Source organism: Diadema antillarum, unplaced genomic scaffold (assembly GCF_040938485.1).
Source record: "Diadema antillarum isolate AM-2024a unplaced genomic scaffold, OU_Dant_1.0 seq00000163_RagTag, whole genome shotgun sequence".
NCBI classification, from domain to species: Eukaryota; Metazoa; Echinodermata; class Echinoidea; order Diadematoida; family Diadematidae; genus Diadema; species Diadema antillarum.
The window spans coordinates 1-137880 of NW_027271234.1; the positions used below are offsets into that span (position 1 = coordinate 1).

A 137880-nucleotide genomic window follows, 5' to 3' on the forward strand; every position below is an offset into this window, starting at 1 on the left:
CGATTAGAGTGTGAAAGAAGCTGAGAGATCAAGAGATGGGTAGAGGGGGAAAGGGGGGGGGGGTTTAACAAGTACAAGGTGTAGTTGGAGAGAGCAAGATAGAGCTTCCAGAGATCCCCTTTTCAGACGAGAGTTTTCTTGTATAAAATATGTACGTACAACGTATGGATGTAACACGCTTTTTCCCAACTGAATGCCCGCATATCTATACGTCATTACAGTATAGCACATTTTTCAAAACATTTTTTTTTTTTTTAGTATCGTTTCGTATGATTATGCTATGACCATGCAACATTTTTTAAACGTCTGAAAGCTTTTGCGTATCCATACATCATGTAAGTGGGTGGGGCTTATTCGCAACATGCGCTTAGGGCCCGACCTCTACTACAGATGAGTCCAGCTCAAAGTATAAACACGAAGCGCAAAACTTGCACAGAGTTTGTTCTGCGCATTGGAGAGACTTGTACATTTAATTGAGCTTCCCATGAAAGCTCAACTGAGCGCAACGTCTGAATGCTCCCATACGATTATCAAATAATGGGTGTTACGTCTGAATGGACTCACATCGTATGAATACACGAGAAGTCGATACGTCTGAAAGGACCCTTGGTCAGTTATAGGGAGATTATGAAAGAAAGGTTTAAAGAAGGCATAAAAAGAGAATGATGGAATGGATGATTAGGGAGGAGAGAAGAGAGAGAGAATGTGAAAAAGGAGATGAAGAGATAGGTAGAGAGATGATGAGGAAGAAAGACCCCAGCCAATCCTCCTTGAACCTGACGGTGAGGATTCGTCTTCATCTCAGCCAGGCCCTGTGTCGTTCCCCCCTCTCTCGCTGCGCTGCGTCCTTGAACACTTGATGGCTGTTTTGACACATTGTCACAATCTTCTCCTGTCTCTGTTGGTCCTGTTCATCAGTTTGCTAGTTTAAAGGATCAGTCCACTTTTCCAATTGATCTGGCCATGGTTTCCATCAGAGTTGATGGAAGCAAAATGCAAGAATCCTTTTTGAGTACATGTTAGCAGCTTGTTTATTCTCTAAACCATGTGATTTGAGATAATATTCCATGTCTAACAGCCCAATGTGATGCAGCTCTGGTAGATGATATGATGTTGTTGATATAAGAGGTTTGCACAGAATAGCGTACTTTTTTGTAACTGTTTATCAGTTTCATATTACTGTTGTTTGTGAGGAAAAAGATGAAGAAAGCTTCAATGGGATGTGTTCGATTGCATGGTATAAATTGATGTATGGATACAGAGGTGCATCTCACTCCTCTCCCAGAGATCTGAACATCTATCATGTGGTGATGAGAGAAGGATCAAGTCTTTAAAGAACCATCACAGCAAGAGGCTGAGGAGGGCTTTGCAGGACGGTGCCGAGATCTTCTCTATCACATGTAACCCAGTACAGCAAGACTCTCTGAGATGGGGAGCATTTCACTTTACTAGGCCAAGGCACCGAGGCATTGTACTTCTGTGATTGACAGCAGCATACAGATAAAATGAACTTCATTACATGTATTGGCATCGGTCTGCAGAGCGGAAGATCCTGGCTCTACACAGCGGTAGGCTGTGGTATCTAGTTTGCGCCAAGGGTAGTCATAACTGTAATGTATGTACTTGTAAATAAGCTCATAGAGTTATGCTTTGTTGGCAGTATTTCGCTTGGAGTTTTCTGACACCTTTCCTCATGCGAGAGTGATTGCAACATTTGCCGTGTCCAGAATGCGCCAATTGGGACGCTGACTTTTCGTCGCATCTTCCATTTCACTGCCATCGTCCCCCCTATTATGCGCTAATCTACGGACAAATTTGCTGAGCCGACAGGAAAGATAACTTTCCACTCGCCTCTTCCAATATACCTGTAATTAGCGCGCATCTGGCTCCTGTTTGCTCTCCAAAGTGGCACTAATTAAGTTTGATATGCTCTCCAAGCACCCCTGCTCCTACTGAAAAGGCCCCACCATGTGCCTGCCCATGTCTCAGCGTGTATGTTGTGAATGTCCGTATGGGAGGGATCGTTGGATTATGACAGCGTTCTACTCACATGCCACCACTCAGTTGTCTTCAAGACATGTATCTGCTACCAGCCACGTTGGGTTTGTGCAGCTTTTTTTTTACTCTGGACTTCAGCTCCCAAGAGGAATCTAATTTCCGGCGTTGCATACGTGTACGTAGTTCCAGAACATCGTCCAGAGGACAGTGTTTTCTACAGACGAAAGTTGTACGGCACTGAGGCAAAACATTGTCTTCCTTTGATTGCACTGTCGTTCTGATCCCTTTAAAACACACAATGGCCTGCATTCTTGCTGATACGGTGAGTACTCTCAAGCTTGACTTCATGTTTAAAAAACCTCACATAGCATGTTTTTCATCAAATCTGGCATATTTGTATCCAATTGCCAATGTGGCAACAACATAACCGCTTCTACTGTTCAATATCCACACTTGTTGGTTATGTTTGCAGTGACCTTGATGTTGGTGTGTGTGCGCTTGCTCCTAGAGCCATTCGGTCACACCAGAGGAGAACAATGTTTCTTCTAAGTTTCCGAGTAACATCTGCCCACTCAGTTGAGTTTTCTAGGATTTATATGTGCCAGAAAATATCTTGATTCTCAAGAGTCAGATGTGATCTTATTCCTCAGTGTCTTATCATGAAATCAGATGTCTGGAATGATTCATGGCCAAGTCCCCTCGTGACTTTAGCTTGTCTCGGTAAAGAGCACTCCTTTGCATACTGGCCGTTCCATTGTAACATTAAACTTGCAATCGTATCACTTCTGTTGAGTCATGGCAAAAGCAGGCGTTCAGGGAAACTCATTGGAATGGCTCTCCTTAGAGTCATAGCTCATGTTGTTAGTCAGGCCTGACCTTCTTCTGGTCCAATTTTATGTGCAATCAAGGAACGTGCTGTCCATCTTAGTCACAGAAGAAATCACTTGCTGCACCCCATGATCAAATGCACAGTGATAAATTGCTTGTGTCGATACATTAATGTGGCTGGTTTGCAAAGCTCAAGTTGGATGATAGACTTTTTCGATACAATTTACGTGTATATTTGTGCGGGTTGGAGAGGGTGGGATACCGTACAGTAATTCAAGACAACATAAAGACAACGTTTGCGTAAAAGTTACGTGATGGTAGCTAGTCATCAAAAATAAGAACATGCCCCCTTAACTATGACGTGCATCCACATGATGAAGGTAATCACTGATGGTAGCTAATCACTGTTGATAAACTCTTGCCCCCATAACTATATGTGCATGAGCGAGTCCCACTCGATGATTGAACCTCAGAACTGGAAGAAATATACGCATGCAGCGCTTGCGAAACCTGATGATGTGTGACGACACAGCTGCGTACAACATGAACTGGAGGTTGACCTGGAAGCTGAGGGGTAGGGGGTTCATGGAGAGGTCTAGCTTTTGAGTTCATTGATGGTCGTGTCCACACGACGCCTAAATATGAGTGTGGACAATTACAATTGCAATAATTACAAACTACGTGTAGTTATTTCACAGTGCTTTACATCACATCATCATTCCCCCCCCCCCCCCCCCCCCCCCCCCGTGGCTTGTGGATCGAGCGTAAACCCTGTGAGATTTTGTGGTTCTTGTTCAGTAGTGAATTAAGATAGCTAACTTTCAATTGCATGTGGTACTCAACTATGAGCCTATCATCAAAGAAAAGCTGAACTTGAAGTCAAGGGGACATCATGTTAACGTAACTAATGATAGAAAGAGATTGGAATTGAGCGAGAGACTTCAGGCAGTTGATGAGAAAGACAAAAAACAAAAACAAAGAGATTATGTAAAGTGAAGGTGGAAAAAGAAATAGGCAGAGAGAAGGCTAAGTAGCAATAAATGACTGTCATAAGTTTGTGTATGCCATAGACAGCTGACACATTAATGAGAGGAACAGAATGAAAAGCTTGGATGGTTGGGTCACAGAGAGGGTAGACTGAGGACAGAGAGAAAGTGTGTTAGGTATGTGACCTTCATACAGTACCAAAAGGTGATATGTCCTCTCCTTAGATGCACAATTGCTTTAGTTTAATGCCTTTTGTAGTTCTTTTATGTTTGAGACATTTCTCCACTGAACAAATTGAAAGTCTTTTTTTTTTTAATGTTTGAGATATTTCTACAGAACAAATTGAAAGTGGTTCTTTTATGTTTGAGACGTTACTTTTAAAAAAATTTCAGAACTTTTAGGAGTTAATGCCTTACTGCTGATTTCCTGTATTTTCTTTTTATAAGTGCATTCACTGTACTGCAATGTGATGGTGCGTCTACATCATGCAAGTCACAATCTACTTTTCTACGGTGATATCTTCCCACCTCTCTTCCACTGTTTTTGTTTGTTTGTTTGCTTGAAATCTTCATAGAAATGCACATTCATTGCCTCAAAAGGAATGAATCTACCATAAAGGTTCAGATAGCTTCAGAAGCCTGTGGCATATATGTCTGCATTTAAACTCATTTGTGGTACCAGTCAAGAGATGAATGACTAAATCAAGGCTGGTCATTGAGTTTACTCAGAGTTTCTGCATTTGAGGCACTGGGATAGGAGTAATACCTTGGCAGTAGGCTGTGCACCTGCTGTAGTTCCTGAACATCCGGATTTGGCATCCTATATTAACAATGACACTAGCCTTGGAGATGAACATCATCCATGATGAGGATAGGTATGGATCAAAGAATGTTATCCCCTTTTTTGAACAAGGAATTCAAGCAGATAAAAATATGATTCTTTATGATATTTACTGCAATATTGTGCCATTTAGATGTATATAATATGAAATATTATATCATTTAGTAGCTATTCAATTGATTATTTCACATATAACGTGATCCTGTGCTCAGTGTAGTGGGTGATTGATGACTTCAGTTGTTATACATGACATATCATTGCTTATCTGTTGTTGTTGTAGGATGGGTATGTCAGAGCTTGATTCAATTTCGGTCATTATTTGTTTTATGACTTCACTAATGGTTACGTAATTAGTTTATTTGATCATACACCTTTCGTTCATATTCCTTTTTGTGATCTCATTCCTGACCTTGTAAAGGCTGACAATTCAAGATACGCCTTAGCTTTGTCAATGTTGGAGCCTGCTGTCTGGGCCTGGCTGTTATTGCATGATTGATTATTCATATGTGAGCTTCTCATCAGCCCATTGCTTTTAGAACAGTTAAAGACCTTGTATCTAGGGCCCGACCTCCATTTTGCCACGAGTGCCAAAAGGTGGCGGACGAACTATAAGGGGAGAGGAACGTTGACATTTCTGATTTTTGCATCCTTAAGGCCCTGATGCGAATCAGATTGGACAGGCGATACGTTTTGCAGTCACCGGTGGGGGAATACTTGCGAAAAGTCCCAGGCCTTGGGACAGTGCTACCGTGTAGCTCTGTGATGCTTGGCATAGATGCCTGGTGATGTGGTAACTGGTGTAAGAACCTGCATCACCGTGACAATCGGGAGTCTTCTCTCTCTCTCGCTGGCTGTGGATGAACAGTAGGAGGCAAGGACAAGCCAAGGGGCTCAAGAATGCTGGAGAGTGCAGAAACGCAGCCACAAAAGATTCTGGGCGATTGATATTATTGCTAGATAGATTTTGCTGGCAGCGAATTGGAAGAAAATTTACCGGTCCGATTTGCCATTATCAGAGAATAGTAGTCGCAGTGTCATGAAGGAGAATGCAGCGTCTTCATATTCCAGGGATGGTTGGTTGATGCAAATGCCCCAGTGTTGGCACTCTTGCTCCCGGCATGTCAACTCTCCGTTGTCCCGACGTCGTGATGCCTGCTTAACGACAGAATGCTATGAAAGCTTGTCCCAGATGTCGGAGACATCACCTTAATAAGCTTCTCAACGTTGATTTTTGTGTTGTTATCATCAAACGGCTTTATATACCAGACTCTTATGCTGTCTGCTGGAGGCATTTGGAAAGGAAAATATATATTCAATAGAGTATACGTCACAGGATACTAGTACATGAAATATGTGAAGAAAAAACAGCGACAAAAAGGATGGAGTCGTAGATTGTGCTATCTGTAACATCCCTGGATAGATTGACCAAGAAGAAGTATCACTTGATTGGGGGAGCGGGGGTTCGTGGTCCATTTCATGTGGTTATGATTACTGCCCTCTCTACTGAACATGAAGTCCAATATTTAACTCCGTAAGTGGTCGTATAAAGTGGATGTAGCAGTCTTGGCAGGGATATTGGTCAGTGGCGTAGTGGTTGCCTTGAATTCTGACATGGATGGAGATGAAGTCTTCCTGCCACAGGTGGAAGAAGTCTTTCTTCCACAGCTGGATGAAGGGCCCATCCTGCATCATTGGGGAATGAATGCCACAAGTGCCACGCCCATGTATGTAAGTGGTCTCGGATACTATCTTAGCACTGTCTCATCATCTGTCTGTTTGTCTGACTGCCTGTCTGTTTCTTGTTCTCTGTATGTGTGGAGACAGAGAAGGACTCTGTACACTTGTTTGCTGCGAAGATGATAAATTGTTGATATGCTTGAACTCTTCCCACCCACCCCTTCAAAGCAACACGTAAAACATAAAAGTGGTGATTTATACCATCACATACTATGCTTTCTGGCAGTCATGCTTTCCATTGTGCATCCCAGTTTGGTTATCATCACAAATTTATCTCCTTTTTCTGCTTGCAATATTGAAAAAGCAAAGAAAGAAAAAAAGAGGACATATTTCATGCTATTGTCAAGCTGAAGTTAACTGTCAGTTTTAGGTGACATGACATATCGTCGCTGGGGCGACAGTGACAGCTGCTCCAGTCTTATTTTCTCCAAGGACTTAGGATTAGGGTTAGGGTTGTGTTAGGGTTAAAGGTTTAGTTTCATGTGAGGATTAGGATTAGGGCTAGTGTTATGTTTGTGTGGTATAGAATTTATGTTTGGCACAGCATGCAGATATTTCATGGGAGTAATTGTCGCAGGAGCAAATGTCGTGGAACCCAGTTTTAAAACTTGTCACAAAATGGGTAATCCACAGTGTGAAGAGATGAAAAGTGTATGAAGGGACTCATGTCTGATAGCATCTGCAGTCTGAGTATGATGACATTGCTTGAATTTTAAGCTTGTAGTTTCGACACACGTCACACCAAGACATGTATGATGACAATGCTTGACTTTCAGCTAACTTAAACTCATATGCTACCTTTTTCAGGTCCTTGTATTTTGTATTGCTAATAGATTATCATTCTGAGCAGTCTCAAGATCCTTAAAGGACAAGTTCACCTTCATAGACATGTGGGTTGAGTGAATGCAGCAATATTAGCAGAACACATCAGTGAGAGTTTGAGCAAAATCGGACAATCCGTTAAAAAGTTATGAAGTTTCTGCTCAGTCACAGCTGGATGAAAAGACTACTATAGCTTGTGATGTCACATGAGTACAATGATATAAAGAAAGAATAAAGAAAATTCAACATATTTCCATTTTTCTCGCGTAACAAAAGAACACTCGACTTCTCTCTTTCAGTAGGCAGGGGGAATAATATTACCCTTAACATACATCAGTGGCAAGTCGAAGAAATGTGCACTTTATTCCAAAAGTAAAGTTTTGTGAAATTCTCTTTTTATTTTCCTTATATAGTTGTACGCATATGACATCATTCACTGTAGTAGTCTTCTCTTCCAGCAGTGACTGCGCTGATACTTAAAATATTTTTAACTTTTGAATGGATTGTCCAATTTTCGTCAAACCTTCACAGATGTGTTCTGCTAATATTGCTGCATTCTCTCAATCCTTATGTATATGAAGGTTGACTTGTCCTTTAACATGAAATAGGGCCATGTGAAAGTTTTTCTCTCGGCTCATATGAGGCCGATAGATGGACATTTTGACTGATGTGCAGCTAAGCTATGGGAGATGTTTCAAGCAGCATCTTCCTATGTTCCTTGTGTCACTGTTGTTCATGAGTACCTCCAAGGCTCACAGTGGCTGATGCAGACTGATGCAGGTTTACACCGCGGACAGAGAGGATGTGGATGGCTAATTGAAATCGAGAGATTCTAATTCCAAATGTCAGCACGGGACGGGGCAAATTGCAGTCCATTTACTGCTCCGTTTTCGCTCTGCGGTCCATCCGATATTTGGCTAGGGGAATACTCAGGTGCTTTGTTTTGGTATAAGGCTGAGCGTTTGCCGTGGAGAAGGAAAAAAAAAGGAAGAAACTTCTATGCATTAACAGCTTCTTGCTGCTGTCTTGAAACCTCCTGCAAAGAGTGTTCATCTTTGCTAACAAATGTGATCGTTGTGGCGAAGTATAATTTGCATTTGTTTTTAGCCTTTGTGTGCCTGTGGAAGAAAAAACACATGCTTTCTATGTACACCAGAGAGGTTTCCTACTGAAGGTAGGGAAGAAAAACAACATAACAAACCCAGGTGTGCTAACCAGAAGTACTTCAAAGTGCAGTGCCAGTGCAAGTAATGGGTTTGTTGAGATAAGGAAATCATCTGCCCTGGGTGTTGCATAACTCGTCGGCTGGCAGCGAGGGCGCTGGGTTTAATTTGGGTACTCTGCTGCTATGTCATTGAGGCGCACAAAGACGTGTTATCGCTGTTGCTATTTCAGGCACTGTGGAGGATATACACATGTCATATATCCGTCCGATCGGTGTGATATGAATAGTTGAGCACACACAGAACAGATGAAATACTTCTGTTTGATTTACCACATAGTTTTATAGATTTAGAGTGTTGGGTCGAATTTTTTGTTTACATGTGACGCGTAATCTATTTCGGTTGGTAGCCATGAGGTCATTGTGAGAAAAAGATAATTCTAAGGTGTATCAGATCTAGTTGTTCAATACAGTATGCCTTATGTTGTCCAGAGTGTACAAATGTAGTTTCCATCAATTATGATTATATTCAAAGGAGGGTCGTGATGAGCAATTAGCAGATTAAATGATTTAATGCCTAACAAAGAAAGAATCCTCAACTTCTTCAAGGATGTTTTAATGTGATGGTTGTAGATTTGGATGTAGTTCACATGAGAGTTTCAACTGATCCATAAAAATTGAGAAGGTTGAGGTATGATGTCTGATTAAGATACGGTATGGATTATGTCAATTCTTGTCAAAAGTGTGAATGGGGTCCTACCCCTTTCTGTAATGACATACACTGCTCTCCTTTTTTGACTCTCCCAGGAACACAGCAACCTTACAGTACAACTGTAAACATGTTTGCAAACAGCACTGAAAGAGCTAAACCCCACCATTGCCAAAGGCAAAGCTTTCATGTACTGTGGCAATGACATTCTGAGACAGACACTCCTAGAGGGTTAAAGAGACATAATCCTTGCATGTCAAATGGATGAGAACTGAAGGCTAGGCATTCCTGACAGTAGTTTCATATTGGATATGTTGTAGTGTGACAGAATATTGAGCTTCTTAGTCAACTAGGTGGTAAATGGGGCGGTGAAAATGTCATGGTTTTGAGCACACACCCCGCTCGTTACGCTCCTAACAGAGCACAGTCAGCGCCTCTCATCCGCATCACCTCAAAAATTCTGCAAGATCACCTCGGGTTTGTAACTTGCCGGTGTGGGAAGTTCAAATGGCTACTTCTCCCTGCACGGATGAGGGAACGTCACTCTGCGTGGCGCAGCGGACAAACTGGTTTCGCAACGGATCGCATTAAGCAAGTCGATTTGAGTGAAGTATCAACAACGTCTTCCCCGTGGGAGGATGCATGGGGGGGGGGGGGGAGTGCGGGGCGGGTGGGTTAGGCGCACCAGTGCAGCCTCTGTGTGCAGCATGCATGTGCCTGTGTGTTTACAAGTCACTGCAATCATCGTGTGCTCCTCCATCTCAGCGCAAGTGTGATGGTGTATGTATGTATGTGTGCGTGTGTGTGTGTGTGTGTGTGTATATGTGTGTATCTATGTGTTGCTCCTTTGGACAGAGATGGGTGCATCCTCCCATCATAGATATGATGCTCCTGCCGTCATCCCTCCTAGCTCTCCGAGAGAATTGATGCACAGAAGCTGGGCATGAATGCATGCTGTTCTCTCTTTTTTTCCCCTTTTCCTCTCTCTTCTCTTTTCCTTCTTTGTCTTCTTTTTCTGCGAGCAAATGGAGGCATACGATGCAGCAGCAGGTTACCGGTGGTGCCAACGTGAAGTGGGGTTGTAATATAAATGACATGCTAGGATGGCACACTGTAGGCAGAATGGAGTCACCGGCTTGGCTTCCTAACGAAGTGTGATGGTGAGCAAATGAAGAAGATGGAGAAGGAGTTGTGCTTGACAGATCAGATGGAAGAAAGGATGAATACTCCAGAGGAGAGGGGAGTCAATGGAGAGAGATGCATATAATTACATTGTATGTCTACATGTTAGATAGATAGATAGATAGATAGATAGATAGATAGATAGATAGAGATAAGGGGGAGAGAGAGATGGATGGAATAAAGGGATGGCATATGGATGGGTGGATAGACAGATAGACACACAAATAGAGAAAGAGACAGATAGAAATAAAGTAGGTTGTTTTACTGCTGTTGAGGTATATGAATATGCAGATAATATGATTCAGCAATCAAATTAGTATACCTAGTTTCCATGCTTATTAAATGTGCCATAGTAGACTTTTATTGTTATTGATATCCAATTATGATTATTACTGTTATGATGATGATGATGGTGATTATGATAATGATAACAATAATGATAATGATGATAATAATAATAATAATAATAATAATGAAGATGATGATAATGATAATAATAATGATAATAATAATAATGATAATAATAATAATAATAATAATAATAATAATTATAACATTTAATATTATCATTATTATTATCATTATCATTATTGTTATTATCATTATCATTATTGTTATTATCATTATCATTATTGTTATTATTAGCACTGTCATTACCATTATTATTTTTATTTTTCATTTTCATTATCATTGTTGTGTTCTTACTACTACTACTATTTATCATTACCATCATCATCATCAGCATTATTCTGATTTATATCGTCTATATCAAATTGTAAAAAATATGCAGATGACAATGATGTTACATTTTTCCTCTCACTGTCTGTCATTCAGACATCTACAATGTAGGCATTTACACAAACATTATTACATGGTTACAGTATGCAGGGTGAGGAGCTCACGTGGATATACGTGCAATTAATGCATGCACACACACATACACACATGTACATATGGACATTTCCAGAATGGAAAGAAAACAAGAGTCTGTATAAAAGCTCCAACACTCGAGCACCTCGCACAAGTGTAGTGTCTTCCTTCCAAGATGCAGAGCGTGAAAGCGAGACGGAAAGAGAAATAATGGGGCTCGAGTTGCATTCCTGCACACATATGTAAGCATATCCCTGTGACACAATCTATCACTATGTCACTTTTCCCCTCCTCTCGTCCCTCTCTACCTCTCCCGCTCTTTTTCACACTCCCTTTTTCCTCTTTGATATCTGTGCTCTTCCCTACTCTTTTTTCTAATCTTTCATTGGTGCATGTGTGTGTGTGTGTGTGTGTGTGTGTGTGTGTGTGTGTGTGTGCATACGCGCACGCGTGTCTCTCTCTCTCGCTCTCTTTCGGTTTGTCTCGGGAGAGCACATTTCTACACCAAACGCAAACCTGGCCGCAGTCTATGGTTCCCGCTCCCCCTTGACCAAACACGAGGGGAAGAAGAAGAAGGAAGTAAAAATCAATGCAGCTTTGTCCTCTATTTGATAGAGAGGTGCCAAACGCTGCTGGCTGCCGGTGCTTCTTGGCGGCCCGAGGGGCTGGGGGGGGGGGGGGGGGGGGCTAAAAAACGCGATGATGCCGAGTGCTGGCGGAACGGAAGACCACGCTCTGGCCAAGTCTGTTTGGTGGGTGTTTCTTGCCCAGCACGGCCATTTACAGCTGCTAATTACAGAGTTCCCATGTACACAGGATGGAGGGATGGGAAAACATTGAGGAAATTCAGACTTTACCCCCCCCCCCCCAAAAAAAAAAAAAAAAACCCAACAACAACAAAGAAAACAAACAAACAAACAAACAAACAAGCAAGCAAACAACGAAAACATGATCACTCATTTGTACTATGTACTAAGAAAATAATGCTTAATGCTGATTAAATATTTTCTGTAAGTCTGAAGGCAATCTTGAATTATGTTCCTTCTACACATGTTTTACATATCACGTGAGGGCAATCGTGGTCTGGGAGTGTTTCAAATACATTGTATGCATTATGCAGTCTGAAAGGTGTGACCTCTAAAATAACTTTGGAGTGATGACGCTCAGAATAAACTTGCATTCACTTCCACCATCTACGTACTCTTGCACAGGCAGTATTAAAGTGTCCTAGAAGAGTTGTGTTTTTTAAAGGTATGGATGTTGTGGCATCGCTGTTGTATGGAGCGCCATTTTCATTTCGCATTCGGCGCGGAGATTCAAGTCTGTATATCATGTGAACGTTCCATAATTTAACTCAAAAGCAGGTTTAGAACCACTTCTGCTTTTTGAGAAATGTGATTAAAAACAAGCTCTTTTGTAAGTCTGAAACCCCTCATAGTCTCTGAGTGTTAGGCCTCCGGAGTATGAAATGAAACATTTAAGCATTTGCCTATGTGATCCATGTAAACAGACATCAACTTTCAGCCTTTTGAATGTCTTTTTTGGAAGGGGGAGGGGACGGAAAATTTTCTCTCTCTGTGTGTCTAGAAGTCAGATTTGTTTTGCAGTATTCAGAGAGGAAGAGTTTGGTGCCATCTTGTAATACATCTTGATAAAGCAAAAAGTCATCTTTTGACATTTACTCCACGATTAGATTTTAGTCAAAACTTTTCATCGGTGACATTTGAAACGATGCCCTATGATGGCAGGGCAACTGTATGATGATGCAGACAATAATCACGGCACCGGTCTCCTTATTGGCATAAGAAGACTGGTGAGAGGAGACTAGCTGCTGGTGAGCCGATGAGTAGAAAAGATTTCTGCCCTCGCATTGCTCTCTGTCGTGTGCGGGAATTAATAGCGCAGCATCCAAGATGCGGAGGGATCTCCCAGTCAGCCAGCGTATTCCAGTTATGATGAGATGCCAAGTGGCTGGCCGCTTGCTCCTGTCTGCTACTCGCTGCTGCTTCTCCCAACCACGTCAGCGATCCAGCTTATCACCGGTAGAAACTGTCACCGTGGTGACTTCATTCTCCTCATCCCCCCATCACTGTCATCATCCTCCAGGACCATCTTGTACCCCTTCTGTTCTTGTTACCATGGTTCTGTGATGCCTTTGGTGAGCATCCCGTGGAGCCGAGAGTGATGAGGATACCTGCCTCTTAAGCCATGTCTCCATGGAGATCTGAAGGCGGCATCTTCAGCGGCATCCACAAGTGACTATGGCTGATATGGCCTTTGCATCTTTACCCCATGGCAGCATCTGTGTGTGTGCTGTCTCCCTCCCAAGATGTCAGGAATCATATTTGCCCCGGGCTGGTAGAGTGAACCACATCTAAGGAGGTGTGGGGGATGCTGGAGGCTAAAAGGGATTTGTTATGACTTCTACCCATGACCTGATCCCGGGATTAAGTGTGACCATACTCAGAAAGCGACTTCAATATACTGTCCTTTCCAGCTCGTGTCGTATTGGAGAGCGAGTGATTGCTTTTGCGCAGTTCAAATCATACTGACATTTCATATTTCGTCCTCATGCAGTGCTGAAGGAATAACTGGAGATTTTGGGATCTAACCAGATTTTAGGAACAGCACACAGTGGCGATACTATGCCTAAAGGCTCTACTCGGGAATTTTATATGTTGCCATGAAAAGCGCGATTTCCCGTCAGTCATCTCGCTGCATTTGGCGTACATGCGTGGATACTCCAGATTTGGCAGCTTGGCGTGTCGGCTAATGGGATGCGGGTTTGCGGTAGCAAAGCTTCGTGACATTCTCTGATCAGCCACAGATGCATTTTCTCTTCTGAATTTCATCTTCCTCATTAGCATAACATTTAGATGGATTCCGTTCCCGAGTACACAGGCCTCGGAAAGAACGGCTGATTTGCTGGTGAATCCTTTCTCTTTTGTGTTCATCAAATCATGCGACTTCTCCACCCCCTCCCCCTTTCATTTCTCTTACTTGTCGACACCTGTGATAGAGTGATATGCTTATCTAAAGGAATTATGTCTTCCTTCTATTGAGATTTTAGCTCTGAAGAGCAGAATTTGTATGAAAGCAATACTCCTTGTTTTTGTCTACATATGTGTGTAGGTGTGTGTGCGTATGTTTGTTTGTGATGTCAAAATCTCTCAGGAGCTGGCATCACCAGAATGTATGACCTAATCCTAGCAAATGAGCTTTTTTGTTTAGTTATACCACCTATTAATGTATGTGAGATAAACTTTTAGTGGTGTGTTTCAGTGCATTTTTGTTGAGATGTCATGCGCTTTAGGTGTCATCAGAGTGTGTGAGACTCCTTGACCAATGGTCATTGGTCAGCTGAGGTCTAAAGTTATGTATTTGAATATGATAATCACAGTTGATCATGTTATCATAACTTTATCTGTCTATATATCTGTATAGACTCTATCTTATGTGCCATAAAGATGGGGACATTGTTGTAATATGAAATTTGTACTAATTCATTTTCTCAACATGGCATCATCACTTATCAGTGTATTCCCATTGCCTGAGGCAATTTTGCATATGTACCTCTGGGAGGAAAGCTTGATAAACTCTTTGAGACAAGACAAGACATTCATAAGTGGTTCATTTTCATACCCCGGCTGTTTTTGTGATTGTACATGTAGTTAACTGCACGATACATCAAGTTTCCTATCCGGAATGGGTAACGACATTGCCATATTCTCGACATTAACATCGATAATGGGATTTGCAGCGAGGCATTCAGGTTGTATATCAATTTATTGCGAGAGTAAATTTTGATTATTGAGATAGTGGCATAATGATTAATGCGTTTGTGACACTGTATGATTCTCGATAAAGTTCTGCCTTTATGTAGTGTAGCTGAAAGGGTAGAGAATTCAATTCATCCTAAGTACCGATATATGACAAGTCCATTGTGTCTTAAAAAGGATAAAATCTGAAGATTTAATTCCATTTTTTTTGTCCCCCCCCCCCCCCCATTATTGGATAATACACATCAGTGATATAATAATGTTGTGTGAGCACAACTTGAACATCATGGGCAGCAAAGTTATGACTGTCCAAACATTTAGTCATCTAACAGGGTACTCATCGAGAATCTTTAAATAGCCGTTTGCTCTTTGGCATACAAAATCATGAGCTAAATAGTATTTTATGACATGGGCATGGGAATTTACTTCTATATTTTGTCCGGAGACATACAGTAGATGGTGAATATTTTGAGAGTTTGATGTGTGATAAGCACCAGTTTTAAGCATTTTTAAAGTACATTGTAAGTCCCTCATCAGATAGAGCAAAACAATCCCTTTCCAGTGTTAGATTACAAGGAATATTGTTGAAGTTATTATTAAAAGCATCTTATATTTTCTTATTATTGTCTTTGTCTTATAGCAGCCGTAATCACAAATATTTCGCGGCCACAATAATGAAGTTAACTCATTTTGCAGTCAAGCTCTTCATATCATTTGGGTTTGTGTTTGTTTTTTTGTGAACTTTGCGAGTCAAAAATATTTGCAAATTTAACAATCTGCCAAAATATATATATTACTATTATGAGAGCGATAATCCAACATGAATTTACCATGTTCTGCTGAAAGGGGGTTCCCGATTGCTAATTCAACCTCCCATGAAATTGTGATACAACTCTCGATTTGTGAAATATGCCTGCAAAGTATTCAGAATATGCAAAAAAAAAAGGTTTTGCAGGACTCTTCTTTAGACACCAGCTATCACAGTACGTTGTGATAATCCCCAAGGAGAGATGTAGTTGACTTCTCTTGGAAGATGGAATTGATATTTGTGTCAGGCATCTGCTAACGATGTCGATGTCAATTCCAGTGATGTCACGGTCATGTGACTAAAACATGGCTACTTTAAAGGTTTCCTTAAAAAGCAGTTTAGGGTCCTATAAACCAATTTGACTGCTTGCCCGGGGCAATCAAAAATTTACTGCTAGGCAAGAGATATGAACAGACACGTGTCTTTGTAGTATGTGGGTCCCCTTACCCGAGCACCCATCCAGGCAAGTGGATGATACAATGTTTATTCATTGTTGCCCTGCTCTATTAAATGATGTACTGACATACCAAGGAGCTTCATGTGTTTGAACTTCCTTGGACAAACTGACCATATTGTGTGTCCTACATTGTATCTCTCCTGTCAATATCACAAATATGCTGTGTTGCTATCATGATTTTGTTGCCACACAACAGTTCATTTGCTAGATATTCCCTTTGGAGCTTATAGACAGCCAAGTGTGTGTAACATGAACTGTTGTAAAAGGTCACGCAGTGTGTCGAGTTGTGTTGCCAGGGAAATAAATACAATGCGTAGGATGCTGTTGTTGTGTTTGGTTTTTTTTGTAGAGCTCACAGATTTAATATAAATATATTTCTTTGACAAACCAAATTTTGTTTTCCCCTCTCAATGTACCATCAATATGCACCCCAGATGTCAATGTATTTTGCAAATCTTATTTCAAAAGACAATGTAATTTTCTTTGGACCATATGGCACAAAATTCGATCCCTGCACTTCTGAGATGTAACTTCAGAGGCAGTAGTCGATATTGCTCTACTTTAAACATAAATAAGTGACTAGGTTGACGTCCAAAGAAAACGATCTAAAAGTGAACATGGTGCGTTAATAATCCGCCAATCCTCTCGTAAACGCTCGGAAGATGAGCCATAAATATCTGCAGTCAAACACCCGCCATATGTAACGCTATCAACAAGCTGCTGCACTTGATTATGGCTGTCGTTAAAACGAGGCAGTTTATGTGGTGCAATAAGAGTCACAACCTGAACTCGCCTCAACTCCCGTAATGTCCCTGTTTAGTTGCAAGTGCCATTTTGGCTCCTGAACTGCATCCCTGGACATATTTAACTAACCACATGAGAATGACCGATGAAGATGTTGGCATACCACATGATATCATAATTATGGTGTAAATTTGATGCTCATGTGTGACTAGTAAACATGTACTTTGGGGAATGAAGGTGCTCGTAGCACATGGCATGATAAAATAAAATTGTTGCTGTTTCTCATCATTACTTTAGTGTGTAACTCATCTTGTGTGAAAAAAAGGAACAGGAAAAATACTCTTTGTTTTGACATGATTTTGTTAAAAAAGAAATGAAAGATTGGTGTATTTCATTTGCTAAGGTATTTGCAGTGATGTCAGCTGCAAAATTTGTGTTGCGTAGTCTCATACCTACTTGCAATATCGACAGTGAACTGTGATCACTTATTTGTTCTGTTCTGATACTGACAGTAGTAATTGGGTCCAGACATGTCATTAATATGATGTTATTGGTCTTTTTATTTCATTTTCACCTTTTGCTAGGGCGGACAGACATCTCTTATGTGCGCATCGCAAATTGGCAACCGAGAACTGGTTCAGGAATTACTACAGAAAGGTGCTGACGTCAAAGCCATGGACGAGGTAGGGTATCCTCTTACCCATGCATGGATTGAGCCAAAAACTCTTCCTCCTCCTTCTCATCTGTATCATTCTGACAGCCACTACCAACCATCCCCTCCTCCTCCCTATCCCACCCCCATCCTCCACCCCCATCCCCATCCCCCAACCCCTCCTCATCTCATCCAAAATATCTCTGCCATATCAAATCATTCTTTGAATTAACTCATAAGAATTGGATTGGAATCCAAGAACATCATAGCATTGTGGAAAGCCACTACCAATCTTCCAGCTGCCCTCCCCACCCTACCCCACCCCCATCCACCACCGCCATCTTATCCAAAATATCTCTGCCGTATCAATTCATGCCTCAACTCATCCATTTTTTTGTGCCACTGTTTGCCGAATTTGAATCCACAAACATCATAGTATCATGGACAATTTTCTCTTCTTCTTTTTTAGACTTTCACTTTTAAATCATTTGAATGTCAGCATGGCATAGTGGGTTAGAGGGATCAGTTGTGCCAAATACATATCATTCTATATCTGGTCAGCCCGCAGACTAACCCCCCTTAAATTCATTTCTTCCACTGCGGTCTTTTGACAGAAAAATCCTTCACTTAATCAAGGGTGGAAGTGCCCTGCCTTGACAATGAGATGCCCTCATTGACTTGACAGAATGTGCCCTCCTCGTTTGTTATGTGCATGCATGGTACCGATGCACACCGGTGTTGTCCTTAAGAAAGTCTGCCTGTGTGCTGGAGACTCCAGGGAAGGCAGCTAATGGACTTCCAGTTCTAGCACCGTGCCATGGGGAGCTGACTAGGAATAGGAAGGCATGCTAAATGTTTGTGGGGGGGGGGGGGGGGGGGGAGGGAAGAGCAAGGGGTGGGGGATGGGTTATCACTTAGGCCTCCTGTTTTGTTGAATGCTTGTGTCTGTTGGTTTTAAGATCTGTGCAAGGTCAAGTGCAACTCATGAATAGTTTGAGAAAAGTTCCACCATTATGGGAGAAACACACACATCAGCTTTTACGCACCATTTTAGTCCGATCACCTGCCATATGTGCCCGCTGTTATACGAAATTAGAAAAGTTGTATGCAACGGTAGTCGCATCATTGTGTCCCTCTTTTTTGTAAGGAAGATGTTGTATAGTGAACCCTCTGTGAAAAGAGACCTGTGCTAATAAAGTACTTATCAAATAACAAAGATATATGTGTGGGTGTCTAGAAACGAGACTAGACCATAGCTCTGATGTTTTCTCTTTAGTACACTACATCGTCGGAGCAGTAAGTTTCAATCTAACTAAGACAGCTTTGACACAAGTCTGACCCCTGTTCTTGGAAAGCTACGCACAACACAAAGGGATTATGAATTTGTTTCCTTTGTCACTTTGAGAAAGAGATTACTATCACCTTTTATAGATGACCTTGCGTGTGTGACATGGGGCTATGATATATGTTACATACAGGTCTTGCAGAGTTTAAAGTCACATCAAGGACCAATCAGAGTGCTCGCATTGTAGTACATTATGGTAGAAATTGTGGCACAAGAAAAATTGCTGTTTATGGTCAGGTTATGACGTCTTTGTTATAGATAACAAATAATTACTTCATAGTAGTTTCACTTTAGCTATGAAACTCATCAGTCTTTTCCATGATTTGAGATGCACAGAGCAAGAAAAGGATATCATGACTGATGTAGTATTTGGTTTTCCTGAGACTACTCATGACCCAGTCAGTTTATAAATATGTAAATACTGAATGATGTTTGTGTATAGTAGAAAGGCTGACATTTGATATACTGCTCTATTTCTGTGGCATTTGCTGTTAGGAACAAAAAAACACATAATGGTGAACATACTCTTTCTTATCTTTAAAACATCTTCTGTAATTTGTTTCTTTAATCTAGCCCCCCATGTTTTTCGAGGAAAAATGAATGGGGGGGGGGGGGGGGGTCAGAAGGAAGGGGAGAGAGGTATTTGCCAAACCTGCATAAGGTTAGCTCTGGACAGGGTCCATTTTTGAGCCTGTGTGTTTGATCACCTTACGAAAGGCCTACATGAAAATTCAGTAGAGGGATCGAATGACATGGAAGCCGGTAAGCAAAGCCTCGCTTCTCCACGCTATTCAAACAGCCGCCTTGGCGCAGTGGGTGCGATTGGGGGGCGGTCGCGATTCAGAAACGGTAATTGGTATGATACCGATCCCCCGGACGACTTTACGAAAGAGGGGGGTGAGACTAGGGGTGGGGGAGGGGTGTTGAGAGAGCAGAGGGAAAAGGGAATTGAAATGATATGAACAAGACACTGGGAAAGATGTGATGACAATGTTGACTTACATTCGCATGTCATCTCCACATTAGTACGAATCAACTATGTCCTAGAAAAGCGGGTAGGGGCCACGAGAAGAATGAGAGGCTATGGCCAATCACAGAAAACCGTCTAACTGGACTCTGCTTGTGAATATCAACTTTCTGTCATTTGTATCTCCATAACACAGTGATGGTGTAGATGTAAGTGTGCCTTACATCTGAGGGGGCCAAAAACAACTATTCCTAAATACTTCCATAAATGAGAAATATGCATAAAAGCCGACATGCCGAAAATTGTGATTCCCTCTTTCTCGGCGTCTGATGCTCATGCCATACCTGAGAGAAATCACAAATAATGGTGCAGATGAATTTGCAATATACGTTGGAGGCAATCAAGCCGTGCTAAAGGTTTCCCTGTCAGAAGAAAAGAGGAACACATTAATGGAGGGCTTCTTTTTTTGCCCTAGACAGACGTCTTCATTTTGAGTCCCATCACGTTCAATTTGCATGTAATGACTCCTTCTAGGAATGGATAAGATGCAGAGAGTGGTTGCTTGGCGACCGCATCCCTGAACTCTTGTTAGCATTTATGCATTTTACCTTCCCCTGCTGTGCGGCTCATCAATCTCGCAAAGTAGTCTGTCCTACCCTACCTCCCCCCCCCTACTCTCTCTCCCTCTCCCTCTCCCCCTCTATCTCATCCTCTCTCACCGTCTGTCTCTGATCTTCTCCTCTGGCGTTGTGTTACAGGTGAAAAGGAAATGAGATGACAACATTTATGTATGAATTTGAGTCCTTTGTGTCTTACACAACTCCAACGTCTGTGTAAAGAACCTGCACATGACTGACTACCCCTCTAAAGTTATTTTATCATGTCATCAACATTTAAAATTCAGGAAAATTGATTTAAAAAGGAGTCTTGCAAGAACATGAAGCTTTTGATAAGACAAGGACTGCGCATGTACTTGCTGGATTATACAAATTAGTGAGGGTGTTTCTTTTACATGCCATCTGAACCTTGAAATTCACATACTTTCTACACCTTTTTTAGACTGAACTCATTCCCTGCGGGAACCTGGTGGCCTTTGTATTAAGTCTACAGGGATTTCTGAATTTAGTATGGAATAGGTTAAGTGACCATTTGATGACACACAGTGTAACTTTGAACTGGCATGCTAGTTACAAGACATTTCTGTTTTTGGTATGTTATTATATGCTATCTCTTGTCCCCTCCATTCTATTGAGATGAATAACCATGTGGAGTGGTCATTCTTCCCCCAGGACAAGTGGACGCCCCTGATTTTTGCTGCCAGGGAGGGTCATCTGGAGATCGCCAAGGCCTTGCTGGACAAGGGAGCCGATGTTGACCATGCTGATGTGGTGAGTGTGTGGGTTCATTCCTACCAAGTGTCTGTGATCCTACTGGGGCTTATCGCCATGAATATGATGGTGTTTGTAATAATGTAATTATAATTTGTAATAAATGAATATAAGAAACAAAATGGAAATTGAAGGTTCAAAATTTACTTGTGTGTGCCACATTCTTATGTTCATGTATCTGTTTTTTTGTGTAAATTATATTTAAAACCATGCTTGTAGGACCTACTACAATACCACTGTGGAGCACAGTTTCAGTCTGATATGTGTTGCTATCATAAATTGCACAAAGTGTCAACAACCATGTAATCTTCATCGACTGTATGTGTCTAGTCCAATGCCAGGAAAACCATGTACTGCATTAGCTTGAAAAATACCCAATGCCTGTTAAGTTCTCTTGTAGCACTATCTAAGATTAAGGAATGCATATGCCACCTGTTGTGAGTTGGAATATACAGTCGTGAAAGAACAGTACCATGCTCCATATTTTGTGCATGATTAATCAAGAATCAAGAGTGGTAACTGGAAAAGGCATTATGTTGTCATAGACTCTGCTAAAGGCTTGATGTCGGGTTAACATTCATGTGTTGCCTGTCTCTTCCATTTACATGCACAGAATGATTGGACGCCCTTAATGTGGGCGAGTTACAAGGGACACACGGACATAGTCAAGGAACTCCTGGACCGGAAGGCTAACCCAAATGTGCAGGCCCATGTGAGTACTGAAGACACCTAAGTAATATATCGTCATCGGTTTCTGTCCCTCTTTAATAATTGCCTTTTCTTTGTCTCTGTTTTTCTTTTGATTGGCTAAGTACGGGTACTGTTTGATAAATATTTCTAGCCAAATTAGATTCACCTCATTTGAAATAGCACTACTTGTGCTTGAGAAAGTACAGCATGATAATAATTCAAACACGTTGCAGAGAGAATCCCTTCTGTACTACAGAAAAGACAATACCAGGGAGGGAATAAGAGGAGAAAACACAGTGGGTGAATCGGTGAGACAATTAATTAACCAATAGATTTATGGGGACTAAATACTTTGATATGGTCAGGCTGCCTTCGTCCATCCTAAATTTGAGCCAGCAGATGGTAGCTATTACCACAGAGCCGTTGGAACAAGCCGGGATTGCATTGAGAGGTACAGAGAGTAATTTCTGTATTCCTCACCCCTCCTCCCACACACACACTCATACACAAACACACATACACACATACACACAAACACATACACACAAACACATGCACACTTTTTCTCTTTCGTTTCCTTTCACGACGTGAAGAGCCATTAGTCCTGGTGCTTTACAAGATAATCATAGAGCTCCTGGACCAATTCTTTCATATCATCAGCAGTTTTAACTTTGAGCAAGTGTAATGTATGCCACAGAAAATAAGGGTTAATGAAAGAATAAGAAGCAAAGAGCAGAGGAAAGAGAAGGATAGATATATAGATAGATTGATAGAGAGAGGAAAAACAACCAAATAGATAGGGAGATATTAAAAATGAATAAGAGATTTATACCAAATATTAACCAGAAACCACTGAAGGTCATTCTATTGCCCAAAAAAAGGAGTGATCAATATAAAAATGAGAGATTAGAAAATATTTTAGTAAGTATTTCAATAAAAAAAAGAGAGGTATAGAAATGTAGACATTTGTAAGTGTAAATGTGAAAAAAAATCAAATCATAATGAAGTCTCATACATAACTTAAGTTTTGTTTGTTTGTTTGTTTGTTTTTTTACTGTTTATAATATACCAGTGACAGGCCATCATACAGCATGCCAAAAGTTTTGTAGCACAGTATCTATGTTGTCAAAATTCTTATTGTGGGTACAAAAGATGAAGAGCTACAGTACTGTATTGAATAATTCAGTCTGTGTGCATTGGAAAGCACAGCTCAAGCATGAATAATGTGTCTCCCTCTATTCCTTGCGGTCAAAGTCTTATCATTATGGAAAGAATACTTGTGTGGTTGAATCATCAAATCCTCATCAACATAAAAAGGATTTCTGATTTTTTTTTTTTTTTAGCATTGACTTACAACTGTTCAAGTATATGGCAATGCTGGATGCAAGTGGAGCTACATGTTAGATGAGTTCATGGCAAGGCTTTTAAATATATGTTGATTGTATTACGATATGAAAGAAAGAACTCTTCTTACCACTTTAATATCAATTATTTCGGGAGGGGGGGAGAAAAAATCATTAGTAGCATATTACATTACATTCCTTTGAGTAGACGGAAGCTTTATACATGATTTAGGCGTGTATGCATATGTGGGAAAGGAGGAGGGTTTCGAATTCAAGTTTTTGTGAGCTGAGATATGAGATCAAAGTGCTGGTGTTGCCCTAATTGGCCTGTTTTGCATCTCATCAAAATTAATTGAAAGTTTTTCAGCAGAAGTAGAACGGGGGATGAGGGCAGGAGAATGAGGCATGTTGAAGGTGTGGTCTGCCGCACTGACGGGAAATGACAGTAATGATGAAAAATGACATTGAAAATAATCAAGCGCTTAATAATTCATTTGCGCCGATCCCGCTCGCATCCTGCTTGCGTCAGCCATATGTGATGAACGAGGCCTCCCCATATTGTAGTGCTTCATTTGAAAGAATGTGAAGAAGAGAAGATATTTTTTTTCTTTTTTATTAACAGCCTTTATGTCAGGGATAGAAATGATTACTTGGATGTAGGAGGATTGAAGCATGGCTACAGACAAAATGCTAAATGAGGAAAGAAAAATCACCCTTCCAAGAAATGTGGGTGGAAATGAAACGCACACTCAATGAAGGTGCGAGATATCCTTTTATGAAATTATCATGAGGCTCATAGAAAAAAAAATTCTCTTCAAAGGCAGTTTTAATCTTGTTTCCTATAATTTCAAAACTGTAGTGCTGATTTTAAGTAATCTATTTTCTTTCTTTTTTTAAGCCACTATCTTGTGTTAGCTTATGTGAGGTCAGCCCATCTATGGCCTTTGTGAAATCACGAAGAAACAAAATAGAACTGAAAAGAAGAATTAGATTCTGATTAGCGAATCCTTTTTCCACTTTTTTGCATTCAAAGCCTCACTGTGTTGACATTACAGATTTTGATCACCCAATACAAATGCTATCAGAAGCATCTTTTGTAGAAGTTAGTTTTCTGAAAGTGCATCAAAAGTAAATTTGACTGATTATTCAAACAAAATTACTGTTAAGTTTGACAAATTATATTTATATTTCCACCTCCAGTATTCACTTAATTTCTTCAAAACTGTATTTGCAGATGAAAAATATGTATCAAATTACTCATTCATCCCCATTATCATCATGATGCAAGGAAAACTGTTGAACCAGTGATGACAGGTGGCTGCTAGATGAGGTTTTGAGGACTCTATGCCTTTGATAAAAAAAAAAGATAAGAGAAAAATGATACTTCTGCATAACATGCGGTCATATGCCTGAGTAACCCTAATCTTCGATCCTCTTTTCTCCCTTTTCTATGATGCTGCACCTCCTAGCTCTCTCTTATTTTCGTCACTTTTTGAACGAGTTAGTATGGTCCAATTTTACCAAGTTATGCATCATTTTGAAGCTTGGGGCTTACTCTTTTAAACTATGTAGAAAAGTGGACCTCATTTTGGTCTACTTCTTGTTGGTTTCGAGCTGGGCAGTCACATATATGTATTTGAATGCCAGTGTATGGCAGTGATTGCAAAAATTATAGCTCCTCAGAGTTGATGGTGTTATGCTTAGTGGTTGTTAAAATGGTTGTAAGTTGCGCGTTTACTTTAGCCGTCCATAGAACAAGATGCACATTTTACACTTTTTGCCATGAATGAACCCACAGGGTAAAGTACATTTTCTTCTGTCTTTGTAAAAATGAAATGGGAGAAATTAAATCTCCACAATTTATTTGCTGGCTGCTCTATCTATAAAGTGAAGACATGAGACATGCATCGGAAAAGTGAATACATGCCCCGTTATAGGAGATACCTTCTGTTTTGTTATTATCACACACAAGAGATGAAGCACAGTGGAAGGTAGGAATTTGATTACTGAAGGGGACCAGGGGAAAAAACAAGAAAAACAACCAAAAAACTAAATCACTTTTTGTTTTTTGAATGAGGTAATACAGAGGAGATGGAAGGAGAAATTAAGATTTTAAAAAATGCGAGCGTTCCCCTTTGGCCCGGTCGAGCTGAGTGAATGATCGCAGAGGATCACGCATTTGCAAATTAGTTGCTTGTTGGAAGACAGTGCTTCTATCTCTCATGCAAATTAGAGTAAATTACGGCGATACAGCCCTCCTCTCCTCCTCCTTCCCAGAAATTATCTGCGAACCTCGCCGCTCATCTTCAGATGAGGGAGAAGAGAGAAAGACAAGATGGGAAAACACCGACTCTGGTGTAGCTACAACAACGCCACAGGTCTTTTGACTTGGGGATGGGGTGGGGGAGGTTTATCAGTTGTAGCAAAACTTGAATGCAGTCTTTGCAGTGATTAAAACCAGCCAAGTGTTGCCCGCAATCAATGGTGCAATCCCTCAAATTGCCCGTCTCTAAATCTTCCCCGCTGATTCTTGTCCAGCTACTAAGCGAGCATTGCCATGGCAATAGACCTTATCAGGGGCAAGAGATATGCAGGATTTTGAATGTCCTGTGATGGAATCTGTGTGCCTGTTTAGTACGTACATATATCATAGTCACATTGAATTGTTCATTAGTTTATAACTCAAATACGTCATTCTAACCAGCCCATTGCCTGTCCAGTGTCATTATGCAAGGTTGAGGTTTTGGTACTTGTTGAAGACAGCATGAAATCTCAAGGATTTTCTGGGATAGGAAAGAGGTTTTATTTGCTGTAGAGTAAGATTTCGACGTATCCTAAAACACCTGTCGTACTGCATGCTTTAGAACACCCATGGCTGCACAACCTCTGTTTCTGTATAATAATGCGTACAATGTGTACAGCTGTATGTGTACGGGTGTGTGTGTTCATGTCAGTGTGTATGTGCACACATGTGCAAATGCTTTCAAATGCGGTCCGTGCTGACAATAAGAAAATGCCATCCTTAGAGTAATGCAGATATTCCAGATGTCATGGTACCTATGTACTGTATAATTTACAAATATACATTCATACATGCAAACATACTGTACATACATGCATGTACATACTCCTACCATGCATACAGGCAAACATGCATATGTATGCACATACAAACACACACCATACTTAAAGGGAAGCAGTCCTGAGATTTTCACTGTACTGATAATTAAGAAGAGTAAAAAATATAACCTTTCACCAATTTATACGCGTGGACATCAAAAATTGTCTCCGTACGCGATTTTTAAAAAATAATTCCTGCAAGCGATCGTGTAAGAGCCTGCCAAAAGGTGCAACGTCATTGATGCCCTACTCTCAAGTTGACAGCCGTGACTCAGAAAACCAATTTAAGTGTTCAAAATGATCATATCTGATTTTTTCATGAAATGTGACAATATGTGGTTTTATTATTTCAAACAAAATATTTCAAGCTTATTTATATATACAATTAGTATAAAAATAAATAGTAAACATGTATATATAAATAACTAGGGATGACGAGCAGAACACCGCTGGAAAGAGTTGTGCATCGATGACGTATGACTCTCCGCCAAGACTTGCTCATTTGCAGAGTCACACTTTTTTAACCGAAATGTACGAGCCTATTTGGTGATTTGAAAGTTTGTTTTTGATGAAAGTAGTTCATTGGAGGTACCAACAACAACATATTTTTTTAAATTTCGTGAGGACTGCGTCCCTTTAAGCCGGGGTACATGAATATGCATCTGAAGTCAACTAGTGTGCAAGGCTTGAGTCAATGTGTGAATATGCTTATAGGAACCACTTCCTTACAGACATTTACATGCAATGATATGTCTAATATTTGTGTTAGAATGATACAAGAGTAAATACACAACAGTGAAAAACACTCATTAGGCCGTTTGACAAATTACTGGAAACACTTAGCTAATGCTATACCCTTTGGATAAAGGTTCTCCCTTGCTTGACCATGTGTGTTGTACTCCCCATTGAGATTTATGCCTAAAAATTCAACCATCAAAGATTGAATCTTGCTGATATTTTGTAATATGATTTATTTACTCTCTTTTTTTTCTCTGAAGGATAATCTAAATATGTTACATTTCTAAAGGATATAGATGCACTCACCATGAGCACAAAATACACACGTACACATGCATATGCACAATCAATGCTACCACATGTACATGTACAAGTACAACAGGAATCATACGTTTGCATAATTGTGTGTCCCAGGGGGGTCTCTCGTGTTCCAGTGCAGGGTTGTGTGTTGACAATGCACGGAACTCAAAGGGACTTGCTTTGATGCTGCTTTCAGATGAAATGTCATCCTTTCATCCAATTTTACCCCCCACAGCATCATTTCAGCCGAAGTGATGTCTGTAAACTGCCACATAAAGTCAAACATATCGCTCATCGTTACGTATGTACATGAGACATTTCCACCACAATCTCGCTGCCTTCAGCCGAGTTGTGCGCAGCGCAGCACAGGGATCATGGTTGGTCGTGTGTAGCACCGAGGTATATTTTTATCAGCGTTCGGGTACTGATGATGTGTAAAACACGTCCCATTAGACAGACTCCCACAGGGTTACAGTGGCAGCGTCTCCGCTGTGACAATGCTATCATTCTTGTCGCGCATATTTAACTGCTTGTCACAATGGGACTGCGATGGATGCTGACAAGTTGACATTTCCCAGCTCTGCGTTTTCTTGAGTCAGCTGCGTGTATTCTACACGGTGTCATCTCTTTCTCTCTGTTCTTATGCATGTCTTCTCGTTCTTTTTTGTGCAACAAGGTCAGATGTGGCAATCAGCTCAAACTCAGAAGAATAATTCACTTTGACTTCTCTAAATTTATGCCGCTTGCATTTTTTTTTCCCCCTCAGGAGAGACACAGCATACCTTGCTTTGAATGTGGACTCGTTTAAGATACTCTTACTCTGGTTGATGGTCTTAGTTTATTCTGAAAGTTGAATTTGTTACTCTGATGTTCAACCAGTGTCAGATTTTAAGTTAAAGGAAGAAGTCCTGAGCAACTGTAGATGAAATTATTTTTCTGCCATCGTGACCCATTTTGCTTTAAAAGGGAGCTTCTGGGATGGGATAGGGGTGGGGATAAGTGTGTTACAAAATGACATGTCATCACTCATGTTACAATGGAAAATCTTTTGGGATTCCTAAAGAAATGCTCTTGATGGCAATTGATCATTATACAATCAGCGAACGTTTTGGTAGATTCGTGATTGCTGGAGACATTTGTTCCCGAGAGTAGGATTGTTTTTATTTCACCTCCGGCGGGCTGGCTGGAGAATACTCAAGCAACATCAATCAGGATGTGATTACGGTGTCGAAGGGCAAGCATTTGATTATTAAATAGGCAACGGAGAGTTGTAGGTTAAAGGTCAAGGTTAGAGTTTAAAATTTGGCGAGCGGAAGAGATATATAGAGGAGAAAAATGCACAAGCCAGATTGAAGTGTCGAGCTTCCGTGAACAGATGGTTCCTCGGCGAAATGTGCGTGAGACTGGTGTGCTCCCATTCCATCGGAAGTGAGAAGCAGGAGGCAGAACGTATTGTTTATTTATGTTCTAGTCTGCTCCTTGTGGAGACAGACTTCCTCATCACCATGCATTAGTCTCGCCTCCAGTGAAGACCGTTTTGCGAGAATTGCCTACAGATACGAATTTTGGTAGTGTTTCGGTGTTTCAGCTATGTTTTTGTTTTGTTTTGTTTTTTCCGCTGTGACCCAATCAAACACACATGTGGCAAGGTGTGGCAGATATCAACATCTTTAACACACTTAGGGGAAAAAAAATATGCATACACGTACACACATACAAAAGTTCAGTTTGAAGAATAGTTCTTTGCCTTGATATATTGCTGCATTTTGCTCCCAAAATAGACAATATGTAAGTGATTGTGACAGAGTAAAAAAAAAAAAAAATCTTGCTTCGCTCCCCCCCCCCAAAAAAAAAGGAAAAGAAAAGAAAAAGCAACAGCACAAACTGAAAAAAAAAACAGACTTGTATCAACAATACAGCAGATTTATTCAAATTCATATGCTTCTGTCCCTAAGGCTTTATCACTTGGGTATAACATGGAGGTACATGTATTTCCTCTTGCTAGAAATTTTGTTGAGTCCATCTTCAGCCAGATTTTGATTTCTGATTAGTACCTCTCTAGCACGTGACAGATCTCCTTTTCATTAGAATTGCAATCGCTCGGAAATCCTTCAAATCAGTCGCTAGTCTTTTTTCAAGGACAGCTTGAAATTAAAGTGTCTGCAGATTTGACTTTGATCTGAGAGCTTTCCAAAGTGAGAGTGAGTTTGATTGAGTAAGGGCTCCCATGTGGTGAAAGATCTCTTGTGTGATGGTCAGTGTCAGTTAGACACTAATCATCAAAGTGTCTGCCATCAGGTTGCATAACTAGTTTTGGATATCTGCTCTAAACTACTCCTTTAAGGCTTGTTTTGGTGGCTGAGGTTTCTTCTGCTGTTGTGAAGTGGCCTGCGTTTGCGCAGGATCTTGCTGCGTAATTGCAGTCCATGATGGCTAACTTATGGCTAACTTATGTCACGCATTATGCAGCCCAGCATAGTTAGTCATGCATTTGCATGCGAATGTGAGGTCAAATCGGTTACCAGCATCCGGAATGGCTGGCGTCCTATAACCAGGACCCAATGTGTGTCTGCATGGTCATGCACATCAGAATGAAGATGCAGTAATTCTTCCCTCATGATAAGTGAATGACTAGGTGACAGAAACATATTGTCCAGCTCCTTTTCTTTTCTTTTTCCTTTAAAGTAGATATGTCGGAGGCAAGTATCTTCCTCATCAGAGATTCAACATATTGAAGGGAATGAATTACACTGTATTATTCTGCTATTTGCCGAGATGAGCCTTTCTTAAAGAGATGAGCAGAAATCAAATGATGTACCATTTCCTTTATTGTTATTTTTGAATATTTCCATCACTGTCAATCTCAAATGTATCCCAGGTTACAAAGCACAGAGTGAAATTTGATTGGTCTGTTTCTTTCCTCAGCATGGAGTCACGCCCATCATCTGGGCAGCGGGGCGGGGTCACAGTGGAGTGGTGGCTGCTCTCCTCAAGGCAGGGGCAAAGGTCAACTCAGCAGACAAGGTAAAAATCTTTACTACATTACATTCCTGTCTTTTTTTTTATGTGTGTGACATTCTCCTAGCCCTTCTTGTATACATATGTACCAATACATGGTTACTGTAAAACAGGATATTTTTGAGGCATGAAATTTTTGTGAATTGCAAACGACGGCCTTTTTCGTGACATGAAATTTTCGTGAGTTGCCTCTAACATTCAATGCATATGGTGTAGACAAGAACTTTCGAGTGCATTTTAATTTCACGAATCTTGGCTTTTGCGAAATTTATGAAATTAAAATGCATGCCAACATTCCTCGTTTTACAGTAATATATGTGATGAATGCCTCCCATATCATAACCTCCCCCCCCCCCCAAAAAAAAAAAAAAAAAAAAACCCAAACAAACCTGATTTTCATACAGGGAATTGTTGATAATGAGCCAGCCGATTGTGGCAACATTTTTGTGCAAATGGCCACAGCATGTATGTGCATTTTATTCAGGGATGATTTTAAATCAGAGATGAGTAAAATGCAGTGTTTTGTTTACAATAGAGCTAGAATTCATGTAGTCATGGTGAATTTTTGAGTCCTTTATAATCTTCAGTGCATTAACGTAGCCTCAGCAGACAGTCTCTGAATTTGAATGAAATGTATAATGGTTATAAATCACATAGTAATATCACTGAGGTTCATTATGTAATGAAATCTGCAGGGTTTTCTCCCCCCCCCCTTTTTTTTTTGTGTGTGTGCTTATTTACCTACTGGTGTATCATGAACAGAATTTAGCATGGTTCTAGAGGTATTTTGCTTGTTGGTCACCGGCAATGATTTTCGAGACAAAGGTCCAAGACAAACCAGTGATAACCATGGCAGTTTGTCAAGAAAAGATATACTGCACTGTGACCTTCTAAACTCTTGGTTGGAACTGCACAGATTCATGTGAGAAAATTACTACTCTCTAAAAAAAATCGAGTGAAAGTATTCACTCTTGAAGGAGTGAATAAAAAAAGAGTGAATTTAGAGTGAAATTGGAGTGAGTTTTGAGTGAAAATGTTCATTTTCTCTCATTTTGGAGTGACCTCAGGGATCACTTGAAGATTTTGGAGTGATCCCTGAGGTCACTCTAAAACGAGTGAAAATGAACATTTTCACTCAAAACTCACTCCAATTTCACTCTAAATTCACTCTTTTTTGTATTCACTCCTTCAAGAGTGAATATTTTCACTCAATTTTTTTTTAGAGAGTAGTCTGTGTCAGTTTGCAATGACAGAAGAGCACAGGGACCTTTCCCTTTAAACGGTGCAGAAGTAATGCAAGCGGAGAGAGACAAATGAGAAGCTATGCCGATGAATACAGGTGTTTCTTTAATCTCAGAGTCTGTTCCATCTACTACAAGAGAGAGGGGGAAACATGAGAGAGAGAAAAAAAAAATGGATTTATATGAAGAGATGGACACAGAGAGAGAGATATACATTGTACTCTTGCATATTTCTGGAGATGCACAATAACCATCAGTCACAATGATTCCAGGAGAACTTTTTTCCACAACATTGATTTTTGTATTGATTAGAGCTGATTTATAAGAAACCTTTTGTATTCATTTGATTACAAGTACATATATGTACACTGTAAGTGTATATATTTCTATGATATGTTTTCTTGTATTTTGTAGTTGTAATATTACCTTGATGAGTTCAACAATCTAGGAAGCAAATGGTTACTTACAAAGTTTCATACTATACTGTTACTGTCTGATTATAATTTTTCATATTTTTCTTTTTACAATGTGTAAGGGGATACTGTTTTCTTGATTTTTATCAGAATTGAAAAAGGCCTTTTTTTTAAACCAGTGTGGATTCACAAGAAATGAAATGTTTAAAAAAATTCTTTTCACATTTTATTTGCTGTCACCACTCAAAAGGCAAATGAAGTCTTGCCTCATTGAAATGCCGTACTCCAATTATTGCATCATGTCTTGTTTCTATGCAGTATTGTTCAGTTGTTCCTGTATTAAGATGGATGGATCTTTGTGTTTTCCTTTTGGAGAAGAAATTGAGCAATACTATGCTTTCAGTGGCTAGCCCTTTGCTGACCAATACCTGTGTGTAACATCTTGTCGTTTTTATATTGTTGTTGTCAGTATGGAACCTCGGGTCTGGTGTGGGCAGCCCGGAAGGGTCACGTGGACTGTGTGATGCTCCTTCTGGAACACGGTGCCAATGTGGACATGGCAGGCATGGTAAGTCACAAATGTCTTTGGTTTTAAATGCTCGCTATTTTAGTCCATAGTTCGCCAAAGGCAGAACCCCAATGGCAGAGGATGCCTGAATACACAGGATATGATATTTGAGCATGGTCTTTGACACATGATGTAATATCTAACATAATCTATTGAAGGAAATTTCAAAGACACTGATGGTGGTTGCTAGTGTAAGACAACAACAGGACACTTCAGCAAAGGTAGATTCTGGTTTTATAATAAAACCTGCTCCTGATGCAAAAATGATTTCTTGTGTATACTTGTACACGACACGTGTTCAGAGTTGTCAAATGGTGTAGTTACATGTGTAACAGGATATAACATTTGTGTACGGTCTTTGACACATCCCGTATGGTTTAATGTCTAACATGATATATTTACGGTATGATCACAGACATTGATGGAGATTACATACTGTGTAAAACAAGAACAGGACTCTTCGGAAAAGGAAGAGTCTAGCTGAACAATCAAACTTCTTCCGATGTAAAAATATTTTTCTTTGTATACTTGCTTGTACAAGACAGAGATGTTCAGGGTTGTCAAATGATGTACAGTGAAGTTACCAGAAATAATTTGTAAGTGTTTGTCAGAGCGAAGAGTGTGTGTTGGTGGCAGGCAGAGATGCATTCTGTTGAAGTCACTCTTAGCGAGGGAGACAAATCAACGTTTGACACTGCGCCACCTAATTGGCAACAATTCTCATCGCTCGCTCCATCTTGTTTCCGAGTGGAGCGCTAGCACGCATTCTCTGCCGCTCGGGATACGGTATTCCTCCACCAGAATGCCCCACCCCCTTCCTCGTCCTCCTCCTCCTCTGCCTCCTCCTCCGTCTCCTCCCGTCTCTTCCTTCTGCAAGATGAAGCCAGGAAATCAATCAGGATAAATGGCATTGAATAATTCATTTGCTGAGCTTGTTACTAGATTACCTGTGTGTCGCAACAAGAGCTGTTGGCGGTGAGGCTGCTGAGGAACAACAGCTACCCTGTTGCTTGGGCAGGGGGCTCCACAAACTCCCAAATCAATCAGGCTGGTAATTACCGGAGAATTAGCGTCTAGGGGGGAGCGCAGTGTGTGGTCTGAACAGGGATGAGCAGTCGCACAGTGGGGAGAAATGAACAGATTGGGGGCGTTCACACTTCAGTGACAAGAAAGAGTGTGGAAACAAAAAATGGTGTGATCCTGTTCTCCCAGATGCATATCCATGAGTTAATTATTCAATCCTATGTGTGTATGAGTGTGTGGGCGGTTTAGCGTGTAGAGCAGTAATGGAATTTACTCTTCTACATTGTAGATGTTCAATAAGCATTGGAGACTTGCAATCCAAAATGTGTGATATAGAATTATGTGTATTACTTGACTTTTTCTTTTGGTATGAATTCTTTCCTTCTCTGTTTCTGTCCCTCTCTGCCCCCCCCCCCAAATCTATTATATCTTTTGCTTATTCATACACTGTAGCATTGAAGAGCCCCATTTTTTCCATCCAGCTGAGTGTTTTCCTATCTGTCATTGTGTTTTCATATCTCCTGCTGATTTCGTATTGTGTAGTTGTGTATGACATTACACACACAATTCAAGAGTCGGTCAGAAAACACAGTTTCTTAGATGGATGATATGGCTCAATAAGTACTGTTCTCCTTCCTGCATGTAATATGATTGTGGAAAGTGGAACATTGTACCTCAAGAATTGCATTTATGGAAGAAATGTATGGCTCTTATTGACAAGATGTACTGCCTAGCTGTTTGTTGGTACATATCTAGTAATAAAAGACTGTAATTAGCAGGAATGTACATTTACTTAGCTCTCTTAATCCAGCCAGAAGATAATATCACAGTGTGCTGCAATAACAAGTATTCCATCACCCTCTGTAGTATAGTATATACTTGTTGCCGTGTGGCCCACTTCTGCTGTGTGTTGATGGCAGCCATTGCTGAGAAGAACAATGTTGCAGTCTACAAAATTATGCTTACAACAGGACCGAATATTTGTACAGCACCTATCGAAAGCCATAAAAAATATCACTGCCCTGTACTGAAAGTGTAACAATTTACAATGTAAACATATACTTGTCTGGTAGTGGAATTTTGCAGTTTAATGTTATAGTTCACCTGGACTATCCAACAGAGTAATGTATCCAACCCAGAAAATGAGCCCTTGTTGGTTCCTTAACCCGTTGAGGACAGACTGATTTCGTTACAACACTCATTTCCCATAGACACCAGCCCGAGTATACTCAGGACTCGTCCTCAACGGGTTAATAGACACGGAGTTGTGGAAACTCTGAGGAAGATTAACACATATGAATCTGTGAATTGAATTATTGAAGTCAGTTATGATTTGTAGCATCCTTTGTGTGGGAATTCATGCACAGACCTTCTCTCATCCAAGATGGGATGGAATGGGATGAGATTGGATGAATGTCTGCTGAAAATATTTTGAGAAATGTGACGACGATTGTAGCTTCCGTCTAGTCAGAATTCGCCTGTCCATCTTCCACCCGTGCGAAGATTTCATTTTAGAAATCAGAGACAGAGAGGGAGATGGAGAGAGAGGGAGGGAACAGTCTGGGATGTTGGATTATTACCTCCGCCAAGGAAGGAGGTTATGTTTTCATTGCCGTTGGTTTGCTTTGTTTTGTTTTGTTTTGTTTTGTCTGTGTGCAAAATAACTCAAAAATTTGCGAACAGATTTGAATGAAACTTGCAGGAAAAGTTGATAAAGACACAGGGAACAGGTGATTCAAATTTGGCAGTGATTTGGAAATTTTTATGGATATTTTGAAGGATTTTTGTTTTTTCGGCAAAAAAAAAGGTCAGTGAACTTAGGAATTCAAGCTGCGCGTATTTGAGGTTTGCATATAAATGCGCTCTAAAGCACGTGTTCTGCTCGGGTGAGACGCCGCCGAGCTGGAAGCTGATGACATAAATAAAAGGCTTCTATGTTGGGAAAATGGGTGATTTTCAGCATGCATATATGGGAGGAAAGGGTGGAAATGAGCTGCTTAGCAGAGGTCTGCACTCTCCGAGTGCTTTACTAGTTATCTTTGTTAAACCAGAGAGAGATACATTGTAGAGAGATACATTGTACATTGTAGATGGATAGATAGATAGATAGATAATGGATGGATAGATAGATGGATAGATAGGTAGGTAGATGAAAAGATAGATAGGTAGATAGACAGATAGATAGATAGATAGATAGACAGACAGACAGACAGACAGACAGACAGACAGATAGATAGATAGGCAGAGAGGGAGAGAGGAGGGTCCGGGCTGTGAAGGATTTTGTCATCTCCAACAAGGTGCTATCACATTGCTGGTGTCTTCTTACCTCTTGGCATTCCGCTCTGCTTGGCATGATGGCACAGGGGAAGGGCAGGGTGAGGTACAAGGGTGGTGGTGATGCCAAATGTCATCTCTGTGGTGAGGGGGAGACAGCATGAATTTGGGATGTTACATATCAAGGTGGGGATGATTTTGCTATTTTAGTTTCCGTTCTGAACTCTGCTCAGTCCGCTGCACTCACACGCAGTGTACTGTTGACAATATTCCATCCATTATTCTAAGTGAAGAGGCCCATTACACCAACAGTTGTAATGGTTACTAAACTCAGTTGCCATAGCAACAACAAAAATGTGCACTGTTGATTATTTGTGTCCCTGTCTGTCACCATGGTGACTGCAGTTATCAAAAGTTATGTTTTTTATGTTTAAATATAGGCTATAGAACATATGTATTCATGTAAGCTCGCTCATAGCATGACTGAAGCTTGTGTTTTCAAGTTTCAGGACAAAAACAAAATATGAAAATTGGAAATGGTAATGACACTTTTATAGTGAAAAGAGGAACATCACAAATGTTCTTTCAGCTATGCCAGATTCCCTTTAGAAAATAAGGAAAAGGAAATAAGGATGAGGAAATAAAAAAAATAAGTGTACTCATATTTGTATGATCTCTTCAAGAATAAGCCAAATTGTTATCAGATTGAATGAATAGCTGGTTTTCTTTTTACACATAGATAAAACTTGATAGCATTGTAGTGATATGAAAGGAAAAGAAGTGCTGATACTCTTCCGTCCTGTTCTGCTCTGCGTCTGCAAGGAATGCAGGCATTGATTTTTTTTTTCTTGTAGGTTTGGAAGCCTTTTTCTTTTCTCTCCTTTCGTTCTGTTTTGGCCCTGGAGAGCGAGCGAGAGAGAGGTGTAGAAGAGGTTTTGCTTTGGCCGCCCACAGACAGGCGAGATGAAAGGTTTGCGGGTGGGCAAACTTAATTTGAGATTCAAAACCAGATTGGGTTTACCCGAACGCATCGTGTGGTCCGTGCACGGGGAGCACACACTGACGCATTAGCGGACCCCAAATTATCACTTAATGCCTTTTAGATGCGCTTATTAACTTATTGGCAGTGTGTAGAGTCTAATGCGGCATTATTCCAGATTTCGGCGGTATCCCATCCTGCTGGAAGATAGCGGCATGGGTGTAAATGTCAGTCAAGTTGTTTTTTTTTGTTCCCCTTTGCAGCAAATCTTCACACTAACCCACATGTAATACTGTGCTCTCTATTACAGACCTGCCTAGGTTATTCCAGCTGTATATCTTAATGATAACAGTTTATGTTCATATTAACCACTTAAAGGGTTTGGTTGAGATGAGGCTTCCAACTTTTTTTGACAATTTTTTTTTTTTTTTTAGATAATGACAAACCACTTATGAAATATGACAGAGCATATGATTCTAAGAGGAATCAAAGATGTTTTTTTTGCTGATAATTGTTTTTCAAATGCCTGAGATATCCAAAACAAAGCGATCCTAATAAAAGGTAGGACCCACCTTTTATTAGGATTGCTTTGTTTTAGTTTCATATCTCACCCATTTGAAAACCGATTTTCATAAAAGAATTATATGCTTTTTAACATTTTATAAAGTGGCTTCTAAGTATCTCGCAAAAAGTTGAAAGCTGAATTCTTACCTCAACCAATACTATACCATTCCGTTAAACAGAATCCCCAATTTGTTATTTACAGGTGGTGATATATGAAGGATTTATTTGAGAGACATTGTATTGAATGATAGTGACAATATCATTTGCAGTCTGTCTGAGAAAGAACACCGTGCGGCATTTTTTGATCCCCCGCATTATTGATGTAAGATAGGAAACGCATATTGTCCCCTAAGTGGCAGTCTATGAATGCATGCATTGGGCTTACCTTGAAGGATCGGATCTACCTCCTTTATTTAAAGAGATGGTGGATTTTGTGTCACACATGATGTGATGATTCTCACAGGCACGAATGGGCGCTAATTTCACATCTTAGACTGATGAATACCGGACAGTCAGATCTCACCATCAAAGAGATGTCATCAGTTATACCACTACCGCTGTTTTTCATTTCATTTTATTTCATTTATCAAGTTTCCACACAAATTATACAGTACAGTTCGACCTCGATTATCTGGCCATGCTGGGACCGGCGCTCATCCGGATAAGCGAATTGGCTGGATATGGGAGACACAATGTTAATGTATATAGCTGCCGTCCAAGCTGCTGTCCCAGTGCACTGGCAGCTAGGCAGGAAGCGTACCCCGCAACGGTGGTGATGACTGCGTACTTTTACGGTGATAATGTGGTGTGAATTTATGTTAGTTCTGTCGGGAATAGTGTAGGTAAATCGTGTAAGTTTTGTAGAAATTTTAATTGAGTTTAAAGTCACTGTTTTTTCTCAATTTTTGGATGAAAAAAAAAAGTCCTTCACTGCGTGAACGCGTCTGGATAATAGAGATTTCCGGATAAAAGGAGGCTGGATAATCGAGGTCGAACTGTATTGTATTTGTAATATACATCCATGACAATGAAATGTAACACACAATAATTTTGTAAATTCGGTATATAAAGACTATAGTAATATTACCTGACACAAAATAAATGTAAATCAGTCTAAAGTATGTTACATTCACATTGGATGATTAAGATTATATGGGGGGGGGGGGGGGAACCTACATGTATGTCAAAGCAGATGCTTGTGGGGGTAGGTCCCCAGAAAAAAAGTCAAATACAGTTGGTTACACTCACACATACGCTATTGACTTGTGCGCTGCATTTCAAATCCGGCGGATTCCCTGCCTTTCAGATCTCTGCTGGACCATGACAAATAGTGCCGAACATCAACAATGGACCTGCCTCACCTTATGCTGATGATTGGTCATGGTAGTGGGGGGAATTCTTGACCACGCTCCTGTGGATGATTGATGTTTATTTCTCGTAGTGTCCAAGACATGAAGTCTAGTGGAGTGCAATGGGCCGTGCGGCAGTGAAGGTGTACCGTCAAATTTGACAAGGTTTATAAATGGTGATACAAATGGAGGAGTTGGGGGTGGGGGGTCTCCCTCATTTCTTTATAAACGCCATGGTAGTGGTAATAGAGCAGCCCAATACCCTTCAAGACTCATCATTTGCGCAGATGATGCATGGGGCAGACTTTGCGACCATTATGTGTGTGTTGTTGTTTTTTTGTCCGTGCTCAATCCTTAAATTCAATATATGAATACATTCTTGAGGAAGATTCTAGGTGGACTGTTATGCATTGCTTTGTTCTCATATTTTCACATCCAGTGTAAAGAAAATACAATCCACTGAACCACTCTTGTAGATTTAGTGAATATCAATGATTAGATCATTAGAGATGCCCGGTCTCCTTGACTCTGTAGGAGCTTCCTGAAAAAATGAATGTCTTTGTATGTCCTGACAAGATTATAAGAAAGTTCTTCTGATTAGAGAATTACATTTGCCTGTTACTTTGATTTATTTGATACAAGTAACATAGTTCATTCATGTGTCAAATACAAAAGCCATAAGTCACCATTGTGTATAAATGTTTTGTAAACTCCTATGTAGAATGTAAAAAAAAAAACGGCTACATTTTGGCTCTATGTGTAGGCTCTGCCCAGCTCTCTTTGTTACAGAGCAAGACAGTGTGACTGACGATTCAATTTCACCCTTCTTGTTTTTTACTCCATGATAGAATTCATGGACAGCTCTCTTGGTCGCCTCGAGAGGCGGTTATGTGGATGTTGTACAGATGCTCCTGGACAAACACCCAAACGTCAATGCAGTCGATAAGGTAAGTTTATGTACTTATGCCCAGATGTTGAATGTGTAATCTGAAATGTTGCATTGCTTTGTTTTAGAGGACCAAAAAAAAAAAAAAAATTGCTCAAGCATTTGGAGCTGATATTGTACTCAGATGGAAGGATGAATTTAAAAAAGAGGAGCTGAGGAGCCAAATGTCCATTTGGCTTTTTGATGGAGATTGTAAGGTGAACCATTCCTGAAATCCTTGTCGAACGTTTGCGTGATATTGATTTGTTTTACTCACGAGTTTTGTGAAAATGTTCTCAAACAGGAAAAGGTGTATCACCTGAAAGTTTCTAAAAAGAGTTAAAGAGTGAGGTATGCTGAAATCCTGCCCTAATCCATGTCTGTGAGGGGGGGGGGGGGTCGGGGGGGACGAAAAATAGAAACTTTTGTCCAGCAGGGCGTGGAAACTGCAGAGTGGGAGCATATTTATTTCGAGGATGCACACACTTCTCAGAAATGTTTTTGCTTGGCTGGCAGCCCTGTTGTCAATAGTCCTCATGGACTTGGTGACACAGTTTAGCGTCAAGAGAGAAGTGTTCTTTTCCCCACATGTTGTCACATTGTGTGAATAACAATGCAGCAAAGTTAAAGGATGGTCAACATTCTTCAACCTAGAAAATGTAGAGCAACTGACATTTCCCAGGGAGGAAAAAACAAAATTTAGTATTATGTATTATTGCTTCCATGACATTTGCTCCTGCGACAATTGTTCCCATGAAATATCTGCGTTCTAAGCCAAGTATGAAACCTACCCACAAACGTAACCGTAATGCTTATCCTAGCAACATGCAAAGCAAATGGATTGGATAATGGGGTAGACTGAGGAGCTTGAAGATCGGACAGGAGAAGATGAAATATTATCTGCTCTTTAATGGAATGAGTATTGCTGTTTTCACATAATTATGCATCTGAATCAAAGTCACGGGAATTACAGGTGCCTGGCAGCCTGCATAATTTCCCCTCAAAATATCAAAGTAGCACCAGCAGGCAGCTACTTCAAGTCACGCGTCAAGTACTCCATCTCGTGCGAGCGCCGGCTGAATATAGCGGCCGGTGTTCTGTAGTGTCCGATATCATTGGACGATGGTTCAATACCTGCATCTCGTCATACTGTCAAGTTCGTTCCTGCGTCAAAGTCGAGAGGCGCGGCCAATTTGTTTGTGTTGGCGAAACCCATCCTATTGGTCAGATACTTCAGCATTGCCTCTGCTTGGCTGGAGTGTGTAAATAGAAACTGAATTAAGCGGTCATTTTGGGACGAGCGTGTGGATGATGAGTTGCCGAGTTGCCTGCCTGGCCAATGAGTGAACGACTTTTCTTAACCCCCATATGATGGGCGCAGACTGCATCTTCTTTGGCGTTTTGTGAGCCTCTCATTCTATTCTGGCTTAGTCCTACTTTAACTGCATTGATCTCAGGAGGCATAAGGGAAAAACATAAGAGAGACTTGATTAGAGACTACACGCATCATAGATCTGAAAAGATATAGTATTCTAGCAGAAATATCTGAACCAATGTCCACAGGCTTGTAAGTGAGCTCTGAATCTATTTGGATGACATTTAGAGAAGTCATGTTGTCATTTGAAAACACAAAGACTGCAGTAATAATATTTCAAGACGACTTTCCAAAAGAAAAAATAAGCAGTTGAAGCAGAGCAGTATATTCAGGCAACAAAGCGATGGCATTCCTAGAAACATACAAAACAAATGAAGGGTTAAAATGTTCTAAGTTCTCAATACCTATAATTGGGATCCATGCGGAAGTGCGAGATCATTCCAATAATTCTCTATTTTTCATATCCACAATTTGTGTATGTTTGTATGTATGTATATGTGTATTTAAGTTTATACTAGATTCATATTGCACACATATGTACATTCATACAAACATACAGACAAACACGTAAGATTTATTCGTATGTTCTATTGAAATGGAGGTGTTCAAAGTCCTTCATTGGTGTGTGAAAAAAGACATACAAAATACAAAAGACATGCAGTGGCCAACACCCATCATCATCTGTTGCAATGCCTGACAGTGCGTGGAATGTTCTTGTCTTTCCTTCCAATAAACGCTAATTTTGCCCGAGATTCCTCACCCTCTCTCTGTTCCTCCCAACATATCATATTGGCGAAACTGGCAGAAGCCAAAACCTGAGCCTACTTGAGCTTTCCCCCAATCCAATCTTTTTTGCCGTAATTTGGCTAATTCAATTACCATGTCCTCAAGAAGCAACCCCTTTTTATTACAGTGCCCTCAGAAAGGGACAGATAGAGATAGAGCAACAGAAAGAAGAAAGAAAGTAGAGAGAAAGATGAAAAAAGAAAAGAGGATTATTTCAAGCAACCTCTTTCATAACAGTACTCAGATGGGGAGCCAGGAAGAGGAAGAGATAGACAGAACGAGAGAGAGATAGAGAATTGGAAAAAAGAGAGAAAGTAAGAGAGATTAGGAAGGAACAGGAAAGGGATGGGATGGAGTCTTGTCTAATTGTTTGTGTACCACTCTCGGCGGATCCATTCTGTCCCGGTGAATACTCGGGGAGGAAAAATCAAAAGAGATGCAGCGTTCAATTACACTTGGAAGAAGGTTGATTGGTACTTCCGCATGAGCGGATCGGATTTCTAACCCACTTCTGTGTGAGCGGTCGTCGCAGTCTCCGCGAAGCCATCGCGCGGAATCGTTGATGTATTCTCGTCGGGGAGATCACACTTGCTGTCCCAAGTAGGCTTGCATTGCTCCTAATGGAGAGGCTATCGAAGGGGATAGCATAGATTGAAGATATGAGTAATGCACAAATAATTTTGATTAGTATCTGAGGGCATCGATTAATGTTGCATGACTCGTGCTGAAATTGGTGTACCTATTACCCAAGCCGGTGCTTGAGGTAGTATCAATACTTTCATTTTTTTTAAAACCCAATGCCATGCTTTTCGTAAAATAACACCAATAATTCTAGGAGTGCATAGGTTCATCATGCTGTTGCATCCCTTATCAATCAGCCAAGCAGCTCAGATTGACAGAGGTAAACTGTTTAGACACCGCATTATTTCCTGTGCTCAAAGCGCACAAAAAATCCTCTACCTCCTGTGCCCCGCCGCTACGGCTAACCACACACCAACCAATCACACGCTACAGTCCCTCCTGCACTCACGCGAGCGTTAATTAATCAACAAAATGGACGCAGAGGGATATTTTTCCGGGGAAAACGTTTATCCACTTCATGAGAAACAGCTGTGATTGCGGTTACGCTGGGTAGAGGGACCCCCGCGACGTTCAGGGCTCGACTCCATTTCTGTCGGGCAGTGGCATTTCACGGTTGGGCGGGCGTGCGGAGCTTACATCTCTGTCAGACGAAGCGAATAAACGGCAGCAACAAATTGCTGATTGTTTGCAGTCTGCGTGATGCGCTGAATTCATGCTCAGATGCGGGCTATGTGCTTGAATGATTGAATTGACACAGATGTTAAGGAGTAAAGTTGCTCCGCACTCGGGCAGGCTTTTTTGCTCAGGTGTGCAGAACATGAGTAGAATGGTTCTCCAAGGTGGCTGCAGTAGGGCTGTTTACACCATGCCTATGAAGTTCTTTTAGCTAGAAAGCAGGGCTGGCAACTAAATGTAGTTTTTTTTTTTTCTTCATATAATGAGAATTTTTGCAAAGAAAAAAAAATGTTTTTAATGTTTCATTTGGCATGCTTCATAAGTATAATTTTTCCATTCTTATGCCATTTAAAAAAATATGTATTTTGCTGTCAAAATATGTTTCTCAAATGTGCATCAGTATACTTTAAAATCTGCAGAGGTTAGCAGCCCAAAGTGTGCATTCATTTGCATAGCAGTATCCTGTTCAATACATCTTTAGGTTATTTACAAAGTAATTGTTGAATATTGCCTGAAAATGTCAGTTTGTCAAGATTCACGTACATTGTATTTGAAAATATGGGCATGACAAGTACACTTTAGTATGAATCATATTTTAAATAGGGAATGCAAGTATACCTCTTTTGGGGCCAATTTATTTATTCATTGCCAGACCAAGAGGCTATTCGTTCTTTGACATTGGCCCATTGCATGCAAGGAAACACAATCACAGTATTCTCTACAGTAGATTTTGCATTGGAGTTTGTGTGAGATCCCATTTCATACTGTAAAACATAATATTTTGTCGGCATGAAATTTGCACAAATTGGAGCCGACAGCCTTTTTCGGGGCATGAAATTTTCATGAGCATTTTAATTTAGGGAATCTTGGCTCTCGCGAAATTTGCGAAATTAAAATGCACACGAACATTCCTCTTTTTACAGTATTAAACATACTTACAGTGCATACAGATGTTAGAGTGTGTTATTTCAAGAAATTTTCATGAAAGTAAGGTGCAAGTGACATGTACCCCATCTTCGAAGTGAGTGTATTTATATCATCTTTGATGTCCATTTCTAATGTCCATCTCTCCACAGGATGGGATGTCCAGTTTGTGCTGTGCTGCCATGGAGGGTCACGCAGAGGTCGCTGAACTTTTGCTGAACTCAAGAGCATATGTCAATATACAAGACAAGGTAAGCCATCATCAGCACCTGATATATGACAGTATGCAATCATGTGTGAGACAAAGTTGGATATGATAACCTCTACCTTCATGTAAAAGCAAAAATGAGGAATTTTTACAAGCTTTTTTTTTGTCGACAGAGACACAGCAGGACATTCCTGGGTGCCTGATCAACCCTCACAGCAAGGAATGTTAAAGTCCTGTTTGCACACGCCTAAAATTGATGGTTTTCAACAACAACAACAACAACAAATCAATTTTTGGTAGGCTCACAGTATGCTATTGGAGGGATGTCTATGGTAGAAAGGTCTGTAATAGAGAGGTTCATGATTGGGAGGTCTGTGGTAAGGAGGTACAATTGTATTTGGTAGGAAGATCTTTATGTGGTCTGTACCAGGGAGGTCTGTGTTCCAAACCCCATTTGCAAGGTGATCTGTGTTTAAGAGCTCTGTAGCAAGGTCTGCTGTACAGAGGTCTGTGGAAGGAAATCTGTAGTACTGATGTCTGCAGCAAGGTCTGTAGTACAGTGTATGTCTGTTGTAAAGAATTTATTGTAAGGAGATTTGTAGTAAGGAAGGTCTTTAGTAAGGACATATGTAGAAAGGAGGCTTGCTGTCAAAGGTCTGTAGTAAGGAAGTCTGTAATATGTAGGTACAACTTGTATGGAGGTATGAGGTTTGTAGTATGGAGATTCGCAGTAAGGAGGTCTACGGAAAGGAAGTCGAGGAAGTCTCTAGTTAAGAGGTCTGTGGTAAGGAGGTTTGTAACAATGGAATCAGCAATGAGGAGGTCTGTATTAACCCGTTGATCGAGGACGAGTCCCGAGTATACTCGGCAGGGATCTATGGAAGTGCGTGTTGTAGCAAAATCAGTCCGTCCTCAATGGGTTAAAGAAGTCTGTCATAAAGGAGTCTGTTGTAAGGAATCTTCTAGTAAGAAAGGTCTTTACTAGTGCACAAGTCTGTAGTTTAGGAGGTCTGTAGTAAGGAGTCTTATAGTTAGTAGGTCTGTTAAGAGACCTGTAGTAAGGTAGGATGTCTACGGAATGCTGAGGAAGTAGATGAAGGGCCCCCTCGTACTGTGAGGGGAGTGCTCACTCATCTTACACTTGTGATGAAACTACGGGAAATCTGACCAGCCATCACTGGCTTCCCGCGGTCGAGACACAGATAGATGTAAGATGAGGAAGAGGGAGAGAGTTAAGATGCAGACACGGAGACAGATAAAGGGAGGGAAGCTGGTAGGAGACAGACAGAGGAAAAAGAGGAGAGAAGGAGGGAGTAAGTAGAGGCCCAGACAGACAGACAGACAGACAGACAAACAGAGAGGAAAGAACAGACAGACAGACGTACAAAGAAACAGACACAGAGAGAACAAACTTAATAAAGAGAGAGAAAAAACATGCAGACTGAGAAAAAGAATGTGTCTGTATGTGTGTGTATGTATGTGCTGTATATTTGTATGTGAGTGAATGTATGTTTGTGTGTGTGTGTGTGTGTGTGTGTGTGTGTGTGTGTGTGTGTGTGTGTGTGTGTGTGTGTGTGTCTGCATGCATGTGCGAGTGAGTATAGAGCTCTGTCTGACAGAGGTTAATATGCCATCTACACGCTGTACTGGTATGGATGGAGGGCTCTTTCTTAGTCCCATTGCAAAGTATATATGTATGGCTGCTGACTTGGCATGTCCTCTCTGGGTACCTCCCTTGGTCCGTGGCTTTTCCTCTGTGTGGTGGCTGTCAACACCTTGCGTGGCATATCACCTTACTGTGAGTAGCATCCCCCCGTGGGACAGGCCTAGGCCTCGGTTTCCGAAAGTAGATCACGTCTTCAATGGAGCAGAAATATGTGCGAAGTATGATTTCGATGCAAATTGTGATCAAGGTACAGTGTGTGCATGATGAATTTCATGTGGGCAGATAGAGACACATATGTGTGCGCTGCGGAATCTCAATTGATGCACATTTATGCACGCCCACACATACACACACACACACACCACACATTATTTGTGTGCTACTCTGCGCAATTTATTGCTCGCTGTATTTCATATGACACTCTCTTAAATACTTTTGGCATCAGCCTATGTGTGATATTCTGTGTACAATAGGAAATCAGGCGCTTTCTGAAAAATGTCTTGTATCTAGATTGCATTTTCCATTGTATTTTGTAAATATTCTGTTTCTCACCCCTTCAACTTGCCAATGTGAATCTCCAGCTGAAGAAAGTTACCACCCAATTTCCCTCACATCATCCTGTGATACTAAAGTAATTTGCATTCTTGCACCTCTGACAAATACTGGCACCATTTACAAATATTGGAATTTTTGTGGACTTTTTTTTTTCATCGGTCTGCATCCTGAGTGGATGATACTGAAGGAGGTTCCACGAGTAAATGGAAAGTGGCTGGTAGTCCTGTCCCATTCGAGTGCTTTCATTTCAACCATAAAAGGCTACAGCTAAAAAATCCTGAGAATGTATCGAGACCTTGTGTCTCACACAGCAAAGCTAAGGAAAAGCAATGCGAGCCATGTATCTTGTATTGCAGCTCATCCTGTAGAGGAGCGTCATCAGGGGCAATGGTCGTACCGAGGCAAGTCCCGCCCGTAGAACGCAATTTGATTTACCTCTTTTTTTTTATGAAGGCGTGAAATTGTCCCCCAATCACCGCAGTTCAGTCATGCGATGTGCCCGTAAAATGCGCCAGTCACTGATGTAGCCCAGCCCACTCAACCCCAGACATTTGGCTCTAAAGCAGGAAGTGCATAACATCACTTACCCGGCTCTCTCTCCCTCTCCATCGTCCTCTACCTCCTCTTGCTCTTGATTATATCTCCTCCACACGGTGATGATGTTGAGGGTGAGGATGGGGAAGTACGCACCTGAAAGGGTTCTCCTTGAGTTTGGAAAACGCCAGTGAGGACTGTTAAAGGAATGGTATTGTTTTGGTTGAGATGGGGAATTCAAAATGTAACTTTTTGCAAAATAATTAGAAACCACTTAAATGAAATATTTAAAAAGGCATACTATTCCGAGAGGAATTTAAAGTTTGTTTGATGAAAATCGGTTTTGAAATAGCTGAGATATCCAAAAACTAAGTAAAACAAAGTAGTCCTAATAAAAGGTGGGCCCCACGTTTTATCACAGTATTTTTGTTTTTGGATATCTCAGCCATTTCAAAACCGATTTTCATGAAATAAACCTTGTATTGCTCTTAGAATTGTATGCTCTTGTATGTTTCATAAGAGGTTTTTGTCATTATCTCACAAAAAAGTCAAAAACCCTTGGCCCCATCTCAACCAAAACTATACCATCCCAGAGACTCCAACTCTCCCGCTTTCGACGGGAGATCTCCCGCCGAAAGCCCATTTTTGCAAAATCTCCCGTTCTCCCGCTCGAGATTGAATTTCTCCCGCCCTGGCTCAGTGTCTCCCGCTTGAAATGATTTCTTACTGTAGTAGTGTCATTGTATGTTAAAATAAGCCTTAGATAGCACGAGAGAGCATCTAGAACCCTAGAGCTTCCACTTTAGAACCCCGGCCGCAAGGAACTTTGCGCTTTGCGCTCATGATATGCGCGAGCCAAGTTGGAGTCTCCCGTTTGCTAGGAGTTTCAGTCGGGAGAATCTCCCGATCAGAAGGTGCTTGGGGTTGGAGTGTCTGCCATCTCTTTAATGTCATTGTGTCAAACACATTTAAAAGAAAAAATAGGGGATATGGTTATGATCATACTCTCAAGACTTTCATGCACTTCAAGTTTAAAATGATAATATGATATAGAGTCTGTAATCAGGAGTAGATCATCAATCATATGTGCTGCGCAGGAAGTGAAGTGTAGCATATGATATTCTTGTGTAAAATCCTTCAAGAGCTGTGACTAAAAAAAGGAGCAGGAATAGTATTTTTATCACGATTACAACAAGAAAAGGACTGTAGGATAATCAGCTGTAACTTTTCATCTTTTTTTGTGAATTCTCCTTTCAACGAATGAAACATTTAAATACATTTAAGGTTGTTGGGTACTGTATCTTCAACACATAACAGAATCACATTTTACTTGGTAAAAAAAAGAAGAAGAATTACATGAACAAACAAGGAAACAAGCAAAACTAGTAAATTTGGGAGCCTGTATCACGTCCTACACAATATCCCTCCTTGATGACTATCTATTCTTCAGTGTGAGTCTGCCATGAATCCAGAGTTTCTACTCACATTTGAAAGGATTACAGAAATTGGATTGAGGTGCAGTTTGCTCACAAGTTTGTAGTCACCTCTGGCACACATTGAATTGATGACTACACAGTTTCGTTGTTAAAGCCTATACTCTCCAAACACCCACCCCCCCTCTTGTTGAGACTACCACTTTTTGCTGTGTGCTCCTTAAATCACTGCTGCCAGTTTCTCTCTCGCTGTGCGAGGAGTCTTCATGGAGCTCTGTTTCTGGCTAAATTAAGGGCTAAAGTGAGATTTGTGGGAGTCAGTTCGAATGTGATACGCCATTTCTCTCCCTCTCCGGTGATAAAGCCGGGCAATTTGTTATCCAGCCCAAATCTGAGACTGCTATTCTGTTATGATCACCTCCCGCTACCTGCGCTCATTTGTTTCTCTCCCGGCCACGGACCTCACTCACCGCCCCACCACCCCTCTATCTCCCCAACCCTTCCTCCTTTTTCAGAGCCACATATTGTGCAGGGTGCGTGCTAGCGTGCCACCGAGTTCTGGCTTGCATTTGAAATGCTGAACACTGGCGAGGTGTGTCGTTTGCAGCGAATCCGATTTCTCGCCGCCAAATGTGATTGGGATCCGCGTCTTTTAAAAAAAACGGGAGCAGCCTGTGACCCAGTTCCATCCGGGATGAGATCTGCGGTTCGTTTTGGAGTGTGGGGAGTGGCGTGGCTCCTCCGTAGCATCTGCCACTTCTCAATCAAGAGGCAGACAAGCGGCGGTGCGTTCCACGTTTTGTGGAATCGTTAAGTTGATTGTCACTCAGCCTTCCTCTCGGTCGGAGATAGGGCCTATAACTTGTGCTTCATTACTCTCGAATAGCGGGCCTTCCATACATACCTACTTGAACAGACAGTGCGGCTCTTCTGCCACTCTTATGGATGTTGATTTTTTTTATTTCAATGATGCCAATAAACTTAGAATCTGCAGTCACTCAGGTGCTGGAAGTGAATCTAAAGACTAAATCAAATGGCAACCAAGTCACAAATACTGATTCATGTTCTTCCAATACCCAATACCCAATAAACATATTTTTAAAAAATCCTGTTTCATGTGTCTGATTTGAGGAATACCAGCACAGTTCAGTGGTAAAAAAAAAAAGTTAATTATTTTACCATTGGCAATGCAGAGATCCAGACAGGCAGTGTGTAAAACCTCCGAACATGTGTCCCTTTTCACAGATTAGAGAGACGACAAGGATTCAGTTTTACCCTGAGGCTTAGATATCACACTGGCATTTTCTACAGCTTTCAGGTGGATGTGAAGAAAAATGTACATTGTAAAGAAGTATGCCTTTTCTCTGTATTGCAGAGAAAAGATGCATCAACTTCACTCCATGTTTGCGACTTCAATGAGGCTATACAAACTTGTTGGGAACAACATGAGTGGGAATCAAAAGATAAAGGCCAGCAAATTACAGGCAAAAAGGAACAGATTGAAGGGGAAAATAAAACCAGAAGTGAAAGTGTTAAGTGTTGCTGTGCTTTTAGAGACTCCCATGGGGATTGTGGGGAAAAAAAGTCACCCTCATTATGCCGTTGCTATGTCTTAGCAGAAATCGCTGTTCACCTCAGAGGGCCAGAATATGATCTTCTTCAATTCTTATGATGTAAGCAACTTCCTCATGTCTCAAAGGATTCTGTAATGTGATACCCCTTGATATGCTGTAGCTGGACTAGAGTCACGAGGATAGTATGTCCCGTACGAAGAATGCGGCAGTCACGTGACCCAAGCCGATTCTATGTGAAGATGCTTCTGAATGTCATGTGAGATTACAGACAGCTGAATGGTTCTATTTTCTAGAGTGTGCATTTTCTGTGTATGTATTTCCTTTCTTCGTAAATGGAGAATGCTGTCTTGTCCCGCATCAAAGAATAGGGTTAGTGTACAATAACAAAACGTGAACATCCATGGCTTTTATTAAGAAGATGGCCATTCTGAAAAGATTTAATGCTGTTTGAGATGTTGCACTGATTTTCACATTACTGGACCCATTAGTTAGTTTCCTGCACAGCTGATACACTGCTGTATCATTCTTTATTCTAAACTGAAAATATAATACAGAGTCTTGCTGCAAAAATTGCACATTGGAATCTTCCTCTGTGTTTGTGTGCGTGAACCGTGCAGTAAAGGTGAGATAATATTCAAGGTGTGAACGAACCCCAAGTGCTTCATGTTTGGATGTGTGTGAGGCTTTGCATACATCAGGATCAGGTTCCCACTGACATTTGTCTACCGTATTCCTCTCTTTCGAGGGGGGTTCGCTTCTTCTCGAGACGAAACATCTCCATTAGTAATTCGCTGTGAAATGAATAACCATCTTGGCTTTGTCCCCTCCCCCCCCCCCCCCCCCCAATGGATAACCAACATTGACCAACGGGGATGCATTCCTATGTCTGGATGGACAGAAAAAGGCAAAGTGAGAGATAGAGAAAAACAGAGAGGGGGAGAGAGGAGGGAAAGAGAGAAAGAAAAGGAGAGAGAGAGAGGAGAGAGGAAGGAGAAGAAGAAGAAGAGAAGGACAGAAGGACAGAATGTAAAAGAGAAGTTGTGTGGTAGAGAGTGATGTACAGTGTGGCTGTGTCTCTACCTGGAGGATGTGAATCTTGTCCGTCTGAATTAGCTGTGGCTAAGTATCTGGGTTTAAAGGGATGGTATAGTTTTGGTTGAGGGTGGGGGATTCAGGTTTTAACTTTTTGCAAGATAATCAGAAACCTCTTCAAAAATATGAACAAAAATACAATTCTAAAAAAAAATTAAAGTTTATTTAAAGAAAATCAGTTTTGAAATGGCTGAGATATCAAAAAACAAAGTAAAACAAAGTGGTCCCAATGAAAGGTGGGTCCCACCTTTGATTAGGACCACTTTGTTTTTTGGATATCTCAGCCATTTCAAAACCGATTTTCATCAAATAAACTTTGAATTCCTCTTCGAATTGTTTGCTCTGTCATATTTCATAAGAGGTTTCTCATTAGCTCACAAAAAGTGGGGAACCTGAAGCCCCATCTCAACCAAAACTATCCATCCCTTTAAAGAAGGAGCCAGAGGCTGGCAGAGGCGACTCTCCTAGATATGATAGCTTTGGTTTGAAATGTGTGTGGGTACAGAGAAACTTGACTGGCACAGTCACCCACGTGTATTACGACTGTCATCCTGCACATTTCATATTAAAGTGAACAATGTCTGCAAGTGAAAGTAGGGACTGCCCCATTTTGTCCTGTCATTTTGGCAGTGTCCCAAATTTATCAATTTAATCTTGTCTAAATCCCCCCCCCCCCCGATTTTCTGCCTTGTTTTGATTGTGTGCTCCTTGTAGCCATGACAAGGATATGATAATATTGAAATACATTTCATTCAGTCAGTATGTCTTGTCAAGTAAAACACACCCTCTAGCACATTGACACTGCTGTTGTCTTAATCTGCTATAAGTGACATGATACCCATTTTTTTTTTTAATTTAAGGAATGTAAAGCTTTCAATGCCGTTGAAGGTGCAGCTTACTTTTACAGAGAGAGGGAGAGATATATCACAGCACTATGTAAACTGATCACTCAACTGTTTTCCCAATGTTAAAAAAACTTTGAGTTGTATGACATCAAGCTGCTTCATTTTAAAAACTTCTTGCAACATCACAATGACAGAGACAATAATATAGTTTCTTGAATATTTGCTTAGTGATGAGCCATTTATTTCACAAGCTTCTTTCAGTTCTCGTCATTGTTGGAGGGTGTTTTTTGCATGTACCGGTAATCATTTTCTTTAGCTAGGTTGGGCAAGCCTGTAAAAACCCTCAGGCAGCCCTTCGGTTCGTGATGAACAAATTTTTGAGGGAAGTGAGGGCAAGAATTTTAGCTATTCAATTGTAAATCACTGATCTATTTCAGTGAAAGACTGAGGATAGTGAGAAGGGCTTGACATTATAAGAGAATCACCACTGCAAAGGAGACTTTTACACTCTGAAGATTTGTGCCTTTCCTTCTCACATATTTGTTGTTGTTGCTACAAATCAAGACCAAAAGTCCCTTTCCATTGTGTATTGCCATCCGTCCAGTATTTTGCTGTGCAGAACTTGCTGTGAAATATCACACCTTTGTAAATTTCCAGACACACACAAAAAAATCAATGTTCAATTTCATCCTTTCTCAGTGAGGGCTCTGCCGGTGGGCTTGATTCTGTCAATATTTGCATTCCTCCCCGAGTTCAGGTGTTGTGAGGAATGTCAGGATATGTTGTTTGACTGTGTTCCAAAATAACAATTGATCGGCAAGTGTGGCATTTATGGAATGCAGATTTTTTTTCCCCTTCACTCTTGATCTGCTTGCAGAGATGTCACACAAAGTCATTAGCCTTCCACATTCTGACCTTGGATCTGTTGGGCTCTGCCCTCCTATAATTCCAGGGACAATTTGTCAATTTGCAAATTATGATGATGGTGGGGGCTTGGTGATTGTCTTCAGAGCACTTGGGAGTTTGGGGCCTAGAGAAATGTTTGCAAAAACAGCTGTCACCCGTGGTGATGGAGCTCAAGGCATCTGCTGCATAGCATCAAGGAGCTTCAAACACATGTAGAAGCTTTATGGCTACATCAAGACGCAACTGATGTGTTGGCTGAAGAAATGTTGGAATAAAATACATTGTTGAAAGGGTTTTTTACTTTTATATTTGTGATTGCAAATTGCAATCTTAATCATCCTGTTCATGACTGTCATGAATGATAAATCTTTGGTCATATACAGAATTAATATTTCTGAGATAAATGCTGCTGTATGTTTTATTTCAGTTATCTGCTTGTTTTGATATGAGTAAACATGCTTGCATGGTTTCATGCATTATTTGTTTGGTTGGTATTCATTGTATGTGGAAGCCATTTCTTCTCGCTTTATAACTTGTATCTCAATCAGAGATCATTTTGCGTATCCCACATTATTAACATTGTCAAGGTCACCATCATCATCATCATCATCATCATCACTTCCACCTTTAAAATCATAATCATCATCAATATCAGCATCAGCAACATCACATTAAAATCATCCTCATTGTCAGCATTATCAAAATCATCGCCATTACCATTATCGTTCTCTTCATTGTCATTATCATCGTCACTTTCAACTGCCACCATCATCATCATTACCACCACCACTATCACCATCACCACAACCACCATCATCATCATTAATGCCATCATCATTATCATTATCATCATCATCATAAACATCATCACCATCACCATCACCATCACCATCATCAACATCATCACCATCACCACTAATACCATCATCATCGTCCCAATCACCATCACCACCACCACCACCACCACCATCACTAACATCTTCACAACCATCGTCATCATCACCACCACCACCATCACCATCATCATCACCATCATCTTTCTCTCCCCGATGGAGCCTGTTGTTCCTCCTCCCCTCCCTGTATCCACAATTCCCAACTCGTCCCAAAGAGGACGGTCCCAGTGCCGATGTTTGTCCGTGCTGCTGCATGGCCTGCCTCGCAAACCAACGATCCCCATTCGTCTCACTCACTAAATCTCATCACCGTAATTCTCCTCCCCTTTCTAATCTCTTCTCCAGCACGAAGACTCGGTCCTCATACACGCGGTGAAGGGGGGCCACCCGGAGGTGGTCAAACTTTTACTCAAGAAATGCGCTGACGTTGACATTCAGGGTGAAGTGAGTAATTCAACCTCGGCCTGCTCCATGATGCGATTGATTACGCATTTTCTTCCCCCACGCCATGGCCGCATATATGACAGCTCAAAAGAATTCAATTTTGAAGTAAAAGAATTTCTCATCATCGTTCTAAATGTGGCACTCTTTTTTTTTTTCTGCTTGGGATGTTATCATGGCAGCCCATGGCCCACTTTCTCAAATGAAGATTATTAAGGTATGAAGACCGAGAGTCGTACTGTCCTCACTCGAAATTTGACATGTAATCAGCATCTCAATTCTGTCAGGTGGTTGTTGAAGGTTAATCTTTGATGGAATGATGTATATCGTCTGTTCTGATTACACTTTTGCATGATGCCAAACATGCACATCATATGATGAGTGTCGACAATTGAACTAATGACATCAAAGCCTGAATGAAATCAGAACAAGATACATACATCGAAGAAGAACAGACTGTCTTTTGATTACCAGCTACAAATGTCGGCCAGATCCTATATTTGTATTCCATTTTAATTTCATAACAGTCATTATGCCCCCCCCCCCCATGACTTCATGGTCTGTCCTAGAATGTGGTGCATTTTGACTGTCACATCAGTCCTTTCTTAATTGTGTCCATCAAAACTCATAGTATCTTGTAGTATGATGAGGAATTATATAAAAACATCAGATTTATGTATGAAATGGCATGGGCACTGTCAATGATACCATATCCATCAGTCCCCTCTCTCTATTGGTTTACTATTTGTGCAATTACATTCAATTCTCATCTGTTCAAATGCAGACACACACATTGGCATGAAATGTTGATATACTAAAATGTTCCTACGATGTCAGCGGGAAAGCATTTCACATTTTCATTGCCTCCCCCCCCCCCAAAAAAAAAATAAATAAATAAAAATAAAAAAAATAAATGGAAACCCTCTCATCTACATTCTTCCATATGATTATCATGAGGATTATTGATATTTTGCAATGTAGGGAGATATTGATGAAACTTCACAAAGTATGAAGATAAAAAATTTATCCTTGAAAAGAGTTGTTATATCATCTGTACCACTGAACTACTCGTATTTTTAACCTATACTCCAAAGACATGATGGTCATGTTAATGGCGATTGGACGATTTTGGTTTTCCATTCACAGGAAAAGAAAACGGCATTATACTGGGCAGCTGAGAAGGACCATTTGGACATCTTAGAGACAATCTTAGAATGTAATCCAAACACGGAACTAGCAACCAAGGTAATACAATTTCCATTTTTACCCATTCACAATTTTTAACAGCTACAGAATTTTTGTGCAGAAAATTTGAGGAAGCGAAATGGAAGGAGACGTAGGCCGGAATTCACAAAGGTGCTAAGAATCTACTCCATGAATTTACCATATTATTATATGCTAAAACCGTTTTGTGAGGTATGTGTGTGTGACGTAATGATAATTGCAGGCAGTCATGTTCTTGCTCATGTTTAAAGTCTATGGACTAAATCTAAAACATTGATTTGATTTTAATTACCTTATTGAATTTTGGCCATTATGTCCAAAGTTTATCTCTTGTGTCGAATAGAACCGTTTTGTGTGAATCTGAAAAACTTGATGAAAGTCAGCCAACCATTAATGTGATGATATGTGAGTCACACTTTTGAAACCTTGGAAAAAAATCTGTGCATCTATTTTGAATTCTTGGCTTGATGTTTATGGTAAATTTTTTCTGCTTCACCAGGACGGGGAGACGCCATTATTACGAGCCACAAGAAACCGAAGCCGGGAGGTTGTGAGGGCGCTGTTGGACAAGGGAGCCAAAGTTTCAGCAACAGACAAGGTATTCATATCCCTCATACCCCCCAGTCAACATATGGTCACATGACATTGAATGCTGACTAACGCAACCGTACCTCTGACAGCACAAGTTTACTGTAAAACACGTTATTTTCGCAGCATGAAATATCCGCAAGTTGCCTCTAATAACACTCAATGCATATAGTGTAGACAAGAACTTTCCCGTGCAATTGAATTTTGCGAATTTTGGCTCTCACAAAATTAAAATGCACGTGAACATTTCTTGTTTTATAGCACGTAAACAAAAAAAAAAAAAGGAAGAAAACATTTGCTTCACTTACATTCACACTTATTTTACAGGATACAGAATGCACAAATAGTTTCACGCTGCACAAACTTCCACATTAATCAACAAGAGTTGACTGCAATTTCACTGGCTTTTGTTTTGTTTTGTTTTTTCTTTATGCAGAGAGGTGATACGCCACTTCACATAGCCATACGGTATCGAGACAAGAAGATCTCGGAGCTGTTGTTACGTAATCCCAAGGATGGCAGGCTGCTGTACAAACCCAACAAGGAAGGGGAAACCCCTTACAACATAGACTGCAACCACCAGAAAGGCATCCTCACTCAAATCTTTGGAGCCCGTAAGTCCGCCTTTCGGTCATTTATACTCTTTATTTGTTTCTTTGTTTGTTGTTTGTTTTTTGCTCATTTTGTTTCTCTTTAACCTTTATGGTACTGTCTTTACCGATGGACAGAGATATCTGGAAGCTATGTGATTATGGATAGAGATAACCTAATCCCTTTAATCCTACAGTGTCGCCATTGCCTTCCTCTTAGACAACTGAGGCACATTGTTATACCCAATGTACAGTTCTTTGATGCAGATTTCAATGCTGGAAATCCAGTGACAAATAATTAAGGAATAAGGTTGCCATTTATCACCTCTCAGTGTGATACTTTTCTTTTTCAAACTTGGCCTTTACTCAAAACCATTCATTTAGTACATCCTACCAATGCACCCAATAGTAATAATAATCAACAACGCCTTATATAGCGCGTAACACATAGTGTATACACTGTTTGTCCCTATGAGTTTCAGAAAAGGAAAGACTATAATCGAATAGTCAATTGCAATTGCAATAGTACTGATTTTCGTGTTTGATGAGACTGTAAAAAGATGCATTTTCAAGGCAGAATTGAATTTATTGATGTTAGTAATTTGTCTTAGATTCTAGGGTAGATTACTTCATAAAGTAAAAGCATTATATGCAAATGTTCCTTCTCCATAAAATTTGGGTTCTTCCGTCTAGAATAACGAATAAGTCTGTGCTTTTTGAAAGAAGGTTCCTCTCGAGATGTTCTGATTTGGGAGTGTTTGTTACATGTCTCACCCGTAGGGAGCTTCAGCCCCAGTGATGAGGTTGAGAATGAGTTGAGTGACCTATGTAGCAGCTCTCTGGCAGACATCCTCAGCGAGCCAACCCTCCTGCCTCCGGTCACCGTCGGTCTGTACGCACGCTGGGGTAGCGGCAAGTCTTTCATCCTCAAGAAGCTGCAAGGTAGGCAGGCAGTCATTTGCCATCACTTAATTCCATCTTTCTTTTGATACCATTACCTCCACCAAGGGAGGAGATTATGTTTCCATCGGCATTTGTTTGTTTGTTTGTCTGTGTGCAAAATAACTCAAAAAGTTGAGAAACTTACAGGAAAGGTTAAGAATGACACAAGGAACAAATAATTTTTTTTTTCATATTTCATAGTTCATATTTGTATCTTAATGTGCCTGTAAATAGTTGATTGGAATTACAGAATTAGAAGATAGTCCATGATAAAAATGATTTTGTTCACGGATCTTGGAAGATTTGCTCCTTTCGTGGTTGTTTTCTTTATTTCAAGTCCCTTTGAAGCTTACTTGCTTTGTAAATTTGATTGGAAAGCTGATTTTGATTTGTTATCATTATACCCCCGCCAAACGAAGTTTGAAGGGGGTATATAGGAATCGTCGGGCGGTCAGTCGGTCGGGCGGTCGGGCGGGCGGTCGGGCGGTCGGTCCGTTGCAAATCTTGCGTCGCGAACTACTTCCTCAGTTTTCAACCGATTCCCATAAAACTTGGCACAGATGTGTAAGACGTATTTTTTGCCAGTACCCAAAAGTATGTTGCCATGGTAACGGCATATTATGGGCAAAAATGGGTACAAATCTTGCGTCGCGAACTCCTCCCACAGTTTTTGATCAATTCTTATGAAATTAGGTATAGATGTTCATCTGAATATGTTAATGTGCAAGACACATATTTCCGCAGTGGCAAAAAGTGCGTTGCCATGGTAACGGCATGTTATTGGTAAAATATAGGGCAAAATGCTTCATGGCAAAACTGCTTCATCAGTGTTCTTCCAATTCTCATGGAATTCATATTGAATGTTTGTCTTAGGATATAGGTCAGCATGACACATTTCTTGACAGTGACAAAAAGTATGTTGCCATGGTAACAGCTCACATATTATGAGCCAAAATGATGGAAAATTTTGTGTTGCAAACTACTTCCTCAGTTTTTGCCCAATTTCCATGAAACTTGGTACAGATGTGTGCCTTTGGTTGTAGATGTGCAAGACGCATTTTTCGACAGTACCCGAAAGTACGTTGCCATGGTAACGGCATATTAATGGCAGAAGATCAAGGAAAGATCTTGCGGATTTAACTACTTCCTCAGTTTTTTGACCAAAGTTTATGAAATGTTGTTTTGACCAAAGCTTATGAAATGTTGTTTTGGCGGGGGTATAACCAGTCGCTGTAGCGACATTTCTAGTTATCTACTGTCCTCAAATTGGCAAAGAATGCATAAAGACTTGGCTTACTCATTTGCAACTTGAAAGACTCTTTTCCCCAGGAAAATTTTGGAATTGAATTCCATTAAAGCATTACTACATGACGGCACAAATATGTAACGAAAATGTGAGGCATTTCAACCTTGGCTTGACTGCTAATTCTCATCCACCCTCTCCTTTTCCTAATCTATCTTTCTATCCATCCATCCTTCCCATCTCTGCGTGTCTGTCTGTGTGTCTGTCTATCTGTCTGTCTGTCTGTATGTATCACTATCTTACTGGTCTGGATGTTACAGATGAAATGTTCCAGTTTGCCCGTCAGGACTTCCGGCCAATGTTTCGTTTCACCTGCTGGGTGTTCATCCTGTGTGCCCTGGTTGGTCTAGCTATAGGTGCAGTGGTTTTATTCATCCCCTTCGCCATGGAGGGCTACACCTTTAAAGGTGCCGTCAGTCTAGCAGGGGGTGTGGCTTTAGGAGTCTTTCTTTTATTATATTTCTTGTTAGGTGAGTATCCAGGCTTTTGGTGTGGAGGTATTCTAATCTCCCATGATGATGATGATGATGATGATGATGATGATGATGATGATGATGATGATGATGATGATGATGATGATGATGATGATGATGATGATTTTATCATGATATTGAAGTAAACATCTTTATTTTTGTGTGGAATGTTTATGCAGAAGTTTGCCAATTAGTGATTATGCTTGTGGTTGTGGTCATTTTTGTTGTGTGTGTGTGTGTGTGTGTGTTTGTTTGTTCGTTTGTTGTTGTGTTTTTTTTGGTTTTTTTGTGTTGAATGTTTCTATTGTGCCACTCTTAAAATCAATTGATGGAAGCTGTGAATGGTGTCAATCATTGCATTGACTTTCAACTTATGAAAGAAGATTGTGTTGCTGACCAGAGTGGGAATAAGGAACATACATAGTTATGTGCATGGCAATTTGAGTGTGAAGTGAGATTTTATTGTATTCGTTGATTGCTTGTTGACAGTTTTTGGTTCTCTGTGATAGAGATCATGATACTGTTTATCATCCATGTAAGTCTAGGGTTGCACTTATCAAGAGGTTGGTTACCCCAAATTTATCACATATAGTCTTGCTAATGAATATGATATGACAGCAGAACTATGCTGGGATAGTGCACATCCAGTGTGTAATCGCCAAGGAATGCTGTTAATTACTACATCATTCAATACTTCTTTTGTTTATTATTGTGTCATCCTGTAATCCTTTCCCACTCATTTGTGCAATAATTATGTTCTGTAATATGCATGGAAATACAAGATCAGATGCGTTGTTCTTCTCTCCTCCGTTGCAGCTCTAGTATACTTTGGTCATCGTCAGAAATGGAGGGGGTCGGGCAAGCTAAGCAAGTGGCTTGCCCGGCAATTCAACTACTTCCGCCTCGTGATGGCGCTGTGCTACTGCAATCCTCCTGTCTCCTCCGAGAGGACAGCCAAAGTCTTGCCAGTTAGGTGAGTGGCGAGAACCTTGTGACCGCAGAGCAAGGCACGTTCAAACGAATTTATAAATTGACACAGGATTCTTGTATGCTCTGACAAACCGTTGATCAGTGTCATTAGCAAACGCGTACTCCAGACAAAGGAGAACACTTATCGAGAGCAATACTCACTGGTTTAATCCTTACAGTCACCTTAAACACTCTCAGTTGTCCATTCATGGGTATGTGATGTGTTAAAGGGATGGCATAGTATTGGTTGAGGTGATGATTCAGCTTTAAAATTTTTGTGAGATACTTAGAAACCAACTTATGAAATGTTAAAGAGCATACAATTCTAAGAGGAATTCAAAGTTTATTTGATGAAGAATGATTTTGAAATGGCTGAGATACCCAAAACAAAGTAAAACAAAACGAATTGGATTGCTTTGTTTTGGATATCTCAGCCATTTCAAAACCAATCTTTATCAAATAAGCTTTGAATTACCCGTAGAATCATAATGCTTTTTCATATTTCACAAGAGGTTTCTCATTATCTTTAAAAAAAAAAAAATCATCATCAAAAAGCGTTGGAAATCTGAAGCCCCAGCTCAACTGAAACTGTACCATCCCTTTAAGAAAGTGACTCTTTGCCTGTCTTATGTCATCCTTGCATCTCTTCAACTCTGCCATCATATCTCAAATAATAGCGTGAGATGTACTGTGTCCTCCCTGGATGTACGCTGCGTAAGTTTCATATTCAATTGCATCGATAATATGATTCTCGTTTGCAGGTTTATTTTTGGAGATCACCTCCACTTGAGCAATCTGGGCAGCCACGCGCCCCTGGCCCGGACCATCGGCAGTCTGGGCGTGTCCCTGGAGAAGGAGCTGGGGACCCTGGTCTCGAGGCTCTACAGGGTGGTCCGGTCCACCCCAGATGGGGGTAAATATCCACTGCTAAGGACCAAGTCCTCATTGTCCAGGTCGTCTTCTCTTTCTCCTCCTTCTCATCCTCTACGTCTTTCCTTAGTTTTTTTCTCTCTCTCTCTTCTCCTTCACCTTCTTCTTCTCCTTATCATCATCCTCTTCTCATGTTTCTCTTTCTTTTCATATTCCTTCTCCTCCTTGTCAGGCTCATCTTCTTAATGGAGTTTGTTGCAGATCAAAACTTCAGAACATTTTGTTTAACCCTCTATGTGCCCAATGTGTTTAAAAGAAAATTAAGATTGCATGTTTTAAATCAGTATGCCGAAATTGTGTGATAAACTTTCTCTTATAAAATATGTCAGTGTGTGTGTGTGTGTGTGTGTGTGCGTATGTATGTGTGTATTAATTCATTTAAAAAAAATGTATTCATTCAATAGTTTGATATTTTATGAATGAAATAGTATGGGGACAGGACTTTTTATATAAGGCATAGCCTTTCTGACTGTCTCCGAACACTTTGAAATGTATTGTATATTCGTAATGTTATAGTACTGATGCTTATTGTGATCATTCTTTTCTTGTTATAGTATGGTGTTGTCAATTTTCTGTATTTTTACTCTGTTTTTTACTGAAAGTGTTGAATAAATCTGAATCTGAATCTGAATCTGAATCTGCCCAAGCACTTGACTGAACCTGCCAAGCTTTTGTCATACATGTATCTATTCAGTATTCCATGCAACTAAAGTGTAGGTTAGCAAGCCCACTCAGGGGTAGCAGCATGTCTCAGTCATACAGGAAGGCCATGATGGCGCATCAGGGAGTTGGGGGATTGATTAGTCTTGTTTCATTGATGAGTAGTTTCCAAATATGTCTGCCAGTTAAGGAAGAAAACACTCCAGCATGCATGGCAATAAGCAACCAAAGGGGCAGTAAAGGTTTCTTGCAAGAAAGGTAACAAACTACAGGCCTGACATGTAATATCCACAAAACTATGCATATATGCTGAACGATAAAGTAGGGGGAAAATCATTCTATAAGATCTGTGAGCATATTTTGTTAGTGAGGTGAAAGAACATGTAGATAGCCAGTAAAGCACTTTATTAACGTATATTGAAATTAGCAGTTAACACTTTATTCTTTGTGTGGAGTTGTTCTTTTTTAGTCTCTTGGTAAACTTTCCTCTCTTATATCCTAAGGAGAAAAGGTTATTGCATTATTGAATTAATCATGTTTTTGTGCTTCATTTCTTTCAGGCAAATCCCGTTTTAAAAGGTACTGCTGCATTCCTAGGTTTATAATAACAATGCTGGTGATAGGCTGTTTACTATCAGGACTGGTCCTCCTCGTCAAAGTGGAGATGCACATGGAGATTGTTGAGGCAGGTGAGGCGGAGAAGTCCGCCATCACCAAGCACAAGATTGCCATGCTGGTGCTCCTAGGAATCGTGGCGCTGTCCCTGATCCTCAACCTCTGGAACTTTATGCAGTTTGTGTACCAGATGGTGTACCCGCCGCGGGTGCGCATGGAGCGCAAGGCGCGCCAGGCGGGCCACACGAAGCCGGACGACTTTCTGCGGAGCCTCAAGCAGGAGGTGACGACGCTGACCAACATGGTGCAGTGCATGGACGCCTTCCAGGGCGTCCAGACGCGCCTCGTGGTCATCGTCGACGGGCTGGATTCGTGCGAGCAGGAGCAGATTTTGAGCATCCTGGACTCCATCAAAGCCCTCTTCTCCTCCCCCAACTCCCCCAACTCGCCCTACATCACCATCCTTGCCATCGACCCCTACATCATCACCAAGGCCATTGACCAGAACCTCCACAACGTCTTTAAGGAGTCCAACGTCCGCGGCCACGACTACCTGCGCAACCTGGTCCACCTGCCCTTCTATCTGGAGGTGGGCATCCGCCTCAAGGACAGCGCGGAGATGCCGCTGGCCAACCACGTGTCACCATCAACATCCAGGGTAAGTGTCTCCCGGCCCTTGCATGTCCCCCTGCGCATTCTCTAAACCCTCCAACCTCTAGCTCAGAATGCTCTCAGTAGCCTCCGACATGTTTGCAGCAGTCTTGTCCTCCGTGGGAGTGTGTTGTCGCTGTCGTACGTTGTGGTATTGATTGGTGCATTTAGAACTCTTTAGCCTCAAAGTCATTTTTGCCACGTGATGTCTTACTTCTTCCAACTTCTGTGAAGAATGCTCAAAGACCACAAGTTTTTAGTTGATAGAGGCAGCAGTGATCTCAATCAAGCTTTTTTGTGGTTCATACAGAAACATTGGAAGGCTGTCAGCCAGCTAGCTTTTACTCTTTCATTTGCTGTAACTTCTTATCAAAAAAAAAATTGTATGTTATTTCCTTCTTATGCTTCTTTTCAGATGCTTGGCTAAATCTTCTCTATAATATGTGCATTCCTTCTCTTTTTATCTTTTTATTTCCAAATTTACGTAAAGTGAGAGTCGGACAAATTGTGAAGTCCCTTTCATTTACATTCTCTGCTCAATATTAACAATGTGTGCTATTCTTCTATGCACATGTCCCCCTAAAAAACAACAACCAAAGAAAGTGTACAGACTTCACTAACAGAAACTGGGTATTGTATCATACTTTCTTCACTTCTCTGTTCATGAAATTATCAAAAGCACCTGCAAAATGTGTCTCTAGGAATGCATCCTTTCTTCATGGACAGAGCAAACTTGCACTCGTAAATGCTTGTCATTTCATGTTTTTAATAAAGTAATATAACATTTTATATGTGGGGAGGGAGAAATAATCAGATCAAAGTTGAAATCAATCCAAGAAAATCTGGAGAAATTTTCACTGAAGGAAATTTCTGCACTGATATATTAAGGTAACATAAATTGTTGGATCAGATTATGAAACGTGAGGGGGGGGGGGGAGGGGGAAGGGGGAATGACAAGTCAGATGTTTCTTGAAAGATACCGAACAGGTGTACACGATATATGCATTTCATCAAAATATGTCTACCTCGTGCAATACCTTCCTAAGAATATGTGATAGCAAGTATCCTGGTAGATTTAGATGTAAACTTAGCTGGAGGGGAGAGGCAAGCATTTGTTGCTCCCTAGTTCTATGAAATATGCTTTCAAAGGGTCAAGCAAGTTTCAGTTAGTCTATTCTATACACTATGTGTGGTTTGTAGCAACATCTCTCCTTTGTCCTGCCTCCCACACCTTGAATAAATGTAATCAACATCCTCATCAACATTCCCATCATCATCATCATCATTGTCATTATCATCATCATCATCATCATCACCATCATCATCTTCATCACTATCATTGTCATCGGCATTAAAATCCCATCATTATAATCATCATCATTATCATTGTCATCGGCATCAATGTCCCATCGTTATCATCATAATTGTCATCACTATCATTGCCATCAGCATTAACAACATCCTATCATCATAATAATCATCATTATCATCACCATCACCATGACCATTATAATCATTATTATCATCATAATCACCATCACTATCATCATCGTCATCATCATCATAATCACTATCATCATTATCATCACCGTCATCACCATCATCATCATCACCATAATCACTATCACCATCACTGTCATCACCATCATCATCATCACCATAATCACTATCACCATCACCATCACCATCATCATCATCATAATCACTATCATCATCGTCATCGTCGTCATCACTATAATCATCATCACCATAATCATCAATATTATTGTCATCATTATTTTGATACTGACTGTGCCACCTACAGTCAACAGGCACCAATAGAACTTTCAAAGTAATTCACTATTTACTCCTTTCTCATCATGCTTGTTACATGGCAAAAATTAACATACAATTTTGTGCGCTTGATGTATGATACCTACACCTCTGTACATCAGGTAGAAACAAAACCCTAGACAGTGAGAGGACTTATTACTCAGTGTGAGTTTGTACAATGTCTCACGGTGAAATGAAGAGGTTTGAGTGTTCCCTTCATTAACTGGCACATTCATGTCAAAGAAATAAAAGATAGAACAGAAGCAAACGTGATATACTTATACGCCTGACCCTACAAATAATGATATTCACTGAATTGCCTCTGTTGAGTGACATAAACAAGCTAATAATCGTCTCCACTGCTCTGCCTTCTTCTCACCCCCCTCCTACCGTCACTCGTTATTTCCGTTTCTGAAAACGCCTACGGTAGATGATGCGCTGGGCACCTCCGTTATCCCTCCCTAGCATTCCCGAACTGCCTGAAAGCGATTCCACACCAAGCCCTCCCGACCAGGCGCAGCCATCACGAAAGGCCGCACGGGTAAACAAACGAGAAGAGAAAAAGAAAGAAGAAGATCCAAACCAGAAAACGGGACAAAAGAGCAGAGAATGATCCCCTCCCCCATTCGTCTTGCCGATAATACCCCCATCCCCCTTGACTGCATCTTTGGCCCTGTTGTATTTGCATCTTGATCTAGTCTACCTACCCAAAGATTACTAAAGCTGTTAGTTGAATGAATACATCATGTCTTTGCTTTTCTGAAGTGACCCCCTAATCCACTGTACCTCCTCTCCCAGTGATCTGGTGTTCAGCATGCTGACGGGCGGTCATGATTTATTCCCCTTTGGCACGAGTGTTTGAGCCCCGAATGATGGATATTGAGCATTTTGCCCTTGAAGCTGTGTGTTTTTGTTTTTGTTTTATTTACAACTCCCCATCCTTGTCTGCTTGTTGTCTGATATCTTTACTCATAATGACCATAGAGTGATCTGATAGCTGTCTGTCCATCATTCAATCGAGTGAAAGATAACCCCCTCTCCTCCCATTCCTCCTCCACCACACACTCTCTCTCTCTCTTTCTTTGCCTATATTTGTACCTACTGCTCTTTTGCGGTAAAGGATTTCTCATCCCCCTCTTTCTAAAGCTGTGTGTGTCTCAAAGTGCCTTTTTCTTTGCAGTTGCCTCTTCAACTTCTGGAGGAAGACGTATTTCAGAGCATCTGCTTCCCTGATTCTTGCTTTGTAGTGTTGTCTCTACTCTTCAAGTCCATCTCTTATGTCACTGTCAACATACGTGTCACTTTGGTTGTCATTATTTAGTGTGAAAATGTTGTTGATTCCATTAAAGGCCATTAGAATTTCATTCAGGATTACTCTGACTCGCTCTCTCTCACTCTCCCCCTCTACCTACCATCTCTTTATCTTTCTCTTGTTCTTGTAGGCCACAGATAGAGTTGAAATGAGATTGAATACACCGATTCTATTAAATTTTGTTTATTGGAGACGATTTCTGTCCATTTATGTTCACAAGTCATGTACATGCCATCATACAAATTTCACTTACCTCCAGAAATTTCTTAGCTTAGGGGAGATGAATGGGGTCAGATGTGCTTGGACCCCGTTTACAGTGCGGGGCTGGGCCGGGCCACGGCAGAGCCGTGGCAGAGCCCAGCCTCAATTGCGGGGCCGAGCCCCGCAATTTTGTCCATTTACACTGCCGGGCTCGGCCGTGCTTTTAATTCAAACCTTTCAATATTTTGTCGTAGTGGCGCTCTGCTTGTAAACAAACGCAATTTGGTATAGTCTGGTTTTCAGACCCTTTGCCGACTGGATTCTGTTGCGACGAAGTCGCCATTTGGGCAAAGGCCTTTGCCGAAGGAAAAATCCTTTGCAGGACAAGACCACCTTAAACTATACTAGTTTTCGACGTTGAGGGGGTTAATATCCTGAATAGCGAAATAGTTCGAAATAGGGTCTGGAAGCCAGACTAAATTTGGCCGCGCATTTGGCCCAGTTTGCGTTTACACTGAGAAAAGGCCTAGACCACCTCCAGAGCGCGTTTACACTGATATGAAGGCGGGCTCTGCCACGGCTCTGCCGCGGCCGAGCCTCGCACAGTAAACGGAGTCTTAGTAGCAGATGCCCATGAAAATTCAGATACTTTTGGAAATGTAATCATACTCTAGCACAAGAATACTTTGAAGTTTTTTCAAGCAGTTTGAATATTTCAAGTGGCATTCATCGTTTCGCTTAAAATTTATGTAATTAGCTTTATCATGACCTCACTGTCTTTCTCATCTCCATTACTCCTCTTTCCCTCTTTCTCTCTCCTCTCTTCTCTCTTTTTATCCCGTTTCATACATTTTTTTTTCTTAATCTCTCTATATCTTTTGGTTCGTTCTTTGATTTCTGTTTTTTCCCCCTTTCTTGCTATGTGAGAGTGTAGCAGTTTTGTGATGTTTGGCATGACCATCATACAAGTTTCATGATTCAACAATTAGCAATTCCTGAGTCACATCAGTATCTTTTTTTCTTCTGACTAAGGGTCATAAAGTGAAAGATTTTTTTTTTCCACTGACACATCTGAATAGTGCATTTGATGTTGAATCATATTTGTTTCTCCTACTTTTATTTTCAGTAATCTTCATATTTGAGTACATGTATAGCAATAAGATGTTTACAGTCACTGAAAATATTAACAAAACAAAACAGAACGATAATGCAAAATGCAATTTTGATTTGAATGCACAGTTCAACTAATTACAATAAAAAAAACTGAAAATAGGTTGCATAATTTTGATGCTATATTATGGTGATTATCATGCTTAGGTCAACACATGCACACACACACACATGCACACAAATATACAGCAACTACAACAAGAGCAACAATTTTTAGAGTACAATTTGTTGGCATATTTTGAACTTTTTCAACACTTCATAGGGTACTTGACCTGTGGACTCTGCCGAAAATACCCTCTTCAAAATGCCATGGATCCAGGGGTTTAAGAGGGTGATCAGAAGATTGATATCAGTGTAAACAGAATACCTGTATTGTCAAATTGGTGTTACGCTGCTGCCAGTTCCAATTGTTTGGAGGGAGGGAGGGGTACAGGCTCATTGTTTGGCAGAACCACACTTTTGTGGATGTTGCAGTCAAAACCTGTACCTCTTATCCAAACATTTGTGCACTTTATAGTACTTTTGAACAAGCACAAAAATATTGTTTCTAATCGCTCTGAGAGAATCAGTGTGTTTGTATGGTTGGTTTTTTTTTTTCTTCACTTTGCATATTCCATTGTCTTGGTAGTAAGTGTTAGGAATTATCCTTAGAAATGCACTCATAAGCGGAATGCTCTGCACTAAATCTAGCACATGCTTGAGGCATACTTGCATGGTTCAGTGTATATACTGTGCATATAAAAGATTGCTGATGAAAAGCTGAGATGAAGTTTGGGGTGTTCTTTGACAAATTATGAGAGGTATTAAAGGGCATTTTCACCTGCAGGTGGGATTTAGTTATCCTACTATTGTCATGTGAATATTCCTTCAACCAAAACATTGCAGTCTTTATGTGCTAGCAGTATGTGTTAATGCAGCATCAACCATGCAGCAATTCTGCACTCTGGAGCAATGCACACTTATCTGGATGTTATTCCCCCAAAACTTTTGAAATGATATGCTAATGTCAAATTAAGACCTTGATGTTAGAAATGCAATTTTCGTGTATAAATGAGACCATATCAATGCATTGTTACATTATTCTAATAAACAGACTGAGATTTTGAGAGTTTTCACATCATGAGGTAGTAGTTTTATGATATAAATCTCCTCAGCTGTGTGAAAAAAAATAAAATATTGAAAAGAACTGTGCGGTGAAATGAAATTGGAGTTTACAAAAATTTTGACAGGCGGAGAAAGCATATCGTCCTATCTCTTGACATGGCTTTAGATATGGCATGTGCATTCAACATTAGACATTGTGTAATCTGTATACTCTTTTCTGCTTGTGTAAGTTTTGTTTCTTCACGAGAGTATTTTCTTATAACCATTTTACCATTATCAATCACTGCTGTTGAAGTATTTCATGCCATGAAAATAGTTGATCTGTAGTGTGTGTTCTTGACAAATTTGTCGAGAATCCACAGAATGGAGACCCCTTGCTTTCTAAAAAAAAAAAAATCTATCATTCTATCATTTCATTATGTGTTCTCATGTGGATGGGTTTATATATACAATTCATCATAACATGATTTTTGTTGTGTGTGTATGTATGCGTATGTTGTAATCAAATGTCACATACCATTCACCACAAATGCTGTGAAGTTCATTCCAAGAGTGGAGCTTGCAGTTGTTGTGTTTTTTTTTTAATTGTCATTAATTCATCTTGATATTTGCCGAGGAGTGTGCACTTTGCATGTAATGTAAAATATCATCAGGACAAAGTAGACTAGTGTAAGGGCATGGCAGCAGATTTCAGCTTGTCTTTAGAATTCCAAACATTCTGTAGAACGTTTAGTTGTGTTTCATCAGAAATGTTCGTTAACATATATATTGATTGGAATTTAGGCGATTAATGCTGCAAAGATATTGTGGCATCACAGGTGTGTTTAACATTAAAAGTTCTGAACAGAGTTCATCTCTGTTTGATATGTGACTCTCATTCAAACAAATTGCTGGAATATTTTTCATTTGAAAGTTATGATTGCTGTGTAGAATAGTCAAATCTCCGTGGGGCAAAGTGCACTTTGTTTTTGGTGTGCAATGAATACACTCAACTGTCTAGGATTCAGCCTTTTCTAAAAACTATTACAGATGGTAGTTACATGGGCTGATGTGTCAGTGACTGTGTGTTTCACATTACCTTTGGTTTGACTGATGACTTTTTCCAAAGAAAATGTAATCTGATAGATACATGATATGTATGTTGTTATCGTTCAGCATTAAGCAGCTTTCAGTGAATTCCACCTCTCATGCTGAGCACCAAATGTTTGTCCACATTATAAAAGCTTGATAGAATATTTCATCCTTTGTTTTCATCTTCCTCATCACTCTGTTTTACCCCTTTTCCCTCCTCCCTGCCCCGCCCCCTCCCCGAGCAGACGGAGATGACGATAGTGACCACGGTGCCCGGTGACCAGCCGCCCAAGTACGGCAGCCCCGACGCCATGAATGCCCCCCTCCTCCAGCGCCAGAGGTCAACCACCAAAGACTTGTCCCAGATGTTGGCGTCGGACGAACAGTTCAGTGACCTCAGCCCTCGTAGTATGCGGAGACTACTCAACATTGTCTCCATTACAGGTGAGAAGGGCGCCCCCCCCCCTTCCGGTTCCTTTCTCTAAGGGCAGCAAAACACACACACGCACGCACACACACTCGCACACAAAAGCCGAGTCGATTATCATTTCACTTCGATTAAGATCACCAGAGCCATCAAGTCTTTCTTGATTGAGATTCTAGAGGAAGCCCCCCAGAAATGTAAATATTGGTTTCAAGTATGCCACATTTTTCAGACAAAGTACAATTGAATATTTGATGTCAATATGCCAGTCACATGCCCATGACTATTTGGGATCATGCAAGTATTAAAAAAAAAAAAAAAAAAAAAAAAAAAAATATTTGGGGACAACTTCCTGACAGCATCTCATCAAACTTTGTTCTTTCCACCAAAATGCTGTTTGGCGAGATTCAAAGGTCACCTCTTACCGTGATTCCAAGTTCACCTCTTTCAATGTATACATCATTGAGGATGAAATCATGCCTAGAATAATCACATTACCCTCACACCATCAGAAGGAATTTACTTACTCCAAATGAGTGCTGACTGACCAGGTCAGCCACTTTGCGTGTGCTTGAACGTCTACTTGTGATGTCCATCTGGCGATGTACATATCTTCTGCAGGGAGGCTGCTGAGAGCGAACAACATCCCATTCAAGTGGCAGACCCTGGCCCACTGGATCAACCTGACTGAGAGGTGGCCCTACCGCACCTCTCGCCTCATCGTTTACTACCAGGAGAATGAGGAGCACATCGAAGACGACGTGACGCTCAAGCTCCTCTGCGACAGGTGAGAGTTTTCTCTTTCATCCTTTCCTGTAGGGGTGGTGAGGTGGTGAGGTGGTGAGGTTGGTAGCACATTTGCCTTGCAAACAAATGGCTTGGATTTGAGTCTTATCGTGTCAAACTGAGCAATGTTGTGTGTTATCATACCATCCCCTTTATAAAGAGGCATAAACAGTGTACCCCCTGGGATAGGACATTAAATGGAGGACCTGTGTATGAAATCGTCACAACTCCTGCATGTTAAGCATCCTGTGTTACTTCCTCACAAAGAGGAGGGTGTGAGTCCAACAATATGGTCTGTCCCGCACAACTATAGTGTTCGCTCGAAAACAGGCGAATGATGCTAATCCCTCATGGTTTGCCCCAGGTGACCAGCAATAGTCAGCAAACGTTATCACCCAGGCACATTGCCCAGGCACTGATGAAGAGGGTCTTTTTTGTGTGGGTGTGATGAAATCAGGACTTCTGGTATCCATGGAAACCAAAAGCAGAGATAGCTCATCTCTTATGAAGTACATGTCTTGGAGGCTTTTGTCAAACTTGATGATACACTGGTAGGAGAAGGCATCATAGTGTCTATTTGTTTCTAGTTCCCCTCTCTAACAGGACCATCCAAGCCTTAACTTGTTCCCCATCTAATCATTCTCATCCTCCCAGGATCGCCGAGGATCTCCAAAGTCTCCACGAGTTGGACACTCTGGCCGAGATGGACCAGGACCACCGAAGCTTCATGGTCTGCCTGGCTCGCCACGCCCCTCAGCTGGCTGCTGGCGACATCCGCAACTTCCTCTCCTGCACCTGTAACCTGGACCCTCAGCTCAGGAAACAGATCCGAGGTAAACTGAGACCCTCCTGGTGGCTCTTGCAACCACGGGTTTGGCATCCCATTCATTTGAAGGAGGAAGATTGCCATTTCTATGATCATGACAAATTGTCACTGGATAGAATGGTGTAATGTTTTTAATCTTTGTAGTATGGCATCTTCAATTTTTAACACATCACATTAGGGGATATTTTCTCTTGATATTAATCACATGATAGAGAGCAATCTTTAGAAGGATCTAAACATTTTATAGCCCTCAAAAGAAATGAAGTGGATATCAATTGTTCTTTGTCCAGATCAGGTAAGCCTTGTTGAAAGTGATAACCCTATTCTGCATCCTTTATTATTTTTGTTGTATATTTCTTTTTGCTACATTTTATCTCACAGTGGCGTTTCGTACTAGAAAATGTGAAAGTACAGCTCTTACTTTAATCAGAAAAAGCCAGCAAGAAACGACTAATGAATCCCTTTGATTTCTCTAGCACAATACTTTTGGCATCGTTTGGTGGCCTCAGATACAGTATCTAATTTAGTTGGTGAAGTTTTAAGCCTTGTCAAGCATATCTCAGTCCATGAATCACATGAAGATTAAGAACATTACTACCACCTAAAAAGGGGAGATTTATTCCCCCCCCCCCCCCAAAGAAAAAGGAAGTGATCCTTATGTTAACATATTAATGAATCACCAACATTAGCATTACAAAATTCTTTGTGTAGAGAGGGAGTACAGCTCCTCATATTCACTCTTTCCATTTTGCCGTGGATGACTATGTCAGACTCTATGGACAATGCCGATTCCGCAGGAGTGCTACCCAACATCGGCAGCATCGCCAGACCACAAAGCCTCGGCCACGCCTTCCCCACCATCTCGTCCAGGGCCTCCGTCTACTCCTCCATCAGTGACACGCCCTCTAGACTCAACTACCAGATGATGGCGTCCAACCCCTTCATGAAGAAGGTACGGCAATGCGTAGATTCGTAGTTGTGAAGTACCGTGTGCTGCTGTCTAATTGTGTGAGTGTTTGTGTGTGTGTGTGTGTGTGTGTGTGTGTGTGTGTGTGTGTGTGTGTGTGTGTGTGTTGTATGGTGTATGTGAATTTGTCAGATAGCTTTTGACTCTTGGTAAGAGTGTGATTGTGTGATAGGGTTATTCCTGTGCATCTTAAAGCTCTATGATCTGTTCAGCATGGAGAAATTAGAGCAAAACATTGGTATTCTTACATTCAACCCTGCCGTCCCAAGTCATAACTACCTTTGTGACTGGTATATCATGTGGAAAGGAGGAGAGTGGGCCGTAGGTATGAAAGTTTCACAATGGACAGAGATTTTAAGAATTATCAAAGTCTCTTGACAAACTTTCAATTCAATTAAAATCAATTCAGTTCAGTTCAATTCAGTTCAATTCAATTCAATTCACACATACTTTATTTCCATCAATAAAGGGAAATTCATAATAAAAGGGGATACATTTATCAATTCAATTTGAAAGCTCAAATTATTAAGTATGATACAGAATATATGTACAAATGATAATGTAACAAAAGAGAGCAATGCACACTTTGCAAATGTAAAAAAAAACAAATAAATGTGACAATGGAAAAGAGTGATCCACTTGAACTTATTTTCTGCTCCTCACACAGATTCTCCAGAGTCCTGGGAATGCACCAAGTCCTGGTATTCTCACTGTCAAGGATGTCTGCGACAGACTGCTCAGTCTGGATGGCATCGACAAGCACTCCATTCCTCGCTACCAGACACGCATTGCTGAGCACAACATCAACGGCCCCGTCCTCCTCCAGTGTGATCTGGACGAGCTCAAGATTGTCCTGGACATGACCTTTGGTGACTGGCAGCTCTTCAAAGCCATGGTGCTCCAGATGAGGGGTCAGGCTCTGAGTGCTGCGGCCACGCCTCACAGCCCCAGCCAGGCCAGCAGCGACCCCTTGCAGATGGAGGGGGAGGAGGAGGAGACGGCCAAGACTGAGGAAGAGCCGGTGGACCCGGCTAATGACTATCTCAACCTGAGCTACGAGGAGCTGCGGAAGAACTCGCAGATGTCCTCGCAGCGTTCGTCAATCCACAACTCACACATGTCGCTGGGCACGATGCGCAGCGAGTCCTCCCACGTTGACACCTCCAGTGGGGAGAACACACCCGCAAGGAAGCGCGCCGGCAGTCACAAGCACTCCACGTCCACGAGTCTTGCGGGTATGTTGGTCAGCATGGACAGCGGCACCGAACAGAGCAATAAACCTACTCAGGACGGCACCCCCCAGGCCATCCCTGGAGCAGTCCCCCCTGGGGTGGTGGCCGCAGCCAACACCCGCATCGTTCCCGTGACGACAATGGCCAAGAGTACAGCCAGCGTGGGGACCAGCACAGGGCAGACCACAGTAGCCGCCGTGCATCCGGGCAACGGCAAGAAACCCAGCGATGGGGGTAGGGAGAAAGAAGGCAGCGTTAGCAGCTCCTCTGAGAGCAACACAGATATCACTGCCTTGAGGAGAGACAGTAGGGGGGACATTTCAGAAGATGAACCCACGCCCACCCCGGAAGACCCTAAGCCAGACTCAAGGACTAAGCAGCACCTCTTCACGGGGGCTGGGGATAAGGCTAAGCGTAAGTTACAGCGGCAGGTGGAGGAGGATACGGAGAGTAGTCCATTGTTGGGAAGCAAAGATGAGGCCGATGGCAAAGAGTCCAAGGAATGCAAAGCAAAGAGCAAAGTAAAAGAGAAACTTTCGAATGGCAGCGTGAGTGAGATGGAAGCTATGTTAACAGAGAGTAGCGAGAGTCCCCTGCATCTGTCCAGCTTGGTGTCAGCCGAAGAGACAAGTAGCAGTGAGCAGGGCTCACGCCCACAGCCAGAGCAGGAGGACCGCTACCAGATCAGCCCCACCCTCAAGGAGCAGGTGACGCGAGACGTGAATCGCATGTTTGACAACATCCAGACCGAGATCACGAGTCGCGGTAAGGAGGGCCAACCTTCGGTGATTACTAGCCCCACCCTGGGGCGGGTTCGGGCGGTACGCACTCCCATCAAAGGGGAGCAGGAGACGCACGGCCTGTCGCTGCTCGCAAGCTACTCCACCTTTATACCGCCAGTACGGGAATTGGACAGTGTTCCGGAGTCCCACGTGGCCAGCTCCCAGTCAGTGTCTTCTGTGGGCCGGGCACGCAGGCCGGGCGTGACAGGGGGAAGTCCCATCAAACATTCGCAGTCGGTAGGGGCCTTGCCCGCCCCTTCGTCCATCGGCAACACAGACTCGTTCAGCCGCTTTTCAGACACGGGGGCTGGCCTCCACGACACCAAGCGGACCCTAGACCAAAGCTTCGACGAGTTCATCAAGTTGTCGCTGGGCGAGCAGCGTAAGCGACGCCACCAAATACACACACAGCTGTCGTTTGAGAACGAACGGAAGCCGAGCAGTGGGCAGCAGCGGATGAACCCCAATGTTTTGCTCAGGAGATCAGCACCCGTTCTCAACCCCATTAGCCGATCTCCCGAACATAGCATTGACATTGACGATGACAAGGAGAGCACAAAGGTAGAAGAGGGGCACTCAGTGGTGTAACACAGTACCTCTCTCTCCTCCCCATCATGTCAAACTCTATGGTTCTCTTAGTACTGCTTCTAATTAGCATGTTAATCTTGCCAAAGCATTGTGGGCTTCACCGAAGACTCCCTCACATAACAAATTTGATTTGTTCAACATTGTTGTGATTAGCAGAATTTAGATATATCTTATAGTAAGAAATATGATTATTGTTCATTCTACTTGAGATACAAATCAAGAAGAGGAATATATGAATATGAATATATATATAAATATAAGTATATATATTTGAGAGTGACGTGGTGTCACTTTTTCTACCCAAGATGCAAATAATTGCATTTTTAGACAAGTTTGCTGTGCAAATATTTTTGCAACAGATTGAGTCAAATACTCAAGACTTTCCAAGTGGCTGGAAGGTCAAGTAGCATTGGTAGGAAAGAATGTTCATACTGTCATACTTATACAATGTTTTCTCAACTGGAATATATAATCTGGATCCAAGAAACTTTCCCACAATCCTTTGTATGTCACTGTTTTTCATGCATTGCTCAAGAAATGTGCTCACTTCTATGAATTGCATAGATCATGGAGGTCTTTTACAAGCCGCGAAGTTTCTGTGGTAGTGATACGAACACATGACACTGTAAAGTCAGGGCTGACTGATGCCTGTACGTGAGGATTTAATGGCATTTTGTGTGTTCACGCGAGATGACTGTTTTTGGCAAACTTTTTTGTCTGGTTAATACCCAAAGCGATCTCTCTAGCTCTCGCTCTCTCCCAAACTGTCAATTCCTAGCAGTCAGTGTTCCGTGTGAGCCTCAGCCCACTTTCTGTGTCTTTCTGACCTTATTCTGTCCACCCTCATTTCCGCTCATAATTTTGTGTCATCACACAATTTCTTAATTTTGTTCTTTGCACTAATTGCAATATCACAAAAGGTCCAGTTCCACTTACAATTATTTGTACATGCTCTTCCACTTTAAATGACCACGAGAAAGATAAGACACCACAAAATTATCCAGACAGCTCTTGACCTGAAACGATGTTACTTGGCTGATCCTTGGCTCATTCAAAAGCCAGTCTAACAAAAATTGATTTCATCTGGATCGCACATGGCTTACTGAGCAAATCTAACCAGCAGCTTCCAGGCAAAGCTCTGAGGTTACATTTTTGCGTATAGAACTGATGGAAGCTGACATAAGTTCTCAAAAAACTGTACCTGTGGCAACTAGATCTTAAGTGCCGAGTGTGTTTGACGATTTGCTGAAGAAGCTAGTGATATTAGCAAGCCATGATTTTGTGTGACATTTTCTTTTTTTTTTAATATATATATATATATTTCTTGATTTATTTCATTGATTGATTGATTAATGCTGACAGCACAAATATATTTGATTGGTAGGACATCTCAGTACTCAGGTGGTCTGATTCATGCCAATGATTTACTTAAAGAATGAGAGACGGATAACTCGCTAACGTCATTTTAGAAAGAAGAAACCGGGAGTGGTGTTTCGTTCTGAAAGTTACACATGTGGTCTTTCTGTCCATAATTTTTTTGTATTTTATGTATTTTGCCCACAAATCGAACAATTTTTTACTCTTTTTTTTTTTGCATAATGTGTATAGGATGCATCAATGGAAAGGGAGAATTGTTGAAGATAGAGGTAGACAGACGTTATCTCTTACTTGTGAAAGAGGATGATGCAATTTTTCCAGCCACTCTGCTACTATTATGCCACTCTCTGGTATCAAACACCCACCGGTAGAGGAAAGGGTATGAGAGTAAAACCAGCGTAATTCAGCATATTATCTACCGCTGGTTTTTCCCTTCCCACAGGAGTCCCTTAAACTGTAAATCACTGTTTCTTTCTGCTCCACTTCAGGCCTATCTCTTTCTATGTTGAATGTGCTTTCAGCTTCTTTTTGTTTTCATCGTGGCCAAGTTCTGTCGTCATTCTTTGCCACTGAAATTTTCGATTATTTCACTTACGCTTTTTCGCGCGAGTCTAGTGTTGGCATGCAGTCTTTGTTCTGCTTCTGTACTTACGCTCAAGTACTGCACCCATATGAAAATGTCATTGAGTCAAAGCAGCTTGATGTAGGTAAGCAGTGTTTGTGTGAATAAACTTGTGTGAGTGTGTTCATTTGTTTGGAGTGTGTGATTTTGTGAGGTAATTTTTTTTTTTTTTTTTTTTTCTAAATGAAAGCTGATGTAAAGTATCCATGACTTGACTATTGGTTTTGCATTTTAGCAAAATTGTCGTTAGGACCCCTTCCATTTCCCAGAGACGTACGTGAGTTGAGTGACTGCCTGCCGTGTATACTGGTCCCTTGTTACCATGGCAATATGTATAGCTTCATTTTGTGCCAAGTACTGTAGCTGGAATCTCTGTTTCCCACCTTAGTCCTGTAATCATTTTTTTTTTGTGTATACTTACATGTTTGATGGAAACGCTAATCTCTGTCATGCTTGTGAGAATCCTAGCGTAGACTAGTTTGTGCAATAAGTACATGTACGTTGTAGATTTCATCCCGGATGCTCCCAAGTCTCGCGATTTAACCAAAGAGATCTAGATGGGCTCGTTGTCGGAACCCATACTGAAGTATGACCTACCTAATGTACTGTGACAGGGGTTTGCTAGTACCTACATTTACCTGTATCAAATTCTGAGAATCATATTTTGATAAGAGTGGTAATGCGGTTCTTGTGTGAGGCATGGCTGCTCTTAAAAGAAGACTTATTCTTATGAAAAACGTTTTTATGGTGTTACTTTTTTTTTTCTTCTGAAAGTGAGTGGAAATGTATTTTCGTGTTGAATTTGAACAGTATATGCTATATTACACAAATATGAATGAAAAATTCATAGGTTTCATTGAAAGTTAGAAAGAATTGATGTTTGTGTGTGCATTCTTTTTTTTTTTTTATGAAAGACATTCTATATTGATGATAGTGCTGAGAACGATTCCATTATTTTTTAGATTTTGGCATTTAGTGATTTACTTACGAATTTATATCCATGTCCCTTGTACTGTGTACATGTACTCATGAATATATGTACTGAGTTCTTCCCTCCGTGTGCAACCAGGAGAAGAATGGTTACCAGTTGGTATGAAAGTAAGAAACGTGCAAATGAGAGATGCTAGGATGTTGTGATACAGTTCGTCACTGCACATTACCAGAGGTGGTACAACAAGCAACCGTGCCAGAAGGGTCGTTTGTCTATTGTGTGTGTCTGTGCGTGGTGCTGAACTACTGATGGATCTATTTGGGATGTCATTCCTAAAGAAATGTGTCATCATGATATATATATATATATATATATATATATATTCCTCTCTCTCTCTCTCTCTGTCTATCTCTGTTCTGTTTCTTGAGAAGAAATGGAGGATTGAAGTCAAATTTATGCCTGGACATTGAAGTTTGGAAAAAAAAAAGATGAGAAAGGAATGAAGGGTGCTTCATGTATTCATTGTTTATAGCAATCAGCATGATTGTAGACCAGTTTAAAATTACCTGTTACCGTGAAATTCAGCTTACCTCAGTCACCGCCCAGGGAGCCACTGCCATATAGATATAATCTGTCCTAGTCAGCCATAGTCCAAGTTGGAAAAACATGATAGAAAAACCAAAAAAACAAACAAGAACAACAAAGAAAGAAAAGAAAAGAAAAGAATAGGAGCAAATTTTGTCTGTGCTTCCCTTATACAGTGATTTCCATGTTTCCATGACTACGGTCAATTTCTGATGGCATGGGATGACTCCCATTTCGTAGAAGCATTATATGCTTGGTGTGTGTGTGTGTGTGTGTGTGTGTGTGTTTGTATGTTTGTGCAGGTGGTGATACGTTCACATATTTTCCCCATTGCCTTTGCTACAGAATGAGGTAAAGCAAATTTCACAGCAAGATGCTGTGCATCTAAACATGTGGTTCCCTTGTTACCATGGAGATAACCTGTTGGATTGTTGGGAAGAGAGTAGTACTCGCGTTTCTTTTTACGCATTACCAGTATCATGAAGTTGTCAGATGTCTTTTTGGCAAAAAAAAACTAAAACAAAAAGCAAAACATGTCTGTACAATATGATATATGTGATGTTTTGTGCCCTTTATGATTCCTATCTGCTCCACCGCTGATGAAAACTGTATAAACAATACAGTAGAGAAACCTGTTCAAATAGGGCTTTTGACACCCTAGATGTTTTTTCCATCAACCTTGTTGATACATGAAAAGAAAATATATCCATAGCCACTGAGAAGCAATTAGAGTTGCAAAGTTTCCGACAGCATTTTATACGAGATGTATTCATTATCGTGAATGCCTCATTTCCTTTTTTTTAAGTACGTAAAGTAGTTTTGAGCAGCTGTTATCGTGTACCAGAATTAACTGTATTTTTATTGAAGTGTTGTACTCTGAACTTGTGTTTATTTGAATGCGCTGGTCTGTATTTGGTCATGCACAAAGATGAGCCATAGGTAGTAACTTTTTTCTTTTTTTTCGCAGAGGATACTGACCACTTCATTTAAAGAATTTGGATTCTATAATGTTTTGTTAAGAGCACAGGTAGCAGATGGATTCAGGATGAACTCATTCGGAATGAGATGCGTGTTCTTGCAGGCAGACATGTGGTCATACTGATCAAAATGTAGGATGGAAATATTTCTTTGGTCGGTTTCTAACCATATCCTGTCCGACTTATGCTGACAGACTTCAATAGTTTTATCACTCATTTTGTAGCTCTGATCAAGGAGTGGCAGTGTAGCTAGGAAAAGATATTTTTGATGTTGTAACTAATTTATTGTAGGTAGCGCTCTCGTCTGCATTGTGAATCATTTATCTGTGGGAGAGATGAAACTGTGTGCGTGTTTAAATGAAATGTATCTTCAGTGATTGCTACAAGATCTTTCCCTGTGTTCATGTGAATGTCTGGGTTCAAGACTAGTTCATCACAATTTTACAATATAGCATGTTTTGCGTAGAAATCCTCCCTCCCCGTTTTGTTTCTTGGTTCCTCCCGGTACACTTGCAAAACATGGAAGCCGCGGAGAAAGAATAGTTATATAACCCAGCTAGCCTCACCTGACTGAGGCAAAATGAGCTCATTCACATGGAAGCTGTCAGGTTCGACTCCTCTGTGTGTGTGTTTGTTGGAGTGTGTGTGTCTGTGAGTGTGTGTTTGTTAGGCAAATTGTGTGTTTTAAATCTGTGAGTGCCAACACTCGCATTGCAAACTTGTCACAGGAGGAGCAAGGCAGCAGCAAGATTCTCTGATGAAGCAAAAAGGTGCTCCGTTTTCCTACGGAAGACTAAAATATCAGCTTCTTGCTTTTTGTGTTTTATATTTATTTGTATATTTTGCAGAGAGGGATACAAAAAGGAAAAAAACAACTGGATAATTGAAAAGTAAACACACTCCTTGTATTGTGTAGTGTTTACCCTGTCCATGCAGGTTTGTGCTCTTACTGAAATAGATATTTTTTCTGTGACACTCATATTTTGTCCTCATATTCTCATTTTTGCCACAAATCAGATAGATGTCATTGTTGTAGCTATCTTGTACATGGATAGATTTTTAGTGACCCTTTTGGAACTTAGTCTGGTATCTCCCTCATGAAGTCGAACCACAATGTACAGTATTAAAGATGGTTGGGAGAAGTATGAAGAAAAAAAAAAGAGAATGTCAACATTTCTTTGTGTACGGTGTCCAATTCAGATTTACAACCTCATGCCATGTGTTGGAACTATTTGACAAAAATGATGATTAAAAAAAAAAAATATGTATAATGGCTCTCAGAATATGAGGGCAACCAAATGACAATGTTGTCTTACTTTCAGTGCCTCTATTCTATTTTACAAGTGATGTTAGTGTGTGTGTGCGTGTGTGTGTCAAATTTATGGAATCACAAATCCAGTAAGAAACAATGCAGGAACTTCATTTTTAAGTGTGATATAACAGATCAAAATTTAATACACATATACATCCTTATGAAAAAAAAAAAAATCCCTTTGAAGTACATTGTATATACAAGCCAAATCAAAAGACTTGAGCAATCTCATCATAAATTTATCATTATTGCATATCAAAAGTATGTATGTACAGAGGTAATGCATATGAAATTTTTGTATGATTTCTTAAGTCAAATTCTTAAAGGCTATCTTCCTGGATTAGTAGAGAGGATCCTAGTTACAATGAGGACCTAAAAATCATGACAATTACCTAGCGTTATCACGTTTCTCACTACATCAGGATACAAAAACATAGAAACATTAAGACGTGGGACTTGCAAAATCAATCACCTTGTTATATGAGGGTTTTGCTGTCCAACCTCTTTTTAATGAGGTTCCGCTGTACAGACGAACCCTGTTATAACAAACATGGATACAATGCAATTTCATGGGACCAAGAGGATTTAACTGGTAGCATTGCTGTCATTTCAATTTTTTACCTTATACGTTTTACAACATTTTGTTACACAGGACAACCCCAATAAAATGAGGTTGCTGGTACCTCAGAGAAGTACTAAAAAGAGAGACCAGCTTTTAAAATACAGTATAATTGAAAATCCAGACCAATGGATTCACTAAAAGCTGTACCTTATTGTAAGCAAACTCAGCGTAATAGGTTTTCCCTGTGACAGGAAAATTCATGCACTTCCACCTACAGTGCACTCCCGTTATAACAAACACAATTAAAACAAAATTCCTGTTACAACGAAGCAAAAATTCAGGTCCCAACATTTTCCACTCTATGTATTGTCATTGTTTACTTGATTTGTTACATGTATAACGAAATTTCAATATAACGAAAGAAAACTGCCGGTCCAGAGGACTTATTCATAATGGGAGTCTACTGTATCTTGCTATAACGGGGTTCACCTTTACAATAAATCAGGATGACTATATGTGAAGGAAGGGTAAAAGGTCATATTTCTCACTGGCAACAAATGATGACAGCATGCTTATCTTATGCCATGATGATGATTACGACATTGCGGCTCTACAGCAATGGCTTGGCAGCACGACTATGATAACAACATGATTAAAAGATATGCCTAAAGTACAATAACCAGTTACAGCTTCTCACTCCTATCACAATCATTAAATCAATGAGTGAGCATACAGCTGCATTTGACACATATAGAAAGTTTCTACTAAAATAGAATAGTAATACAATGTATATTTACTTTCACTATTTCATAACATTTTGATTTGGCGTGCCGTCATCTTCAGTCATTTGTGACTGGCTACTGAAGTTGTACACCAGTGCTGATCTGTCATATCTGGATTTGTACTTTAAAAGAATCCTTGATATTCGAACAACAAGCACCCCTAACAGCCTGGCAAGACAGCTCTATATAAGAAATTACAGACATATTTAAGTCACAGTGTCAGTCATTTACAATATACATTTACTTCCATCTGATATTCTTCCCTCAAAAAGTATACAAATAATACACATCAGTGAGGGTATCAGTAAAATTACCCACACAAGGTACCTCTCGAACAGTCTAACATACCGAAGGCAACAGCCAAAGTTGTTTGGACTGTTTCGAAGGTACTGAATGCAAGTAACTACACTAATGGCTGAACAAAATTATGTGCATTTTTGTTTTATAAAATGATAAAGTCGATCCTGGTAATTTGATAAATTCTGCATTGCAAGAGCCATTTCTGCACGTAAACAAGATGGTGAAATCCCACCTGTCCAAGTAGGCCTACCACGCTCAATGAATGAACAAGAGATATGATACATGCATCTCTGAGTGGTCTTTAGTACCGCTCATAACTAAGAACTTCTGCCCACTGGGCAATGTCAGGCAAAATGAAAGACTGGTCACGTGATTGCTGTCAGCTAATCATTTGATTAGGATCCATATCACCATTCTATATTAAACATCTTCCAGTACAATGCATGGTATAAGTTATTGACTTCCTTTCCTCCAAGATATACAGAAGATTAACGTAGACATCATTACACTACTGATTTTCAACAGTCCATCATCATTGTCATATGAAGATTATGTTGGAATGTTGAGTAGTTTCATAAGTATTTCCCACAAGTACATAAGGCTAGTTTTTAAGTATACTTTACAATACATAATATTACAATTCCAGCTTAAAATCTCACAGCTAATCATGAGGATTTATGGAAAATCAAGATTAATGCCCAAAGCTTATACACATTTCTAAAATTGGTCATTGAGTAATTTGTGTTACATGTAGGGCAGGATGTTGGATCAAATTTATGGTGAAAGTCTTAATAAATCTGAACATTATCCACAGAAAATACAAATTTTGCGTAAAAAACAAACAAACAAACAAGCAAATTTGATATTGGTTAGGTTTTCAGCAGACTAAGCATTACTAAAAAAAAGTTACTACATCATATTTCAAAATAAAATGGAATAGTAACATGAAATATTTGTTGCATATACACAGATCTAACTGGTCTTCTCTCTATCATAGCAAAACATTCCATAACATTCCATATTTCTTGGCTACTTTGACATTCTGTATTGACATCAGGGGCTGGGAGATGTAAAATTCAATGTACAGTCTAAAAAATGGAGGGCATCCTGCATGTCAGATTTCTAAGAAGTCCCACTTTTAAAGGGACGATTACACTCCATTGCGCTCTAACAAGAAATTTGGCAAGACCTGGAACAGGCATATTAGACTTTGACAAAAATAAAAGACTTCTCATCTAAAAGTGCAAAAGTACCACATCTACTAATCAAGGAAAAAAAAAAGTGCGGTAATTTCATGAGAATTTCATGTTAGACTGAACGAACGCAAAGCAAATATTATTGAAGGTATTCAATTTTGTACAAAAATAATCTCATCCCCTTAAAAATATTACAGGGGAAACTCGGTATAACGAACACTGCTATAACGAGATATCGGTTATAACGAGGAAATTTCCTCGGTCCCAAATTTCCTTCCACACAAGTCTATGTAAAATGCTACTCTTATAGCGAGATCGGCTATAACGAAATAACTGCTATAACGAGATAAATTTTGTGACTTCCAAACAAAGAAAACATAGTAAATCAAACCTGCTATAACGAGGTAAAGCAAAATGCCTTCGGTAAAGCTTTACTTCGCCTGTGCTATCATCTTCCGAGATTGTAAAGCTTGATGCGCCAAAAACTGTCTTGTACACACATAATCATTTTCTTCAGTGCACTCTAGCTAGCTCTGCATGTTGTACGTGTGAAGTGTGTGTGTGCACGCACACTGATACATGCAGAAAATGTGGTGGGACGGCCATATGTATACATGACATCATCATGACGTTTAGCAGGTGTGAGGCAATCTGATGCTGTGATTGGCCTTCTACTTAGGGAATTCCCCGTCTTCACACACACGCAGTCATAATGTACATACAGAATGTGTCACATACACACACAGCATTGTGCACACCATATTCAAGCTTTCCACACAACACACACCCATACGATAACCACATACCAATCCACAGACGATCTTGATACAATCGCAAGCTATATAAATTTACAAATTCAAACATCTAAAATTAATAAGAAACACATTCTTGATATTGGATTTCCTTGGCGAAAAACATCTTCTTACCCATAAAGGTCAGTAATTCCCTCACACACAATATCAAGTTATCGGTATTGATTGAAATATGATGGGTAGTCCCACATGTGCAAATTAATGTCTTTATTTTATGCCTTCTTTTATGCCTACTGATATAACGAGATATCGGCTATAACGAGGAAAATGACTCGGTCCCGACCATCTCGTTATATCGAGTTTCCACTGTACAAGAAAATAAGAAATGAACAAAATTTACATGAAATGAGTCCAGCTCATCAAATTTATAGAGTTTCCACAGTCAGAGGGCATTTTAGATGCTACATCTGCTAGAGTGGCCTCATGGCCTTTGATTAATACTAAAAACCACATAGCTATTAACAGCTTTAGCTGAAAGCAGGATTTTAAACCATGATTAAACATCTCCATTCAAAGTCAAACTCCAAAGAGATTACAGCAATCTATAGGCCTATGCAATGATGGGTATAAAATCAAAGAATGGTTGGGACAGACTTGGTTGTTTTAGGATGCATGGCCTATGCACAGAAAGAAAAAAAAAAAGGTAATAACTACACTGGACTGGACACATCAGCTGGGACATGTGGCTTTTCTTTCTGCACAGACTGCCTGGAAATCACTCAAAACAGGAAGAAATGAGGGTACACACTTTTCATTACATCATGTTGAATCGGCTTAGAGGGGAATGACACCCAAATATTTATGTACGGATTGTGTGAATGCGGATATATTAGAACACATCAGCAAAGTTTAAGGGAAATTTGACAGTCAGTTTTAAAAGTTATGAATATTTACAATTTCGGTACTGCCATCACTTGATAAAAAAAAGACTATAACATTTTGAGATGCCACAGTAGATTTTCTTCAAACGTCACTGTAAACTTTCCCAATCCGCCTGGGTTACATTCCCTTTTACAACTGGCAAAATCAAGGCATTCAAGAGAGATCAAAGCATTTACTATGAATCCAGGATGTAACAAATATCTCACCATTTTTCTCTCTTTCACACTTTCAAAAACCGGCATCGAACTATGGACTTAACATCATTAAAAAGGTCTAAAATTATCCAGGATCACGTCACTGATAATCGTGTATAATGCGTCCATTCATATCTATATTCAAGAGTACCAAATACATTCTTTTCACAACTTTTAATGACTCATATTCAATAAAATGCTAATGATTTTCTTCATCCCAGTACAGTAAGACTGGGAAAATAAGGCTTTAAAACAGAAAAAACGATATACATGATTACATTACGGCATTGCACAAACCTTGACCACAGAAGACATTTAAGAGAAAAATCCCCATTATTCTATAAAGCCTGTCCTCTATCAAAGACTCATACACATAAAAAAAATGCATAGTGCTATGTTATTACAGCATCAACCTTTGAAGATTTGCAATTCCACATATACAATTGACATTGGCTGCAGATTACACACCAAATAGCTTCCCTCTTCTTTGCTTACATACTTGAAGAATTGCATATACATTTCCATCGTTACATGGATTACACCAAAGGATACATCTTTCTTTTTACCACCACAGGAGAAAGAGAACATGGAGGATAAGGACCTCCAAAATATAAGTTTTACATTCTCTTTGCATGACTGTCATTAGTGGTGATGATTCCTCCTTTGGAAAGAGAGCATTGCGCACTTTTGGCTTCACCAGAGAACCTTCATATGGACACTCATCAGAAGACAAGACTCATAGCCCCTCTCGGGCCCCCCGGAGGAACTTCTCCGTGGCCTCCGGGCAGCTGGGCTGACCGCTGACGTCGTACGACACCAGGACGCCCTCTGTTGGTCGGTGGAAGTACAGGAAGAGCAGGAGAAGGAGGACAGTGAGCAGAACAAAACCTTGCAGCCAGACGAGACGGGACATCTGTGACTTCATCTCGGCCATCTGGACTTCCATGACCTTTAGCTGGAGGCAGGGGTCAGATATCAAGAGGGAAAAGTTCAAAAGTGAACACCAGGGTCATTTCCTACACACATGCCATCTCGTAAATGAGACACCAGCCCACCACACATTAAAGTGTATCTCTCCTATTTCAAACAAACGGGTAATTACTTCATCTAAAACCATGGGCAGCTAAACCACATTATGATATACCACCCACTTGAAATCAAACTGTCGCATAGAGTGGGTATGAGAGCACATCCTGTCAGAAACCTATCAATCAGACATGAAGGAGGATTCACTGGTAACAATGGTATGCTGACATCCAAACCAGATGCATAAAGAGTGGCAAGTAATGTATAGTTGCAGTAATCTGTGCTCCATCAGACACACACTAATAACAACAGACATCTGGGGCCTGTTTCATAAAGAGTTGCCATTGATACTACGCTCGACTTATTGAGTGTAACTCGTTGAATCAAGCATAAGTTCAATATGAAGCGAAAGTCCTGTTTCATAAAGACACTTACGAGTTCAAGAAAAATCCAAGTGTAACTTTCAGTAGTTTGAGCCTTACTTGCGATCACTTGCAAAGTTGTTTGTGAAATGCAATTTGCAATTGATTGCAAGTTACGCTCAATCTTCATGAAACAGGCCCCTGATCTGATAATATTCTCTCTATTCACCAGTTGGAGGTGAGAACACACGTGTAGAAGCAGAAATAATGGACACTCAGAGAAACAGAGTGCCATCCGGTCAGCAGTAATTAGGTGGTAGTTACAAATTATGATTATTTTGCATGTGACGCAGAAAGCTGTGTCAGGATTATCCTCACACACTCTATCAATTCCAGAAAATACACGTGTATGTTTAATGAGGAAGAGATACTTATGAAGCGTAATTAATGCACACTTTTCACGCATTTGTTTAAAAAAAAGTTTCTGTGACTTTGGTAGACATTCGACCAAGGCAATATTCAATTTACATATCAAAATTACTGCACACTTTTCTTTTTCTTTTGAATCTGGCAAAAAGTTGACTTTTGCATATTCATCTTACATAATGAAGTCACAGTACAATTTTCTTTTTCTTTTGAATCTGGCAGAAAGTCGACTTTTGCACAGTTGACTGGATACTCCTTCGCGAGGAGTAGAATGAGGTTCTGCCACACAAACCAACATATTGTATGCAATGGCAAACTTACCTTGGTGAGTACTGACTGGACATTTCGGTCAGCAGCATCCGGTGTGTCTGCCCTGGCAGACTTGTGGGGACTGTAGAGACAGCTCATCCTGTTGAAGAAGATGAGACAAAAGCCTTCACCTATACTATTCATTGACGTGGACGCTCCACTTATTAGATGCTTTATGCTGCGAGAAAGCATTTCCTTTTCATGATCATCAAACGCCTATGATGTTTTTACTTAAAGTTGATTTCCTGCAGAATCTCTTCTTTGCTTTTGCTGTGCGTACCTTTGTGCATCTTGTAGTTTACTAGATAGATGGAGCACATATTAGCACTACACAATGTCAGTTTTTGTATCATTCAGCAAAGGGGAAGTAGATACCTGTACTAGTCAACATCTATTACACCGTGTCCTACTACACTGTAATTCACAACCATCTATGTATGGAGTATCAAAGTGTGATGTCATAGGTAATTCATCACCATGGAAACTGGTTCTAATCAACCTCAAGTGGCCTGAGTGTTTATGCGCGCACCTCATTCCAACCGAAACTATAACAAAAGACTGTGACATCATCACTTTGATACTCTACGCAGCCATCTCATAAAGGGATCGTATCGTTTTGGTTGAGACCTAATTTAAGGTTTCTAACATTTTGTGGTGAGATAATGAGAAACCTCTTATGAAATATGAAAGAGCATGTGATTCCACGAGGAATTCAACGTTTATTTGATGAAAATTGGTTTTGAAATGGCTGAGATATTCAAAACAGAGCAATACTAATAAAGTGTGAGACCCACACTTTATTACGATCGCTTTGTTTTACTTTGTTTTTGGATGTTTCAGTCATTCCAAACCCGATTTTCATCAAATAAACTTTGAATTCCTCTTAAAATGGTATGCTCTGTACTATTTCATAAGAGTTTTCTTGGCATCTTGTAAAAACTTAAAAGCCCAATTCTCATCTCCACCAATACTGTACTATCCCTTTAAAGACAGTCTGCTGAATGCTGCTAAATTGCTTTGGCAAAAAAGACAGTCTGCTGAATGCTGCTAAATTGCTTTGGCAAAAAAACTCTTGAAAAGTGTTGATGAATACACAACTACATTGTATACCACACTTTAATAATTTAATATGAGAGAGCACCATTTGTACACTTACGGAATCTGGAATGAGCCCTTCTAGCAGGGAAGGGGAGAGTCCTATCCATACTTTCACAGCTATCCTGAAGTAGAGGCTTCAAAACGGCTTACTGGGCAATATCACCTCCCCCTCCCCCCCCCCCCCATTCGTAAATGTCCCCACGAGCGAATATCAGAACACTGTCAATGTATTGTATGTGGTATGCAAGTTTTACAACCTTGAAAACTATTCTGTGCATACATCGCTTCAGTACAGCGATATATGAGCGTAGCCATCATTACCTGTGTTCAAACCTGTCCTCGAGTCTGACCGATTTCCAGAAGTGCGCCAGCTCGCTGGTCGCCTTGAACGAGGCGCCCTCCGCCGGCTCACTGCTGAGAATCAGGAACTTGTCCCTCACCACCAACTCTCCCGGGCCTGTAAAACGGAGTGGGACAGACAAGGCAGACAGAATATCACTTGTGGGAAGATATGCTACAATGGTGGTAAGCTGGATCAATTTCTCTGTCTATGAGGGCATCTTTCTGAATGTGGTGGATTCTTTTGTTCGGTAGGGAGAGAGTTGCGAGGAATTTACACGTTAGCCGATATTTACATGCGGTTGCAATCAATAAATATCATTGTTCTTTGGTGAAAACATGATAACCTTTTGTGATGGCAATACTTTCTTATTCAAAGTTTTGCTATAGTGAAACCTCTACAATCCCACTTGACAAATTTTATTCTGTTCTTAAAGGTCAAGTTGAACATGGTGCAGACTTGCACTTTAAAGATGTTTAATCAGCATTTGAGATCAAATGGAAATTGGAAAGGTGAAGAATTCTCGATACCATACTGATAAAATAGAATTTTGAGTGCTAAAATCAACAAAGAAGGCTAGCACCCTGGGTCTAATACGAAGCATAACTTTCGCAACTGACAAGAACAATACAGTTCGAAATAGTCTTAATATCTCTGCTTGGCATTGCTAGTAATGGAAAGAAAGAGACATAACATGTATCATGGGAAAACATCTGGGCAAGTTGGCGATGGGGGTGGGGGGGTTAGTTCAGGAAGCCCACTGACCTGAGAGCAGGGTGATGGTGATGTGGATGGATGAGCCGGGATTCACTGGGCCCATGCTGGGTCTGACTTTGTACCGCTCTGGGGTGGTAGTCTTCACCTGCAAGACCCCAACATATTCAAACATTTCCAGCTTTTAATGAATGAATGTTGGCAATATTGGTATCAGAAGATATTTTACACAGTACACTCCTGGCTCAGCACCCCATTTGGTAACTCAAACAAACTGCCTAACATTGTGGTGACTTTACCCTAACTAGGTCAGCTTTTGTGAATTCTTAAAGGCTCGGTGATGATTGACTCGATGGCATAAAAATTGGCATTTTTACAGAATAGCATGTAAAGCATAAAATCAAAATGTATTTTTTTTTTATTTTTTTTTACATAACATGCAATTTTGCTATATATGATATTAATGAAGAAAAACTGTGGAACTTTTCTAAGCTGTGTGATGAAGCTGATAACATGAATTTTTTAAAAAATGAAAAGTTTTGAAATCAATGCTGTCATTATCACGTTCATGAACAAGTATCACAGTATCATTTCACTGTAAATCATCACACCAATACAACTTGGACAAAGAATGCTACATTTTGTATATACGACAATGTTACTTCCGATGAAACAGTCATTGGCTGAACAGTCAAGTGTCTTGAATGGTCAAGAATAATGACTAGCTTTGAACATGTACACATTTTAATGCCTCTTATCATTTCAGCACTTGGATAAACTGGCACTTAAAGAGAAGAATCAAATGCAGCAACATCCAAGAGCTTGGTTTATCTCTGATAACAATCCATATTAGTGGAGGTTTCACAAACAGTGCTTTGTAACACCCACATGGGCTTTGACACAATACATCACCATGGTGAGTCACACAAGATAACTGTCCGACGATAATGACAATCAACATCATCATGATCATCATTTTATTATTAACTAAACAATCACGATAGCAAAATTCAACAACAAACATGACTGGTGAGTGCATGAAACAACTAGAGAAGCACTCTGAGAGTGCAAACCTCCACCAAGCAGCTAATTTCCACCACTGATCTTGTTCTTCCATAGAGATCTATGACTTCCACCCGTACAAATGTATTCTGAAAATCGCCCAATTTCCAAATATAAAAGCCTTTTGTTACGTCATCAACTTCCAGCTGCGTGGCGCACTCCCAAGTTCATTGACCATTCCAGCCAAAATATTAAAAATCCTTCATAGAATTCATAAAAAATTCCCAGATCACTACCAAAATTTAATCATCTGTTCCTTGTGTCATTCTCAACCTTTCCTGTAGGTCTAAGTTTCATCCAAATCCCTTCACAATTTTTTGAATCATTCTCCACACAAACACACAGACCAACAAACAAACAAACAAACAAACAAACAAACAAACAAACGCCGATGAACACATCACCTCCTCCCTTGTCGGAGGTTCTATGAGTGGTTATAAAGATGTCAAGAGGAACAGGGACAAGAAAGACACCATCTCACCTTGTACACCACTCTCCTCTCCGTCGTGTTGGTGATGGTGAGACTGGAGGAGATGCCTTCCGACCCGGAGACGCTGGAGGGAGCTTCAAACACCAGCAGCTCTCCTGGTCTGTGGTGTGGTGGAGAGTGGGGAGGAGCCATCACACATCAAAGACGAAAACACAAACACACACATAAACAAACAAATAAACAAACAAACATCACTCACTGTCATCCAATATAGAGAAGACTTTTCTTGATTCACTACATTTCTGACAATAAACTCTTGATTACAAAGACTGAATTACTGCTGAAATATCTATTGATCTTTGAACGTAGATTAGAACCTCTGGTAGCAATTTCACAAGTTCTGATGGTATGTAACATGGATCTGATACATTAAACATCGTTACCATACCCAGAATAGCAAATATTGCCGTCCCACAACTAATGAGCTGCATTGGCCCGGTACATTTTGTATCACTGTTTATATTTTTGTACAACAGATGGTCAATTTATGTATAACATTGCAATCCATGGATACACAAAGTTACCCACTACATTTCCACCTGTTTGCACAATATCTTTTTTTTTTTTCTTTCTTTCTTTTTTTTACTGTGGCAGATGATATCAAAGAAACACGTTCCTGGTCGTGAAATACACAAAAAGTTCTGACCTTATACTGATAAGTGGTCCACTGTGCACGTCCCTGGATTTACTACGCTTAGAGTGACTTCCATGCCTTTTCTGTAGATACAAGAGCAAGACAGAAGATTAAAAAACAGAGTGATACATCAATGGAAGAAGAACATGAATACAAATGAACTCATCAGAAATCATCTTTTCCTTTCCTGCAGGTTCCATTATGTTTCTTTTAACTTTCGCTGGGGTTGCTACCACATGATACTGATGTACTACAGTTTACATAATCACGATTGTAACACATTTTTTTTTTCACTTTTGACATGTTGTGATAATTTATGCTTATTACTGTGTTTATACTTTCTTACAGTATATTATGAATAACACAAGAAATTTTGAGAGTGAAATAAGAAAAATTTGAATGGAAGTAGGCTGACTGGCAGACATATAAGCCTAAAATACTCCCAGTGACAGATATCACAATTGGCAATTTTACTTAAATTGCCATAATGCACTAGAAGGACACACAATCAGAGAAAAAGAACATCAGTAAAGATCAGTGTACATGTGTGTAGGCATGTGTACATGTCTGTATGTCTTAAACATAGCACATAAACATTAAACATGAACACACACACCAAAGCATTATATCTCAGTCGATTACAAAAACTTACATGTTTCCTGTGACTTGAGTTATGGTCAGGATCAACATTCTCTTTGTCCTCAATATTGTCTTGGAAATGAACCTTGAAGAGAGAGAAAAAACAAAAATATGTATTTGCGGTTATGTTACCCAAAACAATCTTCACTGGGTCATTTAAATACTTCAACTGACTACCACAGCTTTTTTAGTTACAAAATAGAATGACACATTAAATCCAACTTGGATGTAAAAAAAATATCACTTAGTAACATAGAACATGGCAGTCAATTAGTCAAAATTTGAATCTACATGTAAGTGAGAGTGCTACAGAAAATGACAGGACCTACATGAAAGCAAGTTTGTTAAGCGTAGGTCCTGGCATTCATGCAGGTTTTCAGCACACACACTCAGACTGCAAGCGATTTCATATCAAAAGGATGATATATCGCCGATATTAGAAGTCACCACCCCCTTTCCTCCATACCAGTGCTTCTGAGTGAATAAATCCTGATTTCGAGGTAAGCTCTACGATCGACCACAACAAAACAAACAGGGAGGTAACTTACATTCTTGTTGTTGCCTAAGTAGAAAGCAAGTGTACGTTCCATGGGTCAAACTCTTAACAAAGTGAAAGCTAACCGAAGGCCATACTTATTTACTATTTCGTGCAAAGTGAGTTTCCCTGTAGATGCCAACCACAAGCACTTAATCCGAGATTCCATGAATTGAGATAAGTCTCGAGGACTTCGTCCTCCTACAACCGACTCGTGATGTCACAAAGTCTACAATATGTCAACACCACGTCTGACTTCCAAAGATACCATGGGTAAACTTTCTTTCATACTGCTTTATAAAAGCTTTGATTACTGATAAGCTACAGCTCTTGAGAAATACAAAACTGGATAATAAATCAGTGCTTTCAGCTATTAAGAAAAGCCTACCTCAACAGAAACTACAAGAAATGCATACAAAATGTAATAACTATTCGACAACCGCCATTAAAGATCGTGCAAATAACTGCCCAAATCTGTTCAGTCCAACAACACTTACTTGGTTGTTCTATTTTGCAATGTTGTTCAACTTGGTTTTTATCCATCATACTCACTTTCTTGGGCTGTCTCTGTTGCCGTGGCGACTGGACAGCATTGTTCACTGGCTGCAGGGAGAGGTCATTGTCCCCATCCACCGACCTGAAGGTCACATCGCCGTCGGCAACATCTCCTCCGTCGATCTCCTCCTCCTCTGCCTCCACATCCTTCATCTCTAGGTCTTCATCCTCCGGGATGTATCTCCACTCGTACGTATCCTATTCAAAAAAGTGCTGAGTCATCATGCTGAAATGCCAATCCATGACAAATGCATACACTACTACGGTAAGCCAACATAGTGGCTTGAAAATACCAACTTTCACTGTCATAGGGATCACTTTGGGGATGATAAGACAGAGGCAGATCCAGGAATTCTGTACAGGGGAGGTGCCTTTGCAAAATTATAGGGGACGCAAGCACCCCATCCCCCCCCCCATTTTTTTTTCTTTTTCTTTTTTCTGTTTTAACCAAAAACAAAGAGGGGCGCACCCCTGGTGTGCCCCTCTTTGGATCTGCCACTGTGAGGAACCACGATTTATTTTTCTGGAGTTTGCATATCAGGATTATGGCTGTACTGCTCGTCAGAGTCCACTTTGCATGACAAGACATCAACCACAAGGGCTATCTATTTAATAGAACACTGTAAACCGGTACATCAAATATTTTGCAAAGTTTTTATTTTTTCAAATTTCATGAGTCAGGTGCTATTCTCGAATTTAAAGACATGTGAAAATATTAACTCTGATCACGACACGAATGTGACGCACACACATACGTTTCTCTGTTCAGTACTGCACTCCATAATCATGAATTTAACCACTTGCGAAATTGTCAGGAAGTCCCAATTCACACACACACACACACAAATTAACTCAGTAAATATATGGCATACTTTACAGTAATGGACAGCTAACCGAAAAGGTGGTGTTGTATGGGCCCAAGGAAGAGACGGTGGCAATCAAAAGGGACATCAAACACATCATCATCATCAGTGACATCAAACAGAAAACTGTAACACCACCAGACTTTGAGAAACAGCAATAAACAACTTTACTTCTTGTCCTCGAGCGCCATGTCTGTCTGCAAAAACTCTCGAAGCGTTTTTATCCAACATGGGCTCCATGACAGTGGCTAGTCTTTGCAGGAATCAACACAAATATTTTTCTGCCAGACTATATTACTTTTTTTTTTTTTTTTTTTTTTTTTGGGGGGGGGAGGTAATCTTGACAAACATCAACTCTTTTGAGTTGGCTGCCAACACAAGTTTGAGTATGCTACACTTTAGGAAAACTTACACTTCCGCCCATGTGTGGAGGTAACGAGTCGAGGTCGATGTATGTTTGCACTTCTTTCCCACGGATGAACTTGATATGTTCCCTTGCCACAGCTGACAAGAAATTCTCCACAATCTTCCATGCAGCTGCACAACACAAAGTAGAACGTCACATAAGAAAAGAAAAAAATTAGTGTTGCTCTTGAATGCTTGCCAGGAACATTGCTAAGAAACATTCTCAAATATCATGCTGTTTTGAAAATTTGATATCCTAACTCATACCAAATGCCATTATCCAATGAAAACAAGCAAAATTCAACAAAAGACAACTTCAGGGCTTTTTACACTTGTAAAATTTTGCTTAGCCCCGGACCAACGGTGGGGCTAAGGGGGGGCCTTAGCCCCACCGTTGGTACGGGACTATCCTTAGCCCACTTTCTGTTTACACTCGTTTTTGCCAAAGTGGGCTAGCCCCACCGATAGTACGGTACTATCTGGCCCTGCAAAATAGCAGGTGCCAAGCAAGTGAGTGTAAACAAAACGAAAAAATAATCCTGGGCTAAGCGACGGAGACGAAGTCCGACCCTCACTGACCAATCAGAAACGAGGTAATCAAGTGTTGCCGGTGCGTGCGTGTACGTGTACAGTACACAGCGTAATTATGAATATTCACGTGGTTTGGAAAGTCCGGGGCTAAGAAATACGAGTGTAAAAAGGTCAGTTTTCTCCTTAGCCCCGGACAAGAGATAGTACGGGACTAATTGGCGAGTGTAAAAAGCTCAAAAAATTGGTACGGGACTAACGATAGTCCTGGGTCAGAGAAAGTCCGGGGTTAAGAAACACAAGTGTAAAAAGCCCTTTCCTTTCCACCATGCAGAGAAGAAAGGTGGAGGGATAGCTATCAGATAAGCCGTCTCTATTTACAGCAGAGCTGTGAAGGGGTTACAGAAAAATATAAGGGCTCTAATGACATCATTGCAGTAGATCTACATATGTACTCACCATTAAGTATCCATGGCATGTCATATATAAACAGCATGTCTGAAAAAACAACAACAACCAAGAACTTGATTTAATGAGAGGAAACACACAACACAGGGCACAATCACATGAATGATCAAGATATAATAAGCACATGGTACACTGTAATCACAAACACTGAACAAGAAAGTTATCACCTTTCATTTCATTCCAGTGGAAAAAAGACACTTGGCTTCTGTCATACAGATCATATATCATCATGTGATACCATTCATCATACAACAACAAAAATTATAATCATAATCATAATTCCTATTGAAGAATGACACTAAGTACAGACTGAATGTTTCATGGGCCATGTACCCTTTGACATTTTATACACAACTACATGTTGTACCTTTTATTCCAGACCATTTGGCGTCCAAAAAATGTCTGTCAATAATAAATCAAATTCCTGTCATTGCTACCTTTCCTTCCACTACCAAAATCTGGCAAAGTCAATGATACATATGTATACATGAAAATCCAATTTGAATTTTGAGGCATCCCCTTTGATTTGTTTTAAATTAGGTTTTGGAATATGTACAAGGGCATATACAGGCACAAGCTCAGCAGACATACTGGTACCATAAATTGGCAGCATAAGGACATGAATATGCTCCTACCTTCACTTTTAAAAAAGAACACATACTGTTTCAAAACAAATTACATGAAAAATCACTTTATCCAAATATGAAAACGCATACAGTACAAGTATGTTTCAGTCCTACTTGGCAATGTGTCACAGTTGGTCTGACTCTACAATGCATCAGTGAGATAACATGGCTGCACGTGTAACTTCTACTGTTTCCAAAATAGCAACAAAGCTGCATAATATGCCCTCTTGTTGACAGATCTAGCTAAAAATGCTTTTCCCCGAAGGTCCAACGAAAAAAGCTTTGAGCATTGATATGAAGCAAAAGGAAAAGATATTGTTTTCATTTATCACTTCCAAACTGATCCAATGTTTGAACAAACGTCTACCAAGAGTTGAGGGTCATGTGAGATTCAATTGAAATTCGATGGACTTTGGACGACTCCTGATAAAGAGAACAACAGCACTTACAGTCCCCCCCCCCCCCCCATCTCTCTCAAAAAAAGAAGTTTCACAGGAAAACATACCTATCCCAAATTTGCCCCTCTTTCAGGGTCATGTCAGAAAAAAAAAACATCTTGTGTCATGTATACAGGCAGGTCTAGGCAAAGGAAACTGAGTATGTTATAAATCAATCTACCAGCATACCCGATACCACAGCATAAATCAAAAGTACTACTACATGTATATCCTATGTGTAGTAGTATTAGCTGCACGGTCTCTGGAGAGCTGCCAGTATTTGTAATCTTATTTCAAACTTTTTAAGACCAGATTACCACACGAGATCTCGCTTTTAACCGTTCAGTTAGGCCATTTCCGTAACGATCGAGTCTTCACAGTTACAGTTATAATAAATCTCGAAAGATGCAAAGGGTGTCACAACTTATGGAAAACTACTACACCACGAATCATCAATTCTATCGTATTGCTCAATTTTTCTTTTAACTTGGATAAATGAAAGTAATACTAACCAACCAAAGCAGGGAAGTACAGCTCGAAGCATGTGATCATGAATCGCACCATTTCAATATCCTGAAATAACAAACAAAACGAAAGATCATTAAAATGAAACAAGACTTGTCCAGCCAACCCCCCCCCCCCCCCTTGAACATATAAATGCTTTACAAATGTACTTTGAATTGCTGAGGCACACAAATATGCCTGGTGGTGAACGGAACCCCAACCACTGCCATCTGGCAATCGTATGTCGAGCAAATTGATTTATGTGCGTGTATTTGTGGGTAGTCTTGTGCTGAACTACTGTATGCATTGGTACACATTTGCAGGCGACTGTCTGCATGCAAATGCATACACTTTGAATTCCATTGCAGTTATGCATACAGGCAGTTACTTTTGTGCAGTGAGAAATAAATGATTAAGTCTTAACTTGAAACAATCACATTTGCCTGTTTTAAGTAATTTCCCCCTTTGTAGACATTAGTATGAGGTAAACACATCCTAAAATTCTGTACAGCCTTCCTTCAGGACACAAGGTCAATGAACTTACCATGTTGGCAAGCCCCGCCCCCGTCATGTCCTCCATGACAACAATTCTGTCGTACGGGTTGCTCTTCTGGAGCTTGTTGAGCCAGTACACGGTCATCTTCCTGGCCCATTTCTGGTATTCTGGCTCCTTGCGGTAGAACTTGACCCGATACCACACTGGATGAACAGACGGACACAACAACGAAAGAAACTTAGTGGGATTTTCCTCTAGGGAACATTATGGTGTTCAGCAGCAAGTGATAGACAATCAATCAAAGTTTGGACAAATAAACTGACACGTGGGACCATTAGTAATGTGCTATCATGCTTTACAGATCATGAAGAGTTCAGGTATAATAATGTACAAAGTACCATAAAACAACTATGGACAAATCACAGTGATTCTGACTTTACTTTTTTTATCATTCTACTTTCTTATTATTCTATTTTCTTATTATTCTATTTTCTTATTATTCTCATTCTTCTTCTTCTTCTTCTTCTTCTTCTTTTTTTTTTTTTTTTTTTGGGGGGGGGGGGTAAGGGGAAGATCATATTATGTAATATTAGCAATACATGGCCAGTAAGAGAATATGCCTTAATCTAGACAATAAAAGTTTGTTTTGAAATTCATTTTTTATCATAATTCTTCAATATATAGATAACTAATATTCAGTACATAGATAATTTACAATGGTTTGTAGACAAAAGGGAAAAAAATCAATGTTCAAGCTGAAGAATTATAGAACAGAATCAGATAAAGAGAATGATAGAAACTTCATCTCTTTCTTATCTACTAAGAAAATCTCTATCTCTTGTAACTTCCCCATATCTATAGGCCCTACATTTATTTGTACAGCTATCTATTTTTCCATCAAAAACACAAATACACAAACAAATTACAAAAGTGTGCAAATATCATTACTCACGTATGCGAAGTCCCTTTTTGTCCGTAGCATGAGAGTAGAGCGCCCCCATTTGCTGGAACTGTTCTGGAAAACTCTCAAATGTAATATCTAACATGAAAGACGAAAACAAAACAGCATGATGGTATATGATGTGAGAGAGCCAGGTAGGTAGAAAATTACTCTGTATACTCTCTTCGGAAACTAGGTAGGTTTCGTCTTTATTCAACTTGTACTTTTTTTTTTTACTTAGTTTTTCCCCCTTTTTATGTTGTCTCTGTTTTTTTTTCTTTTTGTGTAGCATATATTCACTCTTTATACTTTCAGCATTGTAAATCACAGACAATTCAGCCACTGGACTGCGGAAATTTAATAATAAATAAACAAATTCAATTCAATAGAATTTAAACTTGAAATCAAGAAACTATCTTTGAATTACATTGAGAGTTACAAGCTATGCATTGTGGATGTACAATGATCAATGAAGCACCAAAAGAATACAAATATATGTGGTATTCAAGAGGGTTAGGAAAAAGAAATACACATCTCTCAACATCTGATCTCTTTAAATTACCTAAGTTTCACTCAGATCATCACTTTCTTACCATTGACACCAAACTCCTTTCTCCATTTCAGGATCTTCTTCATCTTTTCAAGCGCTGCGTCAATGTCCTGCTTACCAATCAGAAAGACGCTGTGTACATAAGCATCACTCTTTTTCACCCAATCCAGGTCACGTGGGTCATACAGGGACTCGCCATTTTCTGCACAACGAGGGAAGAATTCCAAAGTCAGTCATCGTTACCATACATTTAAGGAAAAATGGCAGCATATAAAAAAGAAATATGGTTTCACACTAGCAATCTGTACATCATTATCCTTTACATATTGACACACAAGATACCTTTCCATTCAGCATTATAAAGGAAACAAGTTGAAAATGCAATTCAGTTATGAAATGTGTCTGACTGCTGGCCAAAAAAAGAAAGAAAGAAAGAAAACAAATTGAAAGTTGATCTACTTGTCAAGCAAGCTGAATTCTTGGCAGTATTTGTATGTGTGTATGTAATGAAGTGTAAAGTATATTTTGATGAAAGTGAAAGGTATGGGTCGAGCGTAGACTGGCTCATATATTGAATTATGGTACACAAAATATATGCAATCTAATCTTCTTGTTCCAAGGGGTATCATGGAGATGGTGCTTTGAAATTTAAAGGACAAGTCCATCTTCATATACATGTGGATTGAGTGTATGCAACGATATTGGTAGAACACATCAGCAAAAGTTTGCGGAAATTCAGACAATGTGTTCAAAAGTTACAAATTTTTAAAGTATCTGCGCAGTCACTGCTGGATGAGAAGACTACTACAGTGTATGATGTCATATGCGTATAACGATATAAAGAAAATAAAAAGAGAATTTCACAAAACTTCACTTTTTGAATAAAGTGCACATTTCTTCGACTTGTTACTGACATGTTATGGGTAATATTATTCCCCCTGCCTTCTGAAAGAGAGAAGTCAAGTGTTCTTTTGATATGCGAGAAAAGTGAAAATATGTTGAATTTTCTTTATTCTTTCTTTATATCCTTGTACACATGTGACATCACAAGCTATAGTAGTCTTCTCATCCAACCTTGAGTGAGCAGAAACTTCAAAAATTCATAACTTTTGAACAGATTGTCCAATTTCCCTCAAACTCTCACTGATGTGTTCTACTAGGATTACTGCTTTCACTCAACCCACATGTCTATGAAGGTGATACATTGTCCTTTAAGCTACTGTACTATGCAGGCTCATAATACCAGGATTAATATGGCACATTATCAAACTCATCACCTCAGGCTAGATCACACAATCACAGCTAAATCTTGTTGAAAAACAACCTAACTCATTGATATCAACACTTAACAGTAAATCAACCTAAATTACACAGTTGTAACTGTAACTTAAGTTTAAATACCAGATCTCTGAAATTTGACATAGATGGTCTACCCCGGTAATAATGTGATACTGAATTGAGGTAAAAAGTAACTTTAACATCAGTTTCCACGTGACTAAGTAAATACTCTCCTCTACACAACAAAATAATAAAATAACAGAATTTATTAAACAAATGGCAAAGGCTCTTATCCTTTGCTTTGAGATGAAATTGAATGAAGTTGAAATTTAAAATGTCATGTACATTGTAGCAAATGACAGATGGAGCACTTGAGCTTACCTTCACCACATTCCTCAAAGAACCTAGTTCTCAGCGCATCTACTTTGGCTTTGTTGTCCTGAAAACGGAAATAGAAAATGTGACTATGAAGGCGACCGTCACTCAATAGACCAACTGTCGCACTCACAACTTAGCTCTTTTTAGGGCCTAAGTGTCTATAGGTCTAGCTAGTTTTGATGACCGTGACTTCTAACAAACGTTAACGTTAGCTTACTGAATCGCATAAAACCTTGCAAACATTCAATTCCCACTTCCTTTCAGCAAAACATTCTTTGCAGTTTGCATTTGCTTGTAAATGATGAACGATCGCAATTACAAATATTAGAAACTGGCAATGCCTAACGTTAGAGATTAGGCATAAAACATTGCAACCGGTGAAACAATGAACAATAACCTCATCATATCGATTCTGTAGCAGTGCTCAGCTCAGAGGGACAGTGCGCTTTCCTGCCATTTTCTCACAGAGTTCCTCCCCTCAAGCTCTGGGGGGGTTCGGACAGGCAGGCCTACTAAATGATAAGCAGCTTTATCGACTTTCCTAACACAGAGAAAGCTCTCTAAATCCCACCCATTGGACCTTATCCTATAAACGGAAGCTATAATAAATTTCTACAGGTGTAAAGAAAAAGTCAAATACCTTGATTTGTTGTCGAATATCAGTGCTTTGGTGACTGGAGTTGGCATTTGCGTTTGTGTTTGAAGCCATTTTGCGTTAAACTTGGCTCAGCTGACAAGTTACGTACCCGCTCCTGTTCTGTACCGATATCGCACTTCTAGCCAGCGCTTCTAGGATGTGTGTGTAGTACGTGTATGGGTAGCGATGATCGATACCGAAGTACCAACAACAGGAGCATGACTACCTTATTGCCAGCCGATTTGAGATGTCAACGAGTCGGAGCCACTGGGGCTTTGTTCACTGTCAGAGAGACGAAAAGTTTTTACTTTGTAATATGCAATTATTTGCATTTATGCCATTACCCCTTGAGTTTAGCAATATGGCGTTACAAAATGCCAATACTCATAGAGGCATGATACATGCGGAAGTGGAAAATTTCACGCATTTCACGAAAATGAAAGCATGCGAATATTTTTTTTTTTTTTTTTTTTGGGGGGGGGGGGCTCTGTTTGATTCCGCGAATATATACACGCGACCACTTTTACTGTTATGATGGCGAACGAACACACACATACACAAAAGCGCACAACTATTACATTGCCACGCGAGTGGTAAGATTATAATGGCACAACAAAATTAATAAGGGAGGAACTCGTCTCGTCTACTTTCATTTTTTTTCATTGCACACGAAAGGTAACAATGTGCAGTCACTAGAGGGAAACGAGTTAATGTATACATAATGAATAAGCATGAGATTAAAATGTTACACCTATAGTAATACGTATTACAGGCTTGTTTGGCATCAGATAGGCCTTTATAGTTCAGGTTCAAAGTAAGATCTATTTCCTTCAATGGCAATATCATAATACAATGAAAATCTATATGCAGTGACAATTTATGTACCGTGTAATGAAGGAGACATGACATAAAAAAACACATGCAAAAAAGAAAAAGAAAAACAGACAAGCTTGTATCGAGCTAATAACATATTCACACGAAACACCCCAACAACAACAACAACATATAAACGAAAACAAAACAATGAGAAAATAAACACAAAAAAGTGCCAAGGTTCATACTGACAGGGATAGGCCTATAGGGAAAAATTATAGCCTAATATAAGCATACGTTCTAAACTGAATTCATTCATAATATATAGAGAGTTATAACAAGTGCAAGCTATTTTTTATATTAAACGTTCATTGCACTTAAAGCAGCAGTCCTTATAAAAGTGTAATTTCATTTTCGATGAAAGATTAAAAGATGGATAGCAGGAAGAGGTGAAGTCAATTATCCTAACTTTTTTAAGTCACAGAGATGATGTCAGATATACAAAGATTAAAACTCGATTTCGAGAAAGAAAGGGAAATTGCAGAAAATGCCCGGAATTAAGGTACTTTAAGTTGAGATGAAACTCATAACCCTCAGCTATAAACTTTATTAAGATATATGATACAAGAAGACAAATTTACCGGCGATGTACAAATATTTTCCTGTTAGGCAGGCCCATTATAAAACGCTGCTGATGTATGGCCTGTTCATTGTTTCGCACAAAATGAATTTTCTGTTCGTAAAAGAGTGTGAAAGATCATTCTGCTCACACATAAACATGCTATTTGACATATTGTACACACACGGCACACACACACACACACACACACACACACACACACACACAATCATTCAATCAATCAATAGTATTTCTTGCTTGATTAACACTTCACGTGTATTATAATAAACACACTTTTTTTTCATGCGAAACACAATGAGAGCAGTATACAAAAAAAATGCAAATACATGTACATATACCTCTTTGCCATTAGAAATGTTCTAATTCCTAAAAACAAGGAGTTTCTTCTACCTTTTCTGGACTGGAAAATTTGGAAAGTTGTGTACAATAATACTAACAGCAAGAGAAATCATTGTTGCGGCAGAGTAATATTCCTCCCATGACTTTCAATACACCCAGTGTAGATGTATGCATGACACCTTCTATATTACACTGGGTGTATTGAAAGGTACACTCTGCCGCAACAATCAGATTATAATCCTATTTACTGATCTACAGTCCTCATTCAAAGGACGGGAAGTGATCAACTGTCGAGAGAGGAAGATCCGTGATTAAAAACTCCCCCTGTGGCCTGATGGTTGTGAACAGGTCTTGGACTTTGAAACAGATATGCGATATCACTTTGACAGAAAAAACAAAACAAAAAACGACGCACCACATCAATTTTCTTAACCATTATGGACGTTGACTTGCAGTAAATCAACATTCACGTGCAAAACTATGATTAATGGTGTTGTGACTTTCATGACATAATTGATGGAAATAGAGGGGACTGTAAAAAATACTGAGCAGAGCTCGTATTTCATAGTTTCCTCATACACATGGACTGATCACCCAAAAACTAAGCAAATTGCCTTTGAAAAAAAAAGATATGAAAAGAAAGATAAAAAGAAATCCACACACTCAAACAAACGTATACGCGCTCGTCTCTATACTCAGTATATACTATAGCTTGTAAAAAGAAAAAGAAAAAAATGCATCAAGGCTTTAGACATAAAATTCATGTCATGCATATGAAAATTGGGGAGAACCATGATAATCATACGAAAGTAGATCCAAGTGTGCTAGAAAGTGCAATGTATATATACTTGGTACTTCCGTAATGACCAATCAAATTCAAAGAAACAACGATTTTGCCATATTTATTTTCTCTTTCTGCAGTGGCCTAAATTTTGAAATTCACTTGTTAACACTTGATAAAAGAATTAAGCTTTTAAGTTTAAATACTTTCATTTTCGAATAAAACAAAACTCTTAGAAATTCTTATATAGCAGAATGAGATATACTTTTTAAAGCCCTGATTTAAAGTTTATACTTTTTCCAAACACAACTCATTTTCGCCTCAAAACTTAACCTTGTCTATACCTCTGTGAGCCCGTATACATCTCGTGACTTGCGTGCTCATTCTTGCTCTTGTTTGTTTGTTTGCTTGCTTGCTTGCTTTTAACAAGAGATGTCTATTTATCTAAAAACAAAGTTGATGTTATAATTGCATCCATGTTTTGGTGAAACTTATGTGATTTAAATGTAGGCCTACTCATGTAAGTGTTACGTATATTGCTTTGTCACTATACTTTATGTGGAAATAAAATCACTTGAATTGAATTGAATTGAACAAAAAAAAAATGTTTGTGTGTTGCATATGTTTGTATGCGTTTCTCTTGGTCTTTCCTATCTTTTATAGGCAACATGCCTAGTTTGTTAGTTTAGTAAGTAGTTATTGTATATGAGGTGTTCTGCAAATGATACAAGCTCTGCTTTTTTAGCAGCCTCCTCCATTTCCGACAAATCTATTTAGATCTTCATCAAAGTTAGGCCCGACATTCATTGCATTTAAGTTCATCACAATTTCTCTTATCATGTTGAATTGATTTCGTTAAGTTATGTAAATAACTTCCAGCAATTATATTTTTGTTTGTTAATCAAATAAATGAAATTATGAGTGAATACGAGGGGTATTGGGGGCTACGAAGAAAAAAAAAGTAACAAAATGCGGGACTCCCCCATCCCCATCCCGGGATCGGCGGCCTGAGCTATTGCAGGTATCTATTTCATCCAAAATTAGATTTTTTTTTTTTTTTTTTTAAAGAGGAAAGTCTCTTTATAGTTTTGAGTATGACCCTTTTGCACATTCATCAATTAGACAGACCCAGTGCCGTATATTTAGAGAGTCTGGCCAACTCGGTTTTCGGCTAATGTGTTTTGAAGCCTGTGATTGGTCAAAAGCTGGTCCCGTGATCTACAGGCGCCATGTCGTTACCAAAGTCAATCACGCGGGCGCAAGCAGAGCTCATACGCAGTGCCCATTGTTCATCCTGCGCAGCTACGCGCTAATTTTGCCTGCCTTTGGGACATCCCCAATATCAGTCTAGGTGCAGTGGAAAAAAACAAAAAAAAACATTGCCGTTGTCCACTTATATTGAAGTAGAAAGTATATACGAAAGATATTTTGATAACTACGTTGTAGCTGCGATAAACTAAAGATTCGTCACGCCTTAATTCCTGTGCAGCATGGCGTTGCGCGAATCGACCTGGCTCAAGTGTAATGATGCACCGCTTTCCTTCACGAAGGAAAAAAAGTGGTTAATCAGAGTGCGACGGAGAACTATATGATTTGTTTTCCTTGGATTCCTCGCGGTGTCTTTCAGACTATTCGGGTTTTGATTCACATTTGTATGTCACCGCCATAGTCGCCAGAGGCATTTATTTTGCGTTGTCCGTCTGTCTTTCTAATCAATTTTGTAGACACCGTTTGTAATAAAACTAATGTCAGATATTTGATTTTGCATTCGGAAATGAATAAGGATAACATTCGGCTTCGGAAGATGCTGAAATAAATGTCGGATATTTGCTTTGATGTTCGGAAATGAATAACAATAATATTCAACTCCGTACGATGATTAACCCTATTTTAACTGGGGGGTTCCCGGTTGTCAAATTGACCCCCCTCGACATTTCGCGCCACGATTCGGCAACGCGCAAAGATTTTGCCGCGTCGTTTCATGACTTTTCATTGACTCTCATCTTCCGCATATTTTGAGACCAAATTTGCGACGTCCGGGTATAGCGTTCTGAAGTTACGCAATGCTTTGCATATGCATGTCAACCCGAAAACAGCTCAAATTTATGATTTCATGTGCAAATCCAATGCAAATTGTGTGTTTGTTTGTTCGGTTTTTGGTTTGTTTGTTTGTTTGTTTTGCTTTTTTGGTTTAATCGATATAAATTAGATTATTTCAACTTTTGAACATTGAAATTAATCAATTCTAATGTAGAGAAGCTTGAAAAAGTGCCTGCAACAGATTTTGGCAAAAAAAAAAAAAATCGAAAAAAAACAATAAAATACATAAGAAATTAACAAAACAATACAAAACAAAAGAAACTGATTTTATTTCTCTAATACAAGAAAATTGTTTGATGTGTCTTGAGGAACTCTGACACAAAAATTTAGCAATCCTTCATTCTTTTTGATGGAGTTATAGGTGAAAATATGATTTCATGCAGAAATTTGCATAATTAATTTATCAAAAAATATAAAATTAAAATTTTTCTCTTGTAACATGACCATGTAATCTTGTGGTTTACATCCAGCTCTATGTTCAGGCAAAATTTTGCGGCGATCGCGCGATCGGCGGCCGAAATCCGAAGGGGGGGGGGGGGGGCGTCAAATTAACCCCCAGCAAAAACTTGGTCTCAAATAGCCCAATTCAAATCAAAATAGGGTTAAACACATGTCGGATGTTTGCTTTTACTTTCGAAAGTAAATAGCAATAACATTCGGCTCCGGAAGATGCCAAAATAAATGTCACACGCTTGCTTTTACGTTTGGAAGTGAATAGCAGTAACATTCTGCTCCATATGATGCTAAAATAAGTGTCGGACATTTGCTATTATATTTCGAAATAAATAACAGTAACATTCAGCTGCGTTTGATGGTAAATGTCTGATGTATGCCTTGATATTCAAAAATTAAAAACAGTAACATTCGGCTCCGTACGATGCTAAGATAATTGATTAATTTCACTTTCGGAAGTGGACAGCAGTAATATTGCCTCCGTACGATAATAAAATGAATGTCGGATGTTTGCTTTTAAATTTGGAAATGAATAACGGTAATATTCTGCTCCGTACGATGCTAGAATAAATAACAGATTGCTGCTTTTACATTTGGAAATGATCATGGGTATGAATCGGCTCAATTAGATGCTAAAATGAATAGCGGATGTTTGCTTTCACGTTGGAAATGAATAAGGATAATATTCAGCTCTGTAAAATGCTAAAATGAATGCCGGTTGTTTGCTTTTATATTTGAAAATGACTAACGGTAACATTCGGCTCCGTAAGGTGTTAAAATACTAGTAAATGTTGGATGATTGCCTTTTACTATCAGAAATGAATAACGGTAACTTTCGGCTCTTTACGATACTAAAAACAAATGTCGGATGTTTGTCTGCAAATGCTCCCACTTTCTCATTTCAAGCGTAAGTTTGGACCACCTGAAAAGGCATCAACTTTTATAAAAATCTATAAGCCTATTTGCTAAATCTTAGAACTCAGAATAACGGTTAAGATGATTGAATTTTCTATTCATTTATTTTAAACATGGGTACCTGTATCACTTCAGTAATACTTAATATCAAATTATTTTTCTATCTTAAGTAGGACCGATTTATTTTTTTTCCTTATGTTTCTCTTAATCTTTTTTTTCGGGCCGCCAGATTTTACTTTCGGGCCACCAAAAAATGAAAATCAATGATTTTGGTGACCCGATCGGGCCACCAAGAATAAAAGTCAGTTTACGACACAGCATAATGTGGCTTCTTCTTTTATTTTTGCAGCGATAATTTATCATATTGGTAGGGTACCTATTCAGGAATTATGTCCTTTAGACAGCTTCCTTATGTGCTTGAGTCTATTTGAATGTGTAAAAATGATTGATTGTCGGCTTTTGTTCCATCACATGGATGGAATGAAAGAATGTCCCTCCCACAACCTACAACCTTTCTCTCTCTCTTTCTCAATAAAAAAAGTCAAGCAACATAAGTGCTGTGCGCCTTTGGGAAGCCTGCGTGTACACGCTAACCCCCAAGCGCACACGCTAAAACCATAAGCGCACTGTACGCTGGGTAACGACATGGCGTTCAATTTATGAGTTGGCCAGACTCTCTTAATATACGGCACTGGACAGACCAGTGGCGCCGTCTGTGACACGATAAGAGCTCCGTAGGCCTATTGGAATAGCAGAATGGGTTCAGAAAAACGACTGTATTTACGACTATTAGATGATCGATGTCTTTGTTTGGAATCGGTTTATGAACTCTCACAGCCCTCTGGACTGTTCCTCTTTCTTTGAAGGGGTAACCGAAATAATCAGACTGCAATTATATCTGTCTTTCCAGGAATATTCATCTCTGAATGTTGCTTTGATTTATCAAATTTCAAAAAAATGAGATGTGTTGTTTCTAAGGAATTTTTTTTCAGGTCAAACTTACAGTAACATTTAAATATTACTCAATTATAACCCTTTTTTGTCTGTGATAAATGCCAACTTTAAAGGGGTACATTCTCCATTTAACCCGTGTGGAAAAAGGAGACAAAAATCACCACCGATTCGCCGAATTATAAAGCATGAAACTAGTGCATTCTCCTCTTCTCTGGGGCTGTGTGTGTGCTGAAGGGTCTAGCAGCTATGAGTATGACGTAGCCTACAAGTGTTCGCTGTGAATATTTCAAACTTCCGTGCCTGCGAAGTAAATTTGATGCAGAACGAACAGCGTGCAGAGAGAACTGTTATTACTCAGTGCCATTGTTTCACCGTTGACGTTAGTGTTACCCGCGACCAGCCCGAAGGTGTACAGTACGATGGAGCACCCCGGCAAGAGCGGGGTGAGTATGTACCGGTACTGAAGTGTGAACCAGCGCCAGCCAGCCAGACGCAGCAGCGGGATTATTGAGTTGTTAAAAGTACACTGAGCCTCTTCACTGCATACAGCCGAAAGTTATCATCTGATCATCTGTTTGTCTAGAAGTGCCAAAGTGAACTACAAAGATGAAATTACTTACATCTAAGAATTCACTGGCTGCATTGTTGCGTAGATCTAATGTCCGCATATGGAGGCCGGGAGTTTTTCCCAGGAAAGCGCACATTAGTAACCCAACGGACCATAAAGAGATGAAACTTGGAGTTGGAAGTATTGCGTTAGCACGATTTTACTCTGACTCAAGACCCAGATTTCCTGTGCACCGGGATGGCAAAACAAGTGTCCATGTTGTTAACTCCTTGACCTGTGCTCCAGGCAGAAGAGGAACAGAGAAAGAGCAACTTTTCCTGATGAATAAAGATTTAGCAACCTGGTGAATAATTTTTCACATCATGCAGATAGATTGTGTGTGGTACAGTAGTAGTATCCAGTAATAAATGCATTGTTGTGATACCTAGGTGCAGTTCTAGATCCCACAGCAAGTGATTGATATTGTTATCGAATGTTTAAATGAAACAACAACAACAACAACAAAAATCACTTGCATTTCCTACAAGTGTTCTCAATGAGCTCATTACAACTAGGTGTACAAGATTTTCTCCCTTTTATTTCCTGTGTTTTTGAAGGTTGACATGCAAATTTCCAATCAAGTAGTTTGAGAGCTTGTCTCTCTCCAAATTTGATGGATGGACTGAAATTTGAAGAACTAAAAAATTCTGTTTAAAGCAAGCTGCCCAAAAAGTCCAGGGTGTCCATATTGTATGAATAAGAAAAGAAAATTTAATTTGCATCAATATCATGAGCTTGTGTCGAACTTACATCCGCAAAATCTGGAAGAAAGGGAAGCGTCCTTAATGCTTTTATGTACAATTGCATATAATAATGGGAAATATGAGTTGTCTTGCATGTCAACAGGTTAACTTTTGAGTTGATACCAATGAATGCTGCAACAGACTGATCTATGTTGCAGAGATTTGTACCATTCAGACTTGCTGTAGTGGTGTTCTCTTGTTTTTTGTGTGATTAGGTCTATTTGGTTTGGGGGTTTTTTTGTGGGGGGGGGGAGCAGTATTGGAAGTGTCTCTCTAGAAGATGTTATTTCACTTTACCTACTTAAATACTTATACTTATACTTAAATGAAGATACTGGAAGATTGCTGTGTAGCAGCAGTCAGACTTCCAGGTCTATCCTTTATAATTTGTTGCTGTCATCAGCCCACTTATAATTATTGGTGGATGGTTTCTTGTCCATTTAAAAAAGAAAGGCAAGGCAGACATGCTTTAGTTACTGCAGATCAGAGATCAAACTTCTATGCCTATTATTGGTAATAAGGAGATAGGAATCATTGGTCTTTCCAGTTTCGATCCAGCCTAGTTTTCGTAAGTCATTTCCCTCCTTCCCCCATCCCCCATCACCATTTGTGCCATGTTAGAAATTGTTATGCAAATACATTGAATATGTGAATATCAGTTTAGTCCTTTTTTTTTTCTGCACAGGTATGCTTGTGGTCCAACTGTGTACGACTCTGCTCACATAGGACATGCAAGGTAATATGCATTTTTATCATTTGAAGTTTGATAATACTTGCATGATATTTTCACAGCAACACACAAGCTGTTGTTGGAGTGACTTTGACAGCAAGAGAAATACTAGACATCTCACTGATGGTATTTTGTATCTTAAGTCACCGGTGTCTTAGCATGAAGTCAGTGATTTAATACTTTGTACCGGTCATACTTTTTCTTTCAGCTCATATGTGAGGTTCGACATTGTCCGGCGCATACTGTCCAAGTTCTTCCACACGAATATCGTCATGGTGATGGGCATCACAGACATCGATGATAAGATCATTCGGAGGGCACAGGAGACTGGGGCAGAGGACTTCAGAGACATCTCTAGACACTATGAGACGGAGTTCTATGAAGACATGGCACAGCTTAATGTGAGCACTGATGACCATAGAAATATTGCAGACTCTTTTCATAATTTTTCCTCTCAGCACTCTTGTGAATGCATACCTGCCTTCTTCATCCTTGGATCTACAACTGTGGTACTGGTATTGGGTGTTTGTCCTGTCATTGTCATGAAAATCACCTCAGCGTAGCTGGTAGTGCTACTGACTAGTAAACAGTACCTGCTAAGTGATGGGGTCAAATTCAAGGCTGGTCATTTCTTTCTCTCTTGCTCCCATGAATAATATAGTACAGATCAAACAAACTATCACACTTAAGCAAAAATACGTATTCATTATAAAATGATGTCAACCAACTTCTGACAATCAGAAGTGTGTTGCTTTCCAGGTGATGGTTATTATTCTAGATTAGGTTGAAATTTGAAATTATCCAAAAAATATGTCTATGTATATGTATATTTTTTTCTTTTAAAGGTCCTTCCAGCCACTGTATACACTCGTGTGTCAGACCACATACCTCACATAGTGGCGTTCATTGAGAGGATTGTCCAGAATGGCTATGGCTACCCAACAAGCAATGGTGAGTGGCCCTCCAAAGTGGCCTCTGGGACATACAAACATAGAGTGTGTATCTTGTTTAGTAGATTGTTGTGGCAGTTGAAGTTCTAAACATACTTGTCATATTCTCAGTGCGAAACAAAGTGATCTTGCAAATATTGTAAAGTGCAGTCATCTAGAAATAGTGAGTGGTGCTGTTTGCAGAAACACAAGGGCATTCATTTGACCTACTTTTATTTATAGTTTTTCCCTCAGACTTGTGAAGCCCATTTTCTTAAACTTGATACCAAGATGTATGCCCAGTGGGATTCTTTTTGGGGATGATGTAATATCTGTTCTGAGTTTCATATTCATGCTATGATTCCTGCACATAACAATTATCACTGAAGCCTCTTCAAGAATGCTCCCAGGTGTAATCAATAGTATCTGTTTTTCTTTGAAATAGGGAGTGTCTACTTTGATGTGGAGGCATACACCCTTCCCCGCTACAACAAGCTGGCCAGCCAAGATCTTGACACTGGACAAGATGATGACCCAAGTGTCTCGGACACGGAGAAGCGCCACCCCAGAGACTTTGCCCTGTGGAAGGGTGTCAAGCCAGGGGAGCCGTGGTGGGATGCCCCATGGGGGCGGGGTAGGCCAGGATGGCATATAGAGTGTTCGGCTATGTCATGGTTAGTGTCACTGCCTTCATTACTGTGCATCCATCTGAACTCACATCGTACCTTCTGTATCAAACTGAATAAAGTACTCCAATGCCACTGCACCAACTTGGAATAGAATGGTGTCACCTTATCTGCTTATTTTTACTGAGGTGTGTGGCTGTATGATCAGAAAATTTGATCAATTTTCAAAGGCAACCTTGTTCTGAATAGGATAAAGTATGTCGTAAGTTGCAATCCTAGTTTTCAAATCATTGCCATAGATGTTGTTACCTATACAAAACTTCAGGGATGTGATCAATCCCCACGTTAAAACAAAAATGATAAAAAATGCCCTTTCAAAGTCATCTTGATATTACCTCAAGACAACAACAACAACAACAACAACAAAAGAAGACCTGTCTTACAAACTTTTCAAATATCACATTAATGACATGATTGAATTGTGATTTATCTTTCCAATGGGAAGCTGTCAGTGATGTCAAAATTGTCTTCATTACCCTGTCATTGAATGTGTAATTGAGACCTTTTTGAAAAAAAAAAAATGAAATTAAAAAAATACCAATGTAATTCTTCTTACAAACTGCATTAAAAAGAGAGAGAGAGGCACAGTTCAAGTGATCGTTTTCCTTTGAATATATAGTTAATTGATGGCTCAAAAGGAAGATGTATCTTTCTATACAAGACAGAGAGCTGTGAATTATCATGTTGCTGTGTATTAACCGTGTGATTATACTCTCAACAGTGCTATCTTTGGCCAGCGACTGGACATTCACACAGGAGGCAGGGATCTTGCCTTCCCCCATCACAACAATGAAATCGCTCAGTGCGGGGCTTGCTTCAACTCAGAGCAGTGGGCAAACTACTTCCTCCATACAGGTAGGCAAATAACACTGAACTTACTCCAACCGTAACAGATGTAGGATGAACACCTAGATCACTGAAAATTATCCAGGGCAAGATATTGTGTATTTAAAACAATTATCTAAAAATTCAATTTTGAGTTTACAGTTAGCATTATTTGTACAAACAAAACCGTTTTTGTTTTAGAATACACATTCATTGAAATGAACACACATTCCTTTTTACAAATGTGAAACATAACAATGAAAGAGAAAGAATAATGATGGTAATTAAATACAAATGATAGAGTACCAAAGAGATGATGTCACATATCTTTGCTCGAGCATGGTTTAGCACTGTTGTGTTCGCAGATATTCAGGCTATGTGAGGTTGTTTGGAACCAGTTTCCATGGCAATTAATGGCTATGATGTCACACTTCGGTATTCTTTAGCAGTATCTATTTGAGGGTTTTATGAGATAGACAAGTACAGCTATCCCAAAGTTGTACCTGCTAAATTAAAGTACCTTGTTAATAAGCATCTACAGTGTGTAAAACAGAATAGTGAAAGAAGTTACCTGATCAATGTAGGAAACCTTGATACATTACATTGAAAGATGTTGCAATATTTATGTAACTTGTCCCTCTATAGGTCACCTGCACTTGAAGCATGATGCCAACAAGATGTCCAAGTCTCTGAAGAATGTTGTCAGCATTGGGGAGCTTCTGACAGACTTCTCATCCAGCGAGTTCAGAGTCTTTTGCCTCATGGCCAAGTACAATCGTGGTGAGTAGTCGTGGTCAGAACCAGCAGCACTTTATGATAATAATAAAGATATTCAGGTCATCTTTACCCAGGGTAGCCTCTTCAGTGTTGTTATTGCTCTACCACAGGGCCCTGCCATTATTATTACCCTAGCGTTGCCAGGTACCCATTTATACACCTGGGTCGAGAGGGACATGGTGGGTAAAAACATCTTGTCCAAAGACATAAGCGCTGGGCAGGAATGGAACTTGTGTCCTATGATTGGGAGTTGGGAGTCTTATCCACTATTGCCACAGCTCTCCCGCTTTTTATGCTTGTGTTACTATGTAATGTAAAGATGCCTTGTGCACTCCCGTTATGATGAACACTGTTGTCGCAAATGTCTCCATACCATGTAGTAAACTTCAGGTCCCAAAATGATCATCTACTTTTGAATACATACTTCACTGTTCGGTAATTAATGACATTTCAATATTTAAAATGAAAGAAAACTGCCAGTCCAAGGGACTTCGTTATAATGGGAGTCACCTGTATTGAGTTGATGTGGTTCAAGTGTCAATATAAACTACATGTACAGTGAGTTGTGTTTTATATGATTTTGTGTCTGGTGGCTGTATTACTGTAAGTCATTTTATAGGAAACTGATTGTAAGCTAGGCAAAGGATTAGTGATTATGACTGTCAATTGCTCTGCTCAAATCATTTCTAGTGAACCCCGTATTTTTCTCTTTGTTTAATAGATATTGAGTATGCTCCAGATGTAATGCAGCAAGCAGTGACCATTCAGAGACAGATCAGTGCCTTTCTGAATGATGCCGATGCCTACGTCAGAGGACACATTGCTTGCCAGCCATTCGACGAAGCTGACTTCATGCAACAGTTAAGCACTGTAAAAAAAAAGAATGGAATGTTTGTGAAAGCCAATCTATTCTCAAAGTCAAGGAAAATACAGGGAGGTACACAAGAGTGGTGTATAATCTCCAGTAATCTTGAGACAGGTTGGATAATACAGGACGTTTGTAGCCAAAATCAGCAGTGTAGACCATGCAAAGAGTTACATGGGAATATGGATGTGATATTATTTCAGTTGTTAGCTCAGTTTATAGCTTTATTGGGTCTTTTTTTTTTAATGTGGATTATCCAGCCTTAAAATGTTTTGGTTATGATTGTGAATGAGACATTTAGTTTTGCTTTTGCTACACAAAGTCCATGTAAGATTTTCTGTAGTTTAGCCATGAAAGTCAACACATTTTCTGTGCAATGACGACACTGAACACATGTCTTTGACAGAAGAAAGAAAGAATAGTAAATATATTTCGTTAAATCATTGCGCACACATTTTTTACAAAATGTACTCATCCAAAGTCATTCTATTTTCTCCTAATGGAACCGTACGATGCAGTGATACCAGACTTTGATGGTGAATATATTTATGATCCCATCATACCTGTGACAATTCTCAAACTAGCTCCTCTTCTATCTCCATAATATCTCTAGGCTTGCCGCAACTCAGCAGCAGGTCATCGAGGCTTTTGCAGATGACTTTGACACGAAGAGGGCGCTAGACAGTATACTGAAGCTCGTGCACAGAGCGAATGCCCACTTCAGTCAGCCTGCCGATGTAAGTCACTGTTTGCATTGTCATAGTTACCGAGTCACAGAAAAAGAGGTGTCGCCCGACTCTCTTACTAACCGGTAGTTATATTTAGAATTGATATGATCAGATATATATTGTAGTCACAGAGAACAACTTGAGGATAAAAAAGGAAATTTGCCCCTTGCAGACAAAAGAAGCATCACAGTGCAATGCTGCAGTGCATCATTCAAATGTTGGACTCTGTCATGTTTGATGTTTACTGTTTGATAGACACTATACATGCATCAAGGTCGTGATTCTGTGTTCACCTGCACTGTTTTGTCTCTGGCTTTATCTGTTTTATTTGCACAGAGAAAATCTTCAGGGTTGTGTGAGATATTATGTTCAATTTTCTTGTGCTTTGTTTCTCATGTTAATGAAAGGAGTTTAAAGTTCACTGAGTTGCAGTATACTTAAAAGATAGCACAGGATTTGTTCTGTTTGGTTTAGTAAGATTGTAGATTGATGAATTGAGCTTTGAAGGATTTTACTTTAGGAAATTCACACAAAAAATGGGGTCACTTGATTTGATTTTTTGTTTTTTACACAAAAGAGGAAACAGTGACTTTAGTGTAAAGCTCCTGGCTAAAAGCATATCTTTTGCCTTCATTGCTTGTGTTTTGATTTATCATTGAATATATATTTTGTGAAAATGTTGTATTTAACACTGTGTATAGATGAATGTGTCAAAAGATATGATTGTATACAGCACTTACAACTTGCAAAGTTCTGCATCTGTATTTGTCCATGAGTGTTTGATTCAAATGATTGCTGTGGTGTAGACAGTAGATATAGAAATGAATGATTCAGTGACATTGATCACAAGATGGCTGATTTGCTGACACACAGGAGAGAGCTGCCAGAAGCCCAGGGCTGGTGGCGGCCATGTCTTCCTACATCGGTGACATCATGACCTCCCTCGGTGTGGAGTTCTCAACTAAATCAGTGAGACATCTGCATTTACTTGTATTTTTACCACTTTACATCAAAGGCATTATTTACCAATTGTGGATAAAACAAAAAGCCAGCTTCAGTGCTTCAAAAAATGTGAGTTAGGGATAGAAACAACGAGTGTAAAAAATTTATCAATATATTCAATGTGAAGTACAGATTGTTAAATATACAAAATGTGAATGATAGTTACAATAAAATTGTTTCTAGACTAAACCGGCTACAGTTATGGTTTAGTGAGAAAAAATAGTGATATTTCCGTATATTTTAGGCTTTATTGCAAATTTTTCAATATGGGAGGATGTTTTGTGATACAACTGACCTACCCATATGCATCAAATGTGATAACTCGAACATTTTTTAAATTACTGCTCCCAATGGTAAACGGTAGGCCTACCTTTAAGTGACTGTGGTTTGGTTGATTTGTGAATTACCCATTTTATGGACCCTCCACTCAGCAGATGTGGTTCGTACTTTTTAAGTTTATTGAAAGAGAGCGTGGGTATGATATTTTGATTACAGTATATCATTTAATTGGATGTTTATGAAAACTGTGATGTCAGCCAAAACATTTGTCATTTATCTGAGGCAAATCAAAATCTTATTTTGACTGCTGATCAAGTGGCTTAGACAGCATTCATTCTGCAAATCTTGCCAGAAGAATTACACGTATCTTCCATAACATATTCTGTCATGTTAACTTGTCATCTAGTTGTTCATGCATTGAGTCAAAATGTGATGTAGTCATGGACGACCTGCCCTTACAATATCGCAAACTTGGCATAAGAAAATGCGCAATTCAGAAGTGACAATTAGTTTAACTCTTGTGAAATGTTAATCATAATGGAATAAGAAGAGGTATTAGTTGCTGACTTGAAGGGATGATTTAATTGTGACTGAGAGGGGAATTCAGATTAGGATGATTGAAAACCACTTGGGAAATATTATTGAGCATACAACTCTAATGATATTCAAAGTTTATTTGATCAAATTCTGTTTTGAAATGGCTGATAAATCCCCCCCCCCAAAAAAAAAAAAAAAACAAACAAAGTGGTCCTAATAATAGGTGGGTCCCAGCTTTTATTAGGACCTCTTTATGTCTGGATATCTCAGCTGTTTCAAAGCCAATTTTCATCAAATAAAACTTTGAATACCTCGTAGGATTGCGTAATCTTAGATGTTTTATAAGTTGTTTCACATTATCTAACAAAAATTGAAAACCTGAACCCCCAACTCAACCAAAACTATACCAGCCCTTTAACCCTTTTTGTTTGCAGAATTCCAAGACATTTGACAAACTTTGCTACCACTTCTCCGCATAGCAGTAGTGCTTGACTTGACACCTCACTGTTGTATATTGTAGTGAGTGCAACAAAAATATGTTCAGCGGCAGTATGAGATAATTTTCATGAAAAGTCATCCTTACAGTGATGTATGGTTATACTTTGACCTTACGTGACCCCCTCTTGCACAGAATGTCCAGTCAGACCAGACCACACAGGTAATGACCACTGCTCTGGACACTTTGGTCAACTTCAGGCAAGAAGTCCGTCACTGGGCCCTCACAATCCCCGAGGGAGATGGTCCAGCCAGCGCTGCACAGAGCTCTTCAGGTAGAAATACAGAAAATTATTTCTCCTTTCTTTTTTTTCCCTTTTTTCCTCTCTTTTTTTTTGGGGGGGGGGGGGATGGATACAATGTAGTGTCGGACATACTGCAGATGTAAGGAAGGTCATATCTGTTGTGTTTGTAAAACTTGTTTGACTTGTCATGTGGTGATACATGACCTTCTTTCAATTCAGTATTCTTTGTTAGTATTCTATGAGTTATGGCTCTTCTCTCTTTTTTCCTTGCTTTCTCTTTATCTCACCTTCTCTCCAAATCTTGCCCTTCTTTGAACTCTCCAACTTCTGTCATATAGCCGTGTACAGTGTTTGGATTAACAGATCATCAAGGCGTCCATCATTTAGCATTATTAGATTAGAGACGAACAATTTCAATGTGTTTGTTGCAAATGTAGCACTTGCGTGAGCTCTGAAGAACCTAAATCCAGGATTTCCTCAGGTAAATAATCAGCTTCCATTCATTCTTTCTTAAATGGTTCAGAGTCAGTCAAACAGAGACGGAAGCGTGTGATGGCAGAGAGATCCCCACTGCTGAAGGCCTGTGATAACGTCAGAGAGACTCTCGCCAACAGTGGAGTCCAAATTAAGGTAAGGATCAGATTATGAAAATCTGATTTGATATTGTCTGTGTTCCAGTCATTCTTAATGATGCTCTGTGACTTTTCATGCGTCAGTGTGAGTGTGTGTGGTTGTGTGATTGTGTGTAAAAAGAGCAGTGAATGACACAGGCGCACAGAGGCACACTACAGTTGAGCTATTGATTTTGCATTGTGTGTGTCAGAAAATTTTTTAAATAAAACTAAGTCTCTTTTCAGCCCTTCAGACAAATAGTTTGTTGTGGTTTATTGAAGAAATGGGTGATGGATTGTACAGTGGAACCTAGGTTTAAAGAGGTCTGATTTCACACAACCCTATCATTTAAATGTTATTGTAGTGGTCCAAACTCTTGGTTATATTTCGTTGTTTTTGTATCCTGATTTGGTGAGAAACCTGATGTAACAAGGTAATTGTAATTGTTTTTTTTTTAATAGGTCCTCATTATAATGAGGTTCCCCTGAATAGTGTAACTACGTCAGATGAAGACTAAATGTTGTTTCAATTCGTTTTCTATTGTGTCACAGGACAGAGGTGGCTCAGCAACTTGGGAGTTCATAGAAACCAAGAAATCACCCAAAGCTCAGGTCAGCAGATACATACATCATATCATGTCCACGCCCAGATAATTATTGATGTTGACTACCTTCAAGCATGTATGTAATCCAAGGTCTGAAAAAAAATGTAGTAGAGACATGTTTTTGGAAAAAAAATAGAATATTTGATATCAGAACTAGGGCTATTTTTCTCAAGAATTTATCTTGGCCATAAACGAAATTGTGCTCCAGAACTTGGAGCTGTCCTTACTTGAAAAGAAGCAATCAAGACTGTGTATTATAAAGTACTCTGCATACGTTGACTTCATGTTTGCTACAAACACTATGGCATGCAAGTATACAGGCGCGGTCAGACTGGCAAAAGATTGAGAAGTTTAAGATCACAAAGTTTGGGCCATTGGTACGCACGCAAGAAAGAGTGTGCCGTCCGATGGCTAGTGATTGTGACGTAACAATGCGCATCTGTACATGACAATGGCCTCGCGCTTGTGGAGGCACCGCCCGCAAACAGATCAAGAAGTTTCGCAGGAAGTTTCGCGGGAAGTTTGCAGTCACACTGGCAAAATTTTGAGATCTTAAACTTCTCTATCTTTTGCCAGTCTGACTGCGCCTATTGTTCGTTTCAAGTACTCGTGAAGAGGGCATTGACTTGTATGGTCAGTGCACAGCATTGATGAAACACATTTGATAAAATAATGGAGTAATATCAATAAACTAGAAATGTCGCTATGGCGACTGGTATGCCTCCGCCATAATGCATGATTCTCCTAATAGGTCTATAGTACATGTGGACAATGTGTGATTACATTTTCACAAAATTGGCAAAATATTAAAATGACATGTTTGTCGCAAATGTATCGAATGTTCACCTTCTTTGACCTATGTTTAATTGGATGAATAGGAGAGCATGTATTTGGGGATTTAAGAACTTTAACTTCGACTTTGACCCTTTCATAAGTTTACGCACTTGAGTAATTGTCAAGGTATGGAGAAAAAGTGCAATTTCTGTATTGAACAGTAAATTGTTATCATTTTCATCTGGCCTTTGATTCATAAGAGAATCAATGTCATGTAGAACATACATAAATATGTACTAAGTTTAAAAGATAACTTGAGCCACTTCCGAGATATGGAGAAAGAAGTAAGTTCAGCACTTTCACTTGATCTTTGACCTTTTGACCTTTGACCTTCTTGGCAAAAAAAAAATCCCAGACAATCTCTAGTGGGTTATACATGCATACATCAAGTTTTAAAAAAAAATAATCCTGCTGGCATTGCATAAATACAAGGAAAATAGTAAAATTTTGAAGTATTGCCCTTGACCTTTGACCACATGAACCCCAAATTCCCTAGATAACCACTGCCAGTCAGTACATGCATATATACTTTGTTCCATAAAGATACCTTGAACAATTTCCAAGATACAGAGAAAAAAGTGAAATTTTAACATTTTACTTGACCTTTTGACCGTTGACCTTTTGACCTCATGACCCCAAACTTTCACCAGAGAATCTTAATTGGGTAATACATGTATACACTAAGTTTCAAGAAAATATCTTCAGATATTGCATAGATATGGGGGAAATAGTTAAATTTTAAGCATTTGACCTTGACCTTTTGACCTTTGACCTTGAGCATGTGCACCCAAAAGTTGATAGGCACAACTTCACCCCCTGATACACATACATGCCAAGTTTCATTAGGATACCTCAAAAGGTTTTGATAGTTACCCTGTCCACAAAATTCATTACGGACGGACGGAAGGACGGACGGAAGGACGGACGGACGGACGGACGGACGGACGGAAGGACGGACGGACGGACGGACGGACGGACAACCCGAAAACATAATGCCTCCGGCACCACTTCGTGGCGGAGGCATAAAAATGGCAGAAGTTTCATCACATTTGGCTCTCCACTTAGAAAATAATGTTTCACAAAGCAGTGATTAGCAGTGAATGCAGCAGCAACCACGCTTGCGAATTGGAGGCGATGGTTTCACAAAATCTCAACTAAATTTCCTCTTGTTATCTCCCTTTATGTAGACATGCATCAAAATGATTGACTTGGATTCTTCACATCAGTGTTTTGTTGTGTTGCAATAACTTATTGCTGATTGTTTTAAAGAGGGGAAAAGGTTGTTGCTGTCTAAAATTACCGACCAAAATGATATTGTACATGTTTTGTGCAAACCAGTGGGAGAGTTGCGAGTTCATGAACATCACCACAGCTAATTTGCGTATGTGTTTGTGCCAAAGATCAATATTCAGTGAACACATGTGAAACTTATAAAATTCTCCTACTTTCTTCTTTTATACTCACTTTGTAACAAACCCAATACCATTTTGATATTTAATTTTATTCTGTTATTGTCAACGTGAACATGGTAGGATGCTGCCCTTTTAAACTTTGAAATAACAACACAAATACTACATCCCAGGTGTCTGCTCTGTGAAGAGATATTTCACTTCAAAAGGTGTGCAGTGTAGAGAACAAATGGAAAGCTTGTATCTGTTGGCTTCAATCTGTACAAGTACCCAGGTAAATACATTGTATATGTAATTGTCATTGAGAAGCTTTTAATCAGGCAACATCTTTTCAATATCTCACACCCACTCATCTGTTTGACTCACAGGACAGTGAAAGGTGACGACCATGTCAGAGAAGGAAGGAACGTCAACAAGAAGAAGTCTACAGTGCTGCAAATTTATTTCAATCACTGCAAGAGCGAACAGCAATTCTTCAGATATCGCATATACAGATCCTAGTTCACAGAATGCGAGCCACACTACAATTATTGCAACTACACTTGCTGAACATCCAACACTTAGATAAAATCATTTTCACATTACTTGTAACCTAAACATTATGGTTTTCCTCTACAAACTGAACTAAATTGACCATTTCATTCTGTTGAAGGGGGAAAAAAAGAAGGTATGATCTTTAATGGTTTCCTACTGAAAGTACTATAGTATTCAATAGCCACATCCATAGATTATCACAAAATGTTTTTCTTGGCAACAAAGTAGATGATTATATAAAAAGATCCATGTCGATAATCTAAAATTTACTGATACAACACACAGCCAGATATTGCAAGAGAGAATAAAGATTAGTAGTGACTTTATATACATTTTTAATACCAATTCACATTATAATCTATTGCAAGAAAAATAAAGATTCCTGCAACAAAGAGATATCAAACTCTATCAGTTTGGTTACAATACAAATTTGTTCCAAGTGGCTCTGCTATAATATGGTGTAGTTAACTGAAAAGATCTTGTTACTCTTGTCATTGCTGTTGGCAACCAGCTGGCACAAAATGTCTTTGTCATTTTTTAGGTGGTGGTCCCAAGGGGATTAAAATACACAGTGTATATCACACTTCACATTTATCATTTACTGCTGTATGTGTGCATTTCAAAGAGGCTCCCATTTATTAATGTACACATAGCTTCACATTGCTTTGCTGAGCCGAAGGTAGGCACAGAGTTCGTATCATGGGGCGCCAATTGTATCAAAATGTTGTGGGACACTTGCATCTATGCACAGGTACATGTAACTTCACTTTCACCTGCCTTTCTTCAGCAATGTGAGTTTAAAGTAAGTTTCTTCCAAAAACTAAACACATCAATTCCATTGCAGTTCGTGTAATGCAAACAATTGTGTGTTTTGCTCCACATGTGAAATGAGTGTTCCATCTCCTGATCTTGTAAAGGTCCTAATCTTGTAGAAGTGTTAAAAAGGATGGAAAGTGCAATGGGAGAGGTTTTTCCAAACCATTACTTATATTGGGTTACGTTTGTAGTAGTGTTATTGACCTATTTGCAAGAAAATACAGTTACAATTTTTAATAAGAGTGGTTCAGGCTGTGCATGTTTTTGTTTTGATGAACTCGTTGTGCATCAGACAAGTCTGCAAGCAGTATCATCACAGTGTGTGCAGTGTTAAAAACTTAATCCCACTAACCCTCAGATTGCTCCAAAACAAAACAAAACATCAGAGACACTTTGTACAACTATTTGACAATTGTAAATGCAATTATGTAGAATGGCAATGAGCCCACATAAAAATGGACACTGCTATGTATTGCAGTACAAGATACAGGAGTTACAATGACATTGAGTGAAAGGCACATCCATTTGATCGTCTCTGTTAGTCAATAAAGCGTTAAAAAGAAAGACAGTTTACTTGAGAGCTAATATGCATATGTACATGCCATATTCAGAGTAAGATTATGCAAAGTGCCACTTTTGGCTCAGAGCTCCATGAGCTCTGATATTACACACTGTATGGGGGATGGGTATTTGCACACACAGGCCCGAATTCACGAAGGTGGTACAATGCCACATTCAGAGTAATGTGGCATTCAGAGTAAAGCGGCACAAAGACCGTAGTTTAGTATGGGGCGCCAAGTGTCGCATGGCCTATTTCGTTACGAAATCAGTCATTTCGTTAACATTTCGTCGACGAAATGATTTCATAATGAAATAGGCCATGTAACACTTGGCGCCCCATACTAAACTACGGTCTTTGTCCATGGTTTAAACCATGGACAAAGATTGTACCACCTTCGTAAATTCGGGCCACAGAATGCGAGCTCACTAGCCATGATTGTCAACTACTGCTATGTAATACTGCTCAGTATGTGCCAAAACAGAATCATGTACTGACTGACATGTATACATATGTGTACCAGGTACATACATTCAAAGGGGGTATGTTTATACCATATGGGCAAAGATTTGAATGGATACAAGGACATCAAGATTCTGATTAGCTTAAATTTCAGAGTTAATACAATGTAGATGAGGTATACGTTCATTAAATATTGCATTATCGCTTAATCATGAAACATGAAACCACACTCCACAAATGCATATACTCAATGCCAGTTGATTAGATGGATGGAAAGCAAATATAGGACACAAAGGTTCACATGTCAAGTAGTAAACACAAATTGTTCATGACACTGTTCATGGCTCAGTTTTGGGCTTCATCAGCACTGAAGTCCAAACCAATAAAAGCCAGACCTTTTGTTATGCGATGATGGCATTTGTGGGGAATGCATCCACACTTAAAAAAATTGGCCATCACAAATTTTAATCAATGGACCACCTGCTGACTTTTCTCTTCACTCAATCCCACTATTGTACCGGACAAGGGTCATGGACATCTACAGTATCTCAGTTTGATTACATTTATCACATAATGGCCAAGTTTCAACTTGGGTTCAACTGTACTATAACGCATATCTATGCTGTAAATACTTGACGTACAGGACTTGCATAGGGCAACCCAAAAAAATGCAGAAAAGTATCTGCAGTGCTCTGATGAATGTCACGTGCAATTGATTGAGAGCTTTAATTTGCACCGCTTTTCTGGTAAAAAAATTTGGCACCATGGTAACCGTAACAGCTGATTTGGGAAACTACAAAACAACGCCTATGCTCAAAAGCATTTATCCATTTTGATTAGCATACATCGCTGCACTGACTGAGGAGGTATACACTGCAATACACTTTTTGTATATAAAGCTTGCATGTGAAGGGAAACGTGTCTCCAAAAGTTCTGAATGATTAGTGAAATGAATCTCGAACTCAATTAACTGAATAAAATGTGACACGGACCTTGTCTCAGTGGGGACTTCAAATTCTTACAGGAGAGAATATCATCCCAGTCCCGGAACATTAAAGTGGAATACATCAGTATGAAGTTTGCTTGACTGTGTGTGTGAAAACAGAATGACTACTAGTATAGCAGTACAGAGAGGACTTGTGAATAAACAATACAGTCGACTCCTGTTTTGACGAAGTCCTCAGGACCAGCAGTTTTCTTTCATTGTTTGTCATAACCAAACAAATAAACAATAATGAAACATATAGCTGATAATGTTGGGGCCTGAATTTTTACTTCGTTGTAACCGCAATTTCATCATAACCGTGTTGGTTATAATGGGAGTGCACTGTATTCCTGTAAAGTGCATTCCTGTTATAACAAACACAATTATAACAAAATTCTCGTTACAACAGAGTAAAAATTGAAGACTCTACACATCTACACATCTTTAATGTACAAAGTACTTCATTGTTCTGCTACAACGAAATTTTGATAAAACAAATGAAAACTGTTGGTCCTGAGGACTTTGTTATTTAGATATGGGGGGGGGGGAGGGGGGGTCACCTGTATTCAGGACCTCACAGAAGTCAGCCAAATGAAATCACTTAAAACAGGTACATATGTAGTTGGTTTGAGAAAAATTCTTGCGAGGAAACTGCCAAAGAACGCATTTAGCCTCTGGAGAAAAGCTCAGAAAGAAAGAAAGTAACAGAAATTGATGGCAATTATTATTCATGATTATCCTTTGTACAACCAAGTTTGATACTACAGAAATTTCCACCCTAGCTAGCTGAAGTATGCTCAATCTCATCTAACACATGCACAGAATGACAAGCGGTACAGGTAGTTAACACACATTCATATTGGAAGAGTACTTTCTAGAGTCTGGATGATCTGTATATATACTGCATACAGACCTAACTACGTATTTAATGCCCAGTTCTCTCCACTAAGCCCTCATCAAAGCTGTTGGATTTGTGCACTTTGTACTCATCACTTGGAGCACTTTTGTAGAAAATCTTTCATTTAGAAAAAAAAAAACAAAAACAAAAACCTTTCACATCCGACAAAGTAGAACAAGTTGACAAAAACATTAATATACCAGTAACAGAAATGAACTTCACAATCTTGAGAAGAATTTTCCAAATGTTACTCAACTGTAATAACAAACTGATTTTTTTTTTTTAAATGGCGACTTTAGAATCCCAATTTCATGTAAACGTTTCCCTCTGTCACTCTCTTTATTTTATACATATACAGTATGCAATGATGTAATTTGCTGCTATGAGATAAAACTTTTTTTTTTCATAGGACTAAGGGTTCAACATTTGCTGTTGTGCGAGATATGACAGTCTCGAGAAAGAACATTCCCACTTTCCCAAAGAAAAGTATACTGACCATATAGAAACAAAAATGCCCAAGAAGCATGAAAAAAGCACATTCTCCGTCAGATTTCATGATTAAATTTTACATTTGTTGGATCATGCCCATTGAGGCATGCTTCTAATACAATGCATACAAATATTACATTCAGTATACAGTGTACTCCCGCTATAACAAAGTCCTGGAACCAGTGGTTTTTCTTTCATTATAACGAAATTTCGTTATAGCCGAACAGTATAGTGTATAAAGACATTCAGATGGTAATTTTGAGACCTGAAGTTGGATTATGTTGTAATAAGAATTTAGTTATAACTTTGTTTGCTATAATGGGAGTGCACTGTATCCTTAGCTGACCATAGAAAAAAACATATTCAGTGTATACAAACTGTATATACGTTTGTCTTTACAAACCAACAGAAATATAAACAGAATACTGAACTTCCTAAAAGTTCTGAAGCTCTCTGAATATGGTCACTCTTGGTGATCAAGAACAACATTTGTAACTCATCACCACATAACTATGATAAAGTCACAGTTATCATAACCGATCATAGTACAAAATCAAAGTGGAAAAATGATTAATTTGATTGTCCTTGAATGAAAAAGAAAGCTGGATATCTTGACGTGACCTGTCAGCATTTCAAAGTCTACGAATTGACTTGAAAGTTTATTACTTTTCAGTTTTATACATTGTTTTTTTAATGAGTTATCTCCTGCATGCCTAAGCGATTCTAATCTTCAACTTCATTTTCTCAAAACCAGTCGGATTTCTGACCATTTCTGTGGTTCTGCACTTTCCAGAATTACAGAGGGACAAAAATCATTCATCACTGGAAAGCATAGAGTGTAGAAAAATTAATACAATATTGAGAAAACAATTGCTGTGTCATTTTATCAGGCTCTTATAAAATGGGTTACACAATTGCAAGATTTAAAATGAACTGATGATTGGTCCTAAAACCCATCCTCCATTGATGACTCTATCATCCAATATATCACATAATTTGGGCCGTTTTAGCCCAAAGATTACAGCTTACTCAGTGCCGAGGTGGGATTCCACCACATTAGCGACTGAAACAGAATTGAGTAAAAATTAGTGACAGACACACAGACAGACCGTCGAAGGTGACAGATTTCTGCGCTTTGCCATCACTGACGTATCTCTTGTCAACTCGCATCTCTTTTGGGGGTCCAGGAAAACATGATCACTCCTGCTGCCAGCGGTCGTTCCAGGCTGGCCGCGGTGCCTCGTATCCTGGGTATTTGGCGCGGCGTGACCTGGAGCGGTTTGTGCTGGACGAAGTGAAGCTGTCCCCGCTGAATTCTGTGCCCAAGCTCGACATGCTGGACGCTTTGGACATGCCCTGGCCACTGTTGTAGGCTTTCACTGTGAATGAATAATGAAAAATCAATTCACACACAAAATGTAATGGTGTTTCTTCAGGATTTTGTGTGCAGCTGTGGGACAAATATAGAACCATGCAGCGCTTTAAAATGATTTGTATAGTTTGTATAGTTTTGGGTGGGATGGGGGATTCAGAATTTAAAAGATTAGAAACCACTTTCGTAATAGAATATTAAACAGCATACAATTCTAAGAAGAATTCTAAGTTTAAATGACGGAAATCAGTTTTAAATGGCTAAGCTGTGATATCCAAAAACAAAGGAAAACAAAGTGGTCCTAATAAAAGGTGGGTTCCATCTTTTATTAGGATCCCTTTATTTTCAGATATCGCAGCAATTTCAAAACCAATTACAGTATCATTAGATAAGTTTTTGAATTCCTCTTAGAAATTGTATGCTCTTTAATATTTCATACAATGTATGAGATTTAGATTATCTTGCAAAAAGTTCAAACCTGAATCCCCATCTCAATCAAAACTATATTATCCCTTTAATAATGTCAGTTCCGAGCAGAATTGGACCTGGTACATACTTATATCTTGCAAATGGTTTCCAAATTGCCCTTCATTGACATAAGCAAATATATTCAGCAAATAAGCAAAGATTATTCAGAGGTTTAGTAGCAGACATGATAGAAAATCATGGGTATGATACTCCGGTTGGATTCAAACGATCTCCGATTAATACAAGACAGGTGTCGAATCCACTAGACTACCGAGCTTTCGCCCAACAGCCAGTGCCAGTTCATATCACGGCTACTACTATTAAAACACTGAACAATTGATGCTTAAATTTATGTCGAAGGGCAATTTGTCAATCGGTCACAATAAAAACAACTCGACACAAGAATTCATCAATTTGAAACCTTATTTCTGCAGCAAATGTATAACTTTACATGATGTAGATCTACCTTTCATATCTTAATGTGTAAATTACTGTTGAACCCTTTGCTGCACCTCATTTGCACCTTACTGACATGTATTCATTCATATTTCCAATGTAATACTGAGAGGAAACATATTCAAATTTTGAAATACTACTGTTTCATATAAAAAAAAAAATCAATGTGCTATTTTATCTTCTCCAAAGTAAAAAAGCACCAACTTTTCTCTTGGAATGGACAATGCTTCTCATTACATCTAACATGGTTCTTGAATGTAAATTCTAGCACTCGTAAGAGTGTCTTACAATTCTTAATTCACAAAATATTATCCTTGCTGAATATATGGTACAAGATTCCTGATGAATTAAAAACAAGAAAATTAATACAATCCACAAATTTGGATAATAAAAAACAAATATCCCTGTGAAAGTTTAGGTTTCTTTTTAAATCTATATTTCATGTCTAATGTCTACATGTACATCCACAGCAGAAAACTAATCTGAGGAATCATGCTAATCTTTCAGGTGTGATTGTACTGTACCTGTCCGTTTAGCACTGGATGGCCTGGCAGGAGGACCACCAGGTGTCTTGGAGACCTGGGCGGCATACTGCATCTGTTGGCGGTAGTCCCTAATGAGGGAGTCCTTCTTCACCTGAGGATTGGCCCTGGCTGCCTCTATGCGCCTCAGAATTTGCTGCATTGGAAAGGATGACCATAAGGTTGACGAGACAGTGAAATCTCAAGTTTGCAAGACGAGAACTGAAGATTACATGTCAAAGCAAAAATGATTCAACAAAAACAACCAACTTGTGGAAATCTTAATTTGTTCTGAAAGGCAAATTTATAACTCATGTGACAGCATCCATTTTACCCGAGTACAGTATGTGTACTGTGATTCAAGACTACACTGTGTTGAATGAGCATTTGAGTACATGAAAAGACATGAGGTCTGATATGAAGGTATTTGATATTTTTATAAATAAATAATGATAATGACAAAAATAATAATACAAAAAAAACTTTGGAGCTGATGTTATTATGCAAATGCATTGAGGATTTTCTAAAAGTTTTTTTCAAAAGACCCCTAGCATGGGAATTCATGAAGTGCGAAGGGGGGCCCAGTTCAAATAATTTGAGAATCCCAGGAACAAATTGTGTGCACCTTTATCACTGATTTCTGAAGTACACACACAGCCAAAGAATCTCAACTAGAGTCAACCATTACAAATGAGCATGTGCTTTGATGCACTATATTCGCTGAAACATGGCTTTACAGGCACAATATACTTGTGGTTTTTGAATGCCCCCCTGGTGAGCAGCAAATTCATTTGGACTACCCATGTTTCCCCATGCTATCAGGGCTTTACACCAATGAACACTTTACTTTCTTTCTTCTTCTTTTTTTGATATAAAATTCTTTTACCCTATGTCTGTCAGATCTTGTACTGCACCTTATTGTGTACTAAGTACTATATTTTCACATCCTTTCATACATATACACACACAATATACAGTTGTACTTGTGAATCACACTTGTACATACCAGGCACATAGAGTTTCGTTTCATTCATTCATTCATTCATTCATTCATTCATTCATTCATTCATTCATTCATTCATTCATTCATTCATTCATTCATTCATTCACTCATTCATTCATTCACTCATTCATTCATTCATTCATTCATTCATTCATTCATTCATTCATCCATCCATCCATCCATCCATCCATTCATTCATTCATCCATTCATCCATCCATCCATCCATCCATCCATCCATCCATTCATTCATTCATTCATTCATTCATTCATTCATTCATTTATTTATTTATCTATTGTTAATTATATATCTCAAGAGACATTTTAGCCAGCTATTTTCAGTTCCTACACTGTGGTGTCAATTCATTGCCAACAATTCATTAAAAGCCTACAGTTCATCAAAATAAACCAGTTTAACACCATATTGCTACATGTACTTACAGGTTCATCTCAGAATGTGTCTCCTTAAAATCTATTTCAAAGAAATTCAAATCTTTACCTATAAATTTTCTCCATGCTTTCAAATAGGGTACATTCCCAGATTAACTCTATGTCACTGACAGAATGACTTCATTCAGTTTGATACCCAGTAAGATTCTTTTTCATTTTATGACTACTTTCAACAATATCACTCATCATTATGTGTACCTGCTTTTTTCGGTGCAAGCCAGTTGGCAACATTATACAAATTACATGATGCAACCTCTGAATTGTACTTCAAGCCAGATAAGCTTTTCAGAGTAGATAGGAACCTGTGAATAACACATTTCCTGAAAGCCCAGACAACATTAAAGTTTCATCAGCATCAATTACACAGGATGAATGCACAGCAAAAAAAGGCACTCCCGAGTAAGACTGAATAGGCATGATGGCGTCACTCATGCAAGATGCCCTCTTTGTCGCTGGTATCGCAGGCAGACAAAACCAGGGCGTCCTTGGCATGCTGCCTTTGACGCTGCTAGTCTGTAAACCTGATATTTTATATTCTAGCACGAGACTAGAGAGTGTGTCACACACAGTCATTAAGTCCTCGGGTAATTTACTGCAGAAATAATCATTAAGTCATAAATTGGCAACTAGATTTCACTGCATGTTTGAAAAATAGATCGAACTGGTTAAATTCAGTATATCTGCACCAAAAAAACCCCCAAAATAATCAGTGAATAATAAAAAAACACCATTACAAAAATTGCCAAATCGAGGGAGAAACAGCAACTTTCATAATCTCATATATATGTGTTAATTTCACAATCAGATTTTATAAAGTTAGGAATGGCTTTTGAAGATTCTGCATCTGAAACAATTATTCCTGAACAATAAATAGCTTAAATGAAAGAGATCTTTCCCTTATATTCATTCAGAATAGTGTAAACTATAATTATTAGATGAAAACAGACAATACCAAACCACAAAAGTATGGTTTCTAGGGCGTGGTACAGTAGCTAAAGGTACGCTCTTCAGCAATACCATGGTAACAAGTACAACATGACAATTAGTGCTACAACTGCATGACGGTGATTTCACCTACAACAATCTAGATACCGGTAGCTGGATTGTCCGTAAAATCTGCAGCAAGCCTACAGGGCATTGATGCAATAAACGGATATTAGCTGGCGATATCACAAAATCAATATGTTGACTCTTTAGATTAACTCTTGGGATAAAAGGGCAACTGATATAGCTTCAATAGCCTGCAAAGTAATTACTGGGTGCATTTACAAGCCTGAAAGTTATTAATTCCAGTCCATTCATCCTGCACACACAATTCTGATTTCAAACAAATTTACGACGTAGAAGTAATGTAGTGCTAATCTTCCTATGAGGTGGTGGTTGAGTGACAGTGTCTTTTGGTTGTGAAAGACAGTATAAAGACATCGTTCTAGTGTTACAATAGTTACAGTTGTGAGTGTATGTGTGAGTGTGTGAGTAAGTGTGATTCTCATTAAAGGAAACGAAAACCCAAAGAGAAATGTGGATTGAGTGAAAGTCAGCAACTTTAGTAGAACTGTGAAAGTTTTAGGAAAATCGGACAATGGATGCAAAAGTTATGAATTTTTGAAGTTTTGGTGTTAGAACCGCTGGATGACGAGACTACTAGAGGTTATGATGTCATGTGTGGACAACAATATCAGGAAAATACGAAGGGAATTCCACAAAAATTAATTTTTCATGAAAATTACACATTCGATCAACTTGATACTGACATACAGTGTATATAGTTAAGGGTAGCAATTATTCCCCCTGCTTTCTGAAAGCGGTTTAAAGGGAAGCAGTCCTGAGATTTTCACTGTACTGATAATTAAGAGGAGTAAAAAATATAACCTTTCACCAATTTATACGTGTGGACATCAAAAATTGTCTCCGTACGCGATTTTAAAAAAATAATTCCTGCAAGCGATCGTGTAAGAGCCTGCCAAAAGGTGCAAACGTCATTGATGCCCTACTCTCAAGTTGACAGCCGTGCCTCAGAAAACCAATTTAAGTGTTCAAAATGATCATATCTGATTTTTTCATAAAATGTGACAATATGTGGTTTTATTATTTCAAACAAAATATTTCAAGCTTATTCATACAATTAATATAAAAATAAATAGTAAACATGTATTTATAAATAACAAGGGATGACGAGCAGAACACCGCTGGAAAGAGTTGTGCATCGATGACGTATGACTCTCCGCCAAGACTTGCTCATTTGCAGAGTCACACTTTTTTAACCGAAATGTACGAGCTTATTTGGTGATTTGAAAGTTTGTTTTTGATGAAAGTAGTTCATTGGAGGTACCAACAACAACATATTTTTTTTCATTTCGTGAGGACTGCGTCCCTTTAATACTCATATGCTCTTTCATTATGCTATAAGAGTAAATTTTTGTGGAATTCCTTTTATATTTTCTTTATATTGTTGTCCACACATGCCATCATAACCTCTAGTAGTCTCCTCATCTAGCTGTTCCAACACCAAAAAAAAAAATCATAACTTTTGCATTGATAGTCCAATTTTCCTCAAACTTTTACTGATTATCCAGTGATGTGTTCAATGTTGCTGCTTTCACTCGATTCACATTTCTCTTTGGGTTTTGGTTTCCTTTAACTATAAAACCAGGGGCCTGTTTCATAGAGATCACATCATTGGTAATCATAAATTGTACCACTAAGTCACAATGACTGCACCTGCTTTGGCCGACCGATTTTCAGCGCTAAGTTGCTATAGCGACAGCAAGCATTGCAATTTACAATAGTCACAGTCCAGTGGGTCCAAATTTATGTAACAATGTGCAGGAACAGTGAAGTTGACTAAAATACTACTTTTTATAGTTACACTAAAAATATGCAATGACAACCTTGTACTACTTTTTTTGTTGCATCAACTTCATAAATCATGACTCAGGATGTATTACATTCGCACTGCATCATGAATCAAACATGTACCTGTAATGCAACTGATATCTGATTCATAACATCTATTCTACACAATAATGAATAATGACTGAATTTTGTACGCTCTATAGCAATAGTCTTGGAATTTTCCATCAAAGTTTATCCCAACCAGCTACAATGGTAACATACTTTTTGTCTGGGACTTCGCTTTGCTTTGCAGGACTTTACCAAAAGAGAGGCATTGTCAAGGTGCCAATCACATTTGAGTACCTGGGCCTACTGCCCTGCACTGTATGTTCAAGATAATTCAGCAATCCCTCTACAGAATTTCCAATATCAAAGTTGCAAATAATATTCTACAATCAGAACGTTATTGATTTTGGTGTGTGATTTTTGCACAATGAGACATGGACTTACACATTACGCTGACATAAATTTGCACATCACAAAAAAAGCTTCAAGTGTGTGTACCCAAGCACTCCACACAATGTACGTCGCGTCGCCTCCTTCCTCGCTAAACAATGACAGTTTCACTGATCCCATATACATAGACTCCAACACTTCATGACTGGTTGCCAGGCAACAGTGCTGCACAGACAGACAATCTCGCAGCATGTCTGACTCCACTGATTTACCCAACAGACCAACTGGATCTCCTGTGCATACAAGCAATGTACAGTAAGTATTATTGTTACTGAAAAGGTTGGTCAGGCATCAAAGCGTGACATTTCCCAGGGTAGAAAATTGCCAGATTCATGGGACATATCCCAACTTTTTTTTACGGCGATATTTTCGAACAAAAGTCTGTATTATGAAAGGATGGTTTCATCGTTTTAAATTCATAGGCCTAAGCATGAGGAAAATGCAATCATACACATCAGTAAACTTCCTATTAAACTATGCTATATAATGCACACCATGTGGGCCTTCCAATGATCTAGACACTGGCGTTTCAGGCGGCAGCAACACACACACACACACACAAAAGACTACAATTGTGTGTGAATGGTGAATTACATCATTTGATCACATGACAGCTCAGAAGAACAGAATAGAAGTGCACGCATGCGCTTCTATACTCTTTGGACGGAACTACTGGATTTGAACTTCAACAGCTCCAGGGATTGATACATTCTTAGCGTACAATGTATATTGTGTGCACACATTTCTCCACTGACATTTGGTGTTCATTTTTAATTTCTTCCCTACAAAGTACAATCTAACATTCTGTCTGCATGTTTGCTACAGTCACAGCTCAGTGTAATAATGCACGACAGAATGGAAAAAACACCAAATAAACAAACCAAAATCCTTAGAGATATCTCTACATGAAGTTAATCCATCCATACAACTTTTTTTTAAATGCATTCAATAGCAACAACAAAATGAAAGAAAAGGGGGATGAAAAATGTCATACAATTCAACTCTTACCACAGAATTTATGATTAGGAGTAAAATGTTTCATGCATAATGTCAAGGAGGAGGGGGGGAAAAGAATTTGAATTTGAAATACTTGGTCATAGTGTGTATTGGCACACACGCTGTAGTCGTAGAGTGCTTTCATCTCGGATTGGCAAAGATGTCTAAAAACTACATTGTACTGTATACACCGAATATTTTGTGAGGTTTTTATTTTTGTGATTTTTGCCAGTCAGGTGCTATTTGCGAAATTAAAGACACACAAAAATATTGACTCTGATCATGCTATGAATGTGACGCATTCTCTGCTTGGTGCAGGACTCCACGATCACACATTTAACCATTTGCGAAATCGTCAGGAAGTTCCGATTTGCGAAAATTTAGACTCGCTATATATATGGCGTATACACTTGATATTGTCAATGAACAGAGATTACCTAATCATCTTAATCCCTACTGTGTCACCATGACATTCCTGTTGGACATTAGTTACGTTCAGATGACAAACCCTAACCTCGAGGTTGAGCTCTTGCCCCCTAACTACGACGTGTGTCCACACAACGAATCTTAACCTCGAGGTCAAATTCCTGCCCCTTTGAATGCGTTGATTTTTGTGTCCACAGGTGCTTAACTACGAGTGGGGACCCCCCCCCCCCCCCCCGGCTCGTGGTTAGAGCGCTAACCATAAGATTTCTCGTGGCTCTTAACATCAAGCAAACCTCGAGGTTAGCGAACTACGAGTGCGTCTTCATGGTCCCTAACTACAAGCTCTAACCTCGAGGTTATGGCTTGTCGTCTGAACATAACTATTATAAGCAAGATACTCACACCAGAGTAGGCTTGCTTTACTTTACAACTACTGTAAATGTGTACACGTTTGTAGGTGAAGTTTGGATGGATTAATGCAGATCTATGGAAAAACTTAAAGGGGTGGTACAGCTTCGATAGGGCTTCAGCTTTCCATGGTCTTTTTTTTTATCTTTTTAGATTTGTAATGAGATACCTCTTATGAAATATGAACGAGCATACAATTCTAAGAGGAATTCAAATTTTATTTTGATCAAACTTGGTTTTGAAATGGCTGAGATATCCAAAACAAAGTGATCCTCATAAAAGGTGGGACCCACCTTTTATTAGGATCACTTTGTTTTACTTTGTTTTTGGCTATCTCAGCCATTAATTTCAAAACCAATTTTCATCAGAAAACTTTGAATTCCCCAGAGAATTCCAAGGTCATTTTTCTTGCATTTGTCAGAAAATTCCTTTGCAGGAGATTCTCACTTTGACCAACTATGCCATGGTTAAATATAATAAATTAAGGCATGCACTGTAAATGTGCAGCTACTTAATCAAATAAAGGTATCTCATGCACTTCAAAACCAATAAACATACAAACTAGACTCGCTGTCACAAAATGGAAATCCTGCAGCAACTTTCCAATATAAGATTACATACATACATGTAGGCATTATAGATATCCAATCAGGATCAATATAAAGGCACAAACTGTACTTGTACACTTGTATTAAATCAATCATCTGGCAACAGAGGCTGACAATAACTGACAAAGAATTTTTCAGAGGCCAGAAAATATCATTATCTTTTTTTGGGAAGGGGGGGGGGGTGGGGGTTGCCATTAGACCAGTTGTATCAAAGGAAAGCCTTTTTTTATTAATTATCTGGTATTAATATTAAATTCTTTTTAAATCAAATGGAGCCGATTTGCAGCATGGATAGGTGCATGGGCCTGAAACCTCAAGCATTTTAAATTGTGAAGCATTTTAAATTGTGCAGCAGTTGAGTACACTGCACAAATCCTCAAGGAGGCAAAAGAAATCTAGACAGGAAATATATACTGTACATCATGTACAACCTTGTAAACACTAACATGTGTATGCTGTATAGTCTCAGATGACAACCCTTGAATGTGAAATCTCAGTAAATGAAAGCATCACTTATCGACGCGTACAGTTTCTATCCTGTACAATTTAATGATGGAGGGCAAAATGCTTTTTAAACTCCATGCCATCCCTTCCCCAATCTCACTGCAGCTTTAAGATAAAAATACTATTCTTCTATGAGTATAGTACAACATTGTACACTATCAACCCAAGTTGTTTTAAGATCGGGCACATCCAGGTGAAGTGGCCCTGCCTCACATCCAACTGAACCCCATGGAAGACCAGCTTTGCATAGCTGAATATGGGGCTATCCAGCCATCTTCTCAGATGGAAAATGAACAAACACACAAACAGGTAC

General features: G+C 39.6%; 4 protein-coding genes across 4 annotated transcripts in view; 2 read left to right on the forward strand and 2 right to left on the reverse strand.

The window, feature by feature from the left end:
- The first annotated feature begins 6264 nt into the window (after positions 1-6264).
- LOC139728095 (uncharacterized) lies at positions 6265-76666 on the forward strand. The gene is made up of 23 exons (XM_071639059.1): positions 6265-6381; positions 13036-13293; positions 17508-17606; positions 21177-21275; positions 21889-21987; positions 30392-30490; positions 32608-32706; positions 39744-39842; positions 44315-44413; positions 54214-54312; positions 55456-55554; positions 56033-56131; positions 56558-56735; positions 57492-57653; positions 59217-59426; positions 60246-60402; positions 61160-61311; positions 62549-63261; positions 70170-70368; positions 70970-71135; positions 71789-71967; positions 72731-72912; positions 73595-76666. Exons 1-23 carry the CDS (start codon positions 6265-6267, stop codon positions 75527-75529), a joined length of 5598 nt encoding a protein of 1865 aa, XP_071495160.1. The 3' UTR covers positions 75530-76666.
- Positions 76667-86531: 9865 nt separating this feature from the next.
- LOC139728081 (motile sperm domain-containing protein 2-like) lies at positions 86532-102467 on the reverse strand. Its single transcript, XM_071639044.1, has 16 exons — positions 102365-102467; positions 101728-101785; positions 100112-100270; positions 99531-99617; positions 98627-98781; positions 98091-98151; positions 96507-96545; positions 95527-95651; positions 94249-94449; positions 93175-93246; positions 92535-92605; positions 91880-91988; positions 90388-90484; positions 89604-89739; positions 88197-88284; positions 86532-87016 (listed from the first exon to the last, which is right to left on the reverse strand). Exons 1-16 carry the CDS (start codon positions 102431-102433, stop codon positions 86798-86800), a joined length of 1746 nt encoding a protein of 581 aa, XP_071495145.1. The 5' UTR covers positions 102434-102467; the 3' UTR covers positions 86532-86797.
- Positions 102468-109562: 7095 nt separating this feature from the next.
- LOC139728061 (probable cysteine--tRNA ligase, mitochondrial) lies at positions 109563-122646 on the forward strand. Its single transcript, XM_071639024.1, has 14 exons — positions 109563-110267; positions 111392-111442; positions 111645-111837; positions 112282-112387; positions 112811-113039; positions 113773-113906; positions 114522-114656; positions 115375-115513; positions 116132-116255; positions 117120-117215; positions 118696-118834; positions 119328-119434; positions 119968-120027; positions 122632-122646. Exons 1-14 carry the CDS (start codon positions 109963-109965, stop codon positions 122644-122646), a joined length of 1833 nt encoding a protein of 610 aa, XP_071495125.1. The 5' UTR covers positions 109563-109962.
- Positions 122647-128033: 5387 nt separating this feature from the next.
- Positions 128034-137880, reverse strand: part of LOC139728091 (uncharacterized) — a 23903-nt gene continuing 14056 nt past the window's right edge. The window contains exons 2-3 of the mRNA XM_071639053.1: positions 129827-129980; positions 128034-128385 (exon numbers count right to left, since the gene is read on the reverse strand). Of these exons, the coding sequence (XP_071495154.1) occupies positions 128204-128385; positions 129827-129980 (336 nt within the window). The 3' untranslated portion in view covers positions 128034-128203. The remainder of the gene's footprint in view (positions 128386-129826; positions 129981-137880) is intronic.

Excerpts from the sequence above, each read along its gene's own strand:
- LOC139728081 (XM_071639044.1), bottom strand. The coding sequence starts at position 102,433 with ATGGCTTCAAACACAAACGCAAATGCCAACTCCAGTCACCAAAGCACT. Across the intron at positions 98,152-98,626 it reads GGGCGGGGCTTGCCAACATG|GATATTGAAATGGTGCGATT; the intron begins GTAAGTTCATTG and ends TTGTTATTTCAG. Across the intron at positions 93,247-94,248 it reads AACAGAGACAGCCCAAGAAA|GTTCATTTCCAAGACAATAT; the intron begins GTGAGTATGATG and ends TCTCTCTTCAAG.
- LOC139728095 (XM_071639059.1), top strand. The coding sequence starts at position 6,265 with ATGGATGGAGATGAAGTCTTCCTGCCACAGGTGGAAGAAGTCTTTCTT. Across the intron at positions 21,276-21,888 it reads ATGTTGACCATGCTGATGTG|AATGATTGGACGCCCTTAAT; the intron begins GTGAGTGTGTGG and ends TTACATGCACAG. Across the intron at positions 57,654-59,216 it reads CATCCTCAAGAAGCTGCAAG|ATGAAATGTTCCAGTTTGCC; the intron begins GTAGGCAGGCAG and ends TGGATGTTACAG.
- LOC139728061 (XM_071639024.1), top strand. The coding sequence starts at position 109,963 with ATGAAATTACTTACATCTAAGAATTCACTGGCTGCATTGTTGCGTAGA. Across the intron at positions 110,268-111,391 it reads AATAAAGATTTAGCAACCTG|GTATGCTTGTGGTCCAACTG; the intron begins GTGAATAATTTT and ends TTTTCTGCACAG. Across the intron at positions 115,514-116,131 it reads GAAGCTGACTTCATGCAACA|GCTTGCCGCAACTCAGCAGC; the intron begins GTTAAGCACTGT and ends TAATATCTCTAG.